The 140632-nt window shown below is 44.4% G+C and overlaps 1 protein-coding gene across 3 annotated transcripts; it reads right to left on the bottom strand.

Annotated features, from left to right (window-relative positions):
• Nucleotides 1–19384: 19384 nt before the first annotated feature.
• Nucleotides 19385–90389, bottom strand: FRS2 (fibroblast growth factor receptor substrate 2). Of its 3 annotated transcripts, none has more exons than XM_088452508.1 (7): nt 90264–90389; nt 46053–46142; nt 41850–41941; nt 40571–40757; nt 37715–37870; nt 35818–35981; nt 19385–21739 (listed from the first exon to the last, which is right to left on the bottom strand). In XM_088452508.1, the coding sequence occupies exons 3-7, from the start codon at nt 41913–41915 to the stop codon at nt 20786–20788; spliced, it is 1527 nt and encodes a 508-aa protein (XP_088308634.1). In that variant the 5' UTR covers nt 41916–41941; nt 46053–46142; nt 90264–90389; the 3' UTR covers nt 19385–20785. The 3 variants fall into 3 exon arrangements, with proteins under 3 accessions (XP_088308634.1, XP_088308635.1, XP_088308636.1); XM_088452509.1 differs by lacking the exon at nt 90264–90389 and adding an exon at nt 89856–89946; XM_088452510.1 differs by lacking the exons at nt 41850–41941; nt 46053–46142; nt 90264–90389 and adding an exon at nt 38350–38398 and having other exon boundaries at nt 40571–40723.
• Between the last annotated feature and the right edge of the window lie 50243 nt (nt 90390–140632).

Raw genomic sequence — 140632 nt, 5'->3', positions numbered from 1 at the left:
ATACCTTGGATTCTTCAAATATCATAACTGCATAACTAATTTTTTAAGATTCTAATAACACCCCCAACACCTACTTTACTCATATTTATATCTATATATTATATTTCATACTTTTATTTTTTTGCATCTCAACATTGTTTACATTGTTCAATATACTCCCCCCAGTGTACTTCCACTCTGTTTACAAAAAACACCAGGTGTACCTATGTGAGCAATCAGTATACTGACAACCAGTGAGCTAATCACCTGATAATTCACTACCTACTATTCCTTATGTACACATCCATAGGCACTTAGGCTGGTATGATTTTTATCCTATATGATTTCTACTCTATATGCGTTTGTACTATACACTGTGAATACTGAGAATGGGATTTAAATGGAGACACTATAATAATCAGGATCACAAGCGGTTAAAAAACTAATTTATTGCTGATGACTGCAAACTGGCTGCCAATGAGCAATTAAGGAGGGATAGAGCAAGCCTTTTAAATAAAGGACAGCCTGCAAACTCCACATCCACACAGCCCTGACGAAGTCCGCACAATCTCTAGCGGGTGAAACGTGTTGGCCACGCCCCCTCTACTCGCCGAGTTGCCGGACGCACCCCAGAAACAACTACACCGGCGGTGAGGGATTTGTGCACACCCTCCACCGGAGCGACTGAAGAAGCAGCTGCCCTTTTCCAACCAGGCGGCAGCCGTCTCTCACACAGGGAACAGCCGCCCTACGTCTAGAAGGAGGCTTTTCTCACATCTAAACAACTCCTACAACCAGCCACCGGTCTGCCACTCAGGATGAGGTAGGGGGTGCATGCACTCACCAAACATTCATTTAATCTACTAGACCCTACCCAACGTCCTCTACACCATTGTTATTAACCTGCAGATTGCTGAACTGTATTTCTGATGATTCTGTGACATCACAACAATGGACAGTAAATCTACACCTGTATTATTCAAATTCCATCAGCACTGATATTATTATAATTAGGACTGTTCCAACAGTCCCACTTTACCTATATTATAATTTCCATTGGCGGTATATTGCTTTTCTTTCATCATACTGTCAGACATTTGTGATTGTGCATTTTTAATTGTATATTTTAAATTGTGTAACATATTTTCCTCTATACTCATTTCAGACCTTGTCATTTTACTATTTTAACTACATTAAACTTTATCCCTTTATGCTGACTCATTAGTCCAATATCTATAGATCTAGTTTCAATACTCATTAACAAGCTCTTACATTGCGCTACCTACTAGACACACCTTTGTACTATCAAATCCCTTTCTTGGTGATATTGGGGAAACCACCAGTGTCTAGAGCTGCAATAGTAACTCACCTCTACACTCCCAGTTATAAGTAGCGCACTTACACCACTTCACTTCATTCATATACCAGTCCACATATAATATATTTTCAGCAGTATCCAATGTTACATCACATGGAAAACAAAGCAAATAATAGCCTATATAATTGTTTCCATATCAAAACTAATGCAAAATGTGATATTAATAATAATAATAATAATAATAATAATAATTTTATTTATATCGCGCTTTTCTCCTAAAGGACTCAAAGTGCTTTACATTTACAGTATAAAATATAAAACAAGCTTTTACAAGGGACATTAGTGAAATGCTTGGGTGAATAGGTGAGTCTTGAGTCTATTTTTGAAGGATTCTAGAGTGGAGGCCTCTCGAACTGTGCGGGGAAGTGGGTTCCATAAGGTTGGAGGCACGAAACTGAAAGCTCGACCCCCAGACGAATTCCGTGAGATTCTAGGTACTGTTAATAGTCCTTCGTCAACGGATCGCAGTAATCGAGTGGGACAGTAGGGAATCAGAAGCTGCTTCAGGTACCCTGGGCCATGGTCATGAAGGGCTTTGTAAGTTATTAATCCAATCTTGAAAGCAATTCGCCATCTGACAGGCAGCCAGTGAAGGGAGTAGAGAATGGGTGTTATGTGGCTGGAACGGGGCTGGTTGGTTAATAGCCTGGCAGCTGCGTTTTGTACCATCTGCAAGCGGTGTAATTCTTTTGCTGGGAGACCGAGGTAGAGGGCGTTGCAGTAGTCTAGGCGTGATGATATAAATGCATGTATGACTTTAGGCAGATCTTCTGAGGGAATTAAGTGCTTGATTCTGGCTATGTTCCTCAGATGAAAGAATGAGGATTTGATTGTGGCTGATACCTGATGTTTAAGTGTCAAGCCACTATCCAGGACAACACCAAGATTCCGCACATGTTTAGTGTTTTATAATTCTGAACCCACAAGCGTAAGTCCTGTTGGTTGGCTATGCTGTAGCCCTGTCCTGTGACCTATCATAAGAACCTCTGTTTTATCAGGGTTCAGTCGCAGCCAACTGGCACTCATCCACTCCTGAAGCTCAGCTAGGCAGCCAATTAGGGTTGTTATTGGGTCATTTGTACCTGGAGCAAAGGACAGGTACGGTTGTGTATCATCTGCATAGCAGTGGTAAACCAGGCCATGACGTCTGACTATTTCACCCAGTGGCAGCATGTATACTGCAAAAAGCATGGGAGATAGTATAGAACCCTGTGGGACACCGCATGGAAGTGATACTGGTGATGAAGAGTTTACTCCAGAAGAAACTCTCTGTGACCTGCCAGTGAGAAATGATTTGAACCATCTAAGGACTGTGCCATCCAGTCCACAGAAATTTTTCAGGCGCTCAATTAGAATCCCGTGGTCCACAGTATCAAATGCTGCTGAGAGATCCAGAAGGATTAAGATTTAACAATCACCTCTGTCTCTTGCCATCAGAAGATCATTAAGCACACATACCAGGGCTGTTTCAGTGCTATGTCTTCTCCTGAATCCTGACTGGAATGGATCATAAATATCATGGGTAGACAGGTGGGTTTCCAGTTGCATTGCCACCACTTTCTCAATGACCTTTCCTAGAAAAGGAAGGTTTGATACTGGTCTATAGTTGGTCATGCAGTCGGGGTCTAAATTAGTTTTTTTAAGAAGTGGTCTAACCATTGCTTCCTTTAGTGGTTCTGGAAAAATGGCTGTTTGCAAAGAGCATTGAACTATTTTTGCAATTACAGGGCCAATAATGTCTATACACCCTATGAGAAGCTTGGTTGAGGCAGGGTCCAGATCACAGGTGGTGGGTCGCAACATTCTGATAATTTTAGCAATGTCTTTTGCATCCATTATGTCAAAGCTGTTCCAGGGAGACAGGTGGCTTACCTTGGCAGGCTTGGTAGTTTGGCACTCCTTTGATGGCACTGTGGGGATTCCAGCCCGGATGGAGGATACTTTATCTGCAAAGAATTTTGCAAATATTGAGAAAAAGAATATATATTAATATATGGTATACATAGTTTAATATACAGTAGGACCAATCCTGGTAAAAATAGAAAGAAAAGACTCCTGCCCTAATGGGGGAAGACCACTCAGCCCTACCCACGTTTACCCTTGTGGGTAGTGGACGGGTCAGAGGGAGAAGACCTCCTGGGTGCAGGGTGAAAATAGAGACAGAGAAAATGCAGTCGGTTCCTACTTTCCCTGCTGACTCCGGTATCCCCCTGTTGCGATTACACAGTGCAGGGCGGAATCACCGGTGACAGTGGATAGGCTCCGATGTGAACAAGCTCTCTATGTGAAATGCGCGTCATCAGCCAGCGCCAGGACTCCGGGTTTCACAGGGCGCCCATGTGACCCGGCTACTGACGGCGGCAAGACTGTTCAGCGGGACGCTGTTCCCGACCATCCCTCCCCTGCCAGACCTCATTGCTGGGCAATCAGGTAACTCTGTCGGCCCCCTCATCCCGCTGTCACCGGTGATTCCGCCATGCACTGTGTAATCGCAACAGGGGGATACCGGAGTCAGCAGGGAAAGTAGGAACCTACTGCATTTTCTCTGTCTCTATTTTCACCCAGCACCCAGGAGGTCTCCATCTCCCTCTGACCCGTCCAATACCCACAAGGGTAAACGGGGGTAGGGGTGAGTGGTCTTCCCCCATTGGGGCGGGGGTCTTTTCTTTCTATTTTACCAGGATTGGTCCTACTGTATATTAAACTATGTATGCCATATATTAGTAGTATATATTCTTTTTCTCAAGTTGACATTTTGCATTAGTTTTGATATGGAAACAATTATCTAGGCTATTATTTACTTTGTTTTCCATGTGATGTAACATTGGATACTGCTGAAAATATATTATATGTGGACTATCTGACAGGGGTTAATTATGAGGATGTGATCAGTCTTGCTATATTCAAACCACACCCATATTTAGACCATGTTAAGTCTAATATAGGATTGATTTATTGAAGTGTTTTTTTTACTGATATATTTCACTTTTATTTTTCTTGTTCTAAAGATGGTCTGTAAATATGGAATTAATGCAATGGATAATGGTGTATAAAAACAATTAGCACACATTAGATTACAGCTTATTGCCACAGTAACAGTCCTATATTTAATTTTGAGCCAGTTTTACATTCTATGCTCCTAATGGGAGTAAGAGATCTGCAGCATTATATGCTTCAATTGCGAGCAGATCTGTTAAGTATGTCTTTTTATGTTTGTTTGTCTAATTGATTAAAAGTTAAGTTTTATGCTGTATTAATATATTATGTTGTGATTATCTAATGTCAAGAGTGCACCAAAAATGGAAAATTCTGTTTTTTCGAGTCACTACTCTTATGACTCAACACCTACTATATGAGTACTGTTTGTACTTTTCCGGTGGTGCACCACCAGCAACTTTTTGTGAATTATTAAGGAATTATATCCTGTTTTCAATTTAAAATATGCTGGCTATTGATTATTGTATCTCTATGATTGCTTTAAATAATTGATTTTTTTTGTCCTGTGCGGTTTCAAACCATCACCCCCCCCTTCCCTTGTTATAGAAGGGGCAATAAGGGAACTGTCGATCATACACTAAAAAAATCGAAGTATTTGAAAACACACACAAACCTGCATTTGAAGCTCTAATAATACTAATAAAGCTGCATACACACACAACGATTTAGTAAAAGAATGATTTTACTTAATGACTTTCGTTAATTTTTTCAAGGGAAAAATGAATGAAAATCATTTCCTAAAATCATTTATTTACTAAATGTAATGAACGATTTTTTTTTAACTACAAACGAAACGATTTTTGCATATTCCCTTACTGAAAATCGTTGGGTTGGTCAGTCTGACTGAACTAGAAACTACAAACCTGAACGTGCATGAATGATAATCGTTAATCGTTTTAACTCAGAAAGTGAACAATTTTTTCAATGATTGAATGATAAACGATATCGTTATCGATAATCGTTCTTCAAATTGTTGTGTGTGTATGCACCTTTATTCTTGGCTTAATAAATTGCGTAAACAAGGCTCAGTATACAAACATGACTTAATCCAGTTTAAAAAACTTAAAATGACAAAGGTAACAGCTGACTATGAGAACAACCAAGTCTATAATTGGATACATGGTGGTTGTAGTGAACACAAACGTCCCAATAAACGAGGAAATAGAAGACCTAGGGACAATTGGGATATGTCTCCCTACAGTTACTCCACCAGTGACTCTGATAGTGCCCAGCATAAGTATAAACGTGTTGGTACCCCTTTAGGGGAAAAGTGGTGTCAATTTGGTGCCAGACCACGGAGGAAGTTCACCAGAAGGGGGCATCAGTGGACGCGGTCGAAAAAGAGTAGGGAGACCGCCCCTGACAAGGAGGAAATAGTGTTTAACTTATCGTCTCACCCGTTATCTGACCTGGAAACCTGTTTTGAGTTTTGGACTTTCTTTTGTTCCTATGGCTAAATTGGATGAATTGAGGTGGGAAATTGAAAAATATCAATTTAATCGTCAACTTAAAATTCATGAGATTTTTCATAGTTGCAAAGTACCACCTCCATCCACCAAAAATCAGGCCTCTGATATACCTGTGCAATTGCGTAAAATATTAGGCAGATCACGATTTGACCTGAACTCTAATAATGCTGCCATTAAAACTTTTTTACGCATGGTTGACTATGATGTACATCAGAGTGGCGATATAACATCTAAATCCCACAGCAACTTAACCGCAGGCGAATGGAAAGCACTTAAAGATCTTGCTTCTTATTCTAACATCGTTATTCATCCTGCGGATAAGGGAGGAGCTGTGGTGGTGCAGGATTTATCAAAATACAGGTGACATCACTCTCCAGGCATTAGCAGCTCTTACCACCGCTTTGATACCACGTGGAATACCCAGATCTACTTACATAGCAGCCGCGAAAGACGAAAGACCGTCAGCAGCCACTGCATCTTGTCAAAGGCAATCGCCTTCAGCTGCAGCCGCAGCTTATTGTGGAGACAGAGTACCAGCAGGAACGGTCCTCGGCGTGGCCACACCACCTACAGCAGTCCACATACCGCAAATGTTTTGTGTACACACAGAAAACACCAGCCTGTAAGGACAGAGGTAACCCCTTTATTATTACACACTCTATGGTTACACTCCGTAACACTGGGACGCCAGTATGCATGTATTAAAGGCTGTGCAACGTTTAATCGGCTTACCAGTATTGCAAAATAAGGATTCTGACTTGATTCATGGTTCAATGAACTGATATTCTATGTGTGAAAGGATACATTGCAACAAAGTAACCATTTCATTTGGTTTGGAATCCACATTGATTAAATAGATATTGTTTTCAATTTCAAGTGGCTATGATTCAGGTGCAAATTTATATGCAAACTTTCTATGCTGCTATTTATATGTATCAATTGTTTTTTTTTTTAATCTATATTACTACCTGTTTGTGTTTTGATTATTCAACCATTAAAGGGTATTTTCATAATAAAGCCTCTTGTTTATTAATAGAGAGCAAACAGTTTTATATTGACTTTTTCTACACTCATATGTCAACACCAAGCGCAGTAATCCTTGTGTTCAGGCCTCTTCAAGTTGGCTTATTTTTTTTAACAATGATTATAAACTACGGGTTGTCACATATTATTATATATGTAAGACTTTAGAACAAGATGATTGACCACTTCCAGATATGTAAAAACACAGACAAGAAAAAGGGGACTGGAATTTATATTTCGATGTCAAAAATGGTGTATCTAAATTACTGCTGGAATGTTCTTTATTTAAAACCATAGAAATATTTCCAATGGAGAAAATAATCAAAGGAAGATAAAAACAAATATATTGTACATTTGCGTATTATTTATATCAAGACTTGAACATACTCTCCAATATTTAAGCAAAACAATTTATTTCCAGGTCTGCCATTTGAACTTTTAGTATCTGGGTTTATATACTGTATGCCCCTTAGTGTAGTTTAAAACCAAGTTTAATACATATTCAATCATATATGAATAATTTCTAGAAAAAAAATTGGATCCTGATATAAATCAGGTCATCACTCACATTTGTGTGATGACTTAACTGCAGCTGTGGCACATGTAGGTCACACCTAACGTGCACGCACGTGCCACAGCGATGGACATAAAGAGGACCAGGAATAAGGTTGTAAGTATAACGGGAGGGGAGGAGGCAAGGACAGGAGGGGCGGATCAGCTGAGGGGACCCGCAGATGCCAGGTCTATTTCACTACTAGTACTTCATGCGAATGGATGAGAACAAAAATCAGGAGTAACAAATGGAAATTTAAATCTAATAAAATTAATAAGTTACCCACAACAAAAGGATAATGACATACATTTGTAATTCCAGGACATAAGGCTCCTGTGTGATGATAGAAATGCTGTACTATTCCACAAAGGTCTGACATCATACTGCAGAGGTAACTGGGATGCTGACATTACTTGGTGGTAGTGCACTGAAGGGTGTATTAGGTAACTATAACATTTTACACACAGGGTAAAATTAAAGCTAATCTGATATATTTTAACGTAATATTTTTTTTATCTCAATAAAACCAGTTTGAATAATTTATTCTGCACAAAGAACTTTATTTATGCAACTATTTTTAGTTAAGAGACATCTCAACTACACAAGTGAAAGCATCTATGAGCTAAACTAGTATGCCACTTCTCATTTTGCTATGAAAGAGGCTGGGCATCCACTATATAATTATCTGTCAGATATCTTTCCAATCTGGCTGGTTGGAATGAAAACCTGGTAATGTATGGGAGCAAATGTCAATTGACCATTTGCTCACAAACACTGGAAAACAGACAAAAATAGTCGTTCTGACAAATTGATTAAAAGTTAAAAACAAACATATTTAACCAATTTGAACAATTGTTTTTTGTCCGTTTTCCAGTGTTTAAGACCATATGATCGACTGACATTTGCTCCCATACATTACCAGGTTTTCATTCCAACCAGTCAGATTTGACAGATATCTGACAGATAATTGTATCGTGTATGCCCAGCAAAAGTGAGATCATCGTCTGACTAATTATCAATTGCTTAGATCAGGGGTAGGCAACCTGTGATGCTCCAGCTGCTGTGGAACTCCACATCCCAGCATGTCCTGCCACAGGAGTTATGTTAGGGCATGCTAAAACTCTCGCAAGGCGGGTTGTGTAGTTCCAAAGCAGCTGTAGTGCCAAAAAGGTTGCCTATCCCCATTTTAGATCATAGACCCCACAAAACTGGGTGAGCGCATTGGTGGGATTGTCTTTATTTTGTTTTAATTAATATTTTATTCAATATATGAAAGACAATATGCAATGGAACCTACGTAAAGGTCTATAATTACATATGAATAATCCAGAACAATTGCAAAATAAAAACAAAAAATTAAAGAAGATAACATCTCCAAAGAGGAATATTTGTTGTACAAACTGATTTCATCTGAAATAATTTTTGCAACAATAGAAAGAGAGAGGAGGAAGCAAATAAAATAATAAATGATAAAAGAAGTGTGGAGTGGCAATCCACGTTAAAGGGGAGGCGGGAAAAAAAAAAAAAAGGAGGAGGTTGTGACCCAACTGAACTCCTGCATGATTATACATACACCTGAAGATCCAGATGTGTGTGTAGGTATAGATATAATAGAACTATCGTAAAGAGTACGTGTGACCAAGTGTCATAGAAATGCTGGGGCCATCTGAAAATTTGAAATCCAAGGATCCCACAGTTTAATAAAACTTTTATAAGAGTTACACAGAATACTTGTCATACCGTATATTCCATGGAATATATATGCCACACCTTGGCTATGATCTCTCTTAAAGTAGGAACCTCAGTTCTTTTCCAAGCTGCTGCAATGCTACATGTAGCTGCTAAAATTACATGCCTAATAAGTTTGTTGGTGACGAGTGGCATCTGGGATACATTGTGGCAATAGAAAATACTTTTAAAGGGGATGTTTAAACCGACCACTGTGTGAAGGAGAGATCTAATCTCATTCCAGAAAGGAACACATTTTGGACAGCTCAACCAGGTGTGCAAGAAAGTTCCAATGTCAATGCTACATCTTCAACACAAATTAGAAGCATCTGGGTGCATTTTGTGCAGCCTTCATGGGACATACCACCACGTGTAAAAGAGTTTGTAAGCATTTTCTTTTATGCATACACAGATGGAGCTAGATGCCACATTAGCTGCAATATCAGCCCATCCACCTCCCAAGCCAATTCATGGGGGTCTTTCAAGTCAGAGCCAGAGTGCTTTGAATATAATGTAGAGATAAGGACCCTTAGTGCTATAACCACAAAGGGTCAATTATTCACAGACAGTTAGTGGTCTACCAGTGAGCCAGCGTTTCATAGAGAAATGAAAATGCCTTAGCTGCAGGTATTGATAAAAGTGCTTGTGTGGTATAGCAAATTTGTTTTGTATGTCTGCAAACGTGGGAAATACTGGATCATGGGTAATTTCCTTCAAAACTCTGATCCCCCAGCTTGCCAATATCTTAAAGAAGCAGGACGACAGCCTGGCTGAAAGCCAGGATTATCTAATAGAGGAACTATGGGGCTCTGGTATGGAGCAATGTGAAACTGTCGATTAGCAAGATCCCATATTTCTAAGGAGAGTGATATGACTGGGTGAGCAAACACAGCTCTAGGTCTTGTCAGTCGGGGAAGCCAGAGAAGAATAGAATGCAAAACTACTCGTAATGTGCCTGCTTCAGTCATAACCAATATGCTCTCAGATTTTGGTTGGCTCCACAAGACACACTGAGCGAGCCTAGCTTCCATGTAATAAAGTCTGAAATTTGGGAGACCTAAACATACTAGATGTATGTTTTTGTAAGGTGTCATGTCTAATCCTCAGCCGCTTTTTGTACCATATAAATTGTGAAGTGATATGGTGTAAATATTTGTAAACATATGAAGGGACCCTCACCGGCAAAGTTTGAAATAAATAAATCAACTGCGGCAATAGATTCATCTTGACGAGATTGATCCGACCAATCCACGAAATATAGCAGCCATCCCAGTTGTCAATATCCATCATAAATGGCGCTAAGACTTTGGGATAGTTAGCCTGGAATAATTGATGATATTTGGGAGTTACTCTTACTAGAAATTATTTAATTTGTCGCCACTGAAAAGGGTAACTACGCTCCAATATAGTTTTGAGTTCTCCTGGAATATAAAAATCAAGAACTTCTGTTTTTTGTTTGTTTTTTTGTGCATTGACCTTATAACCCGAGTGGCTGACGCATCTTTCAATCTCTGTAAATTAGGGATGAGCGGGTTCGGATTTCCGTATCCGAGTCAGGCTCGACTTTCCCCGCCTGACTCGGATCTGAAATCGAGGCAAAACGTGATCATCCCGCCTTCCGGATCTCGCAGGTTTTGGATCCTATAAAAGGTCCCCCCGTCGGCGCTATTTCTCACTCCGGCTGTGGACAGTGAAGAGGGAGGGTGGGAGCTAGGGTTGGCTGGGCTGTGTTGTGCTGCTGTTGTCCAATAGGGGCTGGTTGGGCTGTGTTGTGCAGTCAGTTGTCCAAAGGGGGCTGTGGGGGTCATTCAGACCTGCTTGCAAGCGCAGGACGCTCGCAAGCGGGTCGATGGTGCCGAATTTCGCATGCGCACGACGGAGGGAGCTCCGTTGTGCGCATGCGCGAGACCCGAATAACGACGGCCAAGCCGTCCTTATGGGTCTCGCACCAAAGGGGGCGTGCTGTCGATGGTGAGTGACAGCACGCCCCCTTTGGTGGGCGTGCCGGGGGCGTGGCTGCCAGACAGAGGCGTTCCCATGGGAACGCCTACCGTCTGAGTCCGGCCCCACTGACATCACTAGTGATGTCAGTGGGAGTGATTTTGGCTCTGATCGAGCCAAAATCACTCCAGGGCTTGCGGTCACTGAGACCCTACCGCAGGGTCTCGTCGCAAGCCCGATGGTCGCGATGGTCTTGACCATCGCGACCATAATCATGGACGCTCGCTATAGCTGTGGGTGGTAACCCACAGCTACGTGAGCGTCCATGAGGCCGCTCCAAGTTGCTGTAACCCCTAAAGTGCACTCCAAACAAAATAAATTATTTTCTGTGTTTGTGAATTGTGTGCACTGTGGCTGCACGTGCATCAACAAAAGAGCAGCGCCAAGCGTGCGCCTGTGTCCCATAAGTAAAGGGCTGGCTGGCTTGTCCGTTAAAGGGTACTGTAACCCCCAAAGTGCACTCCAAACAAAATAAAAAATTATTTTCTGTGTTTGTGAATTGTATACACTGTGGCCGCACGTGCATCAACAAAGTAGCGCCAAGCGTGCGCATGTGTCATAAGTAAAGGGCCGGCTGGCTCGTCTGTTAAAGGGTGCTGTAACCCCCAAAGTGCACTCCACAAAAAATAAACAATTCTTTTGTTTGTGTGCGAAATGTATGCGCAGTAGCCGTACGTGCATCAACACAGCAGCAGCGCCAAGCGTGCGCCTGTGTCATAAGTCAAGGGCCGGTTTGGACATCTGGTCCGGACTGAAGGACGTGCCAACAATTTCTGACAAGTCTACTGTCACTGCATATGATACTGTCACCATTGACAGGATGGTGGAGGATTACATCGGTGACAGCATCCAAGTAGGCATGTCAGACAGTCCGTACCTGTACTGGCAGGAAAAAGAGGCAATTTGGAGGCCCCTGTATAAACTGGCTCTATTTTACCTGCGTTGCCCCCCCTCCGAAAGAGTGTTTAGTGCAGCCGGGAACCTTGTCAGCGAAAGGCGTAGGTTGCTTCCACAAAATGTGGAGATGATGGTCATAAAAATGAATTATCAACTCTTCCAGGGAGACCAGCCTCCAGAACGTACAGAGGGACCTGTGGTGGTGGATTCCAGCGGGGACGAATTAATACTCTGTGAGGATGAGGATGTACACAACACTGAAGAGGGTGAGGAATCGGTGGATGAGGAGGATTAGGACGACATGTTGCCTCCGTAGAGCCAGTTTGTGCAGGGACAGATTAATTGCCAGCTTGTTTTGTGGGGGCCCAAACGAACCAATCATTTCAGCCACAGTCGTGTGGCAGACCCTGGCGCTGAAATGATTGGTTTGTTAAACTGTGCATGTCCTGTTTATACAACATAAGGGTGGGTGGGAGGGCCCAAGGACAATTCCATCTTGTACCTCTTTTTTTTCTTTGCATTATATACTGTTTGGGGCCTAGTTTTCCAAACTGCCATCCTGTCTGCCACTGCAGTGTCACTCCTAGATGGACCACGTGTTTGTGCCGCCCACTTGTGTCACTTAGCATAGTCATCCAGCTACCTCGGTGCAACCTTTTGGACACAAAAACACTATTGTGAGGTGTTCAGAATAGACTGGAAATGAGTGGAAATTAAGGTTATTGAGGTTAATAATAGCATAGGAGCAGAAAAACTGACAAATTCCGTGATTTTAGCTATTTTTATGCTTTTTTCAAAAAAATACAGATCCAAAACACAAAACCCAGAACCCAAAACACGGAAGGGTGGTTTTGGCAAAACCAATCCAGATCCAAAACACGAAAAGTGGCCGGTGCACACTACTACTTTAAATAGGTGGGGAATTGAAGAAATCCATGTATGGAGTGGATCAGATTGATGGACCGTCGGGTGTTGTCAGATGCCTGGAGGCCAGATATGAACCCCACCCCACCTGGTCCGAGGGAATCAGATGGGGCAGAAGAGGACTCAATCTATTTGCCAAGATTTTTGCATACATTTTAATGTAAACATTTAATAAAGCGATTGGTCTATTATTGGTACATAATTTCCAGGTTGCGCCCTGGTTTAGGAATAACCATGATATTAGCAAACAAGGTTGCCGCGTTAAAGGAGGACCCGTTGAGAAGTTTATTTAAAAAAAAAAAAAAAAAAGATTTAGCAATTTTTTTTGAAATAATACTGTGGTGTGAGGCCTTCAGGAAATGGAGCTGCTATGGGCTGAAGTCCTTTTATGGCTACTAAAGCAATCTAATCAATCCAGAGACCCTCTTTTATCTAGATTTAATCACCAAGACAGAGTCTGCTTTTTCTGCCTTATCATATTGTGTTGCAATTTTTTCAGGATGATAGCAGATCTGCGCGAGAGAATGGTGTTTAGGCAACCTTTGACCCTATTCTTGTGAGCAAATCAGAGGAGCACAGTTTATGCGGCAATAGAAGTTTAGCGATCTCCTCTTCTAAAGAAGACCGTTCTCGATATGCTCGTTTCTTTATAAATGCCGCCTTGCGAATAAGCTTGCCTCTTATTGCGCCTTGTGAGCCTCCCATATCATGGCATGAGATATTTCTTCTGCAGGAGTTAAGCTCAAAATATTCTTCGATGGCGGATTTTATTTAATGAAAGGTAGTAGGGGTTTAGCAATAACGCATCATCTAACGCCATTTCAATTATTTCTGAGGCGGATTAAACAGTTCCATATGAATATATGTGCCAGCATGATCCACCCATGAGAATGGTATAATGCCAAGCTCGAGTAGTTATTTGGGGAAAAGAACATGAGAGTAGAGCCATGTCTGTTCTATAGTAGGTTTGATGCGGGCTGGAGTAATGAGTGTAATCCCTTTCCATTGAGTTTTTAAGCCTCCAAGAATCTATTAAGACCATTGCAAAAAGTACAAGTTGCACGAGGAGTGTTTAAAATCAATTTTAGGGTGTGGAGGGGAGGATTTGTCTAAGGTAGGGTCTAACACTATATTGAAATCTCCTCCGACAATGAGATGACCCTGAGTAACTCACTCAAAGTGTCTAAAAAGGCCAGTGAAAAATGCAGACTGACCACTATTCAGAGCATAGATATTGAGTGAAATTGTTTCAGAGTGAATCGTGCCAATGAGAATGAGATAACAACCCTCAGGGTCGGCTATGGAGCATGAAAGTACAAAGGGAACTTTTTTAATAAAATTGCTACGCCCCGTTTTTTTTGCAATATGCGGAAGAAAAATAAGTATGAGATAAACTTTTAAGAGTGTGTGCACCAGTCAGATGAGTTTCATGAAGACATACTTTCTCTTTTCTACAAGGCCCTAGAACTAGTGTGCGCTTCTTAGGGGAGTTAAGACCATTAACGTTTATTGATAGAATTTTTCGCGACATACGTATAGTAAATATATTAGAAGCTCAACTGAAGGCTCAAATTGGTATAGAAGAGTAGAGGGGGAGATCCAGTTGGGCCAAGAGGGGAAGGGATATAAGCAGAGGATAAGGAAAGAATGACACAAAAAGAAACGAGAAAGGCCTGAGGAAGCCAAGACCCTTAAGGAGATAGACCCCAAAAGACAGTACACACATAGTAAATACAATATATAGTTCTAACTTGAAGATAAGGGTCCAGGGGATTGGTGATAAATAATATTTCAAACATAGGCCAGTCAAGACCCAGGACCCTAAGAGGCTTGACAACATACATCAAGGTGCTGATAGAAGCTAAGTGGATCTGTGCCGAGCCAATAGTTTTCTTTATCCAATAGGCAAGTGTGATAATAAAACATCACATTAGAACAGTTAAGCCAGTTATGGGTGAACCACATTAATGATCACACTTAATAAAATTCAAATATCATGTGTCCCACGTGTTGTAAAGACCAAGTAAAAAAAACAATTAAACATACAGTATTGTGAAGAATGATTAGGAATACAGAAACTGTCATGCCTAATTGTAGAACATGAAAAACAAAAACACATAGAAATAGTCTGTTCCTGGTTTGTAACCATAACTCCAGTCATCCAGTAGAGCTACTTTAATAGCCTATACAAAATGATAGGTCTCATAAAACAAAAAACCTTGTCAAAATTAAACAAACTTGTTATGCTAAAGGATACCAGGGTTTACCATATATCTTGGTAGCATGAGGAGACTTTTAGTCAGAGGGAGACTACGCTGCACTTACAACAACATTCCTATAGGACTAAAGAGTGAGCAGAGTACTAGTGTCCGCTCTATCTTTATAAATGAGAAAGTCCCAGTGTGAGCAGTGGACAGACTCAAGGTGGAGGGAAGTCCTCGTCTCGACACCTGTTAACAGCAGACCATTCCACAACAGGTGGTCTATGTCATAGTGGCTTAGGGGATGTATTCGAGGTAGAGGTCATGGGAGGCTCTTGTAGTATCCCTAGTGTTTTCAAAATAGTTTGACCTTGCTCCACTGTTTTAGCCAAATGAGCAGTGTAATTTGCAAAACCTGTAACTGAAAAGGGAAGTTCCAACAATATCGTACAATATGTTACCTCAGCACTTTGGTGATTGGTTGCAGGTCTCTCTTTTTGGAGAGTAGATGGGCAAGATCCTGAAATATCTGTGCAAGTCTCAATCATCAATAAAGAGATTATCCCTCGTCATGGCAACAAATTTCTCTTTGGTGCAGAAATAGTGCAGCCATGTGACTATATCTCTCAGCTTTTGTCCCTGAGATGGTTTACATCTGAGGGCTCTGTGTGCTCTATCCAAGAGTAGGTCACGTTCCTCTAGGTCAGGGAGTATATGCTTAAAGAGTTCCCTCAAAATGATGGTAAAAGTGGTGGTGAAATGGTTTCTGGTAATTTCTGATCCTGAGGATGTTTCTTCGTTATCTGTTTCCAAGATCTTCCTGTTACTATATAATATCATTGACCTCAGTCCTTAGTAGGGTGGAGCTCCCTATCCACATTAGGATAGCGACAAAGATGGGTCAGTTTTGGATTCGAGAGTATCTGTTCAAGTACCCAGAGCAGCGAGCTCGGACTTAAAGTAATCTACGGCCCTTTTTAATGTTTGTTGGAAAGTTATGTTAATACCATCCACCAGAGTGGAAAGAACAGTTTGTATATTAGGGTCAATTTCCATCTCTGAAGACAAGGCTGAATGAGGTGAGCTAGAGTGATCTGTAGTTTGCGTGGATGATTTTGATCTAGTATTAAAAATACTCGGGGTGGTGGCTGCAGCAAATTTTTTATTTTATGAAACATAGTACTAATAAACGTTGGGATAATTTAGAGAAATTAAAATGACTAGTATAGGTAAAGTCTGTGATAACAAAAATGAAAGCGAGACATGGATCCACTATAGAGGTCAATGAGGAGGGACCATAGAGTCCAGGATCAGGCCATCAGCGACAAGCATCTTTTATACAGCAAAGATGTTAAGCCGTAGCCCAGGTAGTAACAGTTTCAAGGGGTGTAAATTAGGAAGAGCGGCAATGTGACTCGCAACAAGTAATGCAGTATGCAATATTAACTGATAGAAATATAAACATATACTGTAGTGTTCAAAAGATTGTTAAAGATGGTACTCAGGTGCCCCCCAGTGGAGGATCAAGTTCAGTGCAGCTGCTGTTTAATGAGGCTTAAAATGGATGCCTATGTAAAACAAGTGAAAATAAGCTAGTGGCACACTATAGGTATACAAGTACTATAAGCTGTAGAGTCATAAGATGTGTTGTTTCAGACAGGCTATAGTTCTCTTGCAAAGATCACAGGGGATGGAGATGGGGGGGCAGCATGAGAAAAATGCTGCACTGACAAAGAATATTGCAGGTGCTGTGAGGTAGGGCTAGCAACAGAGGGGGTACCAAGGGGGCTCCAGTGTATGGGAAGGAGAGGGTCCCAGTAGAGTTACTCACTGATGGCCAGGAGTGTTCCAGTGAGTCTCCGGGTCTCCAGGCGTTGGGGAGGGTGAACGCTGTGCCGGGGTCCTAGCAGCAGAAGTAGCATGGGTAAGTCAGCTGAGCCACTCTGGCAGCTGCAGTGTTTGGGTGATGTGAAGCAAAGTCCACCCGTGTCTACACCAGTGCCAGGAATTGCTAATCAATTATTTCTGCATTTTTACAGATAAAATTAAAGTGAGGGTTGCACATAACCAGTGTCAGATGCTAGACATCAGATAAAAACAGTAAACAAAACAACTTAACACATATCTAACACCCACCCTACAATCCACTAGAGCTCTGAGAGGCCATAGCAAAGTTGTGGTGAGGCTCCCAAGATTTCTAGAGAAGGACACTCCTGTTCTCTCACCATACCCAGCAGGACACCTCTTCATCCATCTGTGTGCACCACTACTGGCCATCCTGCTTAGAGAGTGAGGGAACATCAGTGTGTCTTTTACCTCTGAGCAGACACATACATTGCATGCGGAAAGTACACAGCGCTTCACTTTTTCCACATTTCATGTTATGTTACAGCCTTATTCCAAAATGGAATTAATTAATTTTTGTCATCAAAATTCTACACAAAAAAAAAAAATAATACCCCATAATGAAGTGTAAAAAGTTATGAGATTTTTGCGAATTTAATATAAAAAAAATAAATAAAAACACTAAAGGGGCACATCCACTAGACGATCTACTCCCTGTCCAATCTCTAAACGATTTTCCCTTGAAATTTTATCTTTCAGTCTGAACGATTTGCAAACTATCTTTAATAGATCAAGTGAAATTTACCTGCATGTTCAGTCGACTGACAAGATGATCAAACGACCAGCGGGAGCGCGCTTCGTTGATCGTTAATGACCAAACACTGTACGATTTATAAACGATTGAACGATAACGACGTCGTTATCGTTCAATCCCTGCTAAAATTGTGTAGTGGATGCCCCCCTTAAGAAATCACATGTACATAAGTATTCACAGGCTTGCTCAATACTTTGTTGATGCACCTTTGAGAGCAATTACAGCCTCAAGTCTTTTTGAATATGATGCCACAAACTTGGCACACCTATCTTTGGGAAGTTTCGCCCATTCCTCTTTGCAGCACCTCTCAAGCTCCATCAGGTTGGATGGGAAGCGTCGGTGCACAGCCATTTTCAGTTTTCGTCTGGCCACTCTACCATACAAGCCTGATTGGTGGATTGCTGCAGAGATGGTTGTCCTTCTGGAAGGTTCTCCTCTCTCTACAGAGGAATGCTGTAGCTCTGACAGAGTGACCATCGGGTTTCTTGGTCACCTCCTTGACTAGGGCCCTTCTCCCCCGATCACGCAGTTTAGATGGCCGGCCAACTCTAGGAAGAGTCCTGGTGGTTCCGAGCTTCTTCCATTTACGGATGATAGAGGCCACTGTGCTCATTGGGACCTTCAAAGCAGCAGATATTTTTCTGTAACCTTCCCCAGATTTGTGCCTCGAGACAATCCTGTCTCGGAGGTCTACAGACAATTCCTTGGACTTCATGCTTGGTTTGTGCTCTGACATGCACTGTCAAGTGTGGGACCTTATATAGAAAGGTGTATGCCTTTCAAAATCATGTCCAATCAACTGAATTTACCACAGGTGGACTCCAATTAAGCTGTAGGAACATCTCAAGGATGATCAGTGGACACAGGATGCACCTGAGCTCAATTTTGAGCTTCATGGTGAAGGCTGTGAATACTTATGTACATGTGATTTCTTAGTTTTTTTTTTTTTTTTTTATTAAATTTGCAAAAATCTAAAAAAATAAAACTTTTTACACGTTGTCATTATGGGGTATTGTGTGTAGAATTTTGAGGACAAAAATGAGTTTATTCAATTTTGGAATAAGGCTGTAACATAAAATGTGGAAAAAGTGAAGCGCTGTGAATACTTTCCGGATGCACTGTATACTGTAGCCCTAGAATGTTGCCTCATACACAGCATTCTAAAGCTTTAAATTCCTTGTGTAGTTGAGCTTAAACAGGGAGCCAATTAAAATTTGTGTTGACCGCAGACAGAAGCATGGCCCAGTAGCACATCACTATTATATTGTGTGTGACTAAAGTAATTTCCCAGTAGACCACACCTGTTGGATCCCCAAAATCTGGACACCCCATGAAATCAAGGTTGTTAGCAGGTATGGGTACCTGCAATTACACTTGTCTTCGATATATTGGAATAGTATGTTAATAGGTACGCATTAACAGATATTATGTGATTCAATTGCATGAAACACATGGCACACATGCAACTATACCACAGGTTGCTTCAGTGGATGAGTAAATAGTTAATAAATGCTTTATTATCATATATCAGACTAAGAAACACATTTTCAAGTAAAAAGTGACAAAAGAACAATGTGTAATCAGTATTTTATTGCCATGCTACAAAATGATGTTGGCACCAATGAAATGACAATGTGGTCATTATAAAATATATATTTTAGTGATCACGCGGTAAGCAATATCAGTAATTGATGCAGTACCTGGTGCTCACCAAATATTAAGTTAAAGGCTAGTTATTCAGAATGGAGCACAGTTTTTTCGTCTTTTCTTAAAAAAAAATAATAAAAAAGGATGTTTCTGCATAGTATTACTTTGCTTGAACCCTTCAGTGCAAAAAAAAAAATAAAGAGCAGCACGTGTCTGCAGATTGTGTTATGCAAGGAATGGCCAACCTTCAGCACGAAGATGATTACGTGTCATGGGAGATGTAGTGTAGAGAGTAATATAAAAGGTTGCCCACTCATGCTATAAACCTCTTAGTGTTAGTTAGAAGGGTCACAGTTCAAGACAGTATTCATGGAATGTTTAGTGCAGATATAAACCTACAGTTATTTAAAACAAAAATTGTTATGAAAAGTTTGGCAATGCACATCTATATAACTTTTAAAAAAGGAAACAATTCAAAATTGTCTATACTACCTTTATACAAAAAGTTACTATTTATATACTTTTAAGTATGAAAAATTAGATTTATAATGCAAATTAGGAACATACAATCTTACAATATCATACAAAGGGGAAACTGTATTTAGTCTTTATACAAATGTATATAGGTTTGCATTAAATACATGCAACCCAGACATACTGTAACTTAAAATACCAAGCCCCTATATTACTTTACAGCTGAACACCTGCACTAGAATTTGCAATGCAGAGACGGCCATTATCGGACAATAGCCTGAATAGTGCTTAATGTGCAAAAACATGCTTGTTTGGCTGCAGAGTGTAAGGCTTTAATTCAGCACTCTACTGAGCCAAAAAGCAACTTTCCTGTCGTACCAACTTCCTCAATTTAAAATGCTGGTAATTTGGCAAATTTCTGGAATCATAAAAAGTTTGTATAAAAAGAAAATAAAAAAAATACATACTTTTATATATATCACACATTCGTACTGTAAATGAAATTCCAAAAATAAAAATTTCTCTGTAGCTTTGAATGGCAACAGTCTAGATGCAAAATATAGGCAAATGTAGATATACTCAAAACTGGCATGTCACTGCAAGTCAAATCAATTAAATAAGTACAAAAAAGGAAATACAGCTATGCAACTATACAGTACATACTACTATTACTGTAGAGTGAACCTTATTTTAGGAGTACCTGCTCTACATAAATTCCCTTTAGACAAAAGCATAGGAAAAACAATGAAATCTATGAAAAGTGTTAGTGTTTAAGATGTGAACAGTTCTTTTTTAATACATATTTCTTTGTAATGAAATACGCAAAAGGTGCAAATGACATAACTGGCTTGAGGCTCACATGGGTAGGTCAGTGCTGTTGTGCCTAGTCTTTCTAGAAGTACCGTCGTCTCGTGGCAGTGCTTTCTGCAGATTGGACATAGCAGCAGTTCTTTCAATGTCTATGACAGCATACAGCTCTGTGCGTCTGGTAGGAGTTTGAGGAAGTGGAGTGGTTGGGGTCTTCGGTGTCTGAGGGTTGTCAGAATCACTGCCACCTTCCAAATCAACCTGTATATAATTAAGCTGCCTATGTTCTAAGCTTGGGCGCCTTATATCAAAATTAAATACCGTAGGTGCACAGTCCCGACGCCTAGAAAACTCAACTTTGTGAGCACTCAGTGGAACGGTTACATTTTCTGTGTTCACATAATTATGCATTGGGTCTAGGTTATTGTGAAAACCATTAATAGATGGGGTCTTTGGTCCTAATGGGTCGTCATCCTCCTTACTGGATTTTCGGGCTTCCCAAACAGGAGGAAGAGATGGTAAATTTTCATAGTTTATTAGCACAGTCCTCCTCTGAGCAGAGTTATTAATATTTTGGATATCTGTGGGGACAGGTGGTGCAACACGTCCCCTTCTTGCCCCAGAAGCGACTGACAGTCCATTAACATTTTCATAAACCATCTTATTGCCAGAAGGTGTATCTTTATGTTCATCACTGTCATAACCAGTGTCCCACTCTGTGCTATTTGGACAGTTACCACAGCCGCCCTTTCCACCGCTTTGTTGTTCCTCAAGTATCTCCAGTTTTTTTTTCTCCATTAACTGTCTTTGAACAGGAGTTGGTCCTAAAACAAACTTCACTCCTTCAGATTCTAGGATGACCTGTGGGTCCCGATCGGGAATGGTACTGGGCTCAGCACCAGCTGCACTGCCTTCAGAATTTGAGAGACGAGGCTCGAGTGGTGTTGGCACACTTGGTCTCTGATCCTCTTGTACCCCAGTCGTGTTAACATATGTATGCACCTAGAATTGATACAAAAGTTTAGCGTTACTGTGATTTCAATAATATGAGTTTCAATAATGTTCATATAAATTGTACTGGTATATTACTGTACACACTAAATGTACCCGCCCAGTTTATTTATTTCACATGTGAAATTAAACAAAGGCTAAAAATGGAATACCTTGTTATTTACAGGCCACTTTATTTAATGGGCCACTCTCAGAACACGACAATAGATTTGGTTTGCAATCTGGGTAAAGTTGCTTCCCTTTCTCATTTTCCACATTATTTTTCTTTATTTATTGTAGTTGCCATGCTACCAATTACATAATAGTACATTATTTGTTATTATATTAATGAAAATGGGGTTATATTGTTCACTATATATGGGGGAGCTGGGGCAGGCCTCTATTGGACTGTTAATGCACTCATATGTTGGTGTTTATTATTAACTTTTACACTTTATGATTATAATGGTTTATTCATTTATTATTGGCACCGTGAGGAGTGGGGTGATCACCCCATTATCACAGATATGCGCCCATTAATTTTTTTTTTTACACATTTACACTGTATCCATGTAATTAGTTTGTTTCAGATGTATTATTGTAAGATGGATGTTGATTTTAAAGGTCCTCTACCTATTTAATCCCTTTCTGCGATTAACATCATGGTTGAATGCAGAAGCTGAATACCTAATTTATATTTGTTACTTTTTCGGTCCAAAAATAAAAAAAAAATGTTTTTGGTCCTACTCTTTCATATTATTGTGCTCCCGGAAAAATTATTCTAACAGATCTACATTTTCTTTGGGGAGCAAATGGATATAGAGTATTATTTTATTAGTTATATTATCTCTCACACACTAGAGTTAAGGGCCCCATACATCAGCAATCTGAAAATCACAATTGAACAATCTGAAGATTTATTGCCCGATTTTAGGATTTCCCAATCTAGCAATCTGTGCCCATACTTTACAGATTTTTCAGTGATTTGCTGATCATTTTCAGCAAACACAGATCTTCCAATCTTGAAAGGCTCCATCATTTTACTAGTGACGGTCTGCAATTCTGCTGATCATCTCCATACACTAGCAATTTACAGTCCCAATCCATCTGTGAAATCCAACATGTTGGACAATCTGATTTAACAATTCCAATCACTATATGGTTGCAATCTGTGAAGCCCATACATTGCAGATTTGTATACACAATCGATTGCTGATGTATGGGGGACTTTACTCAGATGCAATTATTCTCAAAATGAAGGTGAGAAAGGAAAACACCACCTGCCGCTGGTAATTAACACCTTGATACTATAAAAGGATTGATATCAGTTAAACACAGCGCTGTGATTTGTGGACATACCCTTCATAAACTGATTAGCTGGACACCACCATCAGGCTACAGGGGACCAAGCCCAGCAGGGGTGAAACATATGTCCTGCCTGTTCTCTCTCTGAAACACACTGCACCCCGCTACAGGGGGATGTCGCGCTCGGCATGAAGATTCAGCAGCGACTCATGATCTGCACTTCTAGTAAGATATCTTCTTTCAGTGTGTGGGCGTACCTTCCGGCGGCAAATCTAGCCCCTGCAATGCGGTTGTAACAGGGACCCCCTAACGCAGCAATGGGTTAGACACCAGCACACCTTCTCTATATTTTCTCTGGCTACTGCCTCTGATCCCTCTTTCATTCGCAGTCCGCTCCAAGAAGGGACCGGGACACTAGTGCCACACTTTACTATCTATTTAAACGGTGATGTGACCACTCTTATCCTACATATTGAATCTGCCTGCTGACTCTTTATGCATGCCTGTCGCACAGAAAACATAAAATACATCTATGTACATATGAAGAGTCTGAATATCTAAGGTCCTCAAATTAGAAATTATATATCCTTAACGTAGGGGTTAACAGAGTATCTAATACTCCTGATTTTGTATCTTCAATCAGCTGATGCTCTGCACAGTTGGGGATCTGCCAAGGCTTATATGCTCACAGGGTACTTGCTTGTCCTCTTTTATATATGCTACACCAGTATGTTAAGCAGTACCCCTGTTTTTTTCGACAGGTACTCATTGCGATACTGTTTGGAAATTTGACCTATTACCTGATGCTTTATTGTCAGTATTTTGATATGTGTTGAATCCATTACATAATTAGTCTTACTTCCCGATGATACGCCAGGGATGACTAGAATCATTTGTCTTTATACACACTCTAGTCAGGGTACCCCATTATTTTATGAGAAGAAACAAATATAGGTTATATTTTAATATACCAACTATTCTATATTATATCATTCAAGTGTGCCCCCCAAAAATATTTTTTTTGTCCTTTTGGCTTTGGCTGAAAATTACAAACATACTGAATATTTTTATTGATTCTTGGGAGCACCTCCAGCCTGAGAAATTAGAACACATCACATGTATATTGCTGGTTTAAAACTGAAAATAACTTGATCTTCAATTAACCTTTCCTGTGCGGGATATCTCTCGTTATTTTTTAAAGCAAGAGATTGCTCTACAGGGCATACAATGCAATGCAAAATATCTGCCAGCTGTAATTAAACTTTACATAAAGAATTCATGAGCTTCCTATTTAAAAGATAACATGTAATACAGCAAAGTCAAAGAGGCTTGCATTCTCTTGACATAGTGGTGCATAATGAGGTACAACTATATATATATATTAGTGCAAATGAGACCAGCAGCACACTCTTGGTAGTAGCAACAATGCGGAGTGCAAACACATAATATGATATGTAATAAAGAAAGAAGGAGTCAGCACATCCATATTAATCCATAGAAAATGTATTAATCCAGTGTAGAACAAATGTCGAGGTTATTTGAGGGGCTTGTGAGCAAAGTCATAGCAATAGTTCATCATAGCACAAACAGCAGGTAATCATGAAAATACTCATCAGCCGTTTCGGTGTCAATCCGACACCTTCATCATCAAGGGCATATCACACAAACAACAACCCCTGCCTACATATACATCCAACAATCAAAGTAAAGCATAATCACCTGTACATAAACGCACGGCGGTGGGTCACGAGACCATGGCTCAGACACACGCCGGGTATGCCGGAAGTGACGCTCCTGGACCGGAACTAGTCACTGGTAACCAAGACAACCTAACAACAACGCGAGCACCGGAAGTGACGAGACGAAAAACGGATCGAGTCACTAGTAACCAGGGCAACGCAACTCAATGAGCAGTGTAAACTCAATTAATATAATTCCTTAGGTAATAGCTCAAATAAACACTGTCTACAGAGAGAGCACCAGTATAAACGCGCCATGACCTCCAAACGGTTGGTTACTCCAGCATATTGGTACGTAATGTGACATAGCGAGCATGATCCACATCATTGGTGGGTGTATAATAGACAAAAAGATTTTTACAAAAGAAACCCAAAGAAAAAGAAGTAGAAAACCATAATACAAAAGAAAAAATACAGTAAAAAACAACAACAACATTTCCATTACAGCGAAACCACCAATATAGAGAGACTGAATAAAGTATACAAAAAACTATAAAAAACAACTCAATGACAGCCCCTCATTAAGTCCGTGCGGGGTCACAGTGTTAAGTTGACTAATCCAGAAACATTCACGTTGTAAAAGCAATTATTGCGATCTCCTCCTCTCCTTAATGGAGCAATATGGTCAACAGGAAAAAATAAAAAATCTTTCATAGTGTGACCATGTGCTGCAAAGTGTCTCGCTACCGAAGGTGTATTGGCATCAACAGCCCGTAAAGCCTTCTTAATGGACGACCGGTGTAAGGCAATCCTCTCCTTGAGGAGCCTTATGGTTTTACCAACATAGAGCAATAGACAAGGGCACCTGATGAGATAGATAACGAAACGGCTGTAACAGTTCAGATGGTATCCAATATCATATGAAAACAAGAAATATGGTAAGAACTTACCTTTGTTATCTCTGTTTCTACGAAGTCCATAGGGTCCACAGGGTTGACCTTGGGGTATAGCTGGATCTGGATCCACGGGCACCACGCAGTTAAAGCTTTGCTGCTCCCAGGATGCACTTGGGTCCGTCGTCCTCTATACCCCGCCCCCGGCCACAGGCACCTCAGTTGGTAAGCAGCTAAGGCCGGAGGAGGAGACTAAACAGAGAGAAGGAAGACTGGAACACACAAGAAACCATACTCACAGAAATGGGAGACGGAAAACCGGTGACCAGCCACACAGCCCATTTTAAGCCAGGTGCGTCAGGGCGGGCGCCCTGTGGACCCTATGGACTTCGTAGAAACAGAGATAACAAAGGTAAGTTCTTACCATATCTCTTGTTTTCTACTTCAGGGTCCATAGGGGGTCCACAGGGTTGACCTTGGGGATGTCCCAAAGCAGTTCAACTAAGGGCGGGGACGCTCCTGTGCTGAAAGGAGTACCCGGCGCCCAAAGGATGCATCCTGAGAGGCGTCAAACGCATAAAACCTCAAAAACGTCTGAATTGAAGACCAAGTAGCCGCCTTACACAGCTGAACAGCGGAGGCGCCACGTCTAGCAGCCCAAGAGGGACCCACAGAACGAGTGGAATGAGCCTTAACAGAGGCTGGCACAGGTAAACCCTCCTGTGCATAAGCCTCACAAATAACTGAACGAAGCCAACGGGCTAACGTTTGCTTGTTGGCAGGCCAACCCCTCTTGTGAAAACCGAAGAGGACAAACAAAGAATCCGACTTCCTAACCGAAGCAGTCCGGTCCACGTAGATTCTAAGTACCCGGACTACATCTAAGGAAGCCTCACCAGCGGAAAGATCAGGTGACTGAAAAGCTGGCACAACAAGTTCCTGATTAATGTGGAACTTTGAGACCACTTTGGGCAAAAACTCAGGACGAGTGCGGTGAAAATTCAGAAAAGGGGAGCGACAGGAAAGCGCCCCCAATACTGAAACCCTCCTGGCAGAAGCAATTGCCAGGAGAAAAATGGTCTTAAACGTCAGCCACTTGAGCTCCACCGACTCAAGCGGCTCAAAAGGAGGACCCTGCAAGACCCGCAGTACCACCGACAAGTCCCACGGAGCCACCGGAGGCACGAAGGGAGGCTGGATCCTGAGAACACCTTGGAAAAAGGTGTGAACGTCTGGCAGTGTAGCAATCAGTCGCTGAAACCACACGGACAAAGCAGACACATGAACCTTCAGAGAGGCCAGGCGTAAGCCGAGGTCCAAACCCGATTGAAGAAACTCCAAGATTCTGGAAACCCGGACACCTGCGGATCATAGTTTCTGGATTCACACCACTGAAAATAAGTGCGCCACACCCTGTGGTAAATCCGCACGGAAGCAGGCTTGCGTGCCCTAAGCATGGTACCAATGACCGAACTGGAGAAACCCCTAGACCTCAAGACGGCTGTCTCAAGAGCCACGCCGTCAAAGACAGCCGACCCAGATCCGGGTAAAGGCAGGGCCCTTGAGACAACAGGTCCCGACGCTGAGGAAGAAGGTACGGAGCGTCGATGGAGAGGCACCTCAGATCGGAGTACCAAGGACGTCTGGGCCTCGCCGGAGCCACCAGCACGAGCGTGCCGCCGTCCTGCTTGAATTTCCGCAGAACCCGAGGAAGCAGGGATATCGGAGGAAACAGATACGCCAGGTGAAACGTCCATTTCACCGACAGAGCGTCTACCAGACAGGCGCCTGCGTCTCTTGTCCTTGACCCGTAAACGGGCAACTTGTGATTGTGACGGGAGGCCATCAAGTCCAGCTCCGGCAGCCCCCACCTGTCCACGAGTAGCTGAAACACCTCTGGGTGAAGCGACCATTCCCCGGGATGCACGTCGTGACGGCCGAGGAAGTCCGCCTCCCAATTGAGGACTCCGGGAATGAAGACTGCCGAGATCGCTGGAACGTGACACTCCGCCCAAGCAAGAATGCGAGACACCTCCGACATTGCTGCCCGACTGCGAGTTCCCCCTTGGTGGTTGATGTACGCCACCGTGGTGGCGTTGTCGGACTGCACCTGAACCGCCCTTCCGTAAAGAGCGGGGCCGGACGACTGCAGGGCCCTGTACACAGCCCGCAGTTCCAGGATGTTGATGGGGAGAAGTGCTTCTTCCGCGGACCAACGACCCTGAAGCGATAATGAGCCGGTCACTGCCCCCCAACCCCGAAGACTGGCATCCGTCGTGAGCAGGACCCAGTCCAGGATCCAAAAGGGGCGCCCCTCGACCAGATGCGCCGTTACCAAGCGAAAGACTGCCGAACCTCCGGGGACAACACCAGCATCTGAAAGCGGATCCGGTGAGGTAACCCGTTCCATTCCGATAGAATCAGCCCCTGCAGGAGCCGGGAATGGAACTGGGCAAATTCCACCATGTCGAATGTCGACACCATGGACCCCAGAACTCTCATAGCTGAATGGACCAACAGGCGGCAACTGTGTATCCGCAGCTGCAGGGAGGAGACCTTCTCCGGAGTCAGGAAAATCCGTTGCTGACGAGAATCCAGCAGGGCTCCCAAATGAACCATCCGCTGTGATGGAATCAGGGAGGACTTCTTCCAGTTTATCAACCACCCGTGTGCTTGAAGACAAGCAATGGTCAGGTGGAGATGTCGAAGAAGCACCTCCGGGGAGCTCGCCAGCAGCAGAAGATCGTCCAGGTACGGCAACAGACGTAGACCCTGACCCCGAAGGTGGGCAGCAATAACCGCCATCACCTTGGTGAACACCCTCGGAGCCGTGGAAAGGCCAAAAGGCAACGCCCGAAATTGGTAGTGATGGTTCAGGATAGCAAACTTCAGATACCGCTGATGTGCCTGTGCTATGGGCACATGGAGATAGGCGTCCTGGATATCGAGGGAGACCATATAATCCCCGGGTTCCATCGCCAGAATGATGGAATGTAACGTTTCCATCCTGAACCTGGGAACTCTGAGGTATCTGTTCAGAGACTTCAAATTCAGGATAGGGCGATGAGAACCATTGGGTTTCTGTACCAGAAACAGAGTAGAATAGTACCCCGTCCCGCGCTGAGACTGCGGAACGGGAACAATGACCCCTGCTTGTAGCAAGGATTCTATAGCTACCTGAATCTGACCAGCTTTGGTCTTGTCCAGAGAAGGACTCGTACAGAAAAACTGGTGGGGCGGCCTGAACCGAAAAGACAGGGCGTACCCCTGAGAGACTACTTCTCGAACCCAGGCATCCGTGGTGGTATTGTGCTAACACTGGGCGAATTGGAGAAGTCGGCCTCCCACTCTGGGGTCCCCCAGAGAGAGGCCCGTCCCATCAGGCTTATCCTCCTGCGTGGAAGAAGGGCGCCGAGCATTCCATGCCTGCTTCTTGGGCTTGGGTGCGGCCTTGGTCGCCGAATGTCTCGGGAAGGACTGGCCCTTGGCCTTACCCTGAACCCGAAAGGACCGAAAGGCAGAGCTCCTCACTTTAGCCGGCGCAGAGGCCGAAGGGAGAAAAGCCGACTTGGACTTAGCCAAAGTATCCACTATTTTGTCCACATCCGGACCAAATAGTAAATCACCATTAAAAGGCAAGGCCTCCAGACCCTTTTTGAATTTGCATCAGCCCTCCAGGACCTCAGCCACAGGGAGCGCCGAGCAGACACCGCTGCAGCCGACACCCTAGAAGTGAGCAGGCTGGCATCCAAAGACGCTTCCCCAATATAGGAAGCTGCATCCCGCATCTGTCCCACTAACGCTCTCTGGATATCCGGAGCCTCATCAGGAAAGGTATTCTCCAAGGCATTGGCCCATGCCTCAATGGCTTTAGCCACCCAGGAGATAGCCATGGACGGGCGAGCCACCGCCCCGGAAAGAGAATAAATGGACTTTAAACAAATCTCCACCTTCCTGTCCGTGGGATCCTTCAAAGAGGAGATAGACGGCAATGGCAGCGTCGCGCTTTTGATCAAGCGGGTAACGTGGGAATCCACCACCGGCGGAGTTTCCCATTTCCTGCAATGTGCTACAGGAAAAGGATAGTTCGCCGCCAACCTCTTCTGTGGATGGAACCTCTTACTGGGTAATTGCCAGGCCGCCGCCATATGATCCGATAATTGATCAGACAGGGGGAAAACAGTTGAAGTTAGGAAACTTCGACCTAGGAGCCGGCGCATCATCCTCAACATGTAGGATAGCTCGCACCGCCCTAACTAAGGCTGGAACATTAATGGAGGACTTAGCTTCCACCTCCTGCCCCATGACATCAGAGTCAGAGTCCTCATGGATTTCTCCATCATCTGAGGACACTTCCGAGTCCGACAACTGCGCAGCTAGTGAACTCACAACCGGACGTTTAGACGCCCTTGGTGGCACATCAACTTGCAACATGGACTGAAACGCCGAGGATGAAGCCGCCAGACTCTGTACGGAGCTGGAGAGAACATCCACCCAAGGCGGAGGAGCCGTCGGAGCAAAACTCTGCAAAGGCACTACAGACTGACGCGTCCCTGGGGAAGACTGCACATACACAGGCAGTCCCGAGTAAGGACCCACAGTCTGGGCCCCGGGGGGAGACCGCAACATTTGTGGAACCCCCCGGGGAATGGGGGATGGTGGGCTGCGGCAACGCCCTAGAAGGGACCGCTGATGGGACCGATAACCGGTCCGCAATAGACGCCAGCACCTGTGAAAAAATCGCCCAAGGAGGGTCCTGTGATACAGGGGGGTTGGAGGGGCCCGGTACCAGCTGGCACCGCCCGCACAGACCATCCTGAGAAGTCCTCCCCATCAACTCCAGCAGCACAGCGTCTGCAGGAAAATAACACAGGAGCCACAGAGCGCTCAGTCTCCTCATCAGACATGATACCGTAAATCACAAGAAATAGGTATCACCAGAGGAATTACGGTTTTAACAACCGCGCACTCACCAGTATGCGACACAACAGCCCAGATATGGTACTGTGTAGCACACAACAGTATGTGACTGACCCCACAAATACGTGTTTTATATAAGTGAGGGTCTCAGAAAAACGCCCTTCCCCCACACACCTGCCGGGCCGTAGGAGAAGGAAAGGGATAGTTATAAGCTGACAGCAAGGAGAATAAGTCACAGACAGGCAGCACTAGCAATAGTCACATACAATGCAGAAAAGTTAGTACTCACTGTACCTTCCGCTACAATCAACCGCCCAGATTCAGTGTCTGGGAGGGCTATAGCGCTGTGTACACTGTCTTTTAGCAGGGGAGAGGTACACAGGGGGACCGGTCCACTTGATACCGCCTGGGAGTCTGCGATGTGCCAGTAAAGATGGCTGCCGGAGACCTCAGAGGAGGAGTGGCCGTAAGATAAGAGCAGCTCAGCGACGCCAGACTGCTAGTTGAAAGGCGCGCTGAGCTGAGGGGAGGAGCCACTAGACAGGGAAGGCTGCCTCCCCTGGCTAGCAATTAACCCCCGGGTTGCCGGTCCTGCTACCAGCCTGTTGCCCTGGTGGTCTAGCGGACACGCGGGGTATTCCTCAATTGAGGGGGAGCCCGCCGCCGCCGCTAGCGCCTCCGGTCTGTCCCCAGAGTCCGGAGGCTTCTGACTGCATGTAAAGTATCCGCGGGTCGCCGCGTGCGGCGGCCCGCGGCTTACCTGATCCCCGTCGCGTCCGGCAGCAGTCAAGGGAGTCCCCAGAGCCCGGCTAGTACAGGCTCTGGGGTCCCGCCACGATCCCCAGAGCTGTACTGGCGTCGCGGCGCCAGCGGGGAGAAGGAGCGGCAGCTTGGACGTCCTAAAGGACAGTCTGATGCTGCCGCTCTAAAAGTGTAAAAAAAAAAAAAGTAGAAAAAAATAAAAAATTTCACTTTTAAAATAAAGCTTAGGGGCTGCTCCTGCAGCCCCACTGCGACAGGGTGACCCGACTCCGGCCGGGCACCAACTAAAACTGAGGTGCCTGTGGCCGGGGGCGGGGTATAGAGGACGACGGACCCAAGTGCATCCTGGGAGCAGCAAAGCTTTAACTGCGTGGTGCCCGTGGATCCAGATCCAGCTATACCCCAAGGTCAACCCTGTGGACCCCCTATGGACCCTGAAGTAGAAATATTGGTACTTGGATTAATGAATTGTGCTCCAGTCTGAAGAAACGGGCAGTTCACACAACCATGACATTTGAAAACTCCATTCTTTCGTTGCAACCACGTATTGAGCTTCGTGGCTCCAATATCAGTTTTAGCCACTGCATCTTTAATATTACTGTAGCAGAATAGAGGTTTTTCTTTACAGAGATGCCCTATGGTATCATCAGCTTGAATGATGTGCCAATGCTGTAACACAGCTTCTCGTATACGCTTAGACGCAATGGAATAAGTGGAAGTAAACACCATACGTGAAATCTGGTCACCACGGCTGCTACTGACCAATGCTTCGTCCTGCGTCAGAGTTGCACAATATGAAATGGCCTCTTGAATCTCACTAATAGGGTAACCCCTGTCTATGAACCTCTTGCCCATCTGTTGTAGTGCTAAGGGAACCTCAGTAATGTCCGAAGTAATCCGAACAACTCTCAGTAGTTGTGATAGAGGAAGTCCTTTTTTAAGTGATAGAGGATGAAAAGCTATCAGCCTGTAACAACGTGTTTTTGTCTGTGGATTTCCTGAATAATCTAGTCGACAATCTGCTCCCAGATTTATAAACACAGACATCCAAATAACAAATGGTGGTTTCACTGTAAGATAAAGTAAATCTGATACTGGTATCCAACGTGTTGAGTGAATCAATAAAATCAGTGAGTAGACTCACACTGCCAGTCCACACAAAGAAGAGGTCATCAATATAGCGTACAAAAAAATATATATATTGAGAAAACTCTTCATGTGCAAAAATATGTTGATTCTCGTACATATGCATGTACAGATTCGCGAATGCCGGGGCCATATTCGACCCCATCGCAGTTCCCGTTAACTGCAAAAAGAAAGAGTTCTCAAAAAGGAAATAGTTCTTTCGTAAAACTATTTCCATAAGTAATAATAAAAATTCGATATTAGGACCTCCATAATGTGGACTGCCAGTAATGAGGCCCCTCACTGCATCTAAACAGTCTCTGTGTCCAATGTTAGTATAGAGGCTAGTAATGTTGAGAGTTACAAGTAAACTGGAATCAGGGAGCGAATCCAATGCTCTGAGTTTATTAATAAAGTCCGTGGTATCTCTAATATAATATTTAGTATGTTGTACCACTGGTTGAAGCCAAAAATCAATGTATTGCGACAAGGGCTGGCACAAAGACCCACACGATGAAATTATAGGCCTACCTGGAGGCTTAACAAGGGTTTTATGCACCTTGGGCAATACATAGATGAAGGGTGTCCTGGGATGCGTTTGTGTAAGGAAATGAGCGGTAGGTTCATCAATATAATCATTAGAGAGACCTAATGTAATCACTGCATCAATCTCCTTTTTATAAACATAAGTAGGATCATATGTAAGTTTTTTATAGCAGTTAGATAAAGTATCGCGTTTAACAAAATGAATAAAGGTTTCAATTGAGGAATTTGTCCCTGGAGGGTCAAATGTACTCTTGGGTCTAAACTTGCCACCAGCATCGATAGATAAAGGATGCTTACAGAAAAAATCTTTCAATTTAAGCAATCTATGAAAACGATATAGCTCAACCCCAAATTTAAAGGAATCCTGTCTAAAGGTCCTAACAAAAGAAAGGCCCCTGGACAAGACCCCCAACTCCGGGGGAGTGGGAATATAGGAAGACAAATTGAAGTTAACTACTTCCTCCTGCCCCTTTGATTCAGGTTTCTGTTGTTTGCGGTGTCTAGCCCCTCCCCTTCTACAGGGTTTTTTCCTTTTGGACCCTTGAATTTGGGTCGAGTTGCATCTCCCTTTAAAAAAGGCACTTGTACATGAGAATGATCCGAATCGCTAGCAGAGGTATGAGTATCGACCTCAGAAAATGACCGATCAACTCGGTTCCTCCGGAACCTGCTGCCACCCTTATACCCAGGTTTGAACTCGCCCCCCTGCATCCAGGTATAGACTCGTAAATCCTTATAATCCTCTTTCACACGTTTGTATTTACTTTTTTTGAACACAAGAAGATCAGAGTAAAACTGATCAACACAAGTCTCAATTTTAGTCAACCAGTCAGTACCAGTATCAGCTATCAGTATACCAAGACCAGTAGATTCACATACAGAAATTTCTTTGTCCAGTGTCACAATGTCAGAATTAACTTGTTCAATTACCAAAACCATCAACTGAAGAGAACATTCATTCAGAATTTGGCACCATTGTTTGCAAAAGGCCACATTTGATCTCCCTAAAGTGGGTTGATTCTTGATTCTAAAGCCCCTAGGAATAATTTTCTCCTTGTAATATTGGGAGAGAGTCAAACCATGAAGATTTAATTCTACTTTTCTCTTTCGTAACTTCAGTAAATCTGAATAAATTTCCAAGGGGGAATCCACATCAAAGGCCAAAGATTCAGTATCAGCAAACAAGATACGAGTAATATCCTATTGACCATATTGCTCCATTAAGGAGAGGAGGAGATCGCAATAAATTGCTTTTACAACGTGAATGTTTCTGGATTAGTCGACTTAACACTGTGACCCCGCACGGACTTAATGAGGGGCTGTCATTGAGTTGTTTTTTATAGTTTTTTGTATACTTTATTTAGTCTCTCTATATTGGTGGTTTCGCTGTAACGGAAATGTTGTTGTTTTTTACTGTATTTTTTTTGTATTATGGTTTTCTACTTTTTCTTTGGGTTTCTTTTGTAAAAATCTTTTTGTCTATTATACACCCACCAATGATGTGGATCATGCTCGCTATGTCACATTACGTACCAATATGCTGGAGTAACCAACCGTTTGGAGGTCATGGCGCGTTTATACTGGTGCTCTCTCTGTAGACAGTGTTTACTTGAGCTATTACCTAAGGAGTTATATTAATTTAGTTTACACTGCTCATTGAGTTGCGTTGCCCTGGTTACTAGTGACTCGATCCGTTTTGCGGATCGTCACTTCAGGTGCTCGCGTTGTTGTTAGGTTGTCTTGGTTACCAGTGACTAGTTCCGGTCCAGGAGCGTCACTTCCGGCATACCCGGCGTGTGTCTGAGCCATGGTCTCGTGACCCGCCGCCGTGCGTTTATGTACAGGTGATTATGCTTTACTTTGATTGTTGGATGTATATGTAGGCAGGGGTTGTTGTTTGTGTGATATGCCCTTGATGAAGGTGTCGGATTGACACCGAAACGGCTGTCGGGCGCTACACTCTGGAGGGAGGACTTGTGATGAGTATTTTCATGATTACCTGCTGTTTGTGCTATGATGAACTATTGCTATGACTTTGCTCACAAGCCCCTCAAATAACCTCGACATTTGTTCTACACTGGATTAATACATTTTCTATGGATTAATATGGATGTGCTGACTCCTTCTTTCTTTATTATATATATATATATATATATATATATATATATATGTATGTGTGTCATTTACTATTAAACCACTTTACTATGGGAGATGGTTCGCACTCCAGTTAAATGGAACATTTTCAGCTACATTTGCTTCACTGAAAATGTTTGTTTTGAACTCGAATTTCATTTTGTAGAATATTGGTGTACATCAGCAATTTATGGGCACTTGGACAGGGGAGCACTCCAGAAAAACAAAACATGGTTCCCAAATTGTTCTATTTGGGTATTTTTATCAAATTCATGTACCCCATGAAAATTATAGAGCGTAGGAATACCATATACGTTTGAAGTTTTTTTTTCTTCCTTCTAACAGGGGAAATGTGGACATTCTAATAGGTCTCCACTATTTTAATATTACAAGGGTCTACTGGTAATAATTAGCATGGGTTTCCCATAAATTTAATAATGCCATTCTGCCCTCCATGGAAAACCCTGTAATGCCACATGACAATGTAACACGCGCTTGCACTTTTTATAAAACTAACCTGTATCATTTTGGGATTTATAACACTAATAATTTGCAATGATCACGAACCAGACCACTGTGTTATGGCTCTCAGACAGTTGTGGGAGCAAAGAAAGTTATTTAAGAAACAGGAAATAAATCAATTCATTGTTATACGTTGTGTACACACATTAAAGTTAGCAGTTTTGTACATCAAAAACATCATCAATCACCATGTAAAACCACTTACATGATCTTCAGGAACAAGCAGTGGATGTGTAGACTCCTCTCCCACGGAAGGAAGACGTGTACTACCCACAGAAGGATGTCTACTAGACGGATGAGAAGATGCATCACCAAATGATGGGTAACGTGGGTATCCATTGGGTAAGTTTGAACCTGTAAAACCAGGGGCTACAGCAGGGAAAAGCAAGAATGTAAGTTACTGTGTAAGCTTTGGGTCAAAATACTTGTAAACAATATTACAATACTTTTTAAAATCAAAACTTTGAAATGAAATCCAATGTTTGTTTTAGGACTTTTTAAACAGCAAAGTATTTATCAAAATTTGTCTTCAGATGTGAGAGAAGTCTAGATTTTAGAACATTTATAGTGTTCAAAAACACAAAAAGCTGACAAATTATTCAGAACTATATTCAAATTATAAGCATTTTAAGTTTAGAGCTGGGTACACACTAGTACAATCATACTTTTGATGCGATTTTACATTTGGTTACACTTAAGGTGGGTACACACTAAACTATATGTTGCCAGATTCCGAGAATCGGGCCGAAATATTGTCCACATTGGCCAATGTGTACCCACTATGCATGCCCAAGCGCGCTCACGCCGGTCGTCCATTTGGCGTCTTTCCATCAGTCTGTATGTAGGGCCAATAGAACGACCCAGATGCAGACACCCAACATATCGGGCGGTCGATCACTGCATTGTGCAATGTGTACCGCCCGCCCAATATATCGGACGGTCAGGTGCACCGCTGGGTACGCACATCCACAAGTGTGTACCCAGCTTTACTTTCAGAAGTCCCATTCAAAGTGCAGATTCATGCGTTTACATACTAATTTACAATCCAGCAAACACATCTCTCCAAAATATCTGCTGAAAAGACACAAAGGCGGTGCTGCTGGAGTATAGGCAGAAGCATCTGACAGAAATGTCGATAGCATGTCCACCTCACTTTTTGTCCGATATTGTACCATCGAATTAGATGAATATTAAACTGCACATAAAACCTGCTCTACAGATGTGACTCTAGCCAAATTAGTGCCCTAGGCAAGATTTTGGGTGGTGCCCCTCTCCCCATGTGATTCTGAAAGGGGGAGTGGCCTCATAGAAGGGGCCATCACCTAGCACAACACCCCCCTATCCCAGCACAGCGTCAGCACCCACCACCACTATACCAGCAGAGCACCCCTCTCCCAGCTGTGAGCACCACAGCCCCCTCCCAGTTCCAAACGTACCTTACATGAGCGCAGCCTGCAGAGCAGTCCGACTCAAGGTGCAGCAAGCCACGGGCGGCAGACCCGCTTTTCTGGTCAGCTGGCAGGCCGCAGCGTGATGGTTGCTGGAGGCGGAGCCAACAGCCTTAAAAGGTGTGATTCACTACTCCGAGCTCCGAAAAGGCCCATGATGCAGCAGGCCTCTTGTGACTATTTAGTCCTGAATGAGCCTCTGCCTATGCGCAGAAGCTCATTCTGATTGTATGACGCCCCAAAGCCAGCCCAGCCCTAACCACTAGCCGCCGTCCAGGTGCTCCACCCCCGCAAACTGCAGCTGGCTGTTACGCTGCTGCCAGCTCACTGTTTGCTGCTGCCAGGCCCGATCGGAGCTTACCTGACAGTAGCAGCTGCCAGAGTCTCGGCCCAGCCGGCAGCAGGTGCCCCAGCCGTGCCTGCACCAAACGTCCACCGATCCTAGGCGGGCTTGGATGCCCTAGGCATTTGCTTAGTTTGTCTATGCCTAGAGCCGGCTCTGTCAATGACTGCATAGGCGTGTACCCAGGTTTAGCCAGAGATCTCTCACACAGCAGACTACAATTGACATACATGTGGATTTCATATATTTTTTTCCAACATATCTGAGAGCCGAGAAACAGGGCAAGAAACTATTGCTCTAAGAGGACCTACTTGTTGGGGTACGTGGAGTTCGTGGCACATCAAGGTCTGTCTGAGGATTTCTTTCAACCACTGGCTCTTCCACTACACTGATACTATTATTCTGCATGATTTCTTGCAACATATTAAATAGCTCTTCTGCTCGAGCACACTTAAAGGCAAATATTCCTATGGGGGGAAAAAAAAACATGTTTATATTTTGATTTATTTAAAAAAGGCAAAATCACAAAAGAAATATTCTGGGATTTTCACAACACTACTGACCATTCACAGTGACAAAAAGAATAAATAAAAAGAATAAATAAATAAAAAAAACAATAAGCCCAGAATATAATAAATAATCTGCATAAGGAAGGCACTAACACAAGGTAGAGGTTGTATGCCTCTGTAGGTGAGGATGCAAAAACACTAGCTGAAATTAAGGCCTCAAAGATTTCAGAGCAGTTGCAATAATGTGGTTATGACCCGCGATGCCCAATTTTTTTTTTTATTTTTTTTTTAAATCTTTAGTGTGACAAAAAATAACTACCTCCTACATATAGGCCTCTGTGAGAATTGGGAGAGGGAAAGAAGACAGACAATACAAAGGAGGCATTGATATTTATGTACAGAGTGCCTCTTTGGACAGCAGAGGGAGCCCAACTTACCAGTACCAGCAAAGACAACCAATAAGGTCCCAGCTTTGGACTGCTCTTCCTTTTGCAAGCATTAAGTTAAAATTAACATTTTTGTTACAAAGGGATTTTATTGTGGGATCTGATTATTGAGCCTGGCCTTGTAAGCAATGCAGTGTAATTAATAAATGTAAAAAGTAAAAAAATACATCACTGTGTGTGATTCTATTATTATACATATGGGGGTAAAACGTAATAGCCTAGAGGCATCAGCAAGCTCTGTGCGAGACTGCACGATGTTTTAAAGTAGCAGTAATTTTAAAGGCAAAGGTTTTGCCTTTTAAATGACTATTAAAAAGCTATTACATATACCCCATGTTGTGTATAACAAAAATAATGTAGAAGAGAAATGATCTAAACTATACCATAGCAGTTCATACCAAAATAATGGTTTCCCTTCTTACATACTTGGTTTTGTATAGAATCAGAATATTTAAGAGAGATTGTACACTTTTTTTGAGCAGCAACCCATCATGTATAGCATTTCAGTACTGATTATTTGTGTCAACAATAACTGTAGGTTATACGACTTCTGGAGGTGCAGTCACCATAATGAGATGACAGACACACACAGGCTTGAGTACAATGAACACAATAATGACTACATTCCTCCAACACTGGCTGATGACACAACAGTTACAATTACAGGGAATTCCTCCATCTAATTGCTATTCCAAGACACCTAAAGAAGCTGTAGTTTTGCCCAAAATGGACAACCTTTTGATAGCAACCTACAGGGGTAAAATAAGATTGGTCATAAATACATTTGTATTTCTTCTAAATTGTAAATCTTATGCGCACAGCACTTCTCAACACAACTATGTAAAAATTGAAAAGCCACAATTCATTCCACAATCTTCATATAATAAAGTTGGTTAAGTTCCCAATAATCCAGTGCAGAAGAAGCTTGCATACTGTGTGCAGATCCAGGTTTCTTTCCCGTATGGTATAAGTACCCCAAAGGTATGTAAACTGTAATTTAAATGTACTATCATATTTTTGATAAGTTAATTGCTTTGATAAGAGCCAGAAGCAGGCTGTTTCAAGGACACTGTCCCCCTGAAAATGCAGCCACCAATAGCAAGTCTCAAAGCAAATATCTCACGCCCATTCCTAAAGTTACAATGTAGTTCATAAACATGCAGCAGCATACAGATGTGTCCACATACATCTTACTTCCTTGCGTGTTAAACAGCCTTGTAGACGTGCCATGCTATGGTGTGACTCGGCAGCGCAGAGCACAAGCAGCTCCTGCTGATTAAAATATGAGGCATGCCTATATTCTGTGCGCGCCTGCGGGTGTATTTGCATGTGAAATACTACATTACAGCAGCAGTGGCACCAATACATTTTGCATGCAGATACACCCGCAGTTGCACACAGAATGAGAACATTCCGCATATCACTTTAATCAGCAGAAGCTGCTTGTGCGCCCTACTCAGATCGCTTTGTGAATAAGTCACATTGTAAGGAAAAAATGTTTTGCAGGAAAAGACGCTTGGCGCTACCGAGTCGCACGGCGCTCACGTGTTATGTTTAACGTAACTTGTAGTGCAGAGGTAAGATGTATGTGGACATGTCTGTATGGAAAGAGTTCATTCACAGGGACAATGGCGAGCAGCTGGATGCTTTCACATATATTAAAAGAAAACAGTAATTTAAAAACCAGGAGCAGGAAGGTATACCCCAGCATCCTATTGAATGCCACCTCACTTACAAGAACCAACAATAAGCATATTAGGGACCTATATAAAAAGGCGGCACATTTTTGGAGGCAAAAGAGGGAGAGTACCTTCTGTGCCAAAAAATTATGTTCTAGTAGCAAATAAAAATGTATGCCCACCACACATTCACCAAAGGGGCATTTTTACAGAAAAAGGGTGAAAGCTCTGCAACTCCAGATCATTATGTAAAGCAATTCTCCGGAAGCTCCATGCTTTTGAGCAAAAAACTATTTACAAGTCACGTAGGTGCATACAATGTATCTGGTTCTCTGATAAAGGAGGGAAAAATGATCATAAATACATTTTTTGGAGCAGGTAAAAGTACATGTTCAGCATTTGTTGGGCAATGATAGGAAGTTCCATGTTATGTGCAGTATACCAAATTCTAGAAAATTACGCTTTTTAGATTTGTATGATAACCCGGTGACAGGCTAAAGTGGCAATTTTATTATTTTTTTCCTTTTACTTACCTTGTCCAGTCTGACACCGTCGTCCACTTTCAAAAGAGAAAAGGTTTGAATCGTATCCATAACGACGCAAGCAAAGGTAGGGCCATTTGACAGAGTCCCTCTTCCGCGTATACAAGATCAGCTCATTTTCTGTTAGCTCCATCATTCCAGAGCCCAGCTCATTACCATCGTCGTCCACATTAATAACCTTCAAAAGTAGACAGACAAGAAACTTATTGCATTTACAAACATGAACAAATGTCGGAACAAAGAGACTTGCTGTAATAATTAAAACTTTTTCAACCATTCCAATGTTAACAGTGGGCTAAGTTTACTTAAATATTAAATGTATGTTAAATATACAAAATGGTCACTAATAATGAATGAATAATAAGTTAAAGAGGACTTGGAACATTCTTTATCTCTTCATAAAACTCAAGTTTTTCAAATGAAAAAATAAAACTAAAATCTGCAATTCTCTTTGAACTGGTGCGGTAATATTGCAGTATTCTAATTGCTCAACTCATAGCTGTAGGGAAGAGAAGAGTTGGTCAGGGCAGGATTACAGGTATTTGATACAGTCAGTGCATGACCTTGCATGATAATAGAGCATCAACCGTGCTATAAAAAAAATGTAAAACTATACAAGAGAATACAGGGGAGGGGGAAATTTAAATAAAATTTACATCACCTGTATTTGCCACCAAGACAGAGGTACGGACTACAGAAATGGGGGGGCGGGACTATACATTAAGTTATTCTTAAGCCATTTGGGTCATAGTTATTCTGTGGTTGCAAGAAAACATAGAACTTTTGCAAAAGTTTTATTTCTTGCCAACAGATCAAACTTAGGTGCCCACACACATACCGATCTGCCCACGATCAGCCGATGTGTACGATTTCCCTTGAAACTCTCCCCAGCAGCTCAGCACACGATCTGCACATGATTTGGTGTCCAATCTTCATACGATCTCTCCTGCAGTCAGACTTTTTACAGTGCATCGCGTCCTAGATTGTCAGATCTGCCCTACAGCACGGCAGATCTGAAGATGTTATGTGTGACCAGCGGGGACGCGCATCCCATCGTGATCGTGAGTGGGGACTCACGATATTGCCATATTTTACATGATCTGTCGTTCTAACACGTCGGAATCGGCCAGATCGTGTAAAATATCGCTATGTGTGTGGGCACCTTAAATTGGCTATTAAATTGACAGAGTCCTTTCCAAAGGTGTCAAGATAGGTTACCACATGTTCTAATATGTGCACTTTGCGCAACAAACACAAACCCCTAACCTACCTTGAACCTGTTTTGGTGGTTATCTGGGAAAGCTTCTTTATCTGGACAGCTACAACAGCTACCCATTGCTTCTTTAGAAGACCATGTGATCACTAGACACAAACGGAACAAAAATTTTTAGTAAACAGTACATACATTAAAATAGATGCATAGCTATTTTCAGAGGTGCACATCATTGCCAGTACCTGGGAGGTGTGCTCACCATCGGAAGCTGCACTAAGCCAGAAGAATCGGAATGTAAGTGTAGAAGTTGCTCTATTCACAAATTGTCCGTACACTGACTTTTCTCACTGCGGCTTATACTAAATTGCCCTAACCCTTCACAGATAAAACATTATATACAAACACTGGAGCAGTGTATTCGAATACTTGCAGACTTTCTGAGTTGAGTATTTAACAAGAGGATAAACAGTCGTCGTGAATAAATCTGGAAGTTGCATTAAATTCTTAAAACATGCCTGCAACTAAATATACGCTTACTCACTTACACATGCTTCTAACAACTTGTATGGGACTGCGCTCATAACTAGGTGAAAATTCCTAGTTTCAAGCGGTTTTATTGATCATTGATCTGTGCGATTTTTAGTCAACGTGGGCGACCGAGCATAATGGACATTTTACGTGGCTATTTGGGCGTGACGTGTGAAAACAAAAACATGGGCGCCTCCAAAAAAATTGAATATTACCCTCTGATCACCCATCACTTTAGACAGATCAGGCACAATAGAATAAATGAATCACCCCCAAGAGAAGGAGATCTGCAGAAAAGAGCCCCCTGTTCCAAAACCCTCCTCACTGTGGAGATAGCAAGGAGAAAGGCAAATCAGAAATACTTCTGTTCCACAGAGTCCAGGGGCATGAAGGATAAATATTGCAAGACCTTTAACCCCTGTATCAGATCCCACGGGACCACCAAAGGGGTGTACAGTAACTAGACATGCAGCAATACCCAGAGAAATGTGAGGAAAAAACCCTGACAATGCCAAAACCTGGATCTAGTTAGCCGAGATCTAGCCATACCTGTAAGATAAGTATCCACACCAGCTGAAAAAAAAAAAAAGATGTGGGGAACACCTCTATGGCTCAAAGAAACATAGGTCTTGCAGAACTGATAATAGTTCCTGGCCGAAAACCATGGTTTGGACCACACTGCTGGAAAACCCCTAGCATTTGAAACTGCAATTTCAATACCTTCACCATTAAAGCCAGATGAGAAATGTAGGTGTCAGAAGACTCGCTAGCTTAAGAGATCCATCTGTAAAGAAACCTCTGCCATGTCTAGAAAGTACGAATACTATGACTGTCTTGGCTAATACCAGGCCACAGGTTAACACGGACTGTTTAGAATTTTAGTAAACTCAGTAGCATTGCTATAGGAGGGAACAGGTAAATGAGAGAAGAGTCCCAGAGACCACCTTCACATTGATCAGGTCCTGGAGCTATAGTGCTTCACATTGTGGTTCAACAAAGACATCATGTTAACACCCAGCTGACTCCACCAGTTGTTGGAAAACCTTGATGGAGAGACCATTTCCTGGAGTGATAGTCCCGCCTGTGAAAGAAACGCTCACATTTACCAACCCTGGGATGAACTCAGAGGCAATGGCGGGAATATTTCACTCTAAAAGGTTTCCATCATTGGCTTTCAATGTTGCCGCCCTATAGTTCAGATATGGCAGAGACTTGTCATTGTGTGACTGAACTGTGCTCTTTGGCAAACGCCATCAAAAAGGACTAATGGCCACATTACAAACAGGGGGTGAAATTCTTCACAGCGTGGCCATGACTGGCATACGTTTGGTGAATATTCTGGGCACTGTTGACAGGCTGAAGGGTATGGTGTTGAACTGACAGTGCCCTTCCAGATGGGGGTGGGCTTCCTTGACAGGTGCCCCTGACTAGATTATCAGCCCATCATGCCAATTGCTTGTCTACATATCTGGGAGCTGGACGCCTAGCTGCCCATGACTGCTTATGTTTATGCTAAACTGCGCAGGAACACTAAAGCTGGGTACACAGACAATATTTTAAACTATTTGCCCGATTCTGATGGATCGGAACTTCAAATCATCATGTGTGTACGCACTAAGCGCGTACCCGCGGCATCGTCTGCCCCATCTTCTGGTTGCCCCTACATGCTGCTCAATCTGAAGATCTAGTCAATGATTTTCCGCAAATCGTGCAGTGTGCACTACCAGACGACCAGGGGTTATTTTAACATTATATAGTTAATGATGAAACCATGCACAATATATTGTTTGGTCGTTTAGAAGATTGCACAGTGTGTATGCACTAAATAGTGTGCCCGGGAGTCCATGGGAAATCGGGACGACCATTGCGTCGTTTGCGGATCGTCTAATATGTACCAAGCCTATGTCGACCCTCTAGAGGTGACTTGGCTATTTACCTTTTTTGAGCAGGGGTGGGACGACGACGACGACGACGAAAGGAGTGAAAACTGAGGCCTCTGGGTCTAGGGTAAATGTTGGGAGAGGAAAGAAAAAAAAAAAAAAAAAGAACTTGTAGCAATGGAAATAAAATAGTTGCTTTCCCCAGATAATCCGAAGCCTTACAGATGTGCACAACTAAAATGAGCAATTCCAAATCGGGGTCCCCACACTTGAGACCTTCTGCCCTGATTGAGGACAGGCATGGTTGAATTTGTGGACAGGTAGCCGTAGGGGTAACACGTTGGGAGTAGATGCACATTTTACCGTGTCTGCACTAGGGTGTGGGCAAAAAAACGGCAACCAACGTGAAGCCTGAAACCTTCAATTAGGTGGACCTACTTTTTATTAGGTCCTCCAACAGAGGAGGGAGAAACTCTGTTCAGCTACATGCTAGCAAGTAGTTGCTTGGAAATCTCTGCTGCTGCTTGAGTGAGCAATCTAGCCAAGTCTCAAAATCCAAGGGAGAGTGTGGACTGTCAACGGTCAATAGACCAAGATACAATACACCTGAAGGACACAGAGGGTGTGAGCACAGTACGGACACAGGCCAGAGATGCCAGTCCTTTGTGCCCCCTCCATTGCCTGGTGGGGCTGCCAAGCGGTGGGAGCCCCCCTATGGTCCACTCCCACCAGCGCAAAGGGACACTGTCTGCATCACCTATATAGGCTAGGTATATATAGTCTATAGAAGATCTGGGAACAGGTGCTAACTGCAACTGCTAACCCTGGTTCACCAGGTTGATGCCAGGTCTCCGATGTGCGTTCTGGTGCCGTATGGTGCTGTAGCACAAGGGGGATCCCAGGCACATATCTGAGGCGGTAGTAGCTGCGTCCTCCTGGAGCCGATCCAACACAGAGTGGACCCGGACATCATAGCTAAGAAGTCCCTAAATCTAAGTGTAAAACTTATAGAAAATAAAATAAAAATAGAAATAAAAGCTACAGCTACCATAAAAATGTGCCTCTCTTAGTCGGACACTTTAAAAAAAATAAAATCAGACATGTGATAGCAGACTAAGCTATAGAGGTGGAGGAGTCCGAGCTTTTTGTAGTAATTTTTTTTTAAAAAAGCCTGAGATCTACTTGACACTTCTATAACTTGGTGCTCCAGTGTCTGCAAAGGAGGAGAAAGAATACTGGTCAGAGGAGTCCCCAAATAGATTCTTTGGAGCCTAAAAAAATAAGTTACTTTTCTTAAAATGAAATCAGAAAACTTGAGCAATAACTCAACGTCAGTACTAACTACAAAATAAATCACAATAATTTTAAAAAATAACTGTTTCTTTAAACAATATTTCAATAGCATCGCAGATACATGAATTCAAGTAAAGATCTGGACTAATCAAATGAACTCTCTCACAGCTTGCTGAAGCTGAAAACTTGCTGGCCAGACAAAAAACTTGGCCTTAAGTCTCAGAATTAGGAATTCACCTCTGGCAACAATTAGATGGCAGATGAGGTAAACTCAACTGAAAGATAAAAACTATTCAGTGTATGGTAGTGTCTCAAAATGTGTTTGTTTCCAGTAAACCTGCAACCTGTCCAAGCAACAACATGATCTCATGTTTCCAGTCTACTAACAATTTCTACTACTTCCCCTAATAGGTTTTCTTGGACATAACCCAGAATTATCTCTAGGGTTGAGTTAACAATACATCTGCACTTTAATAATATTTTTGTCTTCATATATTTTCCATTAAAAAACACATTATCAGGCAATACTAGGCATGTGACTAACGCCTGCAAAACTTACATAGCTCCGGCCATTAATCTCCCTAACCTCTGCTGCAGCATCAGGACGACAATCACCATGTTCTTATGAGTTCTTATGCAGCCTTTGAACCTTTAAAGGAGGAAAAACAAAAATAAAATAAGTGATCTTGTAGATTGCTCGCTGGCAACATACTTCACTTTAAACATGATCCACTTTGGTGGCATGTTCCAAATATCCTCTACTTGTACATTCCCGACAATTGAACTGCCATCCCACACACAAATTCCCACGGTCTTCAGGTTGTATTAACTTCCTCAATGTGCAGTATAAACCTCCTTCAGAATGGTTTAACAGTTTATTTTATTTAAAAAGAAGAAAAGAAAAATATCTGTTTTAGTACCAACATCTAGGTGTGCAGGTGTAGGAGGTTAGAAGTAAATAGATAACGTAATCGCACATCATAAATCATATCACCTGCATGTCAGTAGATCGTTTTAATCAATGTATTGATCTGGTGTAAAATGTATAGTGGCAGCTCTATGCATGAAAGCACACTCAGCAAGAAAATATTCATCCACCTACACAAGAGTAAACACTCCCTGGGACACAGCCTGGAGACACACACTGATTTGGCTGTTCACTCTGCTTAAAGGGATATTACCCTGCAAATTAAAATATTTCAGCATGAATGCATAAACACCTTGATAGCTTAGCACTAACAACTTTATGGGGGGGAAAAAAAGGCATTTTGGACTTCCTCAGTAATAGCATGTGAGTTAAACAGCATGCAATGCAAGCTACAGGCCTTGCACCCAGCACCCAGTGTATAAACAGCACATTTTAAATACACGGTGGTAGTAATAATTACTAATACTTCATGATTAAATACTTGGAAAATGATGCAGCTTTGGCCCACTTGAAAATATAACCTATATGCATGTACTTGCAGGGTGAGGCTTGTCAGCTCACCAGGTATAGGGGGAGAGTGCGCCTGTGTGTGGTGAAGTAACTTAAAAATCAACTGCATGATGACACTGCCACACCTAAATTACAGCAATTACTGAAGGTTTAAGATCTGAGATATTGGTAATCCAGTTAAATGCCAAGTATGAGTGCTGCCTGTGTAAATACTATAAAGAAGTGAACTCATTAAATCAGTGCCAGTAAGCCAGAAGACATTTGCTAGGAACAAAATAAAATGAGAATAATGGTTTCTGTAAAGAAAAAGATTAACCCTTCCAGAAGCATGTGCATTAACCTGCTATGAGCTGGAAGAGGAAAGGGGGAGCAAAGCACATTACCACTGGAGAGAGAGAGAGTGTAGTGTATTCGCTGCTTGTACCTAAACGTAAACTGCTCCCCCATCTCTACTCAGAACATTGCAAAATCAGATGGGCATGGGGCTAGACAAAGTGTGGACAATGTTACCTACAAGCCTAGGAATAGTTCTATTTACCAAGATGGCTAGCAAAGCATTACTGTTTTCAAGACAAATTTAAACAAATACAGCTTATAGTGTACCCAATGACAAAATACAGTAGAACATTTTAAAAATACAAGCTTATATATAGAGTAGATAATAGAATGGGACATTTGTTTAGTAATAAGCAAAACATTTTTCATTGACTGGAGAAGTGTAATATAGTGAGGCTATTTCAACATAAAAATGCAGCATATACTATAGGGCAGAACAACAAAACATTTGTGAAATGTAAATATGTCAGCATCTGGGTCACAGGCTTCCCAATTCCCCATCGGGAAGCATCACACCGTGCACATTCACACAAAGCACCTACTAATGACAAAATGTAGAGTACCATTAAAGGGCCAACACAGAATTAAATCTGACAAACTCCCGATCTGGGTGAAGAAAACAAACGATCACTAGCAGATTTAAATGAAGGTCAGATATAACAAAAAAAAATGTGACGCACAGCATGTGAGATAAGTTTGCTTCTTCCAAGACTTCCCAATATATATATCTAAATTCAGCACATTCTTTCTATCCCTCATATATTAAGCGCCTACACTGCATTCTTCCCCTAACAGCCCAAGTAACCCTAGCAACATCTTGTGTTTTATATGGACAGCAGGTCGGTTTTAGAGGTTCCTTGGCAAACTGAAAATCTCCCCTCCCATTTTAAAGTGGGAAAGGACTCTCTCTTTAACTCCCACACTACTTATGTCAACTTTCAAGAAACATTTGTGCAGGGTGGTGTGAGGGGGACAGAAGGTTCACATCAAAGACGGAGACCACTTATACAAAGAATGGACATGCTAGCAGCCTTTGGATTGCACATTTCCAAGCAACTAAAACTTGCTCCGTACAAGAAACAAATGTTGACTGAAGGTGGTCTCAGCTGCAAATATGGACACAGTGGAAACAAATAGGAAGTACAGAAAAAAAAAACCTAGTCATCAAATGAAACTAGTTATGTTATACATTTGTACCGAATAAAAAGTTGTGCCACAATATTGTGCTTTCAGGCACCTGATCTCCTGTCTAAAGTGACTGGGATATATTCAATTGTTTTGGGCTCCCATTACTTATCGCACATGTTGCACTCAAATGCACCGGATTTATAGACACGTAAACCGGCTAAGCTCGTCTAAAGTACAGGGGGCATGCTGCTTTTGGGTGCCCACAAGATAGACTTTTTGCGGATTTCATCTCGCCACCTCAGGAGGGTGAGAGCAGAAATAATGGGCAGCCATCGGCAGAAACAATTGAATAGCTCCTTTAAGTACAGCAATGGCTGCACAAAAAAAACAAATTAATTAACCCTTAGAATTCAATGGACCAGTAAATTCTGATCACTGCTGTTCACGGTTTTCATCATCTTTAATTTATAAGGTGCCACAACGTACCATGGCGCAGTACAAGAAAATACATAAGTGCAGGCCGTTTAAAAATGCACAGATACATAATTACAATGTGCTGTTAATAATGTAGATAGGACAATGGGGAAAGGGCACTGCTCATTCATGCTTATAGGGAATGTGTTTGAATACAACGGGGAGAAGCAAATAAGGAATAAAAGAGGAAAACATATGCGATATGCCTCTCTGGAATGGCAAATCGGGCCAACGGCAATGCAAGTTTTCCTTCGCATTTCTATGTGGTGCGAGGGAAAACTTACGATGTCTGCACCACCATAAATAGCCAATATGCGCACAGCTGTGCATCGCCGTGCACTTTCATTATGGAAAATAAGAATGGCAAAGAAACTAGACACACACACACACACACAAGGCCACTATTAATCAGATGTACCTCTGATCATAAGAATTACAGGCTTAAACAGACCAACTAAAGGCTAGTATGTTTCAACCCAACCCCCCTTCCACCCACACACACAATTGAATTATTTGCTAGGTTTTTTTAAACCTTATGTCAATGAACAATAAGTCAGGGCTGTGCTGGTTATATTACACTGCAATGGGAATACACTTTTTGATGCACGTATCCTACCAGCTGATATGATGCTTGGATAATACTCCAACAGTCGAACAGAGTTTCAGTACTCAAACTGATAATTCACAATTATAAGTCAGATCCTATTGTAACCAATACTCAGCTGATGCAACAAACTGCTGAGATACAGATCAGAGTGTGCTAGAAGCACCAGAGCAGAGAGCAACACCCCAGGCAGGAAAGAGGAACTGCACGGGTTGTGACAGGTGCAGGGTGCTAAAATGGTTTCCTGTAAATTGTTATATGGGCTCGCAGACAATCACCAGTGTAATCAAGTCTTAAGCTGGGTACACACCTTACATATATATATATATCGGCAAATGATGGTTGTTCATACACCCTGAACAATCATCTTTCATCTGGTCGCGGGTCCCACTGGCCGGGGTGCGTCGCATCCCCCCTCCCCGCGGTCTCTGCATCAAGTGTACAGGCGGTCGGCTGACCGCCTGTACACAAAGCACGATGCCCAAATATATCTGCAGACGCGACACACACACACACACAAAATATATTGGCCAATCAACTGATCGGTCAATATATCTGCCACTGTGTACCAGCATTACCCAACTATCCTTACATAGGACGAGTTTTGTGCAAATAATGTTGGTCCATAGAATGTGGATTATAGGAGACCCACCATTTTTATTCAGTTATTTCTGTATACAGTGTTACAAAACACAATGCAAGACTGGGGTATTCAACATGCAGCTGAGCTGTGGAACAACAGATTAAAGCAGCCCCTGCCAGTTTTGCCATTATGTCATCCTAAAATTGTGGCAGGGCAGGCTGGGATGTGTAGTTCCACAGCAAGTGGAGGGTTGCATGATGAATACCCCTGATGAAAGAGAACTACTTGAAAATAAGAATTCTATATACCACATGTGACATATTTCAAGAATAATACATAAACATATAAACGTAAAAAACCCAAAGAAACAAAACCAGTATGTTACCAGTGACACATGCATACCATATACTTACTAGCTTAAGAAAAAACCTAACCGCACTGTATGCCATGTACAGTTTAGCCAGGAAGTTATAAAAAGAATGTCTGTGTCAGTCTGCCACCGCTGCACATTTAATCCACTCAACCTTTTCTTTCCACAGAGCAAGAGATGCCTTATAGGCCTGCTGTAGGTGTTCTGGCAGCTGGGAGAATCAGCGCCCACAATCCTGTACTACACATAGCATTGCCAGAAGTAGTGGCAGTATCTAGTGTGGGTATATTTCACATGACTGGATCTTTCACAGCAAGGTAACTATATTGCATCAGACATGCTACATTAAACAAATTAACAAACACTGAGATATAGATATATACACTATATGGACAAGTATTCAGAGGCCTGACCATTACACCAACAGGGACTGTAATGACATTGTATTTAAATATATACTTTAATATGGATTTGGTCCCCCTTTTGCAGCTAGACTAGCTTCCACTCTTCTTGGAAGGCTTTCCACAAGATTTTGGAGTGTTTCTGTGGGAATTTGTGTACATTCATTCTGTAGAGCATTTATGAGGTCAGGCACTGATGTTGGACGAGAAGGCCTGCCTCGCAATCTCCGTTCCAGTTCATCACAAGAGTGCTCGATGGGGTTGAGGTGAGGGCTCTGTGCGGGCCAGTCAAGTTCTTCCACACCGAACTCATCAAACCATGTCTTTATAGTCCTTGCTTTGTGCACTAGGGCACAGTCAAGTTGGAATAGAAAAGGTCCTTCCCCAAACTGTTGCCACAAAGTTGGAAGCATAGCATTGTCAAAATGTCTTTGTATGCTTAAGCATTAAGATTGCCCTTCACTGAAGATAAGGGGCCTAGCCAGTGACGCAACTATAGGCACAGCAAGCAAGCCCTGCACCCAGGGCCGGATTAACAATGCCGCGGCTGCAGGGTCGGACTAACAATTACCCACTCAGATGACTGACGTTCCGCAATACGAGTCACCGACTGTCAGTGACAGAGAATACGGGCCGCGCATAATACGCTAGCACTAGCTAGGAGGTGGACGTGGACTATGCATGTGTAGGTTGGTCTCACGCAGTGTCCTCCCCTCCTCCCACAGCACAGAGTGTGCCACAGCTAGGTGCCCCATTCCCACCCCGAATCATGACAGTTCCTCCGCTCACTGGCCACAATGTCCCAGCAGTGCAGACATCAGGTGAGGACGTCGTGACGCTGCCACATCTCCACAGATGGTATCTGGGGGGGGAGAGGGTACAAGACAGAGGGTATGAGGGAGGGGACAAGGACAATAAAAGACAAGGAAGATAACAAGACATAAAGGGGGGGACAATACAAAACATGCAGGGTAATCTAAAATTTATAGATCGGGGTGAGGAGTACAATATAGAAAACAGACAAATGGGACTACACACTGCAGGACATAGCCTACAGATTGAAAGGGGGGGGGGATGTAGTGCATAATACAGACCATACAGATTGGTTGGACAGCACAATGCAGAACATACAGATGGGGAGGGGGCAGATGGCACAATGCAGGACATACAGATGGGGAGGGGGCAGACGGCACAATGCAGGACATACAGATGGGGAGGGGGAAGATGGCACAACGTAGGACAAACCGATAGTGGGACAGTACAATGCAGGACATACACATGGGTACGGACAATTTGGGGGGGGTGGCCTTAAAAATTTTGCTATGGGGCCCACAAAGTTCTAGTTAATCACCTGTGCCTAGCCCAAACCATGGAAAACCGCCCCATACCATTATCCCTCCTCCACCAAACTTCACAGTTGGCACAATGCAGCCAGGCAGGTGACGTTCTCCCGGGTTCCACCAGACCCAGACTCGCCCATATGACTGCCAAACAGAGAAGAGTGAGTCGCCACTCCTAACAAACCTAATGTGGAATTTATTCCCAGACGATGGCTGTGAAGTGCCACCAGAGCTGTCGGAATGCTGCCACTTTGCAGAAAGAAACATTGCTAACCTTACCTCACCTTACCATTGCTAATCCTGCACTCCATAGAGGTGTGCAGAAAAATTAGCTGGGGCAAATGTATTCTACTGTGACGTGCGCATGCGGGACATTGTAGAGGCGCCTTTAGAGAATTTCCCTTTGAAAGTTAAATTGAATACAATTCTAGAGATCTCTGTACCATCACCTCTAGTACCAAAAGTACGTTTTATGCAATTGTCAGGCAACTAATGAAATGTAATGATATCTAGAATATCTATTTAAAGTACTATTTTTTTTTTTAATGATGCATAGTATTGGGTGGCCTTTATACAAAAGAAAACCAAAAACTAAGCTTTGGAGTTGTACATTGCATTCATTCAAGATACACATGAACAGTCATAAGACAAAATCATCAGTTCACAAACCATGTTTTATGACCACCCACCACACAAAGACCAGACCACACAGCTCTTGAGCATGAAGGAGACGGAACTGCTGCAGCATGCACAAGAAAAGAGAACTGAGCCATTCAGAACCCATTCAGTGCAGCATAGCTATACAAACCCTTCTCTACACAATGTAGTGCCAGCAGCCTAGCAGATACTACACACCTAACAGTCTGGTGCCACAGCGTGCAGATTTAACAAAACCATTTTAGCACAGATTGTTTATTTGCTTCACCTTACTAACCAGAGGCTTTACTCACTGAAAACTACGCCAGTACAAAATACAGTCCTGTCCTTAGATCACCCCCCCCCCCGCTTATAACGTAAACATTACATACGTATTACGTATGTTCTCAGTACAGAAGAACATTAAAACATATTAATCCATTTATCAATCACACTTTATAATGCACCCATGCTACAACCCCGATTGCTGCCCCTATTTTAAGCGAATGCACTGTAAATAATGACTTCTAAAAAAGGTAGAAGTGAGAAGGCAGAAATCCATGACTTTAGTTTTAAACATTTACTAATCTACTATGATTTACTAGAAAAAACTTTAACATAACACACCCAAACTAATTATTTTTACTTTGCCAATTTACTTTTTCTGCCAAGAAACATTCAACACGTAGTGTAAGGAAAAAAGTAGTATTAGTATAATAAATACGATTAGAGACAGCTACTTCCTGATGTCAAATGGGCTCAATTGGTAATGTCAATAAGTACCATCTTCTCTGTCTGGGGTCACCATGATTTGTCCTTAATATCACCTGAGGAAATGGCAGAATATGAAGAAATGTTGTGTATTGCTATACTGCTACTTATTCATTATAACACTCCCAGCAAAACCTGGCATAATAGCATCTGAATACGTACTATGCAATTTGTACCGATTTGTTGCTAATTAGATAATTGATGGATCTTCTGGGGAAGCACAGGACAACCGATGCTTAATCTGCAAGCACCTATTTTGCTATATAGCCTGATAGCTGTTCTCAGCAATGAAAAAGTATCTAGTCGGTTTCTGTGACAAGTGTGTTTATATGCCGCCTTCTCCATGAGAGACTGATATATAAGAAAAGTGTTTATATAGTTATTTAGTAACCTACACCATACATTTTTGGCAAAAGCTATATATTTTTATTCATTATGTACTTTATTGAATAAAGCATAATGCTGGACATACACTATACAATTATCAGCTGATTGCCTCGATAATTGTACTGTGCACGGAGCCAACCAATGTTAAAATATCGAGTGGTCGGGGATGCTGAATCATCCAGCATCCCCGTTCGCTGCAATAGTCTCTAAGTTAAATGTCGGCTGCATCGGGAAGTGTATGCCCAGCCATGGCCGACTGATAGACATTTCCCCTGTTCCTTCACAGGGAAGAAACGGGGAAATGTCTCTTCCCTGGGGGCAGAGCACAGATATCGGGGCCAATACATTGGGAGATCTCTCACAGTGTATGCCTATGATATCTGCAGACTGTCAGGCTGCCAGATAAAATGTCCATCGGTCTGACAGGCATTTTATCTGGCAATGTATGCCCAGCATAAGTGATCGATATCCACACCAATGTTTGTACTTATATATGAACTATTATTTATAAATAAGAATCTATTAAAAGCACTTACTGTCCAGCTATTTGTGTACTCCGTGTTAATATTTACATGTGGGAGCAGCCACCTGTTAACGCAACAGCAGTTAGTTATGTGTATTGTAAAGAGGTTAATCATTTTTCTTTTTGTTAACAAACATGCCATTGATGTAAGAAAATGTCGTCAAATTACATAGCATTAGTAAGGAACAGAACAAAAATAACAGTTGAAAGTTCACTATTAACAGCTGTGATACAACAGCCACTCAGCACATTAGGCACATGTCCTGCATCTTGTCCAGTTTTGCCACTTTATGGATCCCCTAACGTGACTGTCTAATAAAACTAATTCTGCATGTGTCTTATGTCTGGCTAGCAGTATAAATTCTTGATTTTTAAACTTCTAAAATGTGTATCTACAGTATTGTACTCGATAGGAAAATAACTGATCAATGTGTGCACAGCTTTAGTCAGCATATATAATAATTCTACACTCATGTCCTTGGCAAAGATGAGATAAAACACAATGTTGATAATATATTAACGGGGAAGTTCTTCCATAGGAATTTTTGATATTATAATAATTTTTAATTAAATATCCATCCAACAGGGAAATAACCCAATGTGATTAGCCCTGGATGCTAAACAGTATTAAAAATGTTTAATTATAGAGTATTGTTGGTTCCTAACCTCTGGATAGATTTGTTGAGGCTTGGAGAATATGAAATTAGCCCTACACAGCAGAAGCTATTACCTATTAAAAGGTAATATTTGGAAGGAAATAAACAATTAATCATTGAAGGGATAATGACAGACAAATTTAGAGGTTATAGGGTTTCGGACAGACTTTACAAAGAGAAAATACAAAGAGAAGAATTCAATTGAACACAACGGATGCAATGTACCATTCTGGGACTGCACAATGTGCCTGCCAGCATTGCACATTTTCCCGCGCACCCTATAGAGGTTCAAGGTAAAGCTTGTAATGTTGGCACTACCATATATGACTGATGTAAGCAGCAGCGGCAAATCGTGCTGAATTGAATTGTCCCCAAAGACTTAAGACTGTGGTGTGGTATGACCCTGAACCACTTAAAAGTAACCCCCCCCCCCCCACCACCACCACAGTCCAGTGCTTAGCTACTTTCACCGCCTAATGCTTGCCTTTCTGAAGCAGAGTAATCTCTGAATCTAGTGAGCAGTAGTAGAAGATTAGTGCAATGCTGGACCCTTCTACAACGCGCATACTGACAGTCACAAATTTATGAACTTTTGTTTAATAAACCAGGTTTTCTTTCAGTACTAGGAAACAATGTATGCATAAATGAAGATTAATTTTGAGGGTCTGATTCAATTAGGAGTCATATGCAGGTGATGTGCCATTGTGAAGGCGTTGAAGCGCCCCAATTTTATGCATTTTAATGTGCAGCCCCATAGGAGTGCGTATTAAAAAACATGATGACAGGGCTACCATATGTATGTTTGATGTGTGCACGGCACATATTATGCTGAGCTGCATTGCACTTAATTTAATTGGCCCTACAGCAAAATGGCTCATAGGAAGTGTAAATGTGTAAATAAATGTCCATGTATAGTATAGCTCTAGTAATTGTCTATTGTTTCCACTGAACCATTTTGTTTCCCAAAAGTACTAAATATTTTCATTAAATCTGACATGTTGTCTAATGGTGCATACACACGGTCAGATTGTGTCTCAGTTCTGAACGATAACTATTTTAAAAATCGTTCAATCATTCAAATCTGATCGAAAATTTGACATGTGAGCCTGCAACAATAACGATATCTGACATCTGATGTGTTTGCAGTCAGATTTGGATGATTTTATTTATTTTAATACTGTCTGAAATCGTTGGTAAAAATCATTCATCGGACAGATCTGACGGTGTGTATGCACGATTAACTTTGAAGGGAAAAAAGCAAATGGTAGGACATGGCCCTCATCAGGTTAATAGGGGGAATCCCATACAAAAATTAGTGTGAATGGTAATAGACAGTTTTTATTGTAGTGTTTTCTATTTTTTACATTTCTGTGACATGTGTTCCTTTACAATTTTCAGTGTCTTAGAATTCCCAATTAGTAGACTGCATATAGAACGAAAACACAAAACTTAATTGCTGCTTAAACCAATAAAAGAAAAGGTACCATAACTCAACAAAATGAACGGTGACACACACTGCTTGTAATCTAAACTAATCAAAAAGCAAGAAACTTTAACAAGTTTAAAAATGATGAAAAAGTGTTTCCAATGCTAGCACAAACTCTCGTAATATTCCCATTCACTCCAGTTCGTCTGACAGGGAATTGCTACCTTACCCTAAAGGTTTCTTTAACTCACGCTTATGTTTATTCCTAGAACTCCTAGCAAAAAGGTCAAAAGATCTAGTGGCTTCTGGCAGTTACAATTCACAAATTGTTCCATCTCTGCAGCACTTGAGAAACATTTGGCACACAACGAGTTTAAGGCCCAAGTGTTTAAATAAACCCAGAAAATACAGAGTCTCACTTATCCTCTGGCCGTTGGGAAGGTTTCACATCTCACAGCACATGAAAAGCTTGCATTCTTTGCGGCTCCTGGGATATGTCCAAACCCTGACATTTTGAAGGAGTTGTGCGTGTTACAGATGGAAGGGGCAGGTATAAGGCCCATTTTCACCTATCAGCCCCTGAGATAAACACTGACCTGCATGGCTGTTTTCAAGATAAATATACAGCTGACAGAACTGAAAGGCTATGAGGTAATGTGAATAAATATAGGCTCGACAAAACATAGGATTCCTCTGTTTCACTTAATACATTTAACTCAGGCATTCAAGATGATATGCAAAATTAGAAGTTTGTGTAAGAGTTCTTTTTTACTTTACATGAAATAAAAATAAATGTATATGTTGGCAGAGGCTCCAGATATATATTCTGTGTGAAAAACTAAGTGCACACAAAACTGTTCTACATTATTGAATATAAGGAGGTAGAATGTAAAATATGTTTTGACATAGCTAAATACTTGACATTTTGCTTATGTGCGCATTCGCCCACACAAAGCATAAATCGTGGGTCCAATCAGCCACTAAAAGCAAAATGGAATCTCTGCTGGATTTTCAAAACGCATAGTTGTTACCATGAGGATAAAAGTGGAAACCTATAAGTATATGCGATTTAAAAAATAAAATCAAAGCATTAAGCATGCCACCTTCTTGCAATTATTAGTATCTTAGACCACAATATGCTATGAAAGCTTTAATAAAACTACCAACTTTAATAATTAAAAATGTAATAATTGCTGGTGGTACTCTTTATTTTAGTTCTAGAGATTTTTCTAATGCTACAAAGAATGTTGAGTAATATGCAACCCACAAACGGTTAGAAAAGAAATACGGATGCAGCGTTCGCATTCTGGACGCGATGTAGATAAGCGATGTGGTATTGGGGATATAAATTGGGGCTAGGTGAATGAATAGCCTTTGTCGCAGGTAAATGTGAAAGCTGCAGTGGCAGAGGGCTGGGATATAGCCCAGACCATACAGGGTTAAAGTGACTCACAAGAAAGAGGAGGTCCAGCCTGTGAGGAGGAGAAGTGGGAGGAATCAAGATCAACAAAAGAACGACAAAGGAGGATTCTCTCTCTTTCTCAGGAAAATTTTCCCACTAACACCTAAATGTTTATTTTTGGCAGTTGGGCGTCCAGGGAAACGCAATTGCAAACTTGATAATCAAGGTACGTTGTCAATGACGTGATGGGAGGATGATATGTCCTCCGGGGCCGTGTAGCGATTAGGCACGTTTCCGGAAATGGATTGCCTCATGACAGGCAGAAGACACCTGTGTCGGTGTATGACACCGTGCCGATGTGGGCAGCAGTGCTGCTGGTAGTGTCACGGCCCCCTTTGTTGAATGGTGGAACGTGAAGGTTCCTCCCAAGCTGAACATAGTGGGGGGGCATTAGTCCCAAACTCGGACCGTCACCCCGCTAGTGAGGGAGGAGTGGTGACTGAGGAAGTTTTGGCTTCACGGTCAATAGGATTGGAGAACCCAGTCCGTTGGAACTGGTGGGTTCAAATGTGCCCACCTATGAAGGAGGTGGGTAGGAGTATCCACCCCTATTACCAAATTGAATAGTATGTTTGCAATTGCTTTTCCTGGGCCACCAACTTTATGGAAGTATTAAATAAATTGGATCTTCTTCCGCCAGCTATAGTGTGTTGCGTTTTTATTCAATGGGAGTGGGGTCAGAGATGACCATATAAGGGTGCATAAAAGATGCTACCAGGAATTAGCCACAAGGGAATCCATCATACCTAAGCGGCTTATGTAGCATGTATTATGTAAATACTTGGACTGCGTGGTTCTAAGTTATGATTTGCAGTGAAAAGGTATATCAAACAAGGATTTTCATTACATGAAAATATACCAAGAAGCCCACAAGTATTTTTTCACTTTTGACTTGGCACGTGAGAATTTTGTTCCTTAACATTCATTTGGCTGTCAAACAAGGCTTTGTCAAAATAAAACAAGGCTTTAATTACAAGGTGCATGTAAAATACATTGGGGGAGGTGACTGCTTGTGGCAAGGGACTCCAAAGGTCAGCCAGAAGATTGCCCAGTTATCTTCATGGGATCATCCATCAAAACCAGATGGAATATAAATGTTAAAAACTTTAAGAACTAGACATATGTAGAGAGCTAATGGACCAAGGAGATAAAATAGAAACACACACACACACATTATATATATATATATATATATATATATATATATATAAAAAAAAAAAAAAAATCAGGAAGGAAGAATAGGCATCACGTTTATGCCAGTCCAACATCTCAAACACTTATGCTGGGTACATACTGGCCGACATATCGTTCGTACAGATATCATACAGTGTTTACACACTATCTATGAATGAAGCTACACGGCAGATGTGATATATCGTGCAGATATATTGTTCACAACATTCGGTGTGTACAAACACTCAAACTACCGATATAATGCGGAATCCATTCAGTATGATGTCACAAGTGGGTGGGCATATTGAAATGGAGTCTGCTGGGCCCACATATTGGGTGGACGATTGGTAAGTGTGTATACACAAGATCGTTTGAGCGACCGATCCAACGATTGGTAAGGTTTATGCACAGACAGCCGATCAGTTGGACCAGTGTGTACCCCACATAACTATTAGGCAGCAATGTAACGTTACATACTTCTTTAATACATTAGAAACAACTCCCTTTCTTGCATATGAGAAAACATTAATAAAAACTTCTTTGCCACACGTACATTATAATAATGTACACCGAGTGGCCAATTACTACTACTGCCGAGTTAGTACTGTGTTGGGCCACTTTTTGCTCATAATACGGCTTGAATTCCTCTAGGCATGGATTCTACTGTTGGTATGTTTTCATAGGGACAGGTATTTTTGAGATCGCAGATGGGAGTAACCGTAGTTTAAAACACTTTTAAAAGCTGTTTAAAATAACAAAAATCACATGCATTTTTAAAGACCCCAAATTAATCTAGAGAATGTATTGGCAGAAAAAATGGGATTTTGGTACTTACCGGTAAATCCTTTTCTCTGATTCCACAGGGGACACTGGGGTATAGAGGCGTAGATAGCTTACGCTGGGGTATAGAGGCGTAGATAGCTGGAACTGGCACTTTAATTAATTTAGAAGTGTGAAGCTCCTCCCCCTCTATTCCCCACCAGCCCTCAGTTTAGAAAATGAAGACCGAGAGGAGATGGAGAACAACCGGAGTGAAAGGAAGAGAATATCACACAACAACAAAACCATACAACATATGGAACAGACAGGCGAAGAGCGCTGAGGTGGGCGTCCAGTGTCCCCTGTGGAATCAGAGAAAAGGATTTACCGGTAAGTACCAAAATCCCATTTTCTCTTTCATCCACTAGGGGACACTGGAGGTGCTTACGCTGGGGACGTCCCAAAGTTTTCCGCACGGGCGGGAGCGCTCTGAGGAACCTGCAGTACAAGGCGGCAAAACATGATGCTGAAGCCGCAAATGTATCAATCTATAAAACTTTACAAAAGTGAGCACCGATGACCAAGTGGTCACACGGCACAATAGTAAAGTTGAGGCACCCCTACGTGCCTCCCACAACGTACCCACAGAACGTGTGGAATGAGCAGACATGGACATAGGAGACTGACGATCATTGCTGAGAAGAGCTTGACAGATTGTCAGTCTAAGCCAACATGCCAATCCTGTTTGGATTCTGGCCAACCCTTCCGAACAGCCTTATAAAAAGGACAGCTAAGACTTGCGTAAGGACGTTGTCCAAGCAACAGAGGCGAAGAGCTCTAACCACATCTAGGGTAGAAGTAACACCGGAATCCCCTACCAAAGAAGGTACCACAATAGGCTAATTTATGTGGAAAACAGACACAACCGTAGGTAGGAAAGTAGCTTGCATCTTGAGTTCCGCCCTAGCATCATGAAACACAAGGCCTATAAGACAGAGCCCCCAATTCAAACTCCTGCGAGCCGTAGCTAAAGCCTGGAGGAGGACAGTCTTCCAAGACAATACTTAATACCAACCTCTTGGGAGGTTCACACATGGAAGACTGAAGAAACAAAAAATAAAAATAAAAATACCAAGACTCAGGGAGCCATAGGTGGTACAAAAGGTGGCAGCAGCCGCAACACCCCCTGAAGAATGACTGCATTGCTGGTAGGAGGCCCAACCTGCATTGAAAGAAAATAGAAAGAGCAGAAATTTGCACTTTTAATGATCCTAGGCAAAGACTAGAATCTAATCTCGTTTGGAGAGAAGTAAAAACAGGAGAACGAAACACCCCTAACGGAAGGCCCCAACTGTAACACCCTATGCAATGATAATGCGTAGCCGAAACCGGTTTCCTGGCGCGAAGCATGGTGGGAATACCCGAGTCTGAGATGCCCGTCCGTCTTAAGATATCGGATTCAAGAGCCACCACGTTACACGCAGTTGTGCTAAGTTGGGGTGGACTAAAGGACCCTGCTGCAGAAGGTCCGGATGAAGAGGAAGTGGCCCAGATCGACTGCCAAGAAGGACCGAAGAACCAACTCCTCCTAGGCCAGGTCGGTGTCACGAGAATGACTAAGGCCGATTAGTGTTTTATTAGTTTTAGTAGATGAGGAATTAGTGGAATCGGAGGAAACAGGTAAACCATGTCGTAGGTCCATGGAATTGTTAGGGCGTCAACAGCCTCTGCCTGCGGATCCAGAGTTCTTGACACGTATATTGGTCACTGATGTTTAAATCGAGACGCCCCGAGGTCCGCCTAAAGACTACCCCAGTGCGTGAAACGCGTGTGGATGAAGCTTCCATTCCCCAGAATGGATATCCTGGCGACTTAGGTAATCTGCTTTCCAGTTGTCCACTCCAAGGATGAATACTGCCGACAAGATTACTTGACTGACTCTCGTCCCACTAGAGAATCTGAGATACTTCTCTCATTGCCATGCGACTACGATTGTCGGTCCGGCGTGGATGTAAGCGACGGCAGTCACGTTGTCTGACAGAACTCGTACAGGAAGAGACCTTAGACACTGCGCTGCTTCTAGCAGAGTATGGGAAACTGCTCTGAGTTCCAACATTTATGGACCACTGTCTTTTCTGTAGGGACCACCAATGAAAGTGATAGTCGACGACAACAGCTCCCCCATCCTCGGAGGCTGGCGCCTGTCATATCCACCTAAGGAGTACCACCCTGGTTACCGGGGCCAAATGGATCAGTTGATATAGATGCAGGCGAGACCCTGACCCCTGTGTTAGCAGGGCCAGCTGGAACACTCGGAAGTGGAATCGTCCATATTGTAGTGCCTTGAAAGCAGCTAACATCTTCCCCAAGAGACGAAGACCAAGAAGCAAGGACACCCTCCTTGATCCTAGGGCTAGCTGAAAGAGCAACTGGATTTTTCGGGCCGTGTCTTCCGGAAGGAAAATCCTCTGTAATGTCGTATCTAGGACCATCCCCAGAACTGGAGTCTTTCGGACGGAATCAGATTGGGTAACTAGAATTGATGATGTCAGTAAGTCATAGTCCAAGAGAAGTGATTCCGATGGAGCCTTGATTAACTAGTCGTCATGACAGACAAACCTAGTGGAAACACGGGGAGCCGAGGATAACCCGAACAGCCACGCCCGAAACGGATTGTGAGTTTGCAAAATCGCAAACTGCCGTAAAGCCTGATGCGGTTCCCAATTTGGGACATGGTGATGCGCATCATTTATATACAGAGAAACTCTGCCGGTTCCAAGCTTGCAATGACAGACTGAAGTGACTCCATAGTGAAATGCTACAGTTTAAGATATTGTTTAAAGGTGCCCACACACACAGCGACATTTTACACGATATGGCCGATTTCGACGAATCGGGTAAAAAAGGTACAAATCGTGAGTTTATACTCACGAGCACGATGCCGATGCGCGTACATCGCATCTTCTGATCTGCCGTGCTGTAGGGCAGATTAGCCAATCTGGGATACAATGCATTGGCTGCAAGATGGATCTTTAGTCAGATTGGACATTTTTAACTCCAAATCGTGATCACGACGGCAAGGGAGCTCACGTGAAAGTTCATGAGGAAATTGGCCATAAAATCGTATCGTGAGGACATCGGTAGCGTTCCCGCTAGGCTGTTTTGGCGGGGGCGCGGACCCTGCCCTCCTTCTGGAGGGCAAAAAGCCCCCTTCCCTCCAGGAGGAGGGCAAAAAGCGCCCTGCCCTCACAGCCTGCGGGAGCCGTTCTCACCCGTGGGACGCAGTGTCCCGCGGGTGGAGAAACATGCGGTGACCCTGTCACCGCCGGAGAATAGACGCCGGGCGCATGCGCCCGGCATCTAGTCTCCCTGTCTGCAGGGCTTGGGGGCTGCCCGGCGTGTCCATAAGTGTCGGGAACGCCCCCAAGAGTGACGAAAAGGGGACGCGTCTTATAGACACGCCCCCTTTTCAGATGACCACGCCCCCTTCTCGGCCGCGCGCGCGCACGGGCATGCCCTCTCTAGCTCCGGCGCCCTGCCTCCCGCCAGAGCTAGAGGGAACACTACATCGGTATGTGTGTGGGGACCTTAAGACTTTAGGTTTAATAGGGGCCTTGTCCATGGACACCGGCAGATTCATAGAAAAGAACCGATGTGGAGTGGAAAGCTATTCGGAACCGCATGGAAAGCAAGGTCCCATCGCAGGAGATCCCAGGCGGGATGGGAGACAGTCAGCCACCTGTTGGTCGACTGGTCTTTGATCCTGTCGACGTGTAACTGTATGTGGGCAGCGTTTTTCCTCTGCCACCCCTAATGTGCGAGGGGGTACCTCTGGCCCTTTAACAAAAGGGATGGGCACGAAAGGAATGAAATGAGGGACCTGTAAGTCCTCCTGCGAAGCATTCAAAGGGAAGAGAGAAGACTTACTTGTCTTGGGATATCCATTTGTCCAATTCTGGAGTAAAAAGCATATGTGAACCGTAGACCCTCAACAGCCCGTTTGGATTCTGCATCCGCCTGCCAAGAGAGTAAGCAGATTACACTGCGGGCAGAAATAGCAAAAACTCTGCTCTGGAAGTATCCAAGCCCGTAATCAACTGGCCCACCCAGCAAATTACAGCATAGATAACCGAAGCGATAACAGGTGTAGGTCTAAATTGGGCTCCTGCTGCAGTGTAAATTGGATCGCAGTGTTGTTCAAAATCACTAGCAGAAGAGTCCTAAATTAACGTAACACCTGGCAAAAGAAGCGTTTTCTACAGGAGGTGGTGTTTCCCAATGTTCCATCATGGATGATGGAAATGGATAGCTGGAAGGGAAATTACATGGATTTGGAGCCGCTTATCCAGTTGTTTCCAGGCCACAGAAAGCTGTTCTAGAAGCTCTAGGTGAGCTGCAGGGACTACTTCCTCAGGTACATTAAGGATCTGCCTGACCGCTAGAATTAAAAAGGCTCCACTCCCTGAGAGGCAGATTCTAAGTAGAGCGGCGCAGAGCTGTGAGGGGTTCCTCATTTAACTGGAGGACAGTCGGCAGAGGATGCTTAGTGCAGGCTTATGATAGGCAGTGGAGGACAATGTAGAAGCGGTACACAATCTGTACCAGTTCAGATAGTTGGTTAACCTCCTATTGGTCGTTAATTCAGACATTACAGTCGCCATAACTCTTGCCATGTCAGCGGCCCATGCAGGAGTAGGTGAGACCGCAATAGCCACAGAGGATTATAATGGTATCTATAGTGGGAGGAAACCCACGCAAGCATAGCGAGAACACACAAACTCCACACCCCAGGGCATAGTGCACCGTCTGCGCTGCCCCTTCGGTTACTAAACAAGCATCACATAGCGTGGTGCCAGCAGAATTCGGCTTAGTTTGTTGTTACATTTGGAACAAACATTTTCTAATAAGCCGTAGTCCAGACATAGGTGTATACACATACAGCCACTCACGCAGAATCAGACTCTATAAATAAACAGAGACAGAATACAGAGACAGAAGGCAGCCACCACTCCTCCCAATAATTCAGGTTCCCTGCACTTTGTACACCTCAGTGTTATCTTCACAGCCCCTTTTGGAAAGGATCCTGTAGAAGGGGTGTGTGCTAGGAGAATCAATCCTTCTGCCCAGTGTGTGGCTTCTTTACTCTCCTGTAATGAGGAGAGTTGCAGGTAGTGTGTTAAAAAAACGGCAGCCACGCTGTTGTAACAGCCGCTTGCCGCGTATAGAGAGATAGAGAGCCCGCCTGGTCCGCCCCTGAGGCATGCAATATGGTTGCTTAACGCTGGCCATATATTAACTATTCCTCTCTGACTGCCCCGCTACTTGCCGCTCTCTAGCGGGGGGAAGGGCGCCTGTGTAACGCTGACTGCGGCACCTGTCAGCCCCTCTACATTGTAAACTAACAGGGAGAGGGGAGACTTGTAAGAGAGAGCATAGCGCTGCTCTAACCAGCGTTGTAGGGAGAGAGCCCGAGCTGCTAAGCTCCGCCCCCCGTCTTCATCCAGGCTTGCCGCGCTAACCTGGCTGCCCACCGCCTAACGGGGGAGCCCAGCGCTCACAGACTCCTTCAATTAACAGCCGCTCGAAGCGACTGAAGGAGGAGTGAAGCAGCGTTATAGTGCTGCATACAACATAGGGCTGGCAGGCGCCGGAGGGTGGGGGAGGGAGGGGGGGAAACGCGCAGCCATACTCACTGCGCTCCCCGGCGGCTCTCTCAGCTGCAGCACACTCTGCTCTTGTGTTAGAGATGTGCTGTGGCGATAAAGGAGCTGTCAGTGCTTTTTTAATAAGCCCTGTGCACTCCTTCCTGTTCTTCTAAGAACAGGGCACCAGGTACCCGGACCCCACCTTTAGAGAGGTGGCGAAGGGTACTTAGTAAATGTAAAAGATGTACGGAAAATAAATAAATATCCTAAATAAAAGAAAACAATAAACATATGTGTTGCTGGAGCACAGCAAATTGTGACCAGCTCCGATGGCACATTTTCTAAACTGAGGGCTGGTGGGGAATAGAGGGGGAGGAGCTTCACACTTCTAAATTAATTAAAGTGCCAGTTCCAGCTATCACGCCTCTATACCCCAGCCTAAGCACCTCCAGTGTCCCCTAGTGGATGAAAGAGAAACATATGCTTTCTATGATTTTTAGAAATGTTATTAAAAAAATGCAAAAATCAGCCACTGGCAACATTTTAAGAACCCCAAATATATTGCTATTGGCCATTAACAAACATCTACACTGTTAGGCAATATCTATTTGCAGATTTCCTCATATTTTTTTAATACACTTAATGAGGCTATTAACACCCCTAATTACAGCACAAGTACTTTTTCCAATTGAACTGTGCAGGAACCAGGAGCACACATAGTCACGCTACATGACAAAGATGCATTAATTACAGCCTCAGTAAAAAAATAAAAATTGGCTAACTGAATATACCCCTAAATGCAATGAACTGCATCTCCTTAAAAATTACCTCCTCCAGCCTAAGGAGTCGTAATGATACGAGAAGGATCCATATCCTCACTCTACCAACTGCATGGTGTAATTGAAAATGCAATTTATCAGACCAAAATGACCCATTTTTAATGCTGGGCATACACTCTACAATTATCTGTCAGATCTGTCTGGTGGGAAGGAAAATCTGGTCCAATTTTCTAGTGTTTGGGAGCAAATTTCTATTATTTGCTCCCATACATTACCAGATTTTCATTCAAACCAGCCAGATTGGACAGATATCTGACAGCTAATGGCGTAGTGTATGCCCAGAATAACTATTCACTCTCCAATTCCTGTGTTCCTGAGCAAACTGGAGACATTTCACCCTGTTGTAGCAGATAGCAATGGCATACGGACAGGCCTTCTGCTTCTGTAGCCCATACAATGTAATGTGCAGTGTATGGTTCGTTGTGAGGCCATTTGTATTGGTTCCTGATTCAGATCATCAGTAATTTGATGCACTGTTGCTAGTCTGTGGGACTGAACAAATCTCCAGACTCTCCGTTCTGCTCGAGCATCCAGTGGCCGTTTACAACCCATTTTGTTTGTCTGCTGGTCCATTCTGTGTACACTTTAACTGTTGCTCTCAAACAATCCATTGGGGCAGCTGTTTTGCTGTTGCGAATGGCAACAATTATTCCATGTTCAAAGTCCGGCAGTTTGCGTCATTTACACAATATTTCATAAGTGATACACATTAGTTTCTACATCCCTTCACCTTTCCAATCTTATATAGATTCAGACAACCCTATATCAGCAATATCTGCAGAATAGCTACTTTGCATAAAATTGTCTGATGGCCATAATAATTTGGTCACTCAGTGTATGACCAAGCAACAACGACCATCATCAGTTATGCACACTTGCCCACGCTCAAATATCTGCGTGTTCCTCTTACTGTACTTGGCCTACGTTACAATGCCTCTCTAGGACAAAAATGACAAGTCTGCTTAGGTGCATATATGTGTGCCAACATTTTTAAGCACACACAGAGCCATTTCATACATTAGTGTGCCAATGAACAGCCGCTTTCTTCTCTAATTCTGGTCACACTTAGCCTGATTCAAATCCAATGCCCATGTTGGTTTAAGATATGAAAACCACAGTATATCATTTGGGGAGTTCCAATTCTCCGGTTTGACAATACGATTTTCGGTTGGACACATCAAAGAATATAATAGCTCAACATTGCTAAGGTAAAATCAAAGCTGTTACTGCCCACGAAGTTCCTTCACCCAGCAGGCACTTCACAGCCATCCTTTCCAATGGAATTTCCCCCTTTGAATGTTGTTTCCATGTTAAAAAGAACCAACAGATTTATTCAGATTAACAAAATGAGTAAACAATATAAAAGGTGGATACTTATGCCTTCTTATTTTAAACCAATGCATTTGCTACCTTAAAAACCTACAAAATGGCATGACCAAATTAGTTGGATGAACAAAAATCCCAGACTTAGGCGCCAATAATACATAGCATTCCCGCTAGGCTGTTTCAGTGGGGCGCCGCGCCCTACCCTATTTCTGCAGGGCAGAAAAGCACCCTGCCCTCCAGCGCGGCGCTCCCGTTGAAACAGCCTGCGGGTTCTGTCCTGCACCCGCGGGCTGCAGTGTCTTGCGGGTGGGGAAAAGGGCAGAGCATCAGACGTCGACGGTGAATGGATGCCCGGCACGGCCCCAAGGGTAACGAAAAGGGGAAACAACATTGGCCACGCCCCCTTTTTGGGCGCATTTGGGCGCACGCAGAAGTGCCCTTGCTCTAGGTCCGGCATCCTGCCTGCCGCCAGACCTAGAATGAACACTAATACATGTTACTAGCGTTCCCACTAGGCTGTTTTAGTGGGGTATTAAACATGCTGGGTGTCATCCCCACTGCAGTGTCCCGCAGGTGGGAAAAAAATGTGGTGCAGCAGTCTCCGCCAATGAACAGATGCCGTACGCATGCACACGGCATCTATTCACATAAAGGCAAGAGCTTCGGAGCAGCCAGACATGCCCCCAAGAGTGATGAAAAGGGTGCATGTCTTTAAAACACGTCTCAGTTTCTCGTGGACACAAGCATGCACTACAGTACCTTTTCTACGGTCCGCCACCCTGCCCCGCGACGGACCTAGAGTGAACACTATGTTACGATTTGGACGGTGAATTAGACAGATGACCTCAGCATGTATTTGCACAGAGAGAGACCACAGATGTGTATCTACACATTATGTAAGCAACAGATGGGATATTTAGTCAACTGATTATGTAGTCCCATATATAGATATATGACACAAGCAAACGTCCTGATCTGCCAGATTTGGTCATATGGTGCGTACACACGAGACAATAAAAATGCACTATATCGATCATATTGTTATCATTCAGATTGTGCTTTTTTTAGGTGCCTTCCAACCCACCAACGACCTGCAATGTGCGGGCAAATATGGATGATAACGATATCGTCCATCGACCATGCATACAGGCCAACCTGGTCGATATCGACCAGGCTACATAGGGACCCGCGGCCTGTCGTTGGTAGTGTGCTGGATGATCAATATAGATCATCCAGCACTCTGGGAAGGTGCAGGGAGATAGTTCAGAGATATCGTTATCGCTGACGATTGTCCCGTGTGTATGCACCAATACACATTTGTATAACCACATCAAGGCTTGTGATAAATACATAGGAACAGGAATCTTAAAAATTTATCTTTTACTCTACTGCCCTCTTCACTAGAACAGCATACTGGTGTGGGAATTATAGCACAAATCAGGGTTTTAAAACTAACATACATGTGCTGAGTCAGTAATTTTTCTCTGGCCCCACACTGACAACTTGTTATATAACAAAAATTAGATAGCATTTTTAAATTAGGCCACACTGCACCCCATTCAGAGTAACCCAACTTTCTCTCATGGGGCGGAATTCAATTGTTTTCGTGGCCCGCATCTTCCGTCTAAAGTGACAGGAGATGCGGGCCGCTACACAATTGTTCAAGATTTTCGTGCTGATCACGCCCAAAGTGGTCGGGTTTAGCCGCGTAAAGCAGCTAAACCCGACCAAAGTGCTGGGCGTGATCGCGAAAAGTGATGTTTGGGCGCCAAAACATGTCACTTTTCGCACATTTCAGCTCTCATCCCCCAGGGGCTGCGAGCTGAAATGTAGCGCTGGCAGCTGATCGTGCCCGACAGGAACTAGAATTGAATAGCTCCGTCGGGCGCGATGGGGGCAGAAATCAATTGAATTCCGCCCATGGTGTCCAAAGCTTTTAGGAATTTCAGGGAATTTCAACATCCTTACTTTTCCTAAGACAAGCATGGCAGGCCTTACTGATGAGCCAGATCTTCATATTTGGATTTATATTCATGTCTACCAGTTTCCAAATAGCTCCTACCCACTACAACCAATAGATACATTAACTGCCAGGTTTTATCACATAGTGATGGACATGTTTATACTTAGAAACATAGAATTTGATGACAGAGAAGAACCACTTGGCCCATCTAGTCTGCCCTTTTTCATGTATCCTTTTGGCAACTTCAACCCTATGTGCTCCTTACGTCTCTCTTAAGGATATTCTTAAGCCTATCCCAAGCGTGTTTAAATTGTTCCACTGTTTTAGCTCCAACCACCCCTGATGGGAGGCTATTACACTTATCCACTACCCTTTCTGTGAAGTAAGTTTTCCTCAAATTTCCTCTGAGCCTACCTCCCTCCAGTGTCAGTGCATGTACTCGTGCTCTTGTACATCTCTTCCTTTGAAGAATGCTTCCCTCCTGTCCCTTGTTAAAACCCTTCATGTATTTGAAAGTTTCTATCATGTCCTCCCTTTCCCTTCTCTGTTCCAAACTATACATATTAAGATCTTTTAGTCTTTCCGGGTAAGTTCTGTGCTGTAGGCCATGCACCATTTTAGTTGCCCTTCTTTGTACCATCTCTAATGTATAAATATCCTCCAGGAGATATGGCCTCCAGAACTGAACACAGTATTCTAGATGAGGCCGTACCAATGATCTCTTAAGTGGTATTATCACTTCTTTTTTCCTGCTACTGATTCCTCTCCCTATGCAACCAAGCATCTGACTTGCCTTCCTCAATGCTTTGGTGCATTGCTTGCCTGCCTTCAAGTCATCTGAAATGGTGACTCCTAAATCCCTTTCCTCCTCTGTATTTTTCATTATAGTGTCCTTGATACTATATTTAGCCTTTAGGTTATTGAGACCCAAGTGCATGATTTTGCATTTTTTGACATTAAACTGTAGTTGCCAAGTTCTTGTCCATTCCTCTAGTCTACCCAGATCCTCAGTCATTTGTTTTACCCCTTTTGGTGTGTCTACCCTGTTACATACTTTTGTGTCATCTGCAAAAAGGCATACTTTCCCTTTAATATTATTTGCAATATCACTAACATAGATATTAAAAAGCACGGGCCCAAGTACAGATCCCTGGGGTACTCCACTGGTAACCTTTCCCTCCCATGAATACACTCCATTTACTACAACTCTCTGTTTCCTATCCTGCAACCAAGATCTTATCCATTCAACAGTCATAGAATCCAATCCCAAGCTTTCCAGTTTGTTTATCATTCTGCGATGTGGGACAGTGTCAAAAGCCTTACTAAAGTCTAGATAAGCTACATCTACGGCCCCCCCTTGATCTATTACTTTTGTCACCCAGTCAAAAAAGTCAATAAGATTTGTTTGGCATGATCTCCCCTGAGTAAATCCATGCTGTTAGGGATCCTGTAAATTGTTGGATTTGAGATATTCCACCACTCTTTCTTTTAATAGTGTTTCCATTATTTTTCCCACTACTGATGTAAGGCTTACTGGTCTGTAGTTACTTCTACACAAATAATATCGGGGGATAAAAAAAAAAACAGACTCAACGTACGAATGGTCCTCCAAGGTGCTCTGCAAAATACAGCGGTTGTACATTTTTATATAGAGTAAAACTACTACTCTTAAAATGTTTTAAGTGTAACTATTCAAAGACTATAGCATAATAACCTGCCTTACCTTAATTTACAGACTAATCATTCAGGGGCCTCAGACCCCACTTCCTCCAAAATTACCCATACTGCTTAGAGCTCCCACTTACTCAAACCAAAATCCACTGAGGGAGGAATACCCTTCCTCCTCTGATCAGATTGGCTGTGTGACCATCCCTTTATTGTTTAAAACAGATCATAAGATGCAGAACCCAGATACTCATAATTCTCTTATGATACAGCATCTTTTTCTGGAGAGCTTTGCTAAGGTTTTATTTCTGCCCAATTCGTGTCTTGAAGAGTGCTAGGGCATTGCAAGATGTCAGATCTTTGTACACGCAGTAACACAGACACTGACACAGACAAGCCTTCTGTTGGTTTAACAACTGCTTTCAGGACACAAAATTAGTTTATTTTGCACTTGTTGCAAAACTCTGCTACATTGGTTTACATTCAAGCCAATAATGATAAACTGACTATCCAACAAATTATGAGTTATTCTTAATCTCATCAATGGATGTTTAGGCTCAATTTACCTACATCTTTGAACCAAATTAGTTTTTTTTATTTACTAGTGTTCCCCAGCCCCGTCCCATACAGTACCAAAAACAGGTTATCGTGCAATTATACTTATATTTTTAAACTTTATATAAAATTAAGCTCTTTGAAGTCAACTGCTGCTCTAATTACATGCTTGGACTTACATTACTACTTGCAGCATGCACAGTAATACATCTGAGCAGCCCGCACCCTCCCACAACCAATGTGCAGAATGTGTTCCACCTTGTTTTAGCCCACCAGCAACAAATACCAAAGGACTATGAAAACATTCCTGCAAAAATATAATTCCAAAAATCATATAATACAAATACATCATGCAATATCAGCTGAAACTACTTCAATGCAAGTAAGGTTACAGGAAGACTTGTTGCTATGGGTTAAAGCATATGGCATTGGCACCATCTGAACCATACAAGTAGATCATTTTCTTTCTTAAAAGATCATTGCAAACGTAAGAACAGGTTCAGGCAATATATATTTGCCTAGATTCCAATGCTATGTTTATTTTACAAATATGGAATAATAGCAGAGGTATGCCAAATATGTGCTTGGCATTATTGTAATATATATTACAAAGTCCCAGAGTTAGATGCTTACTAGAATAGTATGTGGATTTTAATTATTACTACAGTACGAAAACTTTTGAGGCACGTAAAGAGGCATGTAGATTGTAAAACAGGGCTGCACAATTCAAAGCCTCAGGAAACATTGGGGCCAATTACTTACTTTATTATTAGTTACTAATCTAATGCCAGCAAATTCCACTGCGCTTTACAATTTGGAGCAAACAGTAATAGAACAAGACTGGGTGATAACAGACAGAGGCACGAGTGCCCTGATCGCAATTTACATTCTATAGGGAAATAGACAATTATACACAAAGATAGGTGCTGCATATTGCATATTGGCCCAGCCAGACTGCACAGGTTCTTGGTGGGTGCTATGATCCAGTCACACAGGAATGTTGGCCAATAGACAGGAGGATATGAAAGTGAAGGAGAAAATATGTAAAGTTGTGCGAGGACTGTATAGTGGTGATGTAATTGGGAAGATTAGCTTATGGAGGCTATGTGGGTGGCTCTGGAATTTGATAAGCTTGTTTAAAGAGGTGAGTGTTCAGGGAATGCTTGAAGGTTTGGAGACCAGAGCAAAGTCTAATTGTGCGTGGGAAGGCATTCCCCAGAGTGGGTGCAGCCTGAAAACAGTCCTGTAAACGTGAATTCCGGGAGCAGGTGATGCGTGACGAAAATCTTGTGCAGAGCGGAGAGGTCAGGTTGGGAGATATTTTGGGGAGAATTCAATAGTATTTTTTGGGCGCCCAAAGTAATGGGCTCCTGTCAGAGCAATTCAATTGTTGTTCTGATCAGGCTTTAATTACTTTTGACGCACCAGGTTTAGCACTACAAAACAGCTAAACCTGTCTAAAGTCCAGTTTTAGGATGTCCAAATTACCGTTTAGGTAGCCAAAACATGGACTTATCGTACATTTCTGCTCGCCACCTCAGCAAGCTGCCAACAGAAATGTGTGTAGTCACAGCTATGGGCGCCCAAACGGCAGAACAATTGAATTGCTGCCGACGGGTGACATCTAGTGGCAGGAGCATGAAAAACAACTGAATTCCCCCCTTTAAAGTAAGTGAAGAGATATATGTAGGGTGTAGTTTCTATTAATAGCCTTATGTGAAAGCAAACACATTTCATACTGTGTGGAGTTTGTATATTCTCCCTGTGCTTGTGTGGGTTTCCTCCCACATTGCAAAAATATACAGGTAGGTTAATTGGCTCCCAACAAAATGAACCCTAGTGTGTGTGCATGTGGTAGGGAACTTAGATTGTAAGCTCCACTGGTCCAGGGACTGAGGTGAATGTACCAATATTCTCTGTAAAGTGCTGTGGAATGTGAGAGCTATATCAATAACTGGTAAAATAAACATTTTATTTGATAGAAATGGAGGGATTGACACAGCGGAGTAGCAGACAAACATTTAGAGAGGATGATCAGCCTTGCAGCTGCATACAAAAAGGATTGTAGTGGTGAGACTTATGGGAAAGACCAGTAAAGCTGGGTACATACTGGGCGATATATCAGCCATTCAATTAAACGGCCAATATATAACGAGCGTGTCGGCGGGTGTGTACCCCCGATATATCTGTAAATTACGTCATTCACAGACATATCGCATCGGCTGTGCAGCACAGCAGGTTGCCGATATAGCTGCAGATATATCGGCGCACCTGCTGTTGTGTATGGACAAGCTGCCAATCGTCCATGCACATGCTGTAGGGACCCAGCCTTGAGTGACAGCTCAACTGAGCGGGCAAATTTAAATGCCCGTCCCCGGTTGTGACGTCAGGCCCGATACATCGGGCAGACGATTGGTAAGTATTTGCACTTACCAATCGTAAGATAGGTCGGCGGAATCTAGTGTGTACCCAGCATAGGGAGACTATTGCAATAATCAATGCGGAAGATAGTGGGCGAAATTCAATTGTTTCCAGCCCCCATCGCACCCGACGGAGCTATTCAATTGTTGCTCCTGTCAGCTGCCAGAACTCCATTTCAGCTCGCAGCCCCAGAGGGGCGCGAGCTGAAATCGTCGAAAAGTGACCTGTTTGGGCGCCCAAACGGCACTTTTCGTGATCGCGCCCGCCACTTTGGTCGGGATTAGCTGATTTAAGCGGCTACACCCTACCACTTTGGGCACGATCAGCGCGAAAAGCTGGAACAATTGAATAGCGGCCCGCGATTTCAGGTCACTTTAGACGGGAGTTCCGGGCCGCGAAAAAAATTGAATTCCACCCAGTGAGTGCATGATTTAGAGTTTTTGCAGTGTCTTGTGTAAGATATGATCATGTTCTGGATAGGTTTTTTTTAGCTGTAAGTAACATGATTTGGCCAATTCAATTCTGCAGGAGTTTGGAAGCGCACCGCACAACTAAATGTCATCAAGTGCGCTCTCTCGTTTCTTGTAATCCAATTTTAAATGGTCATTCACGAGGATCGCAGGAATGTAGCGCTAATTCTACAGTGCAAGACATGGCAAAAGTGCATGAAAAGGTAGGAAAATCACCCCACACCCCTCAAAAACGGCAAAACCGTATAGATGGCTATTAGTGGCTACAAGCAAAGTATTGGATGTACTTAAGTTGTTACCATTTATATATTTTTTTTTAAAAACAATACAAAAATTATAGCCACCAAGTGGTTTTCAGCATATTAACGTCTGGTGAAACTACATTTGCCAACTGAATAAAGTTAAACAGCAAGCTTGAGAGACTACTTAAATATATAATGTGCTCCATTTTTTGCCAGTATATAAAATAGTGATAGTAGCCATTCAGAAATACTAATTTTTCAAGAACTTGAGAGGTGTGGTAAGATTTGAGAGAAGATTGCGTTCTATAGGGAATGCATTTATCTGTGGACATCACACAGCTTACTGGGGACAACTTAAATTATTATTCTTGAGGACATAGAAACTATACATGTCAGCGCATTAGCAAGAATCTACAGAAAGACAACTGTATGGAAGTATAAATACTGCAGTATGCATTTGCACAACTGGTACTTCTGTTTAGTGCAAAATACGGACAAACCATAGAAAACCTCAATAACACCACTGAAAGCTGAATAAAATGAGACATTGTTTCATTAGAACCACAGCAAAACAAGCATGTATTTGTTAATGAAAACAAAGTGTTAAACTTTTAGCAGTGTATGAAAGAGCCGTCCCGTGTGGCCACCTTGGTTTAATGCTGGCATTATTTGAAATTGCTTTTATAAAGAAAAATAAAAGAACCAGTCATGTTGAGCTAGTGATCTTGGAGAAAACCTAAACATAGTATTTTATCTTATAATGACAACGGTTTGATTACAGTGCAAAGTCTAATGAAAACCTTCTACAGCAGAGACATTGTTGGTTGCCTAGCAGCTCTGCTCTTTAATACTATTTTAATTTGGAGGTGTACTATTATGGAAAATTAAAAATAAGGATCAATACGAACATTAACAATGTTGGCGAGTATGTGGCAGTGCTGTGACCAGAGCTAAAACTATATATAGAAAATACATTTATCAGTTTCATTCATTTACATTTTTAGTAAAAGAAGACCAATCTAAATGAAGGATGTAATTGATTTGCAACATCCAACAATTATACGAGCAGATGTAATTTAAATAAATTATTTTGAACAAAATCATTGCGAAAAAGGTTGACTGATAAAAATACAACATTGTGTAAACCAGAGGTTCCCAAACGCGATCCTCAAGACACCCCAACAGTTCAGGTTTTAGAGATATCCATGGTTGATCACAGGTGGTTAAATCCAACTGACTGAGGTACTAATTAAGTCACCTGTGGTCAAGCAAGGATATCCTTAAAACCTGGACTGTTAGGGTGCCTTGAGAGCAGAGTTTGGGAACCTCTAGTATAAACCCTTACATATGGCAGTCAATTAAATCTAGGAGCCAGAAGGATCTTTTAGGAAACCAAAGAAGATAAGAATCAACTGATCTGAATAGAAACTAATACAAAGGGCGATATTCAATTGTTTCGCCCCTTTACACGCCTGACAGGAGTTATTCAATTGTTGCTCCTGTCGGGCGCTATCAGCTGCCTGCGCATCATTTCAGCTTGCAGCCCTAGGGATTGCGAGCTGAAATGGGCGAAAAGTGACCTATATGGGCGCCCAAACAGCACTTTTCGCGATTGCACCCAGCACTTTGATCGGGGGGTAGCTGTTTTACGCGGCTAAACCCGACCACTTTGAGTGCGATCAGCGCAAAAAACAGCAACAACTGAATAGCGCCCCACGATCTCCCGTCACTTTAGATGGGAGATTGGGCACGCTATAACAATTGAATACTGCCAATAATTTTGTCAAAAGCAGTCATTTGTTTAGATGGGAAGTAGTTAAAAGCCCGAAAGACTGGATGCCGGCACTGGAATACTGACACCTGTCAGGATCCAGACAGTAAGTAGTGGAATCAGAGGGAGGGTTAGTAGTGTTAACTCTAGGTCCAGCGCCGGACCTAGAGAAATGACCGATAAGGGGGCGTGTCTTTATGACGCGTCCCCCTTACATTACTCTAGAGAAGGTGCCAGCCACTTACAGACATTCCGGGCAGCCCCCAAGCGCTGCGGTCACGGTTTATGGATGCTGGGCTCATACGCCCGGCATCCATTTACCGGCGGTGACCACTGCACCATCGGCATCCATTTACCAGCGCTGACCGCTGCACCGCCGGTTTCCCCACCCACGGGACACTGCAGCCCGTGGGAGGGGACAAAACCCACAGACTGTTTCAACGGGGCGCCGTGCCAGAGGGCAGGGTGCTTTCTTCCCTTTAGAAATAGGTCAGGGCACGGCGCCCCGCTGAAACAGCCTAGCGGGAATGCTAGGTTAGGCGCTAGCGGGAGGATTAGGGCTAAGCACTAAGGGGGAAGGGTTAGGTTCAGGGTGCGGAAGGTTAGGTTTAGGCACTAGGAGGGGGGATATTTAGGTAGCGGGAAGGGATGGTTAGGGAAAGTAGGAGGGTTAGGATACTGACCGACAAGTGTCGGTATCCAAACCATGTCGGGATGCCGGCGTCGGGATTCTATCCGCCGGAATCCAGAGCGCCGGCATCCCATACCCAACCCATTTAGAAGCATTGGCAACTTAGCTTGTGGGATTTTTTCAGCCCTGGACATATTTCATAAGAAACCAATACTTATGTTAAAATGTACACAGCCAGAAAAATATAAAAAAATATAAAGAATCGATATGCTGCTAAATATCAGTGTTTACAACTTAAAATCTTAACGCTAAAATTTTGATGTTAATAACCCATTGGCCAACCGGAACACCTAGTCACACTACACCATTACTATACTGCTGCTGGTTCAAAAGTAAAGCAGCAGAAACTTTCAGAGTTGTAGGAATATCACCCATTTGCATAATTCAAGCTGTTAGGGTGCCAGTGGGATCAGTTCATTCAAGACAGACTTAGGACCAAAAGTATGCTTCATCCACTCAATCTCCAGTTCCAAACGTTTCCTACACTCTTTCCTGTAGGTCATAACAGGATGGTGGATGCAAGAGTTGGGATTCCAAGAGGAACACCACTGACGTGCTACAACTGGGGTAGCTGTATCTAAGTGAACAAACTCTATAGCTTATAAAAATAATAATCAGACAAATCCTCCCCTCCCTCTTCTAATCGATAGCCCAACGCATGCAGTGAAATAACTGTTGCTAGGGGCGGATTTGTAGGCTGGAAAACTAGTTTGGAATCTGCACTTACTCTGGATTTCGGGGGGTGGCGGTTGGGGGGGGGGGGGGAGGGGGGGATTCTGAGAAACAAAATTTAGTACCCACTGAGCTATTCAAAAGGGAAAGTGGCTTTTACAGTAAAAGCCAATAAGATATTAAACACGAGTATATACACTGTTGCAGTCTTGGGAGTAATATTGCATTTATCAATATATGCATTTGAAAGTGTACCTACCACATAGGACTAAGAAATCACATTAATTGAGTGTAAAAAAAAACAACTAAATACAGATACCCCATATTTTTATTGTACAAGTTACCTTGATTGTAAATTTGCAAGCAGTGCTTCTTAACTCTTTGGGAACAAAATAATAATAAAACAAGACTGGATATTAACAAATGTAAAGTGCAACAGAATATGCTGGCACTATATAAGTAATTGCTAACAAAGGGGGCGATTCAATTCAACGCAAATTGAATAGGGCCGGGAGCGAGCTCCCGAAGCCATTCAATTAGGTGCGCTGTGTGGTTGGAGAATGCCGGTTATCGCTCCTTAACAAGGGTGTTAAGGCGTGTTAACCAGCAATCTCTGATCAAAGGGCCGGGCGCGCGGCTGTTAGCGCCGCACTAAGCAGAAAAATAGCTGCGCGGTCGGCACTTTGATCAGAATTCTCCTCGCATCCCCAGGGGGGTGCGAGAAAAAATCCTTAGCGCGCCCAAACAGCGTACTGAATTGAATAGGCAGAGCTATTCAATTTGCCCCCAGAATGACAATACTTCCTCCAATGTTTCTCAGTTTGATGCACCTTTGCCTCACACTAGAGTGATATACTGCCAAGCCAGCACTGCCCAGGATATTTGTACTCCCACAACAAAACTGATTTCTGAATGCCAAATCACACAACTTCATTCTGGCCGTATTACAGTCGTGAAAAAGCAATGCTAATCTGCCAGGCAGATACAATTCTGCTCAGAAAACACTGCATAAGGCACATAACAGTACAAAACTAAATCCGCCAACATATAATGCTAGTAACGCATAGGCCAACCCTGACACTCATGCAAGAACTGGATTGGCAGACAGCCGCACACAAAAATCTGCCAATATAAGATTCTGATGATTCCAATAACACTAGTGTTGCGCTGATTTTGGGGCCACACACACCATGGCTAGCTTGACATTGCTTTCTACTTTACCAGATTAATCAGTGCAGCTTAGGGCTGAGACATACAATACACGATATAAGAAAATTGCAGGGCAAAGACTTTGGACATGACTTACTCCACGTTGCACTGACCAGTTGTTCATGTCAAAAATTAAATCATAACTCTAAACATCGACCTTCATTGACTGAAAACAAACATCAAGTTACTTTGCATTTCATAATGGTACCTCAATTTGTAGGTATCATCAGAAACAGATACACTTTTACAAATGACAAAGAAACACTATGCATTTACAACTACAACAGCAATTGTTCAAACTAAAAAGACAGATTGGAGAGGATAAAGTGCTCAATTCAATGCGAAATGAATAGCACCGGGAATGAGCTCCCGAAGGTATTCAATTCAACACACTGCTAAGCCCGACTAAGGATTTCTTCTCGCATCCCTCCTTTCTTCTCGCAGAAATCCGACAAAGTACAGACGCGTAGCCGTTTTCTGCCCTTAGCGCGGCGGAAACAGCATTGAACCGGGAAGTTTAGTCGAAGAATGCCCGTTCTCGCGACTAAACACCCTGTTTAAGGCGCAAGAGGCGGGAGAATAGTCATTCGCCGACCTAACAGCTCGCAGAATTGAATATCTCCGGGAGCTACTTCCAGGCGCTATTCAATTCGCGTTGAATTGAATCGAGCCCATAGAGAGGAAAACTTGCAGATATTGGGTCAATTAAACTAGGAGAAAGTTTGTTTCATGAAACTCCCATACATCGCACGAGTGTACACACTCAAGAAATGTGAGATACAAATAGAAATGCCAATTTTGCGGTAGGCTACTGCCTGTGAGGTTGCACATCTTTTCTACATAATGTGACCTGGGAGAAGTGCATGAAAAGTGGAGAAACCATCCTGGACCCCAAAAAAGTGGCAACTGAGATAGCAGAACCATATAAAAGGTTGATAGTGACCATAAGGAAAGTACTGGAGTGTTTGTTTGTTTTTTGTTTGTTTTTTAAAGGCTGCAAATGGATACATTTCTGACTTTCTTTCCCTTCACACTCCCGCCCATCCACTTTGCTCAACAAATACATGCCGCCTCTCTTGCCAACTGATTACTTCCTCCCACTCCCGCATCCAGATTTTGCCCGTGCTGCTCCCTACCTTTGGAATGCTCTCCCTCTCCCTATCAGACTCTCCACCTCTCTACAAATCTTCAAACGGGCTCTCAAGACCCACTACTTCATCAAGTCCTTCCAGCACTCATCCTAACCCACCTCATGCTCTTTCCTCCCTATCTTCCCCTTCTGTGTCACGCCTATCTGTCTGCCCCTCCCCTTTAGAATGTAAGCTCTCATGAGCAGGGACCTCTTCCCTCATGTGCTTCTCTTTACATTTTCTTCTACTCTTTACTCCCCATAAGGGCACCTAACACTTGACTGCCAACTCCTGGCTGCTTATTGTGAGTGCTTTAAACACTATTGCAGCATAGACAGTGTAATGGTTAGCATTACTGCCTCACAGCACTGAGGTCGTGGGTTCGATTCCCACCACGGCCCTAACTGTGCTGAGTTTGTATATTCTCCCTGTGCTTGCGTGGGTTTCCTCCGGGTGCTCCGGTTTCCGCCCACACTCCATAAATATACTAGTAGGTTAATTGGCTCCTAACACGAATTAACCATAGTGTGTGAGCATGTGATAGGGAATATAGAGTGTAAGCTGCACTGGACCAAATATTCTCTGTAAAGCGCTGCGGAATGTGTGTGCTATATAAATAACTGGTAATAAATAAATGTATATAAACTGTGTCCTTGTCCTGCACAGGAAGTTACTTGTTTACTTATTAGTTCTATGTAAGGCGCTGCGGAATACTTGTGGCGCCATATAAATAAAGGATAATAATAAATGGAAGATTTTTTCCACTTTTCAAGCAAGCGTTTTTCATCAAATTAAAGTCTTTCCAGCATTTTGGGGTACAGAAATATGTCTGTAAAGTAGTTTTTCAGTATTTTCATAAAAGTTTGTAAAAAGTTAGAATAAACACTCTTACCTCTTATCTGCAAGTTCAAAACAGTCACTCCCATCATTTACACCTCCACTTACCTGCCCCACATCATTTACACCTCCACCCACCTGCCCCACATCATTTACACCTCCACCCACCTGCCCCACATCATTTACACCTCCACCCACCTGCCCCACATCATTTACACCTCCACCCACCTGCCCCACATCATTTACACCTCCACCCACCTGCCCCACATCATTTACACTTCCACCTACCTGCCCTTCATCATTTAAATCTCCATATACCTGTCGCACATCATTTAACCCAGCTTTTTCGAGAAATTCACTTGAAAATTGTCATGTCTTTAGTGGCCAAATTATGCTCTCCAAGTGCATTATTACTTATTAGGAGGGATGTACCTGACATTTTTACCTTAAAATAAAAATGTTCCTAATTTTTGACCTGCTCAGGAAGGAGGACACAGAAAAACATGAATTTTCTCTGAAAGATCTGTGACTTTGGAATTAAATTGCAAATGTAGTTCGCGGTGCGAGTTGACCATGAGAATGGCTCACATGACCCAACCTACCTCTTACTGAATTGACCCCGTAGTGGTTTTACAAAGTAAAATCTAGTGTCCTAAGTTGCTGCAGTAGGAGCATGATTTCAAAAAAATTGCATGGAGATTTATGGATATTAAAAGTGTACTCAAGAAAGCAATGGTTTTGTAAATTATGCATGGCTGATTATCAAATATTGATTAAATGCTGGGAAGTACTCTTGTCCCTATTGATAAACTCCTCTTGAAGCTGATGCTCAGTGGAGCATTACAGAGAAGCACTGTGGCACTCTGCAGGGGAGCCATTTGTGATGGGGCCGCCTGGCCAGTTTCTATTCATCACATCACAGAAAACTCAAAGCCAGTGTGGCAAAGGACAAGCTTAGCTCTGCCTGCTAGAGACGCAACTAATAGAGAGATCTGCTTCACAAGTCACCATCATGTGCTGCTCAAAGCTTCAGCTTCCCAAGTCACTATGCAACAGTGGATATGAAGACAAATCTAAAGCTTTTAAGGATACTTTCAATTGACCAGGCTACATTTTCCCTAATAACTTTTTTCCCAAAAATGATCAGGGTAAATCCTCCCTTTCCATTGCATGTCCAGTACAAACAGAGATTTAAGGAGCCCTTAAAATAATAAGGTGTTGCCCTGCTATACATTTATACACATTGGGAAGATTATGAAGGAAAAAAAAATTACAAAATAGTAAATGTTTACAAAGGACACCCTAAAATAAGAGGTTGACTTATACAATAAAACAGTGGAGAAAGACTGATGTAAATAATGAGGTGAATGGCAGCCAAGAGCTAACAATTCAAATAACCAGTAAACAGTCAACATGAAGTTTCACTGTGTAATCCCAAAGCATACATTGTGAGTATTTCCTCATGTTGGAATGCAGTTACACTAACAGAAACCATCTGATATAGAAGAAGTGGACGGCATAACAATAGGTTTCAGAACTACTGTAATGTAAATTGAGGGATTAATGCAAGCTCCAGTTAAATGGAGATCAGAGAGAATATGCAACAAAGACATTCCCCATAAATACAAAAGGCTATGAAAGCACAAGCAACCAAAGATGGATCTATAGAGGTTTGGGCTAACAAACATACATACCAATAACTAATCCAGAACTAACAATACCCATGGTCACAAAAAAAATAAAAATTACAAATCTCTCACCTGTATAAAACTTACATATCACGTGAGTTACAGGGATAAAAGAATCTCATTCCTACAAAGTGAACGGACCATAATAAACAAATCACAATCAGGGTGAATGATACGTTGACACTGCACATTTGTTTCTGATAATTAAAATTAATTGTGCAATATTTGATTCACAAACAATTTACCCACTCATGGAATTATTCCATTGTTTAGAGATGTATTCATTTAATCGGAAACCGTTTGCCTCACGCACGTAATTATGGGTACACACTGACATATATCGTTCCATTGAACGGGCATTATAACGGTAGTTCATCAGGCAGGTATGTACAGACTATATATCTATTACCAACGTTGTTCACAGACGTATCGCATCTACCTTAGAGCACAGCTGATATATCAGCATGTCTGGCCGCGTGTACGGGCGACCCGCCGACAGCAGATACACTTGCTGTAGGGACCCACCGGTGACTTACATCTCAACTGGTTAGATGCCCGCCCAGCTGTCATGTCAGCGCAGACACATCGGCACCAATAGTGTAGAAAAGTTTCAGTTCAATCAAAATTAAGAATGAAGAAAGACTGTTCTAGCAACCCATCAATTCAGTGTTTCACTCAATGTCTCAATATTTCCAGCACAGAAAAAGTATTGTTCCTCCCAGTGGCTGGGTAATTTGAACAAGCAGCAACGTAATCAAAATCCCTTCTTCATAAACTCAATAGAAGGTTTGGCAACATTGCTATTAATTTGAAAAATATTCAAAACAGGATCTCCTGAACAGGGCAGATGTGGGACCTGTAGAATTGGGTTTGGAAGGAATGAGCCTAAAGCTGGGTACATACACACTGATAGATATATCGCCTGGGCGATAGATCTATAGTGCATCGCTGAGTGTGTACAGCGGATGTGTCTGAACAATGTCGTTCAGACATATCCGATCTGCTGTGCAGCACAGCAGATGGCCAATATATCTGAAAGATCTATCGGTCATCTGCAGATGTGTACGGATGATCTGCCGATCTCCCGTAAACATGCTGCGGGACCCGGCGGTGATTGACAGCTCAACTGGGTGGGCGATTTAAGTGCCCACCCATTTGAGCTGTCAAGTCCAGCACATTGGGCAGACGAACTGGTAAGTGAGTATACACCTACCAATCCATAGATAGGTCGGCATTCAGCCGACCTAGTGTGTACCAAGCTTAAGCTATGTACACACCAGATAGATGAGAGGAACAATCTACTTTTGTTTCCTCTGACAGCTGAAACAATAGAAAGGATATCACAATTCCTGTATACACACCATCCAATTATCGTTTCTATCTGAAAGATAAATGTTTAAATGCACTTTGTCGGACCGATCACAAACACTGCATTTCTGGGACAGTATTGGCTCATCAAGACAGATGAACGTCATGCAGCACTCCTGATGTTGGGAGCTGATCCGACTGGTTTGTGAGCAACCATTGGACCCAGGTTCTGTGTACACTGTGCAATAACCGTTCCGACCAGCCCAGCTATTTCAGTGTGTACCTAGTTTAACATACTCACGGCTTCAAACCGTTCTTTGCTAGACAAACATTCACCGAGGATTATTGGATTTGCAATTGATTTTAGAAGATTAAGTTTATGCATGAGTAACCAAAAAAAATAAATAAATACACTGGAAGCACAAAATTAATTACTTGTAAAGACAGATTATGGCTTGTAAGTATTATGGAGCATACACATGGTCAGATTTGTCCGATGTGTCAGATGAACGATTGAACGATCTGAACGATTTGACAAACGATTTGAACTATGAACGATTTTTCACTGCATTAAAATGAATGGATTCGTCCAAATCTGACTGCAAACACATCAGATGTCAGATATCATTATCTGACAAGCTGGAACGCGCATCGTTCAGACATGTCAGATTTTCCTTCAGATATGAACGATTGAACGATTTTTAAAATCGTTATCGTACAGATCTGAAGAAAAATCTGACCGTGTGTATACACCATTAGATAAACCGGGGCTACCGAACTCCTAAGATTAATCAGACCTTTAAGCAGCCCATACAAAGATTTCTGATCAATCTGGGCAGACCTGGTAGCTTGGTGCTGAAATAGGTTCAATATCAAAAGGGGTCTATTAAGAATATTAGCCAATGACCACACACTGGCAGATCACATAACATTACTGGATACCCAGGTTGGAACAGGCTTATTGGGGGGAGGGGGGGGGGAATTCAATTGTTTGCATGCACCCGCCGCTAACTAATGGGTGCCTGACAGAGCAATTCAATTGTTGCTCCATTTGGGAGCGAACAGCCACGGAAGCACGCTTTTCTGCTGGCAAGCAGAAATGTGTAATAAGTCCGTGGTTTGGGCGCACTAACCAGGACTTAAGACGGGTTTAGCCGTTTTATGTGGCTAAACCCGGTCTAATTGGGAGCGACATGCGTGATAAGACATGGGTGCCAATAAACAATTGAATATTGCACCCCGATCTCCCATTCCTTAAAACAGGAGACTGGGAGCGATAAAACAACTGAATTCCCCCTTTGGGCAGTATTCAATAGCCAGCGTCGCTTGTTTTGCCTCTAGAAAAGTATTGCGCTCGACACCGCTTTTCGCCCTATTCAATTGCAACGGATGTGAGAACGCGTCCCGGCGAAACTGAAATCGGCAAAAAGTCCTGTAAGATTTGGGGAAATCATCCTGACACCCCCCAAAAGATGCACTGACATGGGGGATCACTATGGATACCCCCGAATAGCCCTGCTGAAGGTTTCTGGGGTGCTTAAATGCTCTCAATTGGTGCAATTTAGTGTCTTTGCACAAGTGAAGAATAGCATTTAGCAGGGGTTAATTTTGTTAAAATAAGTAGTCACAGCAAATTTCGGGTACATGAAAATAGGTGCAAGCATGGTTAAATATTGCAAAAGTGAGGTTTTAAAAACGTAAAAACTGCACCTTCAGCAAACACCGGCAATCCAAAAAACACCTGGGGCATACTTCTGTCTATTTAGCTAGTTTTTAAGTTTGTCCCCCAACTTTGTTTTTTTTTTTGGAGGTGATCTAAAATACTTTAATTTTTTTTTTAAGCAGTTTACCTTTGGGGGACTGTCCCAATGCTGCAGGTTTGTTCCCACAACTTTGCACCCCCAAACCCCCCAATTCAGCACTTTTTTCCGCCTCCATTCAGAGGCGAACCTTTTCCGCATGTTACAAGGCGCAGACTTTTCGCACCGGTGAAAAGTCTCTGCAATTGAATACGGCGGAAAGTTTCCGACAGGTGAAATGACGTCATCTGCGAAAACTTTTCGCTGGCAATCGAATAAGGCCCTTTGAGTGGAATTTGCTATTAACTTTTGGGATAAAATAATCAAAGTGACTGACCAAAATAACGCATATGTCAGCAGTTTTAGACAGTGAATTTTATTACAATACCTGTACCTAATTTAGGATTTAAATCCACTTACACTGTTAACACATGAGATATAGGGCTCAATTCAATTCAGCACGATGCTGAATAACCCCAGGAGGGAGCTCCCAGAGCTATTCAATTCAGTGCGCTGTTTGATCCGACTAAAGGATTTCTTCTCGCACCCCCCTGAGGGTGCGAGGAGAAATCCAGCAGAGGTACCGGCAGCGAGGCTGTTTCTGGCTTAGCGCAGTGCTAACAGCCTCCCAGCCAGCACTTTAGTTGGAGAATGCCGGTTCTCGCGAATACACACACAAGTCGCAAGAACCGGCATTCACCGACTTAACTGGCATTCAGCATCGCGTTGAACTTAATCGAGCTCATAGATCGGTAAAGTTCCTGGTTGTAACACATTAGCAGAAAATAACCCATCCAAATGAAAGCAAAATTTCTCAAAGCCATCTTTAACACATACTGGGAGGGAATTCAATTGTGCGTGATATGCCGCCGCTTTGCATATATTTGGACAGTTCTAGTAGTGCCTATTTCAAGTCCCTTGAGGCTCGGCTTGTATGCTAGAATTCTGCAGTAATTAACGTACTATAAATCTCCCTTTACTCTCACCTGCTTAATAAATGCTGCCATTTCAGCTGCAAGTTCAGCTGTAAACCTCACTTGTATTTCTCAAAACATCTTGTTTGCAAATTTGGTCATTTAAAGGCGCAAGCAATCTGTGTGGCAATAAGACAACCTTGGAGTGCAGCCCTGGCTTGGCTACCTATGTTAACGTAGTTTGTCCTGAAGATTGAGTTTTAGTCTTCCTGCACCTTTTGCCATGTTCCAGATGGGACTTGGTTGGGTTAAGTTAGCGGTAACCAAGAAAGTTTCAGTTACAAGTCCTTTCTTTTTATGTAGCATATGTCCCTATTACGATTTCTGACCATTAACTTAATGGTTCAGTTATAGATAAATGATGCTAAAGTGGATAATCAGTGTGGCACAACACAGTTTGTATTGCAAATGATTTAATTTAAGTGTTTTTAGAATCCCTCTATGGGGGAATTCAATTGCTTTTTGGGCACCCATTAGTTATGAGCGCCTGTCGGAGCTAATCGATTGCTTCTCCGATCGGGCTCCCAGATTTCTGCTCAAACTGGCATGAGGTGGCAAGCAGAAATCCGCAAAAAGTCAGCCGTTTGGACGCGGTACATAGTACTTTAGACTGGTTTAGCCGCTTTAAGCGACTAAACCCGATGCATTTGGGCACGAACAGTGCAATAACCTCGGTACTCCTGCCCAATCAGAGCAAAAACGGAATAGCTCCGTTGGACGCCCATTACTAACAGGTACCCAAAAACAACTGAATATCCCATGGGGTGATTCAATTGTATGTAGCTCCAGGCTAATCTACATAATGGGATCTATTCAATTATTTGCGCGACCAGCCCCTTTCTCCCGTGAAAATGCACTGGATTAGACGTGTTAAGCTGCTTCTCCTCTGCCAATTGCCAGAAGCGCTGCAGTTAAAGCACGCCCAGCACTAGCGACCAGCCGCAAAGCCCTACTTTACATTGATTTCTGCTCTCACACCAGGATGGTGCAAGCAGAAATCCACAGCAAGTGCAGCCTCGGGCTGGTTGTACAAACAACTGAATAGCTCCCATGCAGTTTAGACAGGAGCTACAAACAATTGAATTGTCCCCTATATGAAAGGCCAGAGTGCTTTAAATTTAAAAAAAAAAAAAAAGTTTATATAAGCTGTGAATACTGGGCATAATTTATGCTACTGTATCTGCTCACATCTTCAAATAAATAAGTAGTTTTCAGCCACATGACAATATGGATTAAGAAGATTTCACACAATCAATATTTCTTATCACTAGATATTTCTTCAAGGCAAACTTGCACCAGACATTTATTCCCTCTTATCAAAGGTGAAGCAACAATTTTTGCCAACGAGATGTAGATCAATATGGTACTATCACTTGTATTAACAGTAATATTGGCCACAGTTAACAGTGTCTATTGTGGGACATTTATCTAAACTGAGAATCCTGGCACCGCCCAGCCATAAGCCATAATGTGTATTTGAAATTCACAGTGTGGATGAAAACCAGGCCTGCACTGCTGCTGGGGATGTTGCTATCGCTAGACCTTTCAATGTGAATGTCTGAAAGCTATCTGGGAGTCTTCAGAGTAGAAATATTATGTTCTAAGCAAGGGGATAAAGGGCTCTACCTTTATGTATTTATGAAATAGATGTGAAAATAAATTGACATGTCCCTTAACAGAATTTGAAAATAATTTGATATGTTATTTATATACAAGTAACAATTACAACAGTTAAAAAAATGTGCACACACAAACACTCCAAGCAGCTGTCTTTCCCCACAGTTTGCCTGTTACATGCTTATTAACTCCAATGCCCCTCCATTGTATCACTTATGGGAAGTTTTGTCTGTGGCAGCAGACTAAAGCCGCCACCTGGAAAGTACCTGAAAATAACCATCTGGTTAGTAAAAACAAATACTTTTTTTTCTTAAATGGCTAACACACTGAATGCAAAAAAACAACAAAAAACACTTAAATATTTGGATAACTGCACAAAAATAAAAGTATCCAGAAGTGTACTTGGTTCATTCATGATCACACAGTGCAATTTTATAAAATATAGTGAACTGCAATTTCAAATAATATTTAAGCCAAAAAACTGCATGCAAAATGCATAGAATTCCTTTAAAATCTTGGACGTCTATATCTGTACAAGGCAAACAACAACAATACACTAGCAATAGCCTAAATCAGTGTCCAAAACACCAAAGAACCCACCTATAGTCACAAAGCCATTGCACACAGAACAGTTAGCTTTACGGTAAGCCACAATACTGTACTACACTTACAGAAAATGACAACATTCTCAAGAAACTAATTTGGTAGTCAAAGTAAAAAAAAACGGCCTAATTAAAATAACTACTATATAAAACATGACATTGGCTGTGTTCTGTTACTCCTCCTAAGAACAGAGAAAACTACACTCAACAGAAAAGTCATGCAAAATCAAACAGATTTAATAAAACCCACCCACAAGTTAGGCCATTAAATTGTAACTACATGGCATATATATATAGTCAGTAACAAGTTACCAGCTTTCTGACAAAGGTGGAGTAATAGTATCTGCAGAAATGGAAGTGACCTGCATTATAACTAGATCTGAGCTCCATTTGCTGTTTGACTAAATGATACCCGAGTAAGAGAATAATGGAAAGGTGAGTGACGGCGGCTGCTGGAAGTGGGAAACTCACCCTCATTGAGTGTGGGAACCGGAGAACACGGAGTGGGGGCATCTGCCCACGACCCTGCACACGGGTGACCCTAGGGGTCATACAGTGGTGTGGGGAGGGCTATTAGGTGTATGTGTTACCCCTGGCCACGGACAGGACAGCAGCTCTACCATCTCCGTACTATCCATGGTATGTTGCTGCTATACAGCCACTGGTAATACGAGCGCTGTCATCACAGCCTTCCCCCCCGCGGCTCCGCTGATTCTCCGAGCATCAGCAGAAGAGAGTAGCGCTGCACTGAGCGGCCATGTTCCTGTCCCCGCCATGGCTGCTGCAGTTCTCAGCCCGGGAGTGATGGGAGGACGAGCACGCACCGTGCTACCCGAGAAAATCCCGCCCCGCTCTCTCACCCCCCGCCAGGTTACTCACGGCTCTCCATCGGGTTCCGGGGAGGCTCCGCTCACGGCCAGGACTCGCTCCCCGGGCTGCAGGCCGCCAGCTGGGCCGACGCTGCTCGTTCTGCACACAGATTCCCAGCGCTACTGCTTCCGGGTCACGCCGCGCAACGGGCACGGGGGGCACGCGCATGACAGCCTGGATGGAGTGCGCGCGTTCGATTCTCCACTCGCATTGTGACGTCACTGAACAAGGAGTAGTAGAGAGAGCTCTTCTGTGTGTGTTATTATAACCAGCCTTCAGGCTGCTGTGTGGGCATTGTCACATGCAGTCACCACTCCTACTCCTAGGAGCTCCTTCATGGTCGGTAACTTAGCAGCCAGAGCCGGCTCAGGAACCAGTGATTTTAGTGATATACATAAAGGGAAATAGGCACAACATCCAGATGTGCTCTCATACTCCTATCCTTTCTGCAGATTATGGCGCAATTTAATTTTTCGCCACTGGTTGTGATTTTAATGACTTTTCAACTTTTTCCTTAATTTAAAATCTTATTCACATTCTACCTTCTTACAGTGTACTAGGCACTAGGATTAGTGTTTTAGCGCAAAGGAATTGGTACAAATTTGCAGATTAAGTTTAACGGGGATGTAGTTTGTAAGACGACAGTCTAAATCCCGACCGCCGGCTTCCAGACATTCTAATCCCGGCGTGGTACTAATGACAGGCATCTTAATCTAGACGCCTGTCATTAACCAGACGCTGGAAGACCGACGCCCGGCATCCCGATCGAAGTGATGCCGGGTGCGTACAGCCGGTTTAGGGCTCCCGGGGGGGACTTAGGGTTAGGCACACCCCCCCCCCCCCCCCGGGAGGTTAGGGTTAGGCTAGGGGAAGGGGGGGATTAGGCACCCCTGGGGGAGGGTTAGGGGGAGAATTAGGTTAGCGATACTTGCCTTAGGGACGATCGGGATTTTCACCCTTGCCAAGCTGCCATTGTCGGGTGTACCTACTACACACGTTTAACAATGGATGGCGCAGCTCATGCATATCGGACCTCCATCTTTTGCCATATTACACAGGCTAGCATCTCAGTTGCACACATCAGCTGCATGTAATACCAGTAGCCTGGGTACTTGTGCATTGCAATTTTGTTGTGTTAGCGATGCTACTGAGATGCATATTTTGTGAAAAAGTCTGGCGAGACGCATGGCATGTGGAAGTCAGTGGCACATCAAACAGAGCTATTTGGCAGATTTGAGGATAGATGTAAGTGGACAAATCTGTAATATTACATTATCTTCATCAATTATTTATATGATATATAGTCATTATGCTGGCTTTCAGGAGGCCGGCGCTGGGATCCCGTCTCCAGTCAGAATCTCGGCACCGGCATCCTGGCTCTAAGTAGTGAGGTTAGGGGAAGGGTTAGGGGCTAGGTTTAGGCACTAGGGGGGGAGGGTTAGGCTTAGGCAGCGGGGAGGGATAGGGTGAAGATACTGACCGACAGTATCCTAACCCTGTCAGGATGCCGGTGTTGGGATTCTGACCGCCGGCAACCCGTATCCAACCCATCTATATAGCACACATATTACACAGCTTTACAGAGAATATTTCAGTCATTCACCTCAGGCCCTGCCACAGTGGTATTTCCAATGTGTACTCCATAACACATGGATACATATACACACAAATGGTCCATGGAAGGGGATTGAAATCATGACCTCAGTCCTGAGGCAGTAATGCTAACCACTACGCCATCCGTGCTTTAATTAATTTAAGCAGTTGGTTTAAAAAATAAAAAAAAAACATCTGCTTCGGGTGCAATGTGGAACCTTTTTATTGCGTCCCAACATATGGAGAAGAACCCCTGACTGTTATGTAAGTAAAATAATTTTCAGTTTGAAAGTAAACTTAGTACTGGACAGGAATAGATGTATAGGAAACTAGGGCACTGTTTCTCAGTTTATCAGAGAGCAAATTAGCAGTAGTCATTTAAATTTACCAGGTATCGAAGAACTTTGCCCCGATAGCTAACGATCGCTTTAGATGGAATCGGCCATTATAGCCTATTATACCGCTTTTATACCAAAATTCCGGGTCTGACCTGAAGGTTGGAACAGGGTTCCAATCTAGACCAGACGCGGAATTTCCCCGGTGCCGACCCAGGATATTCCCGAGTCGGCGCCGTTCACACCGGAGCCGGGTCTGCAGAGACCCGGCTTTTGCGTTGTTGAAGTAGACGCTTGGAGATGACGTCATTTCCAAGCGCCACTGAAGCCGGCCAGCTGGCCGGCAAGCAGCACAATCTGGGTCACCCTGACCTGGATTGCACCGTTTACACTGCAGGGTTTCACAGGTCATTCCCGTGTTAAACCCTGCAAGTTACCTGGGTTGGATTGCCGGGTCACTCAACCCAGGAATCCAACCCTGTCCCCTTTTACACCAAGGATCTACCTGGGTTAACCCTGCAATAACCCAGGTTTTAGCTCTGGTGTAAAAAGGGTAGTAGTTACATTTGAAATTTTTTTCCCGAGAGAGCCGCCAACTTATACATGCACATGTGTAATCTAATGGCCGGGCCTGCACAGTAACTAAGCTCAATGGAGCCAATGTTCCGACAAGAGATTTTTTTATAAATTGCACACAAACAATTGATTATTGCCACATTATGAAGTGAGAAGTAATTATCGTTATCCAGGGAAAATTGCAAGTGACCCTAAAGTGAATCATTTGTAAATGTAGAACAGCGCTAATTGCACATCATGGACCTGATGAGTTAAGAACAAATAAAAAAAGTAACAATTTGCACCTTGGAAAAACCATTTTGCACTGTAGGTGAGGCAGATTTAAAATTGGAGTTATAGTTGGGAAGGGTGTGTCCTAGCCTAAATGTCAGTGTACAAGCAAAGCTACTCAGTATTGGTTTGCTACATGCAAAAGCAATCAGTATTTTTCCTGCATGCAAAAAAATAAATACATTGGTACCACTTGCATTGCATGGTTTGTTCTAAGAAAAAATTGTTCCTTTCTTAATTTGCTAAAACCGGGTACACACTACCCGACTCACCACTTTAATGCCCGATAGTACGACGGCACAATATATCCCTGTGGTCTGTACACACTGCATGATGCAGGGTTTGACTGCCCGATATATAATTCACCTGCTCCTTTCACCGTCCTGGCATCTGCAGCTAGGTCGCTCCATCTGCTGTGCATGTACGGCTGACGGACCGACCCCAATGTCGCCGCGCAGAAGCGCGCATAGTGCATTCACACAAAACGATCCGTACAATATGTCGGTCCACTTTGCCATATTGTCCGATATATTGTCTAGTGTGTAGCTAGAATTACTCTGAATCAGGCGTAATTTATGAAGATAACAAAAATGTAGCTTGAGGAGCATGAAAATCTCACCAGTTTGAAGGTGGCGTACTGGTAAATATAAAGTCTTATAGTTCTGGTCCTTACAATCTTCAGAATCAATAGCTGTCATATCCTCAATTATATCTTTATGAGGCCAAGGTAAATGTAACACTGTTCTGTATACTGTATATGCAATGCAGAATCAAAACGTTAACACATATCAGAGCTCCAGCATGCACTTCCTTCAGTTGGTCTCACATAAAGTGCCCCTGGCAGGTGTAAAAGGTGTCTCATTGGAAATATAACCCAAACTCTTGTTTGGTCACCACAAGTACAAGTCAAGGGGAAAATTCTGTGCAGCTGTCCACAAATCTATTATCTCATTAAAGCAGCTCATCCCACAATCAAAAAAGTTTAGAACCTGTGTTGGGCTATATTCAGGTTTGAAAAGGAGAGTGTATTCATGCACATATTTTCAGAGATTGTAAACTCAACCATTAGGGTCAGATACGACATTAATTGGGGAGCCTACTGTCCTGTGTCTGCTTGTGCCTAACACTCGCATTAGATGTATAATAGGCCCCTAAGACCTTATACAGTGTGAGAAGCCACATTCCCCCCAAAAATGAGCATGGTAAAAGATGTAGAGACGCTAAGCACTATGGGTTACTGACAGTGATGTCCAATATTCTCTAAACAAAGGGGCTTTGGAAGAGTCTCAGTGTAACTCTAGACATTCCAGGACACGTCATTACGGTTATATATGTTAGTGCTTACTGCGCATGTGCTAGAGATAAGAATGGTTCATCCTATGTTGTACCAGCCAGTGCTTGGTACCCAGTATGTAACTGATATAGTGTTAACCTCCAGAAGCCAACAACCAGATTTTAGTACTGTATATATGTATGGTCCCTAAACAATAGCCCTCAGCTCATGTCAGGACCTGGCAACTGCAGTACATGGTGCCTGCTTGTAATTTGATGTGGGCGTTGAGAAACGAGGGCTCCCCAGATGAGCTACATACCAGTGTTGCCTGAATACATATATAAAGGTTGAGTATATACACTCTGTTTTTTTTGGTCGTTGTTTCTTACTTATAATAAAATGTGTTGATTTGTACTCACTTCATTGGTCACGTGTATAACTATTCACTTTGATCAGAACGAAACCCACCTTATACAGTCACTCCAGCTGTTACTCAGTATTCAGTCTTCGTCAGTCTGAACTTCAGCCCTGGCATTCTAAGCTCTAACTTTATGTTCAGAAAGGCTACCACACTTCTGATCGATACAGGAGGAATTTGCGCACTCACTCTGATTGCCACCATTTGAAATTCATACTCTCCTCCTAAAGCTCTGCCTTAACCCATGCTAAGTATTCTTACTTTAAGGGCTAATTCACACACACCGGTTTTCACTGGACGACAAAAATCAGGGCGTTTTTTTTTTTCTGTGGATATTTTCCTTTCACACACAACGGTTTCGTGCCGTGTGTGATGTATTTGCCGTGTGTTTTTTCCCCCTATCTTTAACATTGAAACCGCGGATGGCAGCCGTCCATTTCAGTGGATATTCCCGGCTGTAACATGGCAACCAGGCCATGCCGTCAGAAAAGACCCATCCGTTCCCATACTTGATTAAATTTTACACATGGCAAAACACAGCCCGGATTTTTGCCGTCTGGTAAAAACCGGCAGGTGTGAAATAGCCCTAAGTCTCTCCTCTCCTCCCAATAATCCAGTGTTCACCACATCTTCACCACCCCTTACTCTCCCCATTGCTCCCTTACCATGCTCCCTCCATGCACTTGTCTTTACCACTCACTTTTCAAGATTGACACGATCCATAAGTACATATCCTCTCTCCAATCTCCTCCTATCCCTTCTCTCCTTGTCCTTCTAACTCAGTACTGGGGACAAAGTTTGTGTCCTTTCATTATCTCGCCCTTGGACACAACTCTCACATCTTCTTTGCTCCCTCTCTCTTGAAGCCATCTCCCACCTTGCCATGTTTTCAAACTGTTCTTCTCTTCTGGCACTGTCCTCTTAACCCTCAAGCATGCCCTTTTGTCACCCATCATTAAGAATCCCTCTTAACCATGATTCTCTAACTACCGTGATATCTTTCTCCTCCCCTATGCCTCAGAGCTCCAAAATAGGATTGTCTATACATGCGTCTCACATTCTCTTCTTTTCCCTATTCAGTCTTATTTTCGCCCATTTCACCGCACATATTCTGTCCCTCAAAGATCTGTTTTTGTTCCCCACCTCCCTTTACACCTCCTTCCAGTTTCTTCAGTGTGTACAATATCACCACTATGCTGATGACACTTAAACCTCTTCTCTCTCTTTCCTGTCTCGTGTCTCTTCTTGCCTCTCTGCCATTTTGTCCTGGACGCCCCAGCACCTTCTAAGATTAAACATGACCAAAACTGGAATCATTAATTTCCAACCCTCCAGGGCCCCCTCATTTCCCTCACTCTTTATGTAGATAACCTCTCCCTCACTGCTGTACATCAAGTCCACTGCCTGAGTATTATATTTGACTCCTCCCTCTCCACCCCTAACATTCAAAATATTTCTCATGCCTGCTGTTTTGTCACGACCAGGGTATCTCTTACCAGGAGCCGATGGTGCTTACCAGTGCGGACGCAGTGGCGTGGCCCTTCAGGCGGGGGAGCTGGTGCTTGGAGACTGGAACTGGGTGTGCGCTGGGGTCTGATGTCTGTGAGTCCTGCTGGCAGGGATAAGGCTGTCAGCATCACCATGTTGCAAGTGTCTAGGCGCAGCCATCTTGCCTCAGGTCATGTGAAATAGTGGACCTATCCTGATGCATCAGGTGATCTCTCCCAGCCATTCACGCTCTGCTACTGTGTGCTTATGGGGGTTTGGTGCTCCCTGTAGTTGCCAGTGCAACGTGTTTCACAGCTTGCTGTGAGAGAGTTCCCTGTGCTCCTAAGCCTTGTTCCTGCTTCGGTGCTATTTCTGCCTCCTGTCAGCTAATCGGCTACCACAGATCTCCCAGCTCTGTTCTGACCAGCCCCTGGGGGTGACTGCCCTGTCTTCCACTGGGTACCCACTCCTGTGTTTTGAACTTGTCGTTAACTCCTCGTGCAGCCATTCATCAAGGATATCTCATTCAAGCCACTCCACAGGATATCTCGTGCAGCCATTCATCAAAGATATCTCACTCAAGCCACTCTGCAGGATATCAGGATATCTCGGTCAGCCATTCATCAAGGATATCTCATTCAGCCATATGTGCATCCTTTCTGGATTCCACTTTAGACATCTCTGCCACTTTTCTGGACATTGAGTTTGTTCTCTGCCACTACAGTGTCATATCATCCACATACCCCAGTTCTAAGTTTATTCACATTTGGACTCTAATTATTACCTGTATATTTTCATGTCTACCAATAACCATATAAAACAACTGACTTTCCAATTTAAATCTGTTCCTGCTTTTACTTCTGTTTCCACCCCGGGTCCACAAAAACTCCAGTCCGTAACATGTTTCCATCACCGCAACATCTCTATCTCTTTTCTCACCCTTGATGCCACCAAGGCTTTTATCCATGTACTCATTATCTTCCACCACCTCACCTACTGTAAACTCCTCCTCCTCTCGGGCCCACCCTGTCTCCTCTTCAATCTATCCTGAATGCTGCTGCTTATCTCATTCTCCTCTCTCCTCACTCGGCATCGGTTTCCTCCCTCTCAGACCTGCTTCACTGGCTCCCTATCCCCCTAAGAATTCAGTTAAAAATCCTTACCCTCACATTTAATGCCCTTGATCAAGCCTCTTCCTACTTCTGTAATTTAATTTCTGTCCACACCCCCTCCGCTCTTCTACTAAACTCTGCAACTCCACCCTGGTTATCTCATCTCAAACCACTTCCAAGACTTCTCCTGCCCCAACACTCTTGTCTGGAACTTCCTCCCTGCCAAGTTGTTATGTGGCTCTATTAATGTATACTTGCCAATACCTTGTGTACAGGATAATCGATTGCCGAACTGCTACCTTCCTGCGACTCACCACCACTTGCCCTACACGAGAGTGTAGGGCAAGCTTGCCATTATGCCATTAGCTTGATGAGAGCCAGTGTTTTGCAATTTTGAAAATAAAGTTTACAATTAGTACACTGCAGTCTAAAGTAAGCACATGCTCATATTTATGCTGGTTTGATACAGAAAATCTGTAACAAAATTATAATTGTACTATAATTTAAACTCGTGATGTGTACGCATTGATAAGAATCAATTAAAATGTCTTCAATCAAGTGACCGCAGTTCAGTGAAATACACATTTGCTGCATACTATATTACTTTTGGTAAGTAGAAGAGTAATGCTGGTATATTAGAGCTCTTTGATCTGTATGAGTAAAGTTGCTATACAGTACACCTCAAGTCAAATGTATAATAGTGGTCTAATCCTAGCCATTATCATGCATCTTATAGGTGAGCAGTATTGCCTCATAACTCTCTGACTTTGCCATCCCCAGCCTTGTAATCAAGTTGCTGTAGCAACACCATTACAGAAATCTTATTTTCTAGAATTTCTTTACCTGGCACATCAATAGTACTGGTAGCTGTTTGCAGCACTAGACAGAGAGGACCAACGATCCTGCACCATATTAATGTACTATATTAAAACTGGAACTCAAGCTTCATTGACCTCTGAGGCGAGCTGCAGTTGAATCTTTGACAGTCATAAGGTAAGTCCCCTTGGTTTGTCAGGGAAAGGGATGGCTAAGAAGCTCTCATCTGACTTATTTGAGCATATCCTTCGGTGTGAGAGGGTTTTTGACTTTGAATACCCTCTGTTTTACAAAGAGAACCTGTCTTAGGGGTCTATTTACTAAGCAGTGTTAGGAGACAGAGTGAAAAGTGATAAGGTGCCAGCCAATCAGCTCCCAACTGTCATTTTTCAAACACAGCCTGTGAGATGGCAGGTGGGAGCTGATTGGCTGGCACCTTATCACTTCCTTATCACTTTTCACTCTGGGTCTCATTCAGACACACTCGCAAGTCCCTATGTGCTCGCAAGCGGGTCGATGTCGAGGCCCTGCGCACGCGCAGCGTCCACACCCTGCGCGTGCGCAAGCCCCGGAGCGAGAGTGAAATTCTCTCGCTCCGGGGCTCGCTACAAAAGGGACGGCTGTCGATGGTGATCGACAGCTCGCACCATTTTGTAGGCAATTGGCCAAACGGAGGCGTTCCCAACAGAACGCCTGCCGTTTGGGGGCGGCCCCACTGACATCACTCGTGATGTCAGTGGTGAGCTTCCAGCTCTAATAGAGCCGAAACCTCACTGTGTCTTGTGGGAACGAGACCCTACCACAAGGGTCTCGTCGCAAGCCCCGATGGTCGCGATGGACTTGACCATCAACCTGGCCGCTTGCTAAAGCTGTGGGTTGTCACTCACAGCCTAGCGAGTGGCCAGGAGGCCGGCTCTGTACTTAGAAGCGGCTGCCCTCATTCAGACCGAGCGCTCGCATTTTGCGAGTGGCTCTGAATGAGGTTCTCAATCTCCTAACACTGCTTAGTAAATAGACACCTTAGAGATAACAGGTCAACTTAAAAAAAAATCATGTTGCCCAATACTGGCTTAGAGGGAATAATAACGGTTCCAATTAGAATTGTATAGCAACAAGCAGAAGCAGTTATTCAAACTTTGGCCCATTCAACTCATGGGGCTCAATCCTATCAATTGCGAATAAGTGCGACTATATGCCATACTTATGTGGCCCATACACCTACGTGATCAGCATCCGATCCGATTCACATCGGATTACCCTGCAGTCCCGTCGTCACCATTTCTTTTTTTTCTTTGCACAGGATCAGTCGTATGATCGATAACGTGCCTCGCGCTCATTAGGGTATAGGGACAAACAGTCATTGAAATGACTGTATTGCCACACGATGGATCGCATGAAAAAAAAATGCCACATTCTGAACACGATACGATGGAACATATGTGCAGCACGTATGTTCCAAGATACGATTGAAGGACCCATGGGAGCGCGCAACGGATGAAAAAATGCACGATTTCAACAAGACTGAACATACGTCGAGTCGAAAATCGTGTGATCGTCTAGTAATCGTGTATGTGTATGGGGGCCTTAATGGTACCTCTGGACTCGCTGATATTTTTGCAGCCTCACAGGGCTGCATACAAAAATCTGAGAGTATGGGCAGGGGCAAAACTAGGATATCTGTCACCCGATGCAAGGCAGCAATTTTGCACCCCCTCCCTTCCTGTACCTGAAGTTTGTCCTTGCTCGACCATGCGGACGGCTGGAATAAACCCCCTGGCAATGAGCATAAACCCCCCTGGCCAGTAAGGACCTCTAGCACTTGTCTCCTCTTTGGCGGCAGCCATTTTTGGATGGCTGTTTTCTGAGTCTGCAGCCCCCAAGCCACCTTGAGTCAGCTTTTTTCACCCCCTGCAATCTGGCACCCAGTGCACGTGCACCTCTAGCACCCCCCTAGTTGCGGCCCTGGTATGGGTTGAGATCAGGTCACGAGGGGGGCAGGTTGTGGTGGCTTTGCCATTGTTTCTACGCTGTTGCCATGGCAACTTCCACCTAATAGGATCGACCCCGTGGAGTATTAATAGAAATAGCTTATTGTGTTTCTAACCACATAATAAGTGTAGCATTTAAATACATTCTTGTAAATGTTCTGTATCTTTACTACTTAAATATAAACATTATAGAGCTTTATCACTTTGCAAGAGCAAGCAAAATGTTTATGTTGTATATTGTTATCATTCCAGATTTATAGGAAGATCCCCTGTGAATAATCTGCACTTACCTAACAGAGCCAAACAATAAAATTATCAAAGGGCACATAGTCCAAGGGCCTCTTCAAGGCCGCAGTCTGCGGCTATATTTGGCTTACAACCGTCAGTTGAAAAGCTCTAGGTTAATGTTTGGTCTGTGTGTACTAAATATTTAAAGGCAACACAACAGATAAGAACAAATTACCCCCTAGGGTGAGCCTTAATTATGTAAAATGCAAAGTGCAAAGGAAGAACATACACATAGTACATAGCACTAACTGTTCACAGGAAAGGTCAGCCCGACTTCTGTTTGTGTTTTGAGCACCTACTGACTGTGGGCCTGATTCAGTAAGGAACGCACGGATGCAGACGTATGCAATCGGTCGATGTTTTTGCTCTGCGCATGCGTATGCCAGTGCGAAGGAGTATGCGTACACAGGGAGTCCGCAAGCCCAGGGACAAGTGATTGATAGGAAGTACCGTTTGAGGGTGGTGACGGGGAAGTGGTCAGGAAAATGCAGACGTACCTGTGCGTTTGGATGGCGTTTCAGGGGCATGCAGTTGCACACAGGAAGTCTCGCTATGTCTGCGGGAGGGTCAGGTCAACCACTATTGTGCGTCTCGATGTTACCGATGTTTCCGCTGTCTTGCCAGGTATAGAGGAGTAAAGGGAAGTGGGTGGTATTATGTAGTGCTGGGCGTCTGCTTATTCCGCTGCGATTGCCGTGCGTATGCATTCATTAGCATATTCTCATAGCGGCCGGGGTGCGTGCGTCTGCATTCGTGCGTTCCTTGCTGAATCAGGCCCTGTATTTGCTACTATTTGCTTAGATATACAAACTAATTAATATAGCCACAACCCTAATTTTAGACAAGAGGGTGGTTTGCAAGGGTATGCAGTCGGGAAGCTGGCGGACCTAATCCCGACAGCCGGCTTCCCGACTGCTTAATCCCGGCAAGGGTTAAATGACAGGCATCTAAATCTAGACGCCTGTCATTTTACAGACGCAGGGAGACCGGCGCACGGTATCCCGATCGTATGGACGCCAGGCGCCGAGCATGGATAGCCGGGCGGGGGGGCAAAGTTAGGTTTATGGTTCCCGGGGGGGAGTTAGGGTTAGGCACCCCCCCGGGAGGTTAGGTTTAGGCTGTCACTGTCGGGATTCCAACCACCGCGCATGGGTCCGGCGGTAAATCATACCGATTCCTTTACGGGTTCCAATCTATGAGATACACAAAGGGGTGATTTACAGTTAGGTGCAAATTATATCTGAATGCAGAATTTGCAGCTGATCAAACCATGGGCCTGATTCAGACCCACTCGCGAGCGGCTGTCCGCTCGCAAGTGGGTCGATGTTCTGCACTGAGCATGCGCACGACGGAGGGAGCTCCGTCGTGCGCATGCGCCAGACGCGACGAGCGAAGGATTTTCCTTCGCTCGTAGTGTCTCTTCAAAGGGGGCGTGCTGTCGATGTTGACTGACAGCACGCCCCCTTTGGTGGGAGTGCCGGGGGCGTGCCTCCCTGACGGGGGCGTTCCCACGGGAACGCCTCCCGTCAGAAGCCGGCCCACTGACATCACTAGTGATGTCAGTGGGAGTGATTTTGGCTCTGATAGAGCCAAAATCACTCCGGAGCTTGCGGTTGAAAACCTCAACCGCAGGCTCCGGCTCGCAGTTTCGATGGTCGCGATGGTCACGACCATCGCGGCCATCAAAATGCACGCTCGTATAGGCTGTGGGTGGTGACCCACAGCTATACGAGCGTCCAGGAGGACGCTCCATTTTTATGGAGGGCGGCCCTCATTCAGAGCGTGCGCTCTGCTCAGAGCGTACGGCTCTGAATGAGGGCCCATGTTCATTGCAAGAGGGTCAAATGCAAACTCTTTTTGCATGCAGGTCAAATGCTGCATGCTACACTCACAGGGCTTGATGAAGAGTTGCACGCTAGTCAGCCATAGCTGCACACACAGAGCCTGATTCAGACCTGTTCGCTAGCAAGTGATCACTTGGAGCAAGCAATGTTTTGCAAAGTGCGCATGCATATGCATCGCAGTACGCGTGCGTGAACTAGTCGGAGCAATCGGAAATCAATCGCTCGCCCAGCAGAGACAGCCCAGCTGAATGAGTGACAGTACAAGCCGTTTGTGAGTGGTTACAGGGGCAGGACACTAGAAACGGAGTGGAGGTGTGAACGCAGGCGTGCCTGGGCATCTTAACGCCATTTCAGATGCATGTATAATTAACAGGCAGCGTCATAGTACACGTCACCTGGTTGAATTATACACTGAAGTGCTCGCAGTGCTTGCGGTAGGGTACAGTCAACCGCAAGCGCTGTGGTCAGTTCCGATGGAACCTGATGTACCAATGGTTGTATATACTTCCTGGAGATGACGTTCGCTAGTGGGTGGCTAAAGACAGGCTGGTGGGTGTCTGCATACACAAAGTGATCACCAAGACATAGTGGGCGTGATTATGCCTTGCTGTGCGATAGCCTGCCTTGACCTCACTTAGCTGAATTTGCATACGCTGGGAGCGAGCGTCTGCATCTAGCGACCGAGTCTGAATCAGGCCCACAGTGCATACATGAAAATAAATAAAAATGTGTGTTCTCATACGCCAAGTGTCTATATGCCATACGGAGCGAGACGCACGGCGTGACAGAAAGTAGTAGCGTACCATATTTTTCTTTACATTTTTTTCTTTGTACTCAGACTCAGTCGCACCCAAGGGCTCATTCAGAGATGGATGCTATTGTGGCAGCTGCTCCGTCTTTGTACGCAAATCACGGGGTTTGTGATTTAAATGCGCGGGGAGGAGCGGGCACATCGCCGGGGGCCGGGAGGATTGCCTGCCTTCCCGGGAGGTCGGGAGCGGCACCCGATTTTCGGGAGGCTCCCGACCAAATCGGGAGGGTAGGCAAGTATGCCTATACTTGATGCAAAAGATCTATTTGAAAACAAGTGAATTTTAAGCTTCCTTGCATTAACACTCCTTCTCTGAGCTTTGCCAGCATGAAAACATCCAGTTACAGCACAGTTACTTCTCTTCAATTGCAAGTGGAGATGTGACTGAAATGCGTACGATTCTGTATTGCACAATGTGCGTACGTTTGGTTCTAGAGCATGTGCAGTGTGAACATAGGTTCCACAAAAAGGCCTACATTGGGTAGCAGGATTTGCTCCTTCCTCTAACTGAGATCCTGAGTGGAGTGTAAGTATACACACCTATTGTGTGCTGCAAATGGAAATGCTACTGTTTTTGAGCTGCACACTGTCACCACCCTGTCTAGTTTTCACCTTTTGCCTGTTGACTTACCACTGCCAGCTGTCTCCATGGATCTATATGTGTAATTTGCCTGGAGGGTCTGCTCTGATCATGCTGGCTGCAGCACTTCTCTGTATGCATTCCCTTCCACACTGATTGTTTACCTGGGCTCTCCTCTGTCTGTGAGCATTGCTAGTCTTGATTGGAATCACAGGTGTGGTTCTGATTCTCACTGCTGCAGAGATGTTTTTTCCTTCTGCATGTTGTGCCATCCTCCACTCAGAGTGCTACTACCAGACCACCTGTCCATATCCACCAATTGCTGCCAGACCCAGGGTATAAACATCCTCCTCTGATAGCATTCTGGGCCTGAACATCTCGTTACTTCCCATGGCGTGTAGTTCGTGCTACTTCTCAGTACTAGTGTATCCCAGGCTCCCTCTGGTTCATCCAGAAATCCTGCTGCAGCAAATACCTGGCAATCCAGAAATCCTGCTACAGCAAATGCCTGGCAAATCCAGAAGTCCTGCTTACAGCAATTCCTGGCAAATCCAGAAGTCCTGCTTACAGCAAATACCTGGCAAATCCAGAAGTCCTGCTTACAGCAATTCCTGGCAAATCCAGTCCTGCTTACAGCCATTCCTGGCAAATCCAGAAGTCCTGCTTACAGCCATTCCTGGCAAATCCAGAAGTCCTGCTTACAGCCATTCCTGGCAAATCCAGAAGTCCTGCTTACAGCCATTCCTGGCAAATCCAGAAATCCTGCTAGTTCCCAGGCCAGTGCAACTCGTGTGTTTTAGCATCAGTTAAGTGAGTTCCTGTGTTCCTGACCTTAGTCTTGTGTCCTGCTGCTTGCCCTACTCCTGGTTGGTCCCTGGCACCCTGCAAACCTGCACTGTGTTACCCTGCCTTGCTTTCTGCTGTGGATCAACTCCTGCTCCTTCTACCCTGAACCTAAAATTCCCAGACCTACCTATTCCTTCCTGAACCTAAAATTCCCAATTACCCAATCTAGCCTGCACATGAGTTCGAGCCTTTGTCACAGCATTTCCAGATTACCCTGTTTAGCCCTCAAAATCCCAAACCTACCCATTCCTTCCTGAACCTGTTATTCCCAATTACCCAATCCAGCCTGCACCTGAGTTCCAGCCTTTGTCACAGCATTTCCGGATTACCCTGTTTAGCCCTCGTCTCAGCATTACCTGATTTCCCTTCAGTCATTGTCACGTCACTCCAGTCCAGAGTCAAGCTCCAAGTTCTTCAGTTCAATCCACATTATTCCAGTCCAGAGTCAAGTTCCAAGTTCACCAGTTCAAAACCACGTTACTCCATTCCGGAGTCAAGTTCCAAGTTCACCAGTTTAACTCAGCAAGTCTTCCTGCCGGTCACAGTCCGGTTCCTCCAAGTTTCCTACTGGTTCCAAGTTCCTGTCACCTATCATCAAAGGCAGTTCTCACTGCCACATAAGGCTTTCTTGCAATAGAGCTATTTACGCAACCTGTGGTTCCAGTCATGCCGGCCTCAGTTGAATCCAACTCATCACCTGAGACAGGTAACTCACAGACACCAATTGTGACACACACATCTTGAGATGGGGTTGGGGGAGTCTGCGGCAATTTAATGAGCACAAAGTAACGACTCACCACTCAGGGCAGGAGGGGGTTAAGATGTTTATGGTGCCAGCCAGGTATCTCCGCAGGTATATTAATAGGCACAACATGGGTGATGGATGTGTGCCGGCGGAGTTATGTCAATGAGTGGGAATAGGCCATCACAGTACAGTTGTGTAATTTTGTATGCAGGGTGTAATTTATATATTCTTATTGTCACGTGAATAGGGTAGTGTTGCTACTGCTACCACTAGTTTACAGGAAGAAACAAATGACAGGAGCTCTGGAATAACACTTTAGACTGATGTGACAGGAGCAAGGAGGCAGCGTATACATAACAAATGTGGTTGTAACCGACTCCAACAATACATTCATATTGTAATTGATGGCACAAATGGTTAGCAGAGAATATTGGCAAGCAGGATGGTATTTGCAGAACAATATAGAATAAGCAAGGTGTGATCTAATACAGTTCTCGGTCTGGAACACTTATGAGCAGCAGTAGCAATGGTCAGGCAGGAGTGTAGTTTGAAAATGATGCAAAGGTTTGGTACACAGGACCTGATTCAGACCCGCTCGCTAGATGCGTTCGCACGCTAGATGCGTATGCAAATTCTGCAAGGCAGGCGATCGCACGGCAAGGCATTAGCACGCCCACTATGTCTTAGCGTGCGATCGCATTGTGTATGCAGACGCCCACCAGTCTGTCTTAAGACGCCCACTTGCGCACATCATATCCAGGAAGTGTATGCAACCATCAGTAACATCGGATGCGATCGCAGAACTTGTGATTGACCATACCCTGCCTCAAGTACTGCGAGTGAATACTACCAAGTGACGTGTACAATGACGCTGCCTTTTTAATTATGCACGCCTCTGATATTGCATTAAGATGCTCAGGCACGCCTGCGTTCGCATCTCCACTCCCCCGTCTAGTGACCAGCTCCTGTCACCACCCACAAACGGCTTCTCCTGTCTTTCATTCTGCTGGGCAGTCTAATGCGCAGCGAGCTAACGCTTCCCGATCGCTCGCACTGGTTCGCGCACGTGCATTGCGATGCGTACGCATGCGCAGAATGCAAACAGCTGACTGCGTGCGAAAGCATCATAGCGAACCGGTCTGAATCAGGTCCACAGTGCATTCAGAGATCTATCAAACCTTCTTAATTGGAGAATAGCAATAATTTATCAAGGTAATTCTATAAAGCTGATTGATTGCTATGGGCAACTTCTCCACCTGTCTTTTTTTTAGGAAGTTTAATACTTCTCCATCATAATCATCACACTGAAATGAGGGCTAAAATTATCCAAGACTAAATATATAGCTTTAAAAAAAAAAAAAACATAAAACTTTGAAAGGGGTGTACTTCCTTTTTATATAATGCTTATATATAGACACTCTTTCCACAGCTCTGAAAGAATTGTAGTCATATCTTTCCCTTCCCCTGCTGCCCAGGATCTTGAGACAACTATGAGTGACAGTTATTTTTGGAATCTTCCTTCAGGCATTAGACTAATATGAATTTCTCAACATGTGGATTCAAATGGAATTTTTATTCTATTGATCTTAAAAGTAAACTCTCATTTGATAAAATATTATCCAGCCATATAATATACACTACTTTTGGGTCACAATTTTGTTCTATATGCAATTTTAATTTTACTGACTTTCAAGTTTATTAACAGAGCTAGGCTGACGGCTGTTAGTATGGGATCCAGTTAATATCCCGGCACATGGGATGCAGGTGCTTAGAATACTGGCGCCGGAATCCCAACACCTGTCAGAATCCCGGCGCCAGCATCCCGAAGGTAAGTAGCGGGGTTAGGAGGAGGGTTAGGGTAAGGCACTAGGGGGGAGGGCTAGGTTTAGGGTGCGGGGAGGGGAGTGTTAGGTTTAGGCATTAGGGGAGGGAGGAGTAGAGGTAGGGGTAGGAGAAGGGTTAGGATACCTACCGTCAAGTGTCAGTATCCTAACCCTGTCAGGATGGCAGCATCAGGATTTTGACCACCTGGATCCCGAGCATCGGCATCCCGTACCCAACCCGTCAGTACATTCTTCAAAGAAGAACAGACCAGCGCCAAATGAATACAATGACCAATACCAAAGTGATGTAAAATGTTGACTACAAAATTCCCATAAACTGCAACAAGGAGAGGCTCCTAAATTCAGCTTGTGTTTTAAACTTACAAAATAAATCTATAGCATGTATCATCCAAATATCGTGATAATATGAATAAAGTACAAATATTGCAAAAAATTTTCAGTTCTCTGAAAAACAACCTTCTTATATCTAGAGAAAAGCGGATAATTTTACATTTTATTATCAAACACAAGTGTTCTGGTCTCCTCATGATAGTACCAACTACCCAGGGCCAGATTTACAATGGGGCGGATGAAGCTCCAGCTTCAGGCCTCTACATAAAAATAGGCCCAGCATCATGACAACATGATGACAACCAGCTGCTGAGTTGGCCATGAATCATAAGTATTAAAATAGTTTTTTCTAGTTTTCTCACAAAATGATGTTTCTATTTTTATTTAGGGAGACAGTGGGACCTATAGAGTAGGGAGTGTACACACCCATGTGGCTCTGGCCACACCCACAAAGCAATGGTCACAGCTACTCCCATTCACAGTATAGGCCCTCAAACATTTTCAACCCCTTTAATCCGTCCCTGATAGTACCCTTTCACCCAGTCTCATAATAGCTCACAATATTTCCCCATTATTTCAATGTCAGATGAACCCGAAATCTTGTGCAGAACAAAACATTTACTGTTGGCAACTGTGATGTGGCAGTTTTATTCTGTATGCACTATCCTGTATGCGCTAGGGTTACCATCCCTCTGGGATTACCCCCGATAGTCCAGAAATCTGTCAGACTGACTGGAGTCCAGATGACTGTTAATCCTGGACAGTACATATCAGGGACTAAAATACTTCCACCCAATCAGTGGACGACAAAGAGGCTTGGGTGATCCCCCTTCCAAACGGACTTAGCTCAGGATACACTCAGTGATGGCCATCAAATATGGTACCATCATTGGTCAGTGGTTTTAAACCATGAATAGAAACCCATTGATGGTTTATCCATTGATGGCTTAGTGATACGTATGCGCTGACCTTGGCCATCAGACCGTCACTGCCGAAGTTTGCTCAACATCGGTGCCACACCATCATTGGCAAAAACACTTGCTATTGGTCATAGATTCAATGGCCAGCCCTATACTGGCTCACTCTCTCACAGTGCGGCTCAGCTGCCAGCCTGCTGCTGTGGAGCTGTCACCTAACATGTATCAACTAAGGTGGAGTGAGTGACTGAGTCAAGTGGATAGGATCTGGATGTGGCACAGCCCATATTAATTGCAGGAAAAGGGAGATTGATTACCCTAGGCCACAGGTTCTCAAACTCTGTCCTCAGGACCCCAAACAGTGCATGGTTTCCAGGTCTCCTCACAGTGAAATAATTAGATCCACCTGTGGATCTTTTAAAATGTATCAGTGAGTAATGAGTACAACTGTGCACCTGCTGGGTCACTCGGTGATCTGGGAAATGTGAACTGTGTGGGATCCTGAGGACCGAGTTTGAGAACCACTGCTCTAGGCTATTCTAATGGAAAGGTCTTGTGAAACCACATGGCCCATTCCTATATTAGTGTGTTATTTGGTGTCATGCCCCCAGTATGCCTATTATCCTACAACTGAAATGTCCTAGCTGCACAACACTTTACCAAAAATCCTACATGACACGGTATCAAGCCAGGGTCATCTAGGCATTGTCCAAAGAGGCAGCATCAGATCAACTGCATAAACATTGGATATCTGAATAAACTTCGGGTGAATTTAGAAATATATAAATGTATTTGCTATTATCATGTAGCATAAGAAAATGCATAAATGTATGACCCGCAGTGGGTGCTATTATCATGTAGCGTAGGACCACCAAAACAGAGACGCCTTGTTGTGGCTTGGTGGCTCAACATATGTTTGCAAATATACGTAACTGAAATCTCTGCATTGCTATTATTATGTAGGATGAGCATCTCATTTGCCGGTCCTTTGCAGTGTGTTGGGGGACTTTGGGCCTGATTCAGACCCACTCGCGAGCGGCTGTCCGCTCGCAAGTGGGTCGATGTTATGGACTGAGCATGCGCACGACGGAGGGAGCTCCGTCGTGCGCATGCACCAGACGCGACGAGCGAAGGAAAGTCCTTCGCTCGTTGTGTCCGATCAAAGGGGGCGTGCTGTCAATGTTGATTGACAGCACGCCCCCTTTGGTGGGCGTGCCAGGGGCGTGCCTCCCTGACGGGGGCGTTCCCATGGGAACGCCTCCCGTCAAAAGCCGGCCCACTGACATCACTAGTGATGTCAGTGGGAGTGATTTTGGCTCTGATAGAGCCAAAATCACTCCGGAGCTTGCGGTTGAAAACCTCAACCGCAGGCTCCGGCTCGCAAATTCGATGGTCTCGACCATCGCGACCATCACAATGCACGCTCGTATAGCCTGTGGGTGGTGACCCACAGCTATACGAGCGTCCAGGAGGACGCTCCATGAAAATGGAGCCCGGCCCTCATTCAGAGCGTGCGCTCTGCTCAGAGCGTACGGCTCTGAATGAGGGCCTTTGTGTGTATTTTTTTTCTTGTCTAAATTAGCTCCTCCCTCCATTACATGCATCTGTGATGAACCAATAAATTGATTGAGCAACTTGCCATTCTGTGTGTCATTGTGCTGAGAGACAGGTATGGGACCAGTAGTTGGAGAGTATGCTGATCCTTGTAGTGACATGTTGGAGAATATTGGGGTGAGTTAGGGGTCTATTTACTAAGCAATGTTAGGAGACAGAGTGAAAAGTGATAAGGTGCCAGCCAATCGGCTCCCAACTGTCATTTTTCAAACAGCCTGTGACATGGCAGTTAGGAGCTGATTGGCTGGCACCTTATCACTCTGTCTCCTAACACTTCTTAGTAAATAGATCCCTTATCTCTCAATCTAGAGATATATAAATGTATGTGCTATCATCATGTAGCATACGACAATACATAAATATATGACCTATAGTGGGTGGTATTTTCATGTAGCGTAGGACCACCAAAACAGAGGTGTGTTTGTGGCTTGGTGGCTTACCATATGTTTGCAAATATAGGTGACTGAGGACCTGATTCACTACCGATTGCAATAGCGATTACGCACGCAGTTCAACTGCAATAATATGCTAATTCATTGCGATCGCTATTCCACCACAGCATTACACAAGGATGCCCACTTTACCATACACACATCTGTAATGTTTAGCAAAACTGCAAAACCATCGGTACAATTGAGTACCATCGCAGCCTCACACACACTTGCACAAGCCCTGACCTTACTCAGAAATTGCTAACTTCATCGAATGCTATCAGGCCTCAGGCTGCGTAGGGCATCGCCCCTGCAATGGCGTTTAAACGCACTGGCATGCCTGCGTTTCACCTGCATACACATGCGCAGAACGCAACAATCAACTGATTGCGTGCGTAATTGCAGTTGTGAACGGTAATGAATCAGGCCCAGAGATCTCTGCATTGCTGTTATTATCTAGGATGAGAATCTCATGTGCTGGTTCTGTGCAGTGTGCTGGTGGAAATTGTGTGTGCGTTTTTCTTGTCTAGATTAGCCCATCCCTTACATGCACCTGTGATGGACCAATAAATGGATTGAGCAACTTGCCATTCTATCAAATTATATAGGCCCTCATTCAGAGCCGCACGTTACCAACAGTACGCTCGTTGCGTTCCGATGTTGACTAACCGCGCATGCGTCGGTGTTACACTGCGCATGTGCGTACGGCAGATTGCGAGCTTTTTTTCTGTCGTTCCTAAAATAGCGTACAGGAAGTGACATGTCAAATGTGATTGACAGAACAGGGTGTTTTTGGGTGTTGACGGGGGTGGAGATGGAAAAACGCAGGCGTGGCGAGGCGTTTTTGGGGCGTACATACATTAGCAGATGCGAACGTCAAATGTGTTCGGACCGTCACATACGTCACTGGAACATCCTCTTTCCCTTCAAAATGCTCGCACAGTTTAGGGTCTGGATTACTCGACCACATTGGCGATGGCCTTCTCCTCCGTCCCGGGACTCCATGATGTTGCAGCGATTAATCGCGGGTGGTCACAAAAGCAATTAGTGTTGTATTGAAAACCGGCTTGGTATGTGTTTGGAAAGCAGTTTATTGGGATAGCACAAAACCGTACGCAGGTGGAAATCATACCTGCTAATGTCAGGATTACACAATCAATTGGCGTACATTTTTGGGGGGGTTTTTTGGCCTCAATTTGTTGTTTATGGCCTATTGTGACAATAATGTCATCATGTTTTAATTAGCTCCCCTTTTTTTTATTAATGTGGAATTTGCATCGTTATGTGATTTTTTAAACGTTCCTTTAAGAGGCCTTTTTTTTTTTTTAAATGAAATGGTTTTTGGTGTCCTTTTTTGCCTTTAGGGCCAGGATTAAATGTAACCCATTTGTACAATAATGTCACAATACAATGTCAGATTTTGAACATAAATTTATTGGTTAAACACAAACCAATTGGCCTAATATTTTGTTTTGTTTTTTTCTGGCAAAGATACTTTTTATCAAAAATAAATAATCAATAACTGCTAACATAAACGTACAAAAATAAATTAAAAACATTTCACAAGAAAGGAGAGGGAAGTTTTGACCAGAAAGGAATATGAGCCAAGCACAGAAGGAGTGTGGGAAAAGTCGCCATTGCTGTCACCGTTTTTTCGCCCGTTTGGATGGGGGAGGGTGGGCGCCAGACCGGGTCCGGGATGCCATCGGGCTGGCCTGTCCAGAGGCAGATGTTGTGGCCTCTGGACTAGGCACAGGGCTAGGCACATTTGGAGGATTGGCTGATGTTGTGCCAGAGGTGGAGGATCCTGATGTCCCGGCAGGAAGGGAGGTCGGCTCCACCATGTGCTGGCGAACGAGCTGCTCCAGGGCATCGGCGATGCGGATGTTGGCCCTGGTATTTTCCGCCAGGGCCTGACCAATGGTCACGTTGGCCGCAGCATTTTGCTCCAGGGCCTCAGCCACCCGTATCAGACTGGCGTCCATCCTCTGCAGAATCTCCGTATGGAAATCCGATTTTAAATTGAGTTCTGTGAGGAGGCCCACTGCCTGCGAGGGGGCACGCCCTGGACTGGCTTCTGCAGGGTCCTCAGCCGGATGTACTGGTTCCTCCCCTGCAGAGCCAGCAGAAATTCTGCGGCCAAGGCTTCCCTCTGGAGCAGACTCATCCGCCTGTGTCTCTGTTGGAAAAATGAGAAAAGAGTCACATTAGAATCTACATATTGGCACAATAGCATTTCAGAGTTGGTGACATCACAATACTTACCTGGGCCAACATGAGGAGCCGCAAAGTCTGGCATGTCCGTATCCATGTTGGACACGCCAAACACCTCCACAGGCTGCACACACCCCTGTGCCAGCTCTTCTAAATCCGTCAACTCCAATGACACAGGGGTGGGACCCCCACCTGTCCCCCTTGCATGCCTAGCCCTGTCCGCAAGTTTTTGCTTTAGGCAATATTTGAAGTCGCCCCATCTGTGGGGAAAAATGGAAGCCATTATCCTTTGGTTTAAAATGGGGTTTGTTTTTAGGGGGGGCAAGGGTTTACTTACCGCCGTTTGACATCCCGGGCTAGACGGACATAATCACCCACTCTATTGACAGCAACGGCTACCTCTTCCCACATTCTCCACTTCTGGCTTAGACTCATATTCCTGTCTGCCTGTGGCAGGATGTCCACACACTTCTGGATCAAAACCTCCATCTCCTTTCTTGTGAAATGTGGCTGCCTTTTTTTTTTGCCCGCTTTGGCCGGAATACTGGGCCCAGCAGCCTCTTCCATGTCATCCTCCTCACCTATTTGTGTAAATTTACAGAATTCACAAAATCACAACTTGCCTAATCTTATGTTTCAAATTAATCGTTGATAGAAAATGCATGAAAGACTTACCGCCTGACTCTTGGCCATTTTTTCCCTGGTCTGTCGCCATGTCTGAGGTCCAAACAAGAAATACACCAGAATTTGAATGTGTTTTCGTGACGTATTTATACATGCGTCCTTATTTTGCGGCCGCATCATTGATTGTGCGGCCCTATGATCCCTCCTTAATTTGTGCGGGAAACGAAACACTATTTATGGCTTGGTATGTCTCAAGTCGAGGTGGCGTTTTTGGATTGTTGGAGGTTATCTTGGCTGGAGTTTATTGATTGCGTAGAAAGGAGTTGGCGGTTGGAGATTCGTTTGTTGGTTAGATTTGCGTTTTTTTTTCCGTTGTCTTTGTTGGTTTATATTTTTGGGACCTCGTTTCTTGATTTGGTAAGTTTTGTGAAGTCTAACTTTTGTTCAGTTGTTGTTTCATTGTGTTTCGTATATTTTGTAATTTTTGGATCCCTAATTTTTTCTATTTTAGATTTTGTTTATTTTCGACCCCAAAGACCTTTTGATTTTGCATCTTAGATATTTGATCTTGGTAAGTCCATTTTTTATCTTGTATTAGCGAACTAATTAGCGCATTTTTAGTAGTTACTCTTGTGACTTGTATTAGCGAACTAATTAGCGCATTTTTAGTAGTTACTCTTGTGACTTGTATTAGCGAACTAATTAGCGCATTTTTAGTAGTTACTCTTGTGACTTGTATTAGCGAACTAATTAGCGCATTTTAAACAGCTTAATAATCATTCTAACTTTTTGGTGGTTTATCTTTCGCTTTTTGAGCCAACATTTCGACCCGTTTTGATGTACTGTGTTAAATGTCGCTTTGCGGTTTTGCTAAATGGGTGTTTGGCATATTTTAACTTTGGTCTAGCACAAAATTTTTAAACAAAAATGCCCAGAGTGAAATGTGTCAAGTAATTTTGGTGTTTATTTTCAGTTTGGACGTATCATGACAATACCCCGGCATGTAAGCAACAATGGATGGTATCATCAAGCTAAGTTGTTTTAATATAGTTTTGGGGTGGGTCAAAAGCCTTACTTTGAAATCTTTGAATTTCAGGTTGATCTGGGGCGGATTGTTCTGGCCATGCTCCCGGAAGCCGACCAACCTCAATCTCATCCCAGGCGTAGGCATCGTAGGCATGCAAGGCCCCAGATATTTCTAACACGTGTCACCCTTTTTGGAATGCCCGATGATGAGGTTTTAAGACGCTACCGTCTACCTCCCAAAATCATCATAGACACTCTCTCATTAATAGAAAGTGATCTTGAGCGGCAAATTGACAGTCCAACAGCAATACCACCACTGACGCAATTTATGGCGGTGTTACATTTCTGTGCCTCAGGATCGTTTCAAACAACGGTGGGAATAGTGGCGGGCATCTCCCAATCCTCCTTTTCCCGGATCCTGAGGGCAGTGATGGAGGCACTTTTCAAGCACCTCCATCATTTTATTCAAATGCCTTTGGATATGGGTGCCCTTAGTGTGGACAAGGCCAATTTTTACCAAATAGCTGGCTTCCCACACATCATAGGGGTTGTGGATGGTACTCACATACCACTTCAGCCTCCAGCACGGCTGGAGGCCATATTTCAAAACAGGAAACACTATCACTCCCTGAATGTAATGGTGGTATGTGATGCCTCCCTCCAGATCCTGTCCCTGAATGCAAAATTACCAGGAAGTGCACATGACTCCTTCGTCATCCTGCAATCAGGGATATGGCACAAATTAAACAACCTACAAGCTGGTGATGCGTGGCTTCTGGGTAAGTGGAGACCTTTAGTACATAACAATGTTAAGCTTGATACACAGTGTTCCTGATGTTGTCTCTTATTTTTCACAGGAGACAGTGGATACCCTTGCATGTCCTGGCTGCTCACTCCTTATTTGGCTCCCACACCAGGCCCACAAAGTGAGTATAATTCCGCACTTACAGCCACCAGGCAAGTGGTGGAGCGCTGTATCGGCCTTTTAAAAGGCCGATTCAGATGCCTCCACCGCTCTGGTGGCGAGCTCATGTATTTGCCGGATATGGTGTCGAAAATTGTGGTCCTGTGTGGGATATTTCACAACATCGCCATAAGGAGTGGTGTCCCAATGCAGCCAGAGGATGCCTTACCTGAGGATGGCCCCCCCGAGGTTGGTCGGAGGTCAGTATGTGGGGGGGCCATACGCGATGATGTGGTGGCCAGATTTTTTAGGTAAGTTTGACCAAAACTACAGTGTTTATACCTAATGTGTTTGTGTTTGTTTGCGAACATCTAATTTATTTTTATTTTTTTCACCATCTTCTGTTTGTTCACAAAATCTTTGCCACTCCAACGCTCACTACTTCCTGCTACCCTTACCAAACCTGGATCTGGTGATTTTGGGCATATATTCTGGAACCCATATCGCAACGCCATGTTTGTGGAATCATGTTGGCATGGTCCTTCGTCAACCAGTTCTTGATTGTTTTTTTTATTTAAATATTTTATTTGTATGTGTTGTATTTGAGATTATCACTGTTTTTTTTTTGGGGAGTGACCACTTTGATTTCTCATTTATGTTGGAGAGTGAAATGGTCTTCCTTTTTTTGGACGTTAACAGCAAGTGTAACCAGGTTAACACACCTTACATTTGACTAAGGGGTAATCCAGTACTGACACCAGTTGATGTAAACTGAAATATGTTTTCAGGTTCCCAACCCACACCAAAAGGAAGCCTGTCCAAACCTTTGGATTTTGAAGATTGGCCTAAGCAGCTTGCACACCAACTAGGAACCTGTAAAATGTCGAAATATCTAATTGACACTACACCCAAAAAGGGAAATGACATTGTTACTGTTATGTGTTTCTTGTGGCTGTTTAACATACAAATACAAAACACAATCTAACTTTTAAAAAAGGGAAATCCTTGCAGGAACAGTCTACTTATGTCAGGGAAAACTATTTTTGTTTTGGAAAAAAAGAATGAGCCAGAACGTATATTAGAACAAAAAAATTTATTTAGAAAACGAAAATAAACAAAAAAAACTACTGGCGAAGGATGCCAGACAGCCGGTCAAGGCCCACAAGAATGCCAATGACATGTTGGCGCATCTGGCCAACACATTCGTCCACCTCTTGTCGACGCCTCTGTTCCTCTGTGGGTGAGAAAAGTGTGTGGATTAATAAAACAATAGGGAATCCACATTAAAAAAACAAAAACACAACGAAATCACTCCTAAACCTAAAAAAACAAAACAAAAAAAAAAAGGGGGTGCTGCCAAAAATACAAGGCCTATGTACAAATTCCCACAGGTGTGATATGTGTATGTTGAAATCAGCAGGAAGAGGTAAAGGCAAACTGCTAAATCACCAAAAGTAAACCAAACAAGCACGAATAAAGGCACGACACATGATTACATACAAACAGTTTGTGGTTAAAAAAAATGTGAAAGAAAAACATACCGGGAGCCAAAACGGGAGCTCCGGAAGTCCCTCCATGTTCTTCCTCGGAGGAGCCTTCATTCCCCAAAGAACGGGGAGGGGTAATGACGGACTCCGGGGAGGGGGTAATTGGAAGAGGGGTGGGTGGAGGAGAGGGGGAAGTGGGACGGAGGGGAAGGAGGCCCGACAGTTCCGGGAGAGGGTCTTGGAAGGCTGGGGAGGAGTGGGGTATAGGGGAAATATTTGGGGTGGAGTGTTGGCTGGGGGTTGGGGATAGTGGCCGGGAACGCCGTCTGGCCGGACGGTGACGGCGTAGTCTTGGCTGTCCTCCTAAAATATGTCAAACAAATTGAGGTTAGTTTCTGGGCAAATCCGGGGCCCAAATAAAAAAAAAAAAACCACCAACAAAAAACATGCAAATAGGAGTAGAATGAAAAAAACAGAAATAGAGGGAAAACATGCACACGCAGATATGAGGACAAATAATAAATAGGACAGACAGGAAAACATGCACACGCAGTTTGCCCCACAAACACAAACATGAAAACCACAATACATAACACTTACTTTCCAGGATCTGCATGCGAAAGCATGCCAGCAAGCGGGGCGTTCGCCGTTGCAGGTCTGACCACCTGCGCTCCAGCTGCCCGATGTTGCGGCGTGAACCTAAGGACCGCAGGCGGGACCGTGCCTCCGCATACGCGGAGCGCTTCTGCCGGTTGGTGATGGGTGGAGGCTGGCTGGTGATACGGCGATCCATCACCTCCGTAAGCACCAGCAGCTCGCGCCTGGTGAATGCAGAGGCTCTCATGTTGGCAATGGAGTTTTTCATACAAAACATTTTTGATAAAGTGTGCAATAAATTTCTGATTGGCTAATGTATTTTGGAAATTAACAGGAGCAATTTTATTGGTTAGTGTATGAGTCATGTGTTCAACAGGGCCAGAAATCTCTGGAGAGTTATGATAGGCTTGATGCAGTGACATGCGTTTGCAAATTTAAATGAAGAAATGAACCCCGGAAAATATGCGAGGATCCACAGCAATAGAACAAGTGTTTAATTGTGGTTCACATGTTTTTTGAACAATAAAAGCGAATGTTCCATCCGTACGTATTCTGCGGGTAAACACAAACACGGACAAGAGTAAAGTTTCTTGCATTGTGTTGAAAAAAAAAAAACAATTAAGCTAATTGATACATTGATTGGCATGATACGATTGAGGGAGGTAGGCAGAATAAAGGAGCAGGTAATCGACATCTGACAAGGCCACTTCCGGTTTCACTTGTGCGTGCGTTCCCTTCAAGCCATTTCGGGGATGTACGCTCGCTATTTCGCACGCTCGTTAGTTAGAGGAGGAGTCGCCTGAGTTTAGGGAGGAATTTTAGATGCGAAAGAAAATACGAGCGAGCCATTGAATTTAAATAATTTTGTACGTACGCCTAACGTACGTGCGCCCGCTTGCGAGTGGGTCTGAATGAGGGCCATAGTTATTTGCCAATTTCCTGGAGCTGCCTGCTAAACAATTGGATCTGGCCGTTGCCGGCCTGCAAATGGGGACATGTCAGATTGTCAGCACTTATATAGGTGGTTGTCTCTGTCTCTGCCTTTAGTAAATCTCCACACTGCTATGATCCTTTTCCGTATTCACCCTCACGGGCACGGCTAAGCTAATCAGTGAGCCCATCGCTGTAAAAGAGTAGGCTCCTTGTTGATTACAGCCTTTGTGAAGCTCAGGGAAGAGGATTTAGCTTTGAGACCATGACTGTCCCAGAAAGGGACAGTTATTAAGAAGATCTCTATGCAAAGAGGAATCTCCAGCTTTAGGAAGTATCACCCTCAGGTAGTAGCTGGTTGTCCCCGCCCCCTTCGCCTCTGTGTTTACACTTACTGGTAGCTGCAATCTTATCGGCCCTGAAGCTACCAATAGAGATGGAGCACTTGAAACGTCAACATCAGATAATAGATGAGATAAGATAACAAGTCAGTAGGATATTATCCCTTACCAGACTTCTATGTAGGATAAGGCTACCCAATGGAGTGACATTCCATTTTCAGTGAGTGGTGTGTGTGGTGAATGTTATAAGGGTGGTTTGTACAGTGGATGCTATAATGTAAAGGGTACACTGTAATGTGACATAATCTGAACTAAGACACTGTAATGTGTTATAATATGAACTGGAAGGCACTGTAATGTGGCACAATATGAACTGGAGGCTCTATAGTGTGTCATAATATGATCTGGACGGCTCTCTCAGGCAGAGAAAAGTATCAGACACAAAACAACCCAGGGACGTAATACAGGATACTCACTGGGAGTTCAGTCACTAGGAAAATACAGGTCTGGAGAAAACACTAGGCAAAAACTCTTGAAATATGCAGGTATGCTGAATGCGGAATCGGTATGAAATACCGATTCAGTCAGCGGCAGCCCGACATGAGCAGAGTTCCGGGCAGCGGAAGCCCGACAGCGCTGGAAATCCCGATCGTGGATAGGTGAGAATCTACTAACCTAACCCCCCTAACCCTCCTTAGGGGTGCCTAACCCTAACTTCGCCCCCCAAGTGCCTAACCACCCCCTTCCCCGCTGCCTAAACCTAAGTCCCCCGGGGGGATGCCTAACCCTAAGTCCCACCAAAACGAGTGATAAATTTCACTGTGTATGATAAATGGTGCTCCAGCCAATCAGCTCTCAACTGTCAACTGTTAGAAAAATGACAGTTGGGAGCTGATTGGCTGGAGCACCATTTATATCATACACAGTGAAATGTATCACTCGTTTTGGTGATAAAACAAATTAGTAAATGAGGGCCTCAGTTAGTTGTTGGTATTGATGTTTCTGCCTGTGTCTCTGACTCTCTGCGTTTGGACTCTTTGTAGTAAATCGCTGTGTCACTTACTGCAAATCTATTACCAGTACTATCCTGGACACAGCATTCAGGGTATGCAATCGGGAAGCCGACTGCCTAAATACCGGCAGCCGGCTTCCCGACTGTCATATCCCGGCAAGGGTGAAATGCCTGGCGTCTAGATGTGGACGCCCGCATTTCCCCGACGCCGGGAGACCGGCTCCCGGCATCCCGTTCGAAGGGATGCCGGGCGCCGCAAGCGGACAGCCGCGGGGGGGAGGGTTAGGTTTAGGGCACCTGGGGGGGACTTGGGGTTAGGCACTCCCCCAGGTGGGTTAGGCTAGGGGGAGGGAGGGTTAGGCACCCCCGGGGGGGACTTAGGGTTAGGCACACCCCCCGGGGGACTTAGGTTTAGGCAGCGGGGAAGGGGAGGATTAGGGTTAAGCACTTGGGGGGGGAGGTTAGGGTTAGGCACCCCTAAGGAGGGTTAGGGGGTTAGGTTAGTATATACTTACCTTAGCGACGATCGCGATTCCCTACTACTGGGGGCACTGCATAGGGTAGACTACTACTGGAGGCACTGCATAGAGGGGACTACTACTGGGGGTACTGCATAGAGGGGACTACTACTGGAGGGCACTTCCTGAAACTATGGGCGGAGGGGAGCGCCAGTCCATTACCTTGCCGGGGGCACTCGGATCCCTAGATACACCCCTGGGGAAGGCACAGCTGTAAGTGATAGACAGGGACCAGGGTTACACAGCTGCAGTGAAGGTGCCAGCCCAGGCGCTCTGCTACTGATATACACAACAGTGGGCATCTGGCAAAATAGAGATTGCGTTGGGTGGCCGGATCCACCTCAGGGTATCCGGTGCTCTGTGCAGTGCCACCCTAGTCATGGCCCTTCTCCCCCTGTCTTGTATTTTGCCAGAACAGCGGTGGCAACCCTATAGGTGAGTAGTACAGAGAGTAATACTTAGCCATTGAATATTAAGATAGTGGAGCCTGCATGCTTCATTCAAGTGAAGACACCCAAAAAAACACAGAATAAATCCAGCAGATGCTGGAATCTTAATGTACATTTACGTCTTTAAAATGTGGATGACTGTATCCAATTAAGCCGAGGGTGACTACTATCTAAAGGGGGGGGAAGAGAGTGTGCCAAGCCAAGTCTTTACCCTGGGTGACAGAAAGCCTAGCTTCACCCTTGGGCAAATTATTATTCGCAGTTATTTATATGGTTGGGTACGGGATGCCGGCGGTCAGAAATCCAACGCTGGCATCCCGGCAAGGTTAGGATACCGACACTAAACCCACCCCCCCCCCTTAGTGCCTCACCCTAACCCTCCCCCTAGTGCAGTGTTGGCTAACCTTGACACTCCAGCTGTTATGGAACTACATAACCCAGCATGCAATGCTACAGTTTTGCTATTAGGGCATGCTAAAACTGTGGCAGGGCATGCTGGGATATATAGTTCCACAACAGCTGGAGTGTCAAGGTTAGCCAACACTGCCCTAGTGCCTAACCGTAACCCTCCCCCTAACCCCAGTACTTACCATCAGGATGCTGGTGCCAGGATTCTGACAGGTGTCGGAATTCCGGTGCCTGCATTCTAAGCGCATCCCGACTCTCACTATATTGCCCTCATCCCATTTATATAGCATTTGCATAAATAAGAGGTAAGCAAATACCCAACAATATAGAGAAAAATTTAGACACATTTGCAAATTTTAGGGTAGAACCCGATATAAAATGGGTTTTACTATTCAAACTTGCAGACATGACAAAACACTAAAACAGAAATACACAGGGAATATACCTACTGAACCTAGGAGACACATAAAACCTGTGAAAAGCTGATAACAGGTAAAATGATAAGGGAGTATGTGGTTATAAAATACTTGTATTGCTGCCATTTCAAGGTTCTTGGTTCATGTTTTACGTGCTGTAGTATAAAAACTTGGTTGCACAGCACATGAAGAACTTCTCACAGCTGTGTGTATGGTTAGTGAGGGGATGTTCATATGCTGCAGACAGTCTGCACAGTATAATTACATTTCAAAATTACACAGTCTATGTCTGGAAGTGTTGGGGCAATCCTGGTGTTCACTGTGCAGTAGGATGCACCTTTTATGGTCTGATCCTGTCAGTAATGTGTGTGTCTTGGCAAGTTTTTACCACTTTGCCGTCTTTGAGCTTTGTTTACACTTGTTGGCAAATAGTTTTTGTTGAATTGCCTACAGCCATGAAATGATGAAATATACAGCATGCTTGATCATACTACTGTAAGAAATGCCTGTTGTTTGGCCCTTCCTTATAGCACTAGTCTTTTGATTCAAATTAATTGTTTTGAATCAATACTGTGTGGCAGGTTTTCGAAACCAGTATGAAAATTATTGATTCTGCTCACATACACAAAAGAACTGGTAATACAGGTTGGTGAGCAAAGATTCTGTAATCCCATTGCCATAAGTGACGCTGCTGTGAAAAGATTTAAATTTGAATCCCACACATGCCATTAAAAATTTAGATTATTGCATGGCTCTGGATAATATTTTGGTAAGGGAAGTAGTTCATTATTTCTTCCAACATAATTAATTTGTATATTGTAAATAATTTCCTTACATATTTGATTCTGAGTCTATTACAACAACATGTAGGGGCTGGGAGCAAAGCAAAAAAAAAAGTAACATTGCACCTTGGCAAAACCAGGTCACGCTGCAGGAAGAGGGGAGGATGAGGGCAGATTTAGAGATTTAGATTGGGGAGGGGCTTATCTTAGCTGAAAATTGTAGTGAAAATAAAGCTATCCAGCATTTGTGGGCTACGTCTCCCATTAAGCTTTAGAGATACCTGGCATTATACCTATTACCACTGTTTCAGCACCATGCACTGCTACCTGCTTGCAGTATACACTCAACGGCTGGTGAGCTGTATCACATCCCGATCCATTCAAGGGGCCTGATTCATCACGGATCGCAACTGCAACAGCACACACAGATCGGTCAATGGTGCGTAATGCGCATGCATATGCATCGCAGGGCGCATGCATGAGTTAGCATTGCGATCGTGCTGCGATCACTCACACAGAAGCAAGCCATCACCAAGTGAGTGATGGGAAGTCAGCGTTTGGGGTTAGTGACGTGGGAGTGATCTGAGAAATGCAAGCGTGCCAGTCAGTTTGAACGCTGTTGCATAGGCGTGCATAAATTAGCCACTGTGACTGTATACACAGATTGAGTATCACTGTGTGCAACAAGGTTAGCAAATTCTGAGTAAGGTCAGACCTGCTGTAATTCTACGTGAGGGGCCGATGTTGCTCGATGTTACCGATGTATATGCAGGACTGTAAGATATTATGGATGTGAGACAGTAGTAGTGGGCGGTGGTAAGCGTCTCTATGCTGGCTGTGTGACGGCCTTGCGATTGCATTCATTAGCATATTTTCGCAGCAGACCTCCATGCGTAATCACAGCTGCGATTGCAATAGCGATCCGTAGTGAATCAGGCCCAAGCTCTGCTCCATCTACAACCAGTATGTATCACAATGAGTACGGCTGTACATCATAAATACTCAAAGAAACAATCCCACTGGTTAAGCAACTGGGCTGTCTGTAGTGAAGGCACTTTCTTTTATTATCATAAGTTTTGTATACATTATTGATGTTTCCCCTTTTATAAGGGTAAGATACTTATTTTTTTGCCAAGTTTGAAACATTCCTTGTCTGATTGTGTCTGTGTTTAATTTTTTATATTGTTTCATAATAAATCTTTTTATGCACCATCGATTTATGCCTAAAGTTTAGGTAATTTATATTCAAATCACTGTTCACCATCACATATTGTTGATGAAATTGTACTTAACCATTGTTAATTCTTTTAATATAAGGGAGGCTTGGCACCAAAAGCGGCTTCTACACTCTTTTTATTGCATTCATATTATCCTATTTGGTGATAGGACTCAGAGCCACTTAGTCTACCGATTGTACCCCTATTGTGCCAAAAGAGAGTCCAATCCAATTTATACAGTCAGAGCAAAGTTACTACAGTTACAAGAACAAGTGTATTGTGAATCAAGTGCTGAAACTAGTGTATTACACACAAAAAGTGAAAAACGTTCAAGTTTAAATGCTACAATTGCCATAAGATAGGCCACAAAGCATTTGAATGCAAGCCAAATAGTGTGAATCCTATGCAAAGCAAGAAATGCAATGGCAAATATAAATTAGCACTGAGTGTTACAGATCGCAGAAAAGATTGCTGGTATATTGATTCAGTTGCAACAAGGCATTTCAGCTGCAATGAGGAATGGATCACCAACAGAGCCAAAACTAGACTTTTGGTGCCCTGGGACAGAAAGAGCATTGGCTAGGTTAGAGAGGTAAAGGGTAGGAGGTAGGAGGGGTAATGGGTTTGAATCCCGGGTATGACAGTTTTTTTAAATGAAAGAGGATGTGACTGAAGGTGCTGGGGAGGTGGCCAGATAAAGTGGGAGTCAAAAATTAGAGTCACAAAAATCCAAGATGTGCTTTATGTACCAGAAGGAACACATCTTATAGCCATCAGTGTCCTAGAACAGAGATGTCTCAGAGTTCACTTCGTTGAAGGAAAGTACAGAAAACAGAAAAGGAACATAAATAGCTACAGGCACAAGTTGTCTGCAATTTTATATCCTAGATACAGAGTACTGTAATGTAATGATGACAAATGAGTCACAGTCACTGTAACTCTGGCACAGAGGATTTGGTCACCTTGGATACCACAGTGTTCAAAAGCCACAGAATGGGATGGTCACAGGAATGTCAGTGAATAAAACAGAAAGGTCCGTATCTCAGAGCTGTATATCAGGAACATAAAGTTGTCAGCTACTTCTCAAGTCATCAAGCACAGTTACAGCACCACTTGAGATAGCATATTCATATGTGTGTGGTCCAATGAAGCAAAGTCAGTAAGTGAATACAGATACTTTGCGACATTCATAGATGACTTCACAAGAGTGACAAACAAACTTCATCAGAGGGAAATCTGAAGTTGCAAAGAAAATTGCAGACTACAATAGACTTGTAGAAAATCAAACTTGTCACAGACTCAAAGTCCTGAGATCTGGTTATGGTGGAGAATATCTAAACAAATAGGTAGAAATAGTTTTGAGAAAATATGGAATACAACATCAATTGACCATTGCCCATGAACAAAATGGTATAAGTGAATGAGCAAACCATACACTAGTCAAGAAAGCAAGATGTATGCTGAACGATGCAAGCCTAGACAAACAGTTTTGGGTAGAAGCCGCAGTTTCGAGTTTGTGAGTCAAGAGACTGTTGCCAGAGCCATTCCTAGGCATAGTCAAACTAAGCAAATGCCTAGGACATTTGGAATGCCTAGGGCAGTGATTCCCAACCTCGGTCCTCAAGGCACACCAACAGTCCTGGTTTTAATGATACCCATGCTTGAGCACAGATGGTTAAATCAAAGTAGCTGAGGTACTAATTAAGTCACCTGTACTCAAGTATGGCTATACTTAAAACCTGGACTGTTAGTGTGCCTTGAGGACCGTGGTTGGGAACCCTTGGCCTAGGGGCAACCAAGCCTCCCTAGGGCCGGTGGAGGTTTGGTGCAGGCATGGCCGAGACACCTGCCACCGGCTGGGCAGAAACTCTGGCAGCTGCTACTGCCGCTGTGCAGCGTCCATGATCGGAGCTCAGCTGACAGCTCAGATTAGCCCTGTCAACAGCAACAGTGAGCAGGCAGTAGCAGAACAGCCACTGGCAGTTTACATGGGCGGAGCACCTGGATGGCGGCTAGTGGTTAGTTCTGGGCAGGCTCTGAGGTGTCACACAATCAGAATGGGCAGAGGCTCATTCAGGACTTTAAGTAATGGTCACGGGAGGGCTGCTGCACCATGGGCCTTTGCGGAGCTTCAAGTAGTGAGTCACACCTCGCGGCTCTGGGTTCCGTCTCCAGCAGTCATCAAACACAGCTCCGGCCTGCCAGCCTAAAATGGAAAAAGCGGGTCTGCAGGCTGCACTCAAGTAAAGTAAGTTTGGAACTGGGAGATGGCCGGGTGCTGTGGTGCTCACTGCTGGGAGAGAAGTGGTGGGTGAGGGTGGGTACTGATACCATGCTGTGCTTGGATAGGGGGGTGCTGTGCTGGTCGAGGGCCCCTACCTTGAGGCCACACCTTTTCAGGATCCCACGGGGAGGGGGACACCACCCAAAATCTTGCCTAGGACTCTAATTTGCCTAGGGCTGGCTCTGACTGTTGCTATGGTCCTAGCTGTGAGAGGACTCTTGCTGATATATTCACAGAGAAGGCCAGACTAGTTACATGATTTGTTGATGTTCTTTTATGTGTTTCACCCTGTTTCACTTTCAGATTGTTTATCTGAAATTGAGTGTGTGTGTAACATGGAGAAGCTCGTATCAAGGGGGGGTTTTGATAGTGAAGTGCTAATTTGTTCCTCCAGGGAGGCTTCATGGCCTGTTACAATATGGCCACTGAGGTGAGTATTGTCACTGTGTAAGAGTGCCATTGTGGGAGATAGACATCTCCCACTTAGCTTTAGAGAGACATGGCATTATACCTGCTATTACAGCTGTCGCAGTACCCACTTGCACTATAGACTCACCGGCTGGTGAGCTGTATCACACCCTGCTCCGCTCCATCAACAACCAGCGTGTATCACAGTAACTACGGCTGTTAATTATAAAACCTCAAACAAAACAAACCCACTGGTTAAGCAACTGGGCAGTCTGTAGTGATAAGGCATATGCTGGTATGTACATAACTCTGTCTTACTACCACACCTGTACACACATATCTCCAACAGTATTTACCCTGCATGCAAAAACAAAAACATGTATTAGCATCCATTACATTGCAACATGGTTTGTCCATTTTCTTTTTTTGCTTTGCTCCCAACTCAGAATTAGGCCTCAGGGTTTGATTCTGAGCCACACGCAATATGCATGCAATGCCAATGTTCATGTAGTTGAACGATTATTTGCAACTGGGAATTTTAAAAAATGTCTAAAGGCCCCTACTGCACATGCACTATGATGGGTATTCCTGGGCGGTCCGAAGACGCAGCAGCGGATCATCTGCAAAAATATTGGCCATCTGAGTAACCATCAAGTTATACAGGATGGCCGGTGTTTTCAGTCTGCCAGGGCCACTAAATCTGTGTCGGAAAATGCAGACCCTAGCCTCGGCATGCCTTGAAAAATGGGTCCAACATGCCTCCTTTATTTTATCCATATAATTTAACCACACTTGACGACTACTGTGAGCCAGTCAGCTAAGGAGGGGCGTGGGTGTGTGTCGTGGGAAAGTGGGCATGTCATGGGAACATGGGTGGGCCAGTCAAGTGTGATGATGTGGTTGCATCATTCTGGCACTGCCCCTCTCTACACAATGTCGCTATTAGGCGATCCAGTGCAAATTGCGTTATCGGCCGCCCAGACAGCCAACTTTACTCGGTAAGTGAGAGGCTGCCATGGGAGCATCCCAGCCATTCTGGGAGAGTAGGCAAGTATGGAATAACTCAGTACCTCATAGGGGAAAATGCAGGGGTGTTTTAAGAGAGGAGGGGGCCCATGTGCAGCCTCCATTTGGGCCCCCTCCTCTCTGTCGGCGGCACAGAGCGCTGTAGATTCTGGCTTCATGCGCATGCGCGGATCTCCGGGAAAATGGCGCCCACACCTACTTTCCTGGGGACATCTCTTTTTGCGCATGCGCAGATCACTGGGAAAATGGCCACCGCCATTTTCCCAGTGAGTGTTTGCTGCTCTGCAGCGCCGGTCCGGTGCTGCGGAGTAGCACTTCGGGAATCGGCGGAGAGATAAGTATGATTACCTGTGGGTGCAGGGTGTGCGGTGGGGGCCCCCCTGGACCCAGGGGCCTGTGTGCACCGCACACCTTGCACCCATTGTAAAGATGCCTATGGGAAAATGTAAAAAACCTTGGAGAGAGATAATCTGAATCTGTCTCCTGCCCGGCCTGTGACTAGACTTACTCCTGCCCACTGCTTGCCCTGACCTAGGAATGTTTATTAGACTGTCTTGCCCACAAACAATGTATATTTTATAGGGATTCCCGGGTAAACCAAGGGGGCACAATGTACTGGATACTTTTAGATTTGCTTATCTTACAGCCCTGATTACCCTACCCCACGGCCATGTTCCCATCGTTTGCGCATGTGCAGCACAGGGAAAATGGCTGCCACGGCCATTTTCCCGGTGGCCTGCGCATACTCTCTAGACTCTGGGCGCACTCTAGTGCCCAGAAGCTATAACTCCGGCGCTGGCCGCGCACAGCTCAGTGCGCTTACGGACGCCGAACAGAGTGGAGGGGGCCCGTGTCGAAGACTGCACACGGGCCCCCTCCTCTCTAGAAACGCCCCTGCTGAGCACATTGACTGGGCCCAGAGGGGGCTGGGAATATGTATAGGCCTCACCCTGTTACACCTAAATTCTTGGACTTCACAACAAAGGAAGCAACATACTGTAAATCACCAAAGCTATTTATTGATGAATGAAATATTCTGATATTTCAAGAATTTGCAGTTATTAAATTGATTTTCTCATTTATTAGAGAAAAATTATGTGGGGCATGTATGTGGAGGTGTATTGATGGGAGAGGGGGTTTAGAATTTGCAGATGGGAGCTAAAAGTGTTTTTTTTTTTTTTTTACTTTTAAAACTTGTATAAAACACTGAAAAAATAACTTTACATTTTTCTATACCCCAAAATTCTGTAAAGACTTTAATTTGCTGAAAAACACTTGTTTATAATATCTCCACCATAAAATCAGTCATTTTACACTTTTTAAGAAACTCCAGTACTTTCCTTATGGTCACTAAGGAGACTAGTTACTAAGCAATGTTATGAGACAGAGGCCCTCATTCAGAGCCGTACGCTCTGAGCAGAGCGCACGCTCTGAATGAGGGCCGGGCTCCATTTTCATGGAGCGTCCTCCTGGACGCTCGTATAGCTGTGGGTCACCACCCACAGGCTATACGAGCGTGCATTGTGATGGTCGCGATGGTCGAGACCATCGCGACCATCGAATTTGCGAGCCGGAGCCTGCGGTTGAGGTTTTCAACCGCTAGCTCCGGAGTGATTTTGGCTCTATCAGAGCCAAAATCACTCCCACTGACATCACTAGTGATGTCAGTGGGCCGGCTTCTGACGGGAGGCGTTCCCGTGGGAACGCCCCCGGCAGGGAGGCACGCCCACCAAAGGGGGCGTGCTGTCAATCAACAATGACAGCACGCCCCCTTTGATCGGACACAACGAGCGAAGGACTTTCCTTCGCTCGTCGCGTCTGGCGCATGCGCACGACGGAGCTCCCTCCGTCGTGCGCATGCTCAGTCCATAACATCGACCCACTTGCGAGCGGACAGCCGCTCGCGAGTGGGTCTGAATCAGGCCCAGAGGGCCTGATTCAGAGCCGGACGCTCTGACCAGAGCGCTTGCTCTGAATCAGGGCCCTCCTACCTAAACTTGGAGCTGCCTCTTGGACGCTCGCATAGCTGTGGGTTACCACCCACAGCTTAAGCAATCGTCCATGATGATGGTCGCGATGGTCAAGACCATCGCGACCATCGGGCTTGCGACGAGACCCTGCGGTAGGGTCTCGGTGACCGCAAGCCCTGGAGTGATTTTGGCTCTATCAGAGCTAAAATCACTCCCACTGACATCACTAGTGATGTCAGTGGGGCCGGACCCAGACGGTAGGCGTTCCCATGGGAACGCCTCCGTCTGGCAGCCACGCCCCCGGCACGCCCACCAAAGGGGGCGTGCTGTCAATCACCATCGACAGCACGCCCCCTTTGGTGCGAGACCTGGAGCGACGGAGCTCCCTCCGTCGTGCGCATGCGCACTATGGCACCATCGACCCGCTTGTGAGCGCTCAGCGCTCGCGAGCGGGTCTGAATCAGGCCCAGAGTGAAAAGTGATAAGGTGCCAGCCAATCAGCTCCCAACTGCCATCTCTCAGGCTGTGTTTGAAAAGTGAAAGTTGGGAGCTGACTGGCTGGCACCTTATCACAGACTTATCATTTTTCACTCTGTTTTATAACACTGCTTAGTAACTAGACCCCTAATAGCCTATACTGTCCTGCTATCTCAGGGCCTGATTCAGCACTGAACTCTATTGCGATTGCGGCTGTGTAATCGCATGCAGTTCTGCTGCGAAAATATGCTAATGTTTGCAACCGCTCGGCCAGCATAGAGACGCCAACTACCGCTTTCTCACATCCGTAATATCTTGCAGTCCTCCATACTCAGATCGAGTAACATCAGACCCTCACACACTATTACAGCAGCTCTGACCTGTGTTAGAAATTGCAAGTCTCGTCGCCCGCAGTGAGGGCCTCATTCAGAGGCGCTTGCTGTTTGCGAGCACTCACTCTGAATCAGGGCAGATTTTTTTTCTTTAATCCACCTCCAGGCCGCTCGTAAAGCTGTGGGTGACCACCCACAGCTTGAGCGAGCGGCCTGGCGATGGTCGCGATTATCGCGACCATCGGCATTGTGAGGAGACACCGCCCACAAACGGCAGGCATTCCTTTGGGAACGCCTCTGTTTGTGCAGCCACCCCCCCTACCCGCCTACAAAACGGGGCGAGCTGTCGATCAACATCGACAGCCGCATCGTTTTGTTGCGAGCCCCGGAGCGAGTGAAGTTCTCACTCGCTACGGGGCTTGCACGCGACGCGCGTGCGCACTGGGCCACCATCGCCCCGCTTGGGAGCGCTATGCGCTCATGAGCGGGTCTGAATCAGACCCTGAGTACCCAAGCCGCATATGCCGTTGCAGCGGCTAATTTATGCACACACATGCAACAGCGTTCAAACAGACAGGCACGCCTGCATTTCTCCAACCACTCCCCCGTCACCACCCCCAAACACTTGCATAGGGCAGCACAGACAATGTAATGGTTAGCATTACTGCCTCACAGCACTGAGGCTGTGGGTTCAATTCCCACTACGGGCCTAACTGTGTGGAGTTTGTATATTCTCCCTGTGCTTGCGTGGGCTGCCTCCGGGTACTCCGGTTTCCTTCCACACTCCAAAAATATACAGGTAGGTTAATTGGCACCCAACAAAAAAATAACCCTAGTGCGTATGTGTGTGCGTGTACATGGGGTGGGGAATATAGAATGTAAGCTCCACTGTGGCAGGGACTGATGTGAATGGCCAAATACTCTCTGTAAAGCGCTGCGGAATATCTGTGCGCTATATAAATAGCTGGTAATAAATAATCAGTAATAATAATAATAATTAAATCCTGTCACTCACTCTGTGATGTGTGCACATGATCGCAATGATGTCACTGCGCACATGAACTGCGGCGTATGCGCAGTATGTCCCATCGGCCGATCTGCGTACGCAGAAGCAATTGCGATCCATGCTGAATCAGGCCCCAGTATTTCTGCCTGTTCACTTACTGTAGAAAAGTTGCATGACCTTGCCACGAGTTCCGTGAGTCGCCATTTCTATTTGAATCTCGCATCTTGTAGGTGGACACATGGCATACTTGCCTACCCTCCCGATTTGGTCGGGAGCCTCCCAAAAATTGGGTGTCACTCCCGGCCTCCCGGGAAAGTAGTCAAGCCTCCCGCAAGCTGCCGAACCCTCCTGCTCCCCTCCCCCATGATGAGTGAGAATCCCCGGCAGTAGGGGTGCCTGTGACGTGATTCACGGCGAATCGCATAATTTTGGCCCCGCCCCCAAAATGATGCGAGAGCGTGGCCAGTCACCCACAACAGCCGGTCACGCCCCGATCTGCCTGCCCCCCCCTGTCAGCATGTCAACATGTCTGACACGTTTATCTATTTATTAACAGTTTCTTATATAGCGCAGCATATTCTGTTAGGCTTTACAATTGTAAACATTAATTGAACAAAACTGGGTAACCGATATATAGGTATGATGGCCCTGCTCGCAAGCTTACAATCACATTGTTGTGATGTATGCAAAAGCAAACTTGCATCTAATTGAACTGACCACATAGTATACTCTTATGCATATGGATCATCTCCATAGATTATGGCCAAAGTTTAAGCCATACATGCAGACATTTCACTCCCTCCTTCCGGGAGGGAGCTGTCGGGCTTCTCGGCGGGGGGCGGGTCGCAGCGAAAAGGGGGCATGGCCCGGCGATGATGAACATTTTGGGGCGGAGTATGGGGGTGTGGCAGCGCGATCGCGTCTTCGCGACTCCGCCCCCTCTTCACAATGCCATTTTTAAAGGCATTGTGAGGCAGAGGGCGGGGCCGTGATGACGCGATTCAGCGCGAATCGCGTCACTGGCCCCTCTGCTGCCGGGATTTTTATGGTGAGTGCAGGGGGGGTCGGACGGGTCGCTGGTGCCCGGGAGACTTGACTGCCTTCCCGGGAGGTCGGGAGCGGCACCCGATTTTCGGGAGGCTCACGACCAAATCGGGAGGGTAGGCAAGTATGGTTTAAGCGTCTTCCTCCAAAAGAATGCTGGAGCATCCTCCGCTGTTGTAAAGTCCTTACTTCTTTTACCATCGAATATGTGTATATGTGCCCGATAAAGACGTGCAAATTCCCATCCAGATGAGTTTAGAATACTTGTATTGGAGACATCTCTTTATGGGCTCTTGTGACCTCCGCTGAATAATCTTGGAATTGCTAAAAGTGCAAGAAAGGAAAAAGGTGTATATAATGCGATTCCCTGAAGCAGCCCAACCAAAGCAATCCAGGGGACCCACGCCCCAAAAATCAACATTTAGGACATACCTAGATTGTGCCTCTTGTAAATGTGCAGTCAAAATGCCAGATCCCTGCTTAAAACCAATATGGGACAGGTGGGAAGGGGTGCTAGCCTAGATTGAAGGCGTCTCATACCCTCAGGTGTGCATAAGAACACACTAAATAGAATACGTAGAAAGGGGGCCCTAGACGGCACACCCTGAAAATATATATAATGGGAGGTGCTACCTGTGGAGACTATTGTTGCAAAACACACAAAAAAGAATTACAGATGCACAGCTCCAACATTAATCATAATATATATGTATTATTTTCACATCTTTATTTCTCACCTCCCTATATGCAGCAGCAGCTGCTCTTATCTATCCTACACCTTTTACACTTCACCTTTCCTTATTGGAGTGATGCCCTGGGGTGGCTCAGCTGGGCTGGTTTGGGGGTGTCCTGCGCTCTGGATTTCAACCCCAGTATGTTAAGGACCTACCCTCAGAGGTTACCTGGGCGTGGTGACCATAACCATGGCCATGATTATGCCAAAACCTCTTTTATTATTTGCAAAATTCTATTGCAAAATGTATTATATATTATGTGTAATGTTGGAGTTGTGCATCTGTAATTCTTTTTTGTAATCTTGGAATTACCTTTACATTGAATTGTGCCTAATTTCATTGCAGCTGTCCATATGATAACTTTGTGTACATAGGGCCTGATTCAGATTTCAAAATAGAGATAGAGCAAGTAACTATCGGCCGCTGCATATGCTAATCAATGCATACGCACGGCAACCGCAGCATAAGATGCAGACGCCCAGCACTACACAATGCCGCCCAGTTCCCCTTACTCGAAGCTTGAGTAGTCCGCAAGATAGCGGAAACATCGGTAAAATCGAGAACCATCGGAACCATACGCACAAGAGGTTGACCTGTCGTGCAGGATTTTGGCCACTTCCTGCATGCATTGAGTCATCTGGCTGCGTATGCCACCACACTGCCTTAATTATGCACGCCCCTATAATGACGTCCCAACGCACAGGCACGCCTGCGTTCACCCGACCACCCCCTGTCACCACCCACAAACGGCACTTCCTGTCAATCAATATTGGAAGAGTCTGCGTACACACTGCGTATAGTCTGCATACCCTTACCCAATCACACTGGCAAGTTTGCGCAGTGCGAAAACATCAGCAAGTGCGTGCGTTCCTTGCTGAATCAGGCCCTATGTACCTGGACAAACCATGTTGCAATGCAAGGGGTGCAAACAATGGCGTCACTATGTGTGTCACCTTCAGAGGGGGTGATACCAAAATTCCGGCTCCTCCTCAGTGACAGGAGCTGGATGTTGCAGTGTGATGTTATCTTGCAGACTCCACTCCTGTCACAGAAGAGAAACCGGCAGTGCAGGCACAGTCTTCGGGGACAGCCCAGCATCTCTGTAGATGCTGGGCATGCCCCCGGAGTGGCGTGATCGGGAGTCCCCCTGAGACCACATCTCCTTTATATTAGGTCATGCTCCCTATTTGGCGCACATGACTATGCCGCACAGGAGGATCTAAAGTGCGCACCGGGTGTCACCAGACCCGGTGACACCTCTGGGTACAAATACTTTTTTTTGCATGTGGGGTAAATACTGGCTGCTTTTGCATGTAGCCTACAAATGCTTTTGCATATAGCCCTCAGACCTGAAAAAGCCACAGATATTTACAAAAGGCGCATAAACGCGTTATAATGAACCCCATTTGATTCCGGAAGAACTCTTATGGTGGGTACACACTACACGATATGCTCCCTGAGCGAGATCGTCAGGTTGGCCTGCATGTCAGCCCGATGAACGATGATGACGAACGACCCGCGGGAATGCGCGTCGTCGTCATCGTTCATCTTTTTGGTGTTAAAAATGGACGATAAAGTGGACGACTGAACGATAACGATATCGTTATCGTTCAGTCGTCCACTTTATCGCCCAGTGTGTACGCACCATTAGCACCATTGAGAAGCACGTCCTTTCCCAGAAAGAAGGCAGTTGTTGTTTGATACATTTTTCTCCTGTTATGCTGCACGATGGGACATACCAGCAGCTTAAGGTAAAATAAGGAGAGTGTATGTGCCCCTCAATTATATAGAGCTGTGTGTGCTAAAGTCCAGAAAGCACAAGTATTTGGAAGCTGAGATATGATATGCCGGACTGCTCGTACTTATATATGTTGAAGTAAGCCCAAAAGGGAGCAAATTTACAAAGAGGTCCATGTAGCAGAACTCTGGACCTGATTCAGACCCGGTTGCTAAGGTGCGATCGCTCGCTGCCGGGTGATTGTTGCTCAGTGCGCATGCATCTAATTCGCAGTGTGTGTGTGCAAGCCAGTCTTAGCGATGGGGAATCGTGCGCTCGTAGCACACAGACTGACCGCTACTTTTAGTGACAGATAGTGCCATTTGTTGGTGGTAACCGGCAGAGCTGGATTTAGACCTCATGGGGCCCTAGGCAAGATACTGGTTTTGGGGCCCCCTCTCTCAAACAATCCATACCACTATACTTTCATTCCTAATTCATGCCGCTGTACAGCACCCTGGTGCGCCACGGCCTTGAAACGTCGGCTATCTATGTATAAATACACTTGATTTTTGCTAAGCTTTTCGGAGTTTGGCCCCACTGATTGCCCCCTCTATAGCACTCACTGCCAGTTCATATCACACTGATTCACTGCCAATCCATATCACACTGACTCACTGCTCTGTCACAGCAATCACTCACTCAGCACACTGACCTCCATCCCAGCTCTCTTGTTTCCACCCCATAGCACATCGACCCCCCCCCATAGCACACACTGACCCAGTTACTACCCACCTCACAGCGCCACATACTACCCCCTCCACTGCCCCTTCACAGCGCCACATACTGCCCCCTTCACTTCCTGTCTCACAGCACAGAGCCCCTCTCCCCTCAGCACCCCTTTCCCCTCACAGCACCCCAATCTACTCACAGCACAGACCACTTTCACCTCTGAGCAGCCCTCTCTACTCACAGCACAGACGATCAGACCCTCTCAGCACAAAGCCCCTCCCCCTCACAGCACAGAAGCCCTGTCTCCTCACAGCACAGACCCCACTCAACACAGACCCTCTCCCCTCAACATCCCTCTCTCCTCACGTGATGACATCACGTCACACAGCTGAGCAGGGCCGCCTCCAGAAAGCGCAGGGAGATGTGGTCCAAGTGAGCGACTCACTGGCGCTCTACACATAGCCTATCTAATGATAGAGCCGGGCCAGGCCTGCAACTCTGCCTCCTCCCTCCTCCTCCTCCCGTGCTGCTGCTATCAGACTCAGAGCTGGATTAAGGGGGTATTTAAGACAGGGGGGCCCTAAAGTCTAAAATTTAAATCATAGTGTCATCAAGCACTATAGAGAGAATTATGGTCTAATTAATTAGTTGGTGAATATTAATATTATATATAGCATATAGGTATCTTGTAGAAAGGAAGAGGCTGCACTCCACGGACTTTTAAAATAGTTTAAATCTGTATTAATAGTTACCAAGATAGTATGTGCCTAACCCCCCTTCCCCTAGCCTATCCCTAACGCTCCCAGGGGGGTGCCTAACCCTAAATCCCCCTGGGGTACTTACCTCATTCGGGCCCGCATTGTTCTGCATTCCGGCGTCGGAATTATGACAGGCGTCGGTATCTTGACGCCTGTCATAAATCCCTAGCCGGCATTCTGGCATCGGGATTGTGACCGGCGGCCTTGCGGCCCGTGATGGATCATATCTGATATACTTTGGAAAGTCAGAAAATGAAAACATAATGCTCCACAGAAAATAAACTGTGACTCATAAGAGATCATGATTATACAAGCAACTGTGTGACATCTGCTGCCATTACAATCTGGTGGCTGTTGTTATAATTATAACATTGACTGTCAGTTTAGAAGACAGAGCGTGAACAGATAGAATGGTGACTTGAATTAATTTACCTACCTGGTTGGAGCCACATAATTTTCTGAAGTTTTCTGCTCCTATAGGGTCTTCAAAGGATCCAATAATATGAGATGTCAGTAGTGGTGCGCTAATTTTATATATACACTTAATATGCTGGATCTGCTGACCGTGTGGCAGAGGCAGTGGCTGAAGAGCTCTTTATCCACCTACTATCACAGCAGGGGGGCATGTAAGGTGGTATAATAGGCAAGAGCGCTGTGGATGGTGTAGGTAATCTCATTTTGGAGTCTAAGCCCTGCCATTCTCCTGGCCCAAATTATTATAAACCAGGCAGTTTGTCTATGGAGAATGGAGATTAATAACTTTTTAAATACTGCTCACAGTCTACATTACAAAGGTCTGCTACCTCTGCTGTGCCGATTGTCTCACCACTAATGGCTTTGCATTTAACATAGTTGAGATTTTATGGGGAATTTTCGGGTCCGCGAGTAGGGGGCAGGGCTAATATTATGCGAATCATGTCATTTAGCCTAATGACGTATACAGCCCGTCCCCGTCCCCGAAGTTGTCAATAGATTCTCCTCTGCCGGGCTTCTCCCAGCGAGCATCCTTTGCAGGTGAACTAGAGGTACCAGCAGGCCCTTAATGCCTTGCATGCTGATACTTGGAGAACCATGAGATTCTCTAATTCACTGGTACCTCTAATTCACCTGCAAAAGAAATATTAAAATAAACACAGGACACACACACAGTGAAAGCAGAAGCTTATTACACTCACACTCACACATACTCACCAACAATCCCTGTAGCCATTCACATTATCTTCTCCATGTACTGTAGCATCCACAACAAATGCAAAATATAAATGTATTTTTTTGTTTGTTTGTTTTCTGAAGACGTGGATGCCTACATGGACCGAAAAAGACTGGAACAAAGGGTAGATTAGTATGGATTTTTTTTTTTACAGGTGTTGTGGATGCTACATGGACAGGGCCGGATTATAGGCGGGGCGACAGGGGCGGTCGTCCTGGGGCCCCCACACATAGGGGGCCCCCACACACTGTCTCCGTCCACACTACTATCTAAAACCGGAGTACAGAATTTAGCTGTCTCCGCTGCCATCAGCCACTCTCCTCGCTAGTCAGCTGTTTCCATAGACAGATTTGGGAGTTGGAGGAGCACCCAGGCATGTGCCCCCCGTCACTTTCTTGCATTTTTTTATTTAGTTATTGCATTTGCTGCTCTCGCAGCGGCTCTATGAGCAAACACCGCATTGATAGAAGGAATGAGGGTTTGAACCCGCCCTGCACCCTTCCGCAACCTCTGATTGGCCACGAGTTAGAGCCCCGGCATCACCTGACCTGGAAGGAAAAGCCCTGTAACATCTGCCACCCGCTGCTGCTGACATTACAGAGAGCTCAGCTCAGTCACTTACCGCACTGAGTACACAGGCTGCGGGAGGACAGATCACATCATTGTCTACACTCAAAGGATGGGGGTGGCACTACCGCCTGTCAGCCCGCCTTCCCCTTCTACTCCTGTGCGGGGACCAATGAAAGCTGAAAGGATGATGGAGCACCTGTCAGCCCAGAAGACAGAAGGTAAGGAGTGGGGTTGTGCTGGAGGGAGAAGAGCAAGATGGTGGGCACTGTAGGCTGAAGGCAGGATGGTGGTGCAGGAGGGAGATGAGCAGGATGGTGGTGCCTGAGGGAGAAGGGCAGGATGGTGGTGCCTGAGGGAGAAGGGCAGGATGGTGGCACTGTAAGCTTAGGGCAGGATGGTGATGCTGGATGGAGATGGGCAGGATGGTGGTGCTGGAGGGAGATGGGCAGGATGGTGGTGCTGGAGGGAGAAGGGCAGGATGGTGGTGCTGGAGGGAAACCTGGCAGGATGGTGGTGCTGGAGGGAAACCTGGCAGGATGGTGGTGATGGAGGGTGAAGGGCAGGATGGTGTTGCTGGAGGGAAACCTGGCAGGATGGTGGTGCTGGAGGGAGAAGGGCAGGATGGTGGTGATGGAGGGAAACCTGGCAGGATGGTGGTGCTGGAGGGAAACCTGGCAGGATGGTGGTGCTCGAGGGAGATGGGCAGGATGGTGGTGATGGAGGGAGAAGGGCAGGATGGTGGTGCTGGAGGGAAACCTGGCAGGATGGTGATGCTGGAGGGAGATGGGCAGGATGGTGGTGCTGGAGGGAGAAGGGCAGGATGGTGGTGCTGGAGGGAAACCTGGCAGGATGGTGGTGCTGGAGGGAGAAGGGCAGGATGGTGGTGATGGAGGGAAACCTGGCAGGATGGTGGTGCGGGAGGGAAACCTGGCAGGATGGTGGTGCTCGAGGGAGATGGGCAGGATGGTGGTGCTGGAGGGAAACCTGGCAGGATGGGGTTGATGGAGGTAGACTTGGTAGGATGGTGGCGCTGGAGGGAGACATGGTAGGATGGTGGAGCTGGAAGGATGCAGGGGGTGAGGCTGAGAAGACAATAGTGTAGGCAGTTGAGAGTCACAGGATGTATGGTGTTGGAGAGAAGCTGGGGGATGATGCTACAAGACTCAGAGAGGAATAAGGCTGGAGAGACGGGGCAGGCAGCTTGAGAGACCCATGGGGAAGTAGGTGACCCAGGAAGTTGGAGTCTGGTTGAACCTCTGTTGTAAGATAATGACATTAAGGTATATATCTACACAAGTATAGGCATCTTCTGGACTATGTGACCTCCTGCATGAATATTCAATACCATATGAAGAAACTGTCTGCCCATCGAGGATCGATTTCAGCAGAGGTTCCCCGTTGCACAGAAACTACCATATAGGTAAGGTGTATTTTTTATTTAGTACATACAACAAAACTGTATAGATTTTTATTTTCTAAGGTGGACACCAATAGGACGTATGTGTTTAAATGTTTATATATAATGTGTGTGTACTTTTTATTTACTTATAGGGGCCCCCACAAGTATGTTGCCCAGGGGCCCCCACAGACCTTAATCCGGCCCTGTACATGGAGAAGAGGACATGAATGGCTACAGGGACTGTAGGTGAGTATGTGTGTAATAAACTTCTACTTTCACAGTGCGTGTATCCAGTGTTTACTTTAATATTTCTTTTGCAGGTGAACTAAAAGTACCAGCGGGCCCTTAATGCCTCTCATGATGGTACTTCTGATTCCCCAAGTACCAGCATGGAGGCTTGCTGGGACCTCTAGTTCTGGAATCTGTATGAATTACCGCTGGACCCCTTGCCGGCGGTACAAATCCCGACAGCGCCTGGCCGACAGAGGAAGAAATCCTGATCGTCCCTAGGTAAGTATTGACTAACCTAATCTACCCCCTAACCCTCCTTTAGGGTGCCTAACCCTAACCTTCCCCCCCAGTGCCTAACCCTAATCCCCCTCTAAGTGCCTAAACCTAACCCCCCCCTTCCCCGCTGCCTAAACCGAAGTCCCCCAGGGGGGTGCCTAACCCTAACCTCCCCCCGGGGGTGCCTAAACCTAACCCTCCCTCCCCCTAGCCTAACCCTAACCTCCCGGGGGGTTGCCTAACCCTAAGTCCCCCCCGGGAGCCCTAAACCTAACCCTCCCCCACCCGCGGCTGTCCGCTGCGGCGCCCGGCATCCGCTCGATTAGGATGCCGGGCGCCGGTCTCCCGACGTCGGTCAATTGACAGGCGTCTAGATTTAGACGCCTGTCATTCATCCCTAGTCGGGATAACAATGTCTGGAAGCCGGCGGTCGGCATTCCGTCCGCCGGCTGAACGTATACCCTAGTTCTACTGTAAAAGAAAATATTTTTGAATCTATTTTTTACAAAGTCAACTCTGCACCCACTGCCTGGAGAGGGATAATCCCTTTATTGGGTGGGTCCCCACCTCCCCAGGGATCCCCGGCCTGGGTTGACTAGCGGTCAGGTGATGAATGCCCGGTGCTGGTTGTGCTTCTAGGGGGGGACCCCACATATTTTTTTTTTCCATTTTACTATTTTATTTTAACACAGAAGCCTTCACGGATCTCATTGATCTGTGAAGGCTTTTTTGTAACTCACACCTTGTAATAAAAGTCGCATTAGAAGGTCCAAGTTTACCCGCAGTTTAAGTTGCTAGCACTCGCATGTGAGTCAAACTGTGACCCTATTACATGTGCGAGTTTGAGGACAAACTTGGCTTTTCCAAATGTGTGAGAGGTCCGAGTTTGAACTCGCACAAAAACTCGGACCCTATTATATTTGGCCTTAAGAGTATGTTTCAGAAGACAAAAGTATTCAATGTAAAAGGTTATCTTACTAACTGGAATTACATTTTCAGGAATAAAAAATATACAGGAATGCCCAGAATGCAATTTATGGTGAAGTTATGCTTTGACGCCCTCTAGTGTCATAATGTGCATGTCTGAAAAATGTAAATAAAGCTTTAGAGATTTATGCTACTAGTAACTAGAATGAAGCTGACTACCTCCTAAATCCCTA

This window comes from Taudactylus pleione, unplaced genomic scaffold, assembly GCF_031769625.1.
Source record: "Taudactylus pleione unplaced genomic scaffold, aTauple2 ptg000038l, whole genome shotgun sequence".
Classification (NCBI taxonomy): Eukaryota; Metazoa; Chordata; class Amphibia; order Anura; family Myobatrachidae; genus Taudactylus; species Taudactylus pleione.
This window is presented reverse-complemented; position numbering and strand designations above follow the sequence as displayed.

Coding starts and splice junctions, on each gene's coding strand:
- FRS2 (XM_088452508.1), bottom strand. CDS start 41,915: ATGGGTAGCTGTTGTAGCTGTCCAGATAAAGAAGCTTTCCCAGATAAC. Junction 40,758..41,849: donor ACCACCAAAACAGGTTCAAG/GTAGGTTAGGGG, acceptor CTACTTTTGAAG/GTTATTAATGTGGACGACGA. Junction 35,982..37,714: donor AACTCCACGTACCCCAACAA/GTAGGTCCTCTT, acceptor TCCCTGCTGTAG/CCCCTGGTTTTACAGGTTCA.